The 144179-nt window shown below is 41.6% G+C and overlaps 3 protein-coding genes and 1 long non-coding RNA gene across 15 annotated transcripts in view; 2 read left to right on the forward strand and 2 right to left on the reverse strand.

The window, feature by feature from the left end:
* The first annotated feature begins 1462 nt into the window (after positions 1 to 1462).
* Positions 1463 to 96171, forward strand: LOC120407783 (leucyl and cystinyl aminopeptidase). 4 transcript variants are annotated; one of them, XM_039543853.1, is made up of 18 exons: positions 1463 to 1720; positions 44569 to 45409; positions 52229 to 52367; positions 57748 to 57879; positions 60904 to 61024; positions 61589 to 61743; positions 62125 to 62238; positions 64056 to 64187; positions 72884 to 73015; positions 75115 to 75275; positions 78852 to 78940; positions 83947 to 84130; positions 84844 to 85000; positions 85635 to 85819; positions 86989 to 87150; positions 89001 to 89141; positions 89881 to 89962; positions 91059 to 96171. In XM_039543853.1, exons 2-18 carry the CDS (start codon positions 44592 to 44594, stop codon positions 91188 to 91190), a joined length of 3036 nt encoding a protein of 1011 aa, XP_039399787.1. In that variant the 5' UTR covers positions 1463 to 1720; positions 44569 to 44591; the 3' UTR covers positions 91191 to 96171. The 4 variants fall into 4 exon arrangements, with proteins under 4 accessions (XP_039399787.1, XP_039399789.1, XP_039399786.1 ...); XM_039543855.1 differs by having other exon boundaries at positions 1515 to 1539; XM_039543852.1 differs by lacking the exon at positions 1463 to 1720 and adding an exon at positions 2524 to 3194.
* Positions 96172 to 100737: 4566 nt separating this feature from the next.
* Positions 100738 to 103493, reverse strand: LOC120408298. Its single transcript, XR_005600595.1, has 3 exons — positions 103340 to 103493; positions 101957 to 102280; positions 100738 to 100996 (listed from the first exon to the last, which is right to left on the reverse strand). It is a non-coding gene; the product is annotated as an uncharacterized LOC120408298 (long non-coding RNA).
* LOC120408297 (2'-5'-oligoadenylate synthase 1-like) lies at positions 103487 to 139148 on the forward strand. Of its 9 annotated transcripts, none has more exons than XM_039545052.1 (10): positions 103495 to 103583; positions 119501 to 119655; positions 122794 to 122953; positions 124034 to 124220; positions 127466 to 127656; positions 129255 to 129415; positions 130452 to 130576; positions 132827 to 133016; positions 136076 to 136285; positions 138879 to 139148. In XM_039545052.1, exons 2-10 carry the CDS (start codon positions 119561 to 119563, stop codon positions 139033 to 139035), a joined length of 1476 nt encoding a protein of 491 aa, XP_039400986.1. In that variant the 5' UTR covers positions 103495 to 103583; positions 119501 to 119560; the 3' UTR covers positions 139036 to 139148. The 9 variants fall into 9 exon arrangements, 8 of the variants coding, with proteins under 8 accessions (XP_039400988.1, XP_039400986.1, XP_039400990.1 ...); XR_005600594.1 differs by lacking the exons at positions 103495 to 103583; positions 119501 to 119655 and adding exons at positions 119744 to 120082; positions 120581 to 120793 and having other exon boundaries at positions 132827 to 132945; positions 138879 to 139007; XM_039545051.1 differs by lacking the exons at positions 103495 to 103583; positions 119501 to 119655 and adding exons at positions 119744 to 120082; positions 120581 to 120793.
* A 3128-nt stretch (positions 139149 to 142276) lies between these two features.
* LIX1 (limb and CNS expressed 1) overlaps positions 142277 to 144179 on the reverse strand; it is a 47803-nt gene continuing 45900 nt past the window's right edge. Inside the window, exon 6 of the mRNA XM_039545273.1 lies at positions 142277 to 143084. Within this exon, the coding sequence (XP_039401207.1) occupies positions 142800 to 143084 (285 nt within the window). The 3' untranslated portion in view covers positions 142277 to 142799. The remainder of the gene's footprint in view (positions 143085 to 144179) is intronic.

Here is a 144179-nt window from a genome sequence, read left to right on the forward strand (position 1 = left end):
CCGAGGTCCGCCGGGGATATCAGTTTGCGGCTCCTTCACAGGGCCGAGAGCATGGGAGTGTATTTGGCGCGGTTTACCCGTCCCAGACACCTGCCCCTTTTGCGGTGTGAAGGAGACTCTGGCGCACGTTTACCTGGAGTGCACCAGGTTGCAGCCCCTATTCCAGCTCCTCTTAGATTTTTGGTTGCACTTTTCCCCTCACCTTCTTATTTATGCACTCCCCATCCATGGCCCTACGAAGTCACAGGACCTCCTAGTCAACCTCCTCCTGGCCCTGGCTAAAACGTCCATCTATAAAACCAGGGAGAGGAGGTTGGCCAATGGGGTCTCCTGTGACTGTGGGGCCTATTTCCGATCCTCCGTCCGTTCATGCATCCGGGCAGAGTTCCTCTGGGTGGCGTCCACTGGCTCCCTTGATGCCTTCGAGGAGCAGTGGACGCTGTCCAGGGTTCTCTGCTCGGTGTCCCAGTCAGGTTCCCTTCGTTTAACCCTTTGACCACACTCCTGTTCCTGTTATTTCATTAGTTGTCCCCCAGAATCACTTGGCTTCCTGGTCCTGTGGGTCCTCCCCTTAGGCTGGGAGGAGGTCCTTTAGCAGTGAGTGGGCTTCCGCCCTCCCACTTCCTGGATCCCAATAGGAAGCTGTGTCAGGGGGATACAGGGTCTCAAGCATTATTAGGAAACAGCGTTCATTTTCTATTTGTGCTACTATGAGGAAGGCAGTTAGCTAAAAGTTAGGACAGATCAAAGACTGCCAAATAAAGGTGAACATACCATACTGTTTCTCCTCGTCCCATGATAATTGCTACACTTTGTGTTAAAAATTACTGTTTTAAAAAAGTGGAATATTAAGCTTTATATGCTTTAAAATTTACTAATCATAGCAGAAAATTATGAGCTTGGTGATCCTAAAGGTTAGCATACTTTCAAAAGTGAAATATAACCATTCCTGGCTGTTTTTTAAAAATATATATTTTAAGACTTTGAGCTGGTTCAAGACAAGTTCCTGGTTATGTTTCAAATTATAATACAAAACTATGGCAACTGGAGTAAAGATCTGATATTGGACAGAATTTAACATCCATCAATTTTATTAATCACCTGTATTACTAGAACTAAGTCCAAAGACTATAAATAGTTTACAGTAAAGCAAAATGTCTATTTCTTAGATCCCTATAGGATTTGTCTTTTTAATATTCTAGAAATTGTAGTCTTATGAACAAAAAATTTAAACACAGTTAATTGATAGCTTTCTTGTTAGCCTTGTCCTAAACAAAACTTATATAGAAAGCATTACATTAAAAACTCTATCAGCCCAGTTTTGCCCAGCTATAAGTTAGTACCACCTGGAAACAATCACATGTTGCATCTGAGCAGTCCCACTGACTTCTTGGGAAATTGACCTCAATCAGACAATCCAGGTGCATAAAGTTCAGCATGCCCATAAAGGTGGACTAGATGGGGCTTTTAGTTTGGATTTCCAGCATGAGCTGTCTCAGAAGGATGCATTATTCTACTATCAGAACACAACAGGAGAAGGTGTTTCAAGTTTCATTGAGGAAGCTAGGATGGTGGAAGGCCTGATAGAGCAACCAAGACAAAATTATTTGTAGTACAAGTCTGTGTGTAGTCTCCATTTGATATGGTGTAGCATCCCAACACTGTAGAGTCTGCTGCCCAGGAAATTAATGTTGATTGTTTTACATTTGGGTCAAGCAGGGTAAGTACTTACATAGGAAACCTCCAGGGAGATCCCAGCTGTTAGAACAAATGGTGTTGCTGATTCAATAGTCAGCACTTTTTATTTTAAGTCAGGACAGAAACAGTGCCTGGCTCTGGTGTTACACAGGGCCCCATGTTGCTAGAGGTATCCTCTTTTGCATGGGATGTAACAATATATTGATAGTTTAAATTGCTTTTAGCACTTATTGAACTTTGTGCAAGATTAGGAGTTAGTGCTAATGTTAAATTCTAATTCTGGTAACTGAGTCTCCCAAGCAGTTTCACTTCTGTTATATGGGATTTCCTTGACTGTCTCACTTTTGCTGACCCAAGTGCTTAAGAATCATAAGTTAGCATTCAAAATAATACATTAGCTTAAATTAAAAAGGGGGGGGGAAAGCCTTTTCTGGTTCATGGATCTTTAGGGTATCATGTCACATCTTCAAGCTCCCCCCCCCCATGACTTGAGAATCTTGGCTTTCATCACAAGCCTTGAGAGAGAGTGCTTTAAGAAAAAACATAGTGAGACTTGTGATTGAAATTGTGTGATGGGGAGATACTACTTCTGTCCCAAATGTTAAGTAGTTCCCATAGTGGTGTGTTGTACCCCAAAGCCTGCAGACATTTATGTCAATATCTTTGGAGCCAGTGGGACTGCTTTTGTGAGTAAAAGCTATGCACGGTGGATCAGTGTTTATAGGTCCCTAGGGTATGTTGAAAGCTGCTATTCTCAGGAGTATTAAACACATTCTCGTAGGTGCTGGAAGTAGGGGTGCTCTTGCACCCCCCTGGGTTTGAAGTGGTTTCCATCATATACACAGGCGTTACAGCTTGGTTCAATAGCTTCAGCCCCCCCGCTTGCGCTGCTCAAGGAAGAGGTGGTTGGCGCTCCTGGAGTGGCAGGCCAGGCTTAGAGAACGCGGGCAGGAAAGGGAGAGCGGCTCCTTCAGGGCTGGGCGAGGTCAAAGGCGCGGAGCTGCGGGCGAGCAGAGCTGAGGCAGGAGAAACCAGCCGCCTCCTGCCCCTGGCAGCTTAGCGAGGCAGCAGCGGGAGGAGGAGCCCTGCGAAGCAGCGGCCCAGCCCAGGCGGGGGAAGCGAGGGCTCGGCTCGGAGCAGCAGAGAGGCCAGAGCAGAAAATGGTCGTTTGGGTCTTGGTGCAAAGGCGAAGCTGCTAGGAAGAGCCGAGCCGAGCCGGAGCCCCGTGCAAAGGGGCGGGGAGCTCCCTGCGCCGCGCCGCCTGCTCAGCCTCCCCCGTCTAGCCAGCTGGGCTGCAGCACTTGAGCTGCCGGCCGCAGTGACTCGTGCATGACCCACAGCAGCAGGACTGAGCGGAGCGCCCGCCCCGGCAGCATGCAGCAGGACTGAGGGGGCGCAGCCCGGCAGCCGCTGCTGCTCCGTGCCTCTTCGCGTCCTCCGTGCCTGGGCTCTGCCGGCTGAGGGATCCCGCAGGAAAATGGAGCCGTTCCCCCACGGTGAGTGAGTGGCGCCGCGGGCACTGGCCGCGCCCTGCTGCAAGCGGACTCCTCGCTGCAGCCTTGATGCTGGCGGCAGCTGCCGCGGCCCCGGCGCGGCCCTGCCAGAGGGAGCCCCTGACTCCGCGCCTCTGCTCTGAGTGCGCAGGCCCCACAGGGCACGCTCAAGGTCAGGGGGCTCCGGGCGGGGGGGAGCACCGACCCAACGCATGCCCACAGCTCCTGCACCCCACCCTGCCCAGTGCCCTGGGGGTGCAGCAGAGCAGGGAGCCAGCTCAGCTGCACCACTGAAGACTCTCACTGAAGAAAGTTTGACAAGATGGGGGCGGTAATTGCTTTTCTTGGTCTGATGGAAGATCTTACCTCGCCCACCTCCTCTCTAATATCCTGGGCCCACCACGGCTACAGCACGGCAGGGAGGAAAGTGTTTTAGCTGGCAGGAGTTCGCCTTGCGGGCTGGTGGAAGGCAGCCTGGCCACTCATTCCCTGACCATCTCCTCTCCTGAAACACAAGCTGGTGTGGCCCAGTGAGCCTGGCTTAAAGGCTTCTTAAAAATGCTGCTAACAGATAATTGAAAATTGTAAACCCTCCCATGTGGGAGCAGTTTTGCTGCAATTTTTTTCTTTTTAATTACAAGAGCACATGAGAACCAGATTCTTTGTTTCTGCGGAGTTCATGTGCTCTTGTTTATTTCCCAAGCACTGTCATAATCCTCTGTGGGACCTAACATAACCGTATCTGAGCTTCGCTGAGGTACACACAACAGGCAAATAATGCTCTTGCTCAGATACATGGCCCTCATCATTAGAGTTAGTACTTGCATAGACAGTGGAGAATAGGCAACGGGCAACTAAGGAACAAGATCCTATGATTATGTAAATGACTCAATCACCAGAGACAATGTCAACAGCCAATCAAAAATGAGGAGAGATTGAAATAGGAAAACAAGGGCAGGTGCTCTCTTTCCTCCCCCCTCCCCCCTAACCACACAACAGAGTGGCTTGCAAAACTATTTCCATGCAGCTTCAGCAGTAATGTGCATTTCCTTTTGCCTTTCAGATGAGACTCTGAAAGCATATAGGTAAGATTTGTATATTCTTACCTTACAAAGGTGAGATTCAACTAGAGTTTCTGCATCCATTGTTAAAATGCAATCATGTCTGGGGTGGAATGCAGCAGCTGTGTAAAAGCAACACTTCCCAACAGCTAAAGGCGGAACATGAAGTTGCCCAAAGCATTTGAAACTGCAGGGAATTTGAAAGTAGAGGTCTAAAATAGAATTTGGACAGGACAGTGAGTGTAGTATACTACTACTTATTAAAAATACTGAGAGGTTCTGAAGGACATGTGGTCAGGGTCTTGGTCAGTTAAGTTATACAAGTAAAAGAATTAAGAGTGAAAGCTGAAACTCAGGCAGAATTCGCTGCATTGTACTTGAGTTTCTCAGTGATTTGTCAAGCAATAATGTAGTAACTGCTTCAAAATTCAGAGAAATGCCTTTGCAGTGAAAACCGGACCTTCCTAGTCAACTTAATGAGATATTTTTGTCATGCCAGTATTACGCTAGCTTTTCTCCAAAGAGCCTCATGTTTGCATGTCCAGATAGGAGTGGTGATAGTCTTAACTTTGTAAATGTTTTGCCCTTTTGACTTTTGAGATGGCCCTTTAAAGTTGGTTTAAGTGCTATTGCATTTTATCACTAAATAAATTGAAGCTTGTTCAGTATAGGAGTCTTCCCAGGATTTAGCAAGAATATAAACAAAGTAGGCAGTCACTTAGAATATATTAAGAACTTATTACAGACTAAGGGTGGGGGTCGAACTAGGGTACGCAAGTTCAGCTACGTGAATAGCGTAGCTGAATTCGAAGTACCCTAGTTCGAACTACTCACCCGTCCAGACGCCGCGGAATCGAAGTCCGCGGCTCCACGGTCGACTCCGCCACCGCCTTTTGCAGTGGAGGAGTACCGGAGTTGACCGCGGCGCTTCCGGAGTTCGAACTATCGCATCCAGATTAGACGCGATAGTTCGAACTCCGAGAAGTCAAACTCACCGCGTCGACCCGGCTGGTAAGTGTAGACTAGCCCAAAGAGTTTATATTCTGTGCTCTTTGTACATCTGGGAAAAGATTACATCTCTTTGAGCAGAAACCTAGTTTGTAGGAGGTATTTTTAATAAAGGAAATCACTTAAGATCTAGAAGTACATGCTCTTATGTTGAAGAATATGTGCTGCCATGTTAATAACCTCACTCCAAAAGCCTTGGATCTGGGTTAATAGTACTTCACTGTCATGCAGGAGAGTGGTGTTTGAATTCTGCTCTTTTCTCACCAAGGCTGCAGCAGAGAGGTGTGGTAGGCCCCGAAACACTGCTCAAAAGTGGTCTCTGCTGCTAATGGAGAAGTTGTGTTGGCGGTAGGGTTACCAACCCTCCAGGATTGGCCTGGAGTCTCCAGGAATAAAAGATTAATTAAAGAGTGTCACATGATGAAATCTCCAGGAATACGTCCAACCAAAATTGGCAATCCTAGTTGAAGGGGCTGGGAATAGAACCTCCTTTCCTCCAGGAAGCTAAAACACATACCTTTGGGTGAAGGGTGGTGGTGGGAGTGTTTGGCGCAATCCTCCAGGTTAAAGACAAGCTGCAATTTCCTCCCACAAAAGGAAGCTACAGGGGATTTCCATGATAGTCAGAGTATGGGATGTTGAGATGTGGTGTTGCTCACACTCGAATAACTGGGAACATTCATACTGCTGGCTTTCTGAACACAGAGTTAGTTTCTAGGGCTGGCAGTCTTGCACCTTGTATGAGCATTGAATCATTTCAGCAAATAACATTATTTAAAAAACAAACAAACAAAAAAACCCCACCCTTTGGTTCACTTTGCTTTTGCTTTCTCTCTTAACAGAAAAAGAGAGAAAACTGACCACACCCTGAGGACTGTGGGCTCTAATCCACAAGTTCATTTTATGCAAAACTCCCCTTGACGCTTAGGGGTATTATGTGACAGTTTGGTGTCAAGGATCATTTCCTCATTCTTGACACCTAACCCTCCAGATAAGGGAGCATCCATGGGAACTCACATTGGCATAGCTACGTCTCTCGGGGGGTGAAAAATCCACACCCCTAAGAGATGTAGCTATGCTGACCCAACCCCAGTGTAGGCAGTGCTAGGTTGAGCGCAGAATTCTTCCTTCGACTTAGCTTCCACCTCTTGGGTATCTATCAGGATGGGTAGTGTCTGAACTGATGTGCTGTGGCACAGCACAGCTGCACTGCTGAAGCTGTGCCTCTAGCATTTCAGCTGTAGACAAGCCGAAAGGCACAGTTCTTCTAGTCAACGTTTCTTTTGTGATGGGAAACAGTTCTTAAAATAAGAGGGAAAACACAGGTTCCTGCCTCTAAACATGAACGATAGCCCTGATCCTGCAAATATTTTTGTCTATGCTTAACGTTACTTGCCCAAGTAGTCACTTCAGTAGGACAATTCCTGTGTGGAGTGTTAAGTGTGTGCATAAATACTTGAAGGCTATGGCTTTCTTTGCCTACAAAAAAAGTGTGTGTGTCTTTCATTAAACCCTGGATCAAAACATAGGTCCTGGTCCTCTGTGGGCAGTATGGCCAGGGGCTGCCAGAGCAGGTCATTACAAGATGAGGGCCTAAATAACTGCGTTTATAAATCCCTTGGTCATAGTGTTTGTTTGTTTTTTGTTCTTTAATAAGTAATTAAACACAGGAATCAATAGGAGACCCTTTTTACAACCTGGCTAATCACAATCTAACCAAAACAAACATGCTGGCTCAAAGGCCCATACTGTTGCATAAGTCTCTGGTTTTTGTCTGTGACTGCAGTACTTCTGTAAATTGGACTACAATTTAAGAGAGAGTCCTAGAGGACTGGAGAAGGGTAAATATTGTACTGACCTGGGATGTCATCTTCTCTTTAATATTAATTTGTTCCAGTATCTTTCCAAGTATTGAACAATCAGTTTGTAGGCACCTCCACAGTAATAGGATGATAAGCAATAGCCAGCATGGATTTATTGTTGGTTTGGTGTGATTTGTTCTTAACTTTCTCCTTTGAGGGGGTTACTGGCCACGGGGAGAAGAAAGCCATAGATGTGATTTCTTTTTCTTTTCTTTAAGTAAGGCTTCTAACACGGTCCCACATGACGTTCTCATAAAGTAGGGAAATGTGTCTTAGATTAAATAACTATTAAATGGGTTTACAACTCATAACTACTTTTTAAATAGAGAGATTTTCAATGGCTTGCTATCATACTGGGAGGGCATATCTAGCGGGATCTTGCAGGGATCTGTCCTGGGTCCAGTACTCATCAATATTTTTGTTTAATGATTTGGATAATGGAGTGAAGAGTAAGCTTATAAAATAAAATTGCCAGATGACACTAAGATGGGAGGGTTGCTAGCACTTTGACTGATAGGATTAGAATTCATGATTACTGTGACGAATATAGAGAATTTGTCTGAAATCAACCAAGATTAAATGCAATAAAGACTAGTGCAAAGTACTATTTAGAAAGGAGAAATCAAATGCACAAATACTGCTTAGCCAGTTACTCCTCATTTTGTATCACTGCTGAAAAGGATTGGGGTTTATAGTGGATCACAAATTGAATATGCACCATCAATTTCATGCGGTTTTGGAAAAGGCTAATATCTTTCTGGGATATGAGTGTATGTAAGACACAGGAGATAATTAGCCTGCTCTACTCAGCACTGGTGAGGTCTCAGCTGGAGTCTTGTGGCACCTGCAACTGGACACACTTTTGCCAATTTGTCCACATCTTTCCTAGAGTCCAGAATAGGGCAACCAAAATGATAAGGTATAGAAAAAAATCTGACCTATGGGGAAAGGTTAAATAAACTGGGCATGTTCAGTCTCGAGAAAAGAAGACTGAGAGGGGACCTGATAAGTCTTCAGATATGTTAAGGCTTGTCATAAGCAGGACTTTGATACGTTGGTCTCCATGTCTGTCAAGGGTAGGACAAGAAGTAATGGGGTTAATCTGCAGCAAGGGAGATGTGAGTGTGAAATCCTTATCGTTCAGGTGTTTTTAAGAATATGGATGGCCTAGGTGTACTGAACCCTACCTTAGTGCAGGGGCTGGACTTGATGACCTCTTGAGGTCCTTTGCATTTCTATGATTCTATGGATGGTCCCACTAGAAATTGATAGGATTACTTGAGGAGGTAAGTATTAGTCAAAGTGAGTAAGGGTGGCAGAACTTGGCCATATGGCATTTGTTCTATAGTTCTGTATGTTCCTTAATGATATTGCAAAATGTCTTGCAAGGTTTGTGTTTTTACTTTCAGTTTGAAGTGTCTGAGGAGGTTCTCTTTTCAACATTTCCTGTAAAATGTAGAAGGCATAAATAGATTGCTAAGGGTTTCCTTTATAAAAGGAGGGGGAAAAAATAGAGGTGGAGATATTTGCAATGTTTCTACATGTCACTTGTTTGAAACAGATGGGTTGAAACAATTATATAGAGAAAGAATAGCTTGTTGTTGAGATCTGCCAAAAAGCAGAAAGGGTGAACCCTTTGATTTATGGTGTGCATTTTTTTGACAAAACAAATAAACTCAGAAATTAAGATTAAATCTAATTAGAATAAATTGATGAGCAAAGTGAAATGAGTTGCAGACAGTAGAAATAAGCCAGTTTTGCTACTAAAATTTGTAGGAAAAATGTTGATTTGGTAATAGACTTATTTCAGCTGTTTTATGACTTCTAAAAATACTTCCTTTTGGGAACTAGTATTGTTAGGTGTACAGAGTGTATTCTCGGTTGCAGGAGCATGCCCATACAAATCCAAATCCACTGTTGCAATACTCTTATCCTTCTCTGTCAGCATTATGCACTGTCCTATTATGGATCAGAAGGGAGTCTACTTGTCCGCACCGTATCACTGAATCCTATAAAAGGTATGGATAAGGTCTGTTAAATCAATTAGCTCATCATCCTGACAGTGCAAGATTGTTCTCAGTAGTGTTGTTTGTGGGTGCGTGGTGGTTTTTTTTTTTTTTTTTTGGTGGTGGTTTCTCCCAGTAGTGAGTGGTTCCGCCACTTTCTTTGGGGAAACAATTCTAGAGTCTAATAGATATCACTGTCAGAATAGCTTGCCTAATATTTTTCTTCTTAATTTCATCCCGTTGTTGTGAGGTGTGCCACATTACTAAATAATCCCTTTCCACCAAAACACTTAAGGGGACATAGCTCTGCACAGTTTGTGTACTTCATTCTTTCTTTCCTCCAAAATCCATATCCAACACCTTGTCCTTCCCCGTATCTTTTTAGCAATGAGGTACCCAGATCTGAACACAATACTCCAGGTACAGTCTCACCAGAGCCAGATTATGGATGGATTATCCCCTCATTGCTCCATTGGTATATGCAGATCTAAACTCTACCATCTTTTTCTAATGGGGCTTTACATTGCACACTCAGGCTGTTGTTAGTTCGGTGCTTAAACAAGGCACTAGAACTGGAAGCAATTTTGATAGTGGTGATGGTGAAAGTAACAAAGGAAGAAGTTCCTGTCGCCAGATAAGTTAAGTCACACTTTAGGAAGTGTCAGGAACAACAAGGAAGGGTGAAATCCTCTTGTCCTAAAGTTAGCACAACCATTGACCCTATCTCTGTCATTGGTGGGATGCTATCCCAGTTAGTTAACTCAAACCCTTAGATGTCTGGGAGATGTCCCGCAAGTCTAAGAGGTAGAAAGCTTATTTTGACCTTAAAATGTCTGTCATCAGTAAAAGTATTTAACTTTTTTCTCTTCTTGTGCTCTCTTCGGCATGATGACTTACTGCTGTGTAATCCAGCAGCCCATACTCATGATGTCTCTGAGGCTACTCACATGTGTAAAGGCTGCTATCTGCAGGCCCTATAACAAACAGCTACCTGTAAGGAATCTTGGAAAACCATTACAAGATAACATAAAACAACCTCCATTTAGCTAGCTAATAAAAAACAATATTGTTATCTCTTGGCTGGCTCTCCGGTAATAATTCACTAATAAGGGGCCAAATTCATCCCTGGTATGACACCACTGACTCAGCTGAGTTTCATCTGGGTTGGATTTGGCTCGCCATTCCCAGGAGCAGGTTGGCTTTCGCTGATTCTGGTGCAAACAGAGTAAAAGAAACTCTACTGAAAAGAACCTTGTAAGAGATGGGCGGGAGAGGAGAAAAGAGGACAAAATAGTAGGGAAAAAAGAACAAGTTTCAAAAAGGGCTTTCCAAAGAAAAGAAACTACCCAAAGTAAACTGTTTGACTGCGTCCTTTGATGTTTGAACTCCTTCTTCATGGGGGAAGACCGTACAATTTCTTGGCCTCTTAGAGCTATTCTTACACAGGGCAGCCGCTACTTATGAAATTTTAGTTCAGTGGCATTTTAAAATGAAATCTAATTAAATTCTAAAATAGATTAGCATAGTTCAATACAGCTATATTAATATAATTTTTGTTAGACTGTGTCTGCTGTTGGGTATTTGAAAAGTACATACACAACATGCTTGTAGTAATGTATACTTAAGTATCTTGATATTGCCTACAGGGATGTAAGTACACTGTACTTAAATTATCTGACTAGGAAACCCGATTAGAAACACTACATACCCTAAGGCAAAAAAAGAGCAGAAGGAGAATCCTGAAGGAAACAGGAAAGGCAGAAATGCCAGATGACCAATGCAATCCATTATTGAGATAAATTATATCTTCTCCAATCTGACCAAAGTGAATACTCTTCTCTATTAAGGCCCTATTCTGTGCCTCAGCAAGTGAATTCGCTCTCTTATTTCAGTGTGAGCTTTTGTCTCCCTAGGGAGAGCTGAACAAGCTCTTGGTGCCCAAATCTGACATTCTAATTTATTTTGAATAGTACTTTGCTCAGCTACCGGTCTCTTTGGCTTCAATATGTAAAAACTAAGAGTAAAATCCTGGCTCCTCTGAAGTCAATGGAAATTTTGCTATGAACTTCAGTGGAGCTGTGATTTCATCCTCTGTTAGTAAATATTGCAGAGTACACTTAGTGAGATGGCCTCTTTAGGATAGTATACCGGTATATGAAACTGTTTCCACAGGTTAAGTTTTATCCCTGTTTAATTTAGGGATTGTCTCTTAGGGTAGGTCTATACTCACCGTACGGGTCGACGTGGTGAGTTTGACTTCTCAGAGTTCGAACTATCGCGTCTAATCAAGACGCGATAGTTCGAACTCCCCGCGCGCTCCGGTCGACTCCGGAACTCCACCACCACGAACGACGGTGGCGGAGTCGACCTTGGAGCCGCGGAGTTCGACCCCGCCGTGTCTGGATGGGCAAGTCAGTCGAACTAGGGTAGTTTGACCCCCCCCCCCCCCAGTGTAGACCAGGCCTTAGTTGTCCACATGTTTGAGTAGTGCCCTATATTGGGTCTCTTAAAGGATTTCCCCCCCCCCCCCCCACCTCCGTTACAATATTTTCAACAGGGAATTCATCCTTTGTTTTGTATTACGGGCATTTCTTTGTCTTTCCAGAGACTTAACCCTGGCAGTATTTCTCTCTTTTCCCCCCGCCCCAATAAAATAAAATAAAATTGTGTAGCACCACTTTTCAGATTGTAGTGACCTCATAATTGTTGTGTATTTCCCAAGATTACAAGCTGATATCAAAGGAGTAACATGCATGTCAGTGCAAAATGTGTAGCTTATTTCAAAGACTTACTCCTGGGTATTATATTTTGCACCTCCCAAATCATGTCTGTGTTCCTTGATCTTTGGAATGAGCATACTCATTTCAAGAGTTTAAACCTTTTAAGCCTCTTGTGCAGAGGTAATTTGGTCACTTATCTATATATTTTTTATATTATATAATATAATTTGCAGATAATTTCCACTTTGTTGGAATTATTGCTCCATTCTGTCCATTTTTTCAGTTACTACTTTATTTTTGATGCTGCGGGTGGAAACTTGTCTTTCTTATGTAGTGCCAGCCACTGGAATCTACTATGATTTTTTCACTGTTTTTCTCAGGAATTAATTCAGACCTCTTCTTCCCCCCCCCCCCCCCCCTGGTTTTCTGGATCTGGAAGCTGTGAGTAGATAACATTGTGTTTGTTGCTGGTCAACTAACTAGGTTTGGAAGCAAACTCACTCTGCTGTTCCTGTTGTAAGAGTTTGGTTGTATAGCAGAAATGATCAGTATGTCTCTGAGAAAAGAGAACAAACCCTGGGTTATTTAAAGCAGCCTTAGCTTCCACTGGCTGCAGAGAGACTTGAGTAGTCTTCCGGGGGGGTGGGGAGATAGGGAGGAAGGTTGTGGAGCAAAGACCGATTAAATAAAAGGTCATTGTTGAGATATTTGGCTCTCTATATAAACTACACCTCTACCCCGATATAACGCGACCCAGGATAACAGAATTCAGATATAACGCAGTAAAGCAGTGCTCTCAGGGGGGCCTGTGCACTCCGGCAGATCAAAGCAAGTTTGATATAACACGGTTTCACCTATAAAGTGGTAAGATTTTTTTTTTTTTGCGCCCAAGGATGGCGTTATATCGGGGTAGAGGTGTACCTGTTGTGGTTGCAAAGTGAAGTGATTCAAAATGTTTTTAACTTATTTATTCTTATAAATCATGATTTACATCCCTTGGGTTTTTTTAATAACTTTAATCAAGCTGAGGCCCTGTCAGACTAATTTGACAGTTTGTACTATTGTGATTTTAGATTAAAATCTATGATTAAGTTGTATACTTTGTTTTTTGTTTTAAATACTGCTACTGGTAGAGTATCTTTGCATTTTACAGAACTGTTAAACCTATAAAACAAAATATTGGAAATGAAGGCTCTGATTCAGCAAACAGTTAAGCTGATATGTAATTTTGCTCACATTAATAATCATATTGACTTCAATGGGACCAGTCGAGCTTAAAGTTATGAATGTGCTTTTTAACAAGATACTTTATCCCCTTATGGTGTAACTGCTTATTGACATTCTGGATGTCAAAAGCGTCACACTCGATCACACTGGTTTTTATAATATCAAGGTGCTGCTCCAATATGGTCTGCATTATGGTGGTGGGGGGGAGACTCTTATTCTTTCACTGTGCTTACTGGTAAGAAGTTGGGCCAGGATGCTCAGCTGCAGGGAGCACCTCCTGTTGCTTGCTGACAATGAAGGAATGTCACTGACAAGAGTTGGAGGAATTATTTCTGGTCCTCTGCTGGAAGCATGGTGGATATAATGGAAGGTCTCATGGCAAGTATGAAGCATAATCCATTTTTATGTGAGGCAGTAGCATCTGCAAAGGTAGAATAAAAGGACATTTGAAACCGTAATATACTGCTTTCAAAGATAGGCTTAACTTTGGAGCATGTTCTTGGAGGAGGCTCCTCAGAGGAGCAAGGAGCTTGTAGAAAGGAGAGAGATGACAAGGAAAAGTAGATTAATGATGTTGACCATACACCTACAAGGCGCATAATCATTAACCTGAAGATCAACAAACACAGAAGCTGATGCATGAGTCAGTTTTTAAATTGTTCTTTTTCTGGGTCCCATAAAACAAAGTTGTAATATTCAGGTAGAACAATAACATACAGATGTCCAGTCAGGTTTTTTCTTCTCTTCTCAAACTATTTTGCCTCTGAATATTCTGATTAGTATGATTACACACCAGTGATCTTTTCCCATTGACTGAATATGCAGCATGTATTGAAACTAGTGGGTAAATCTAATCCTAATAATGTCGTTGTTACCATGTGTTCCCTGTCTGCCTGTCGGTAGCCACCTGCTGTCTGTTGCTATATACCAGGGGTAGGCAACCTGTGGCACACGTGCCGAAGGCAGTATGCAAGCTGATTTTTTTTTCTTTTTTTTTTTTTTTCCCCTTCCAGTGGCACTCTCACTGCCCGGGTCCTGGCCACCCGTCCCGGGGGCTCTGCATTTTAATTTAATTTTAAATGAAGCTTCTTAAACATTTAGAAAACCTTATTTACTTAACATACAACAATAGTTTAGTTATATATTATAGACTTATAGAAAGAGACCTTCTAAAAAACATTAAAATGTGTTACTGGCACGTGAAATCTTAAATTAGAATGAATAAACGAAGATTCGGCACACCACTTCTGAAAGCTTGCCAACCCCTGCTATACACTGAGACTGTAAGAACTTTGCAGTGGGCTCCAGTCCCTGATTGAGACCTCTAAGTGCTACAACAATATAAATTATAAATAATCTGTAGCGGAGAGAACATTTGCTATATTAACCTCTCCCAATTTAAAATGGGGTTTTCACTTTCAGTCCAAATCCCAGTTATGAAAAGAAATTTCTAATCATGCAGTACCTGTTTGTAAGACTGGATCACACAGTGTATCACTGAGAGAATGGAGCTATCTGAGTCGATGAGGATGTGCTTTAATCTAGTGCTTCTAAAATTAGAGGATTGGGTGTAGAGCTGGAGAATTGTAATTAAAGAATAAAGCGACCACCACTATGTGTATGATCTCTTAAACCAAATTACTAGCAGGGTTAACTGCAAAGTCTTTCCCTGGAAACTTCTGGCTGAGATCACATGTAAGTACTATACTCCAAAAAGGAGTATTTTCCAGAAAGTTGTTCAGGGAGGTCTGCATTTGCCATATAACAGAAACTTTGTCATAACTTTAATTTATGGGCCTGATCTTCACAGGTGCTGAGTACCCACAACTCCAGCTGAAGTCAGTAGGAGCTGTCAATGCTCAGCAACTCTGAAAATCCGGCCCTCTGGTCCAAATTACTTGAACTGTGCCACTGAGCACTATTATCCAAAATGCAAAGTTTTTATCACAGCATGACTCTATATTGCCTCACTGGGCTAATGTTCTTGAAAAACATTCAAAATGTATAATATATTAATTGCAAATCGGAAATTAAAATCTTAAAAAGATCCCCAAACTCCTCCTCCTCCTCCCCACCCACCTCTGGGTGCTTGGATGGGATGGAGAATAAGGCTGAAATGCTGGCTCCACTGAGTCAAATGGGAGTTCTACCACCAACTTCATTGGAGCCAAGATTTCACTCCAGAAATGGAAGGGTGCAGAGTCAAGGTGATCCTAGCTACTTCTGGAATGAGTGAGATGATAACTCACATCTATCAGTTAGATCACTAATGGATAGTTAAAGTTTTGTAAGGCAGTAGGCTATTATGGAGATGGATGGGTGTGGTATAAATAACTTTTTGGTGAATATCCCCTTATTCCAGTAGTGCCCTATTGATTCTAAATTGCATATTCATGTGGTAAGGGGACAGTTTGGTCCTTAAGTATTTAAAGTATACAGTAGATGATCACTCTCCTCACCTGCCCAAAAATTGCTGATGACTTCTAAATTTGAAGTGATCTATCAATAGTAATCTGATTATACACTTAATGATATACTGGTAGATTTTTTTTGGTAATCTAATTGAGTCTTCAATCTGAAGTCCTGCCAAAGAAAATGCATTTGCGGTTTTATTAGAAGTCTGGAAGAGACTTTAAGGAAACGTTTTTTGTTGAAGCCACTATTTATTTTTCTTGGGTGCTTCTAAAAAGATCGACATTTTATCTCCTATTTTTCAGAGCAGCTTAAGTCTGAAAATTTCATTGTGCCAGCAAAAAGGGTCTGTCTAAGACAGAGAGACCAGAATATTTCAGTAAAAAGATGCCATGCACATCTCAGAGCTGCCATTCCCTTGTTTTGGCTTTTTTTCCTTTTGGAAAGAGATGTTTTCTCCTTTCTTTTAATATCTATAAAGAAAATAAATGCATTTCTGCATCAAGGTGGTATAAAATACCAATGAATTGTGTTTCTAAAATATTAAGGCTCAGATTTTGAAAACCTTTCCAGAAACATTTCTGGTTTTCTCTCTTTGGTAAATCTGTCTTGCCACTTAGTTTGTTTTTGTTTTTTTGTTTAGGTGAACTGTTTCTGGTATTGCTGAGCATCCTCTTCCTCTCTCCCTTATTCACCTCCTTGTTTTGTATCTCCCTGCCATATTTGAAAAGCTGTATCATTGTGGTTACCTAAACCTCTGCTTGTCAAGAACACCGTACCAGTTTGACTATTTCTGCAGCCTGATCTGTCCTCCTGAAATTAGATGTCACCTTCCAAATATGAGCAACGAGTATGGTGTTACTACAGCTAAATGGTCATGTGGTGCCGAGATAGCATGTGTCTGTTTGCACTAAAGTTATGAAGCATTATAAAAATAGCAACAGCATGTTTGTGCTCTATTGCTGGGACCATAAGGAGACATTATCTCTGTGGATACAGAGTGTGAAGTCACCAATGGCAAAACTCTCATTGGCTTCAGTAAGGTCAGGTTTTCACCAAGAGCAGTTGGTTTTTGAACACCCTGAGTACATCTTCCACGTCTCCGTTTTCTCCTGTTTCAGTGTTTATGGTAGAATGCTTAAGATGTTTCAGGTGACCAGACTCTCCCGTTCTCATCAGCTAAATGCACAGATGACACATGCCTTTTCTATGAAATACAGTACTGTCTCTGTTTAAAAAACAAAACTAATAATAAAAAAGCTGGCTTGACAGCATTGGAAACAGTTTTCAGAACTAGAATAATACAGGCAGCATCACTGCAAACTTCCCTCTGCTGCATCACCATTGTCTTACCCATGTCCTGGAAGACCTACAACTGAAGTGAGCGGGGCTTCACATGGGCATTTGGTTCCAACCTGTGGAATCAATTGTAGCATCAGGGCTTTAACTTGTCTGCTTCACAATTGCATAATGAAGAAAGTACATAATTACTTCTCTCTCAAGTACTTACGTGGTCCTATTACTGTAGTATTTGAGCTCTCCTTGTAATGTTTTAATATAGTTACACTCACAACACCCCATGAGGTAGGGAAGTGCCATATCCCCTTTTTACAGATGGGGAACCGAGACAGAGACTAAGGCACGAAGACTACGCAGTTCTTGTACTGGTGTAACCATGTTGGTTAGGGATATGTTTTAGTGCAGATGTAATTATACCAATGTAAAGGTGCCTATGAACAGGTTTTTTTTTTTAATATTGGTGTAAATGCCTCTATGCTGGGTGATTGCACACAACTTTTGTGTAGACAAGCCCTAACTTTTATGTAGACTTGCTGAAAGTCGCGCAGTAAGTGTGTGGTGGAACTGCAAATTGAACCAGCGTCGCCAGAGTCCTAAGGTAGCCCTAATTGCTGGACTATTCTTTCTACCCTATGTTGGGTGGTGGTGGTGTGGATTAACTAATGTTTGTGCAGCAGTTTGAGTATCAAATGCTAAAAAGAAATGTCAGTTTTTGGTATCCTGGCTCTCTTGACAGATTTGGGTTAGCCAAGAGGACTTAGATGTTGACTTTCCAAAAGTTCTGACCTTTTGGTGTTTAGTAAATGTTTTGAGACTATTAGGATTCCTCTCTTTGCATGGCCTTTGTTTTCAGCTTTATATGCAGTGTAGTTGTAGTGGGACACAACTGAGAGTATCATTTCAGGACAAATTGTTTAGAGCAGGGCAGTTACAGCCCAAGGATGGGCTTTCTTTACTATTAAGGCAGACCAAACCAGCCAAACAGAGAGCGCTTTGGTCTCACCCCACTGGCTAACTGGCAGTCACACAAGCAATTCCTTTAGACACTCCAGTATCCCCACCAGCAGCTACTTTTTATAGGGATGAATGGTTATGAAAACCAATACCCCAGTAAAAGGAAAAAGGTTCTCTCAATCCCAAAGGACCAAGCCCCAGACCCAGGTCAATATACAAGTCGGATCTTACCCACCAATCACGTTGTTGCCAATTCTTTAGAATCTAAAGGTTTACTGATAAAAATAAATTGGTTAAATGGAATCAATTATGTGCAGTAATGGCAAAGTTCTTGGTCCATGCTTGTAGCAGTGATGGAATAAACTGCAGGTTCAAATCAAGTCTCTGGCTTGGATGGGTCATTCAGTCCTTTGTTCAAAGCTTCAGTCTTGCGTCTTAGCTCTGGAGGAACTTTACTACAATCTGAAGACAAACTGGAGGCGTTTCTAGGGCCTTTTATATCCTCTGCCATGTAGAAGGACACCCCTTTGTTCTTACTGTGGAAAATCACAGCAGCAAGATGGAGTTTGGAGTCACATGGGCAAGTCACATGTCCATGTATGACTCAGTTCTTTACAGGGAGAGCAGCCATTGCTCAGGATGCTACCTTGAACGTTTCCAGGAAGACTTCTCATGTGGATTGGAGTCTTCCAAGGTCCATTGTCAGTTAAGTGTTTCTTGATTGGGCGCTTAATTTGAAGAGTCCCTTCTCAATAAGGTGGTCAAATGCTTCACTGGTGCTACTTAGAATCAAACACATTGAGATACAAGTACATAGCCAATATTTATAACTCAAAATACAAAAATGATACATGTACACAGATAGCATAATCATAACCAGCAAATCATAACCTTTTTATAGACACATCACTCAACAACCTATGTATAATATTTGCTGCAAATATATAACAGTGGTTGCAAGAATGATCTAAGGTTACAGTTCATGTCAATAATGTCACACCTTTCTCTGGCAGCGTTGGCTGTTGAGTAAATGTTTTGAAACTATTAGGATTCCACTCTTTTTTGCATGGCCTTTGTTTTCAGCTATTGTATGCAGTGTAGTTGTAGCTGTGTCAGTCCCAGGATATTAGAGAGACAGTGTGGGTGAGGTAACATCTTTTATTGGACTGATGTCAGTTGGTGAGAGACAAGCTTTTGCGCTTATAAAAAACTCTTCAGGTCTGAGAAAGGTATGCCAAATGTCACTTTGAGGACCTTTCTCGAAAGTTTGTCATCTTCACCAACAGAAGTTGGTCTAATAAAAGAGATTGCCTCACCCAGCTTGTCTTTATTTAAGCTGACATTTCCCCACTGGACTGAGCCTAACTTTCTATTTTTGTGTTGTGTAAGGAATCCAGTGATGGAGATGCTGTAGCAGGTTTGCTAAATACTATCTGTACAACCCGTGTTCCCAAGGCTTTGGGGATTAAATTGTCTAAGTTTCTTTCTAACCTTGACAGCTACATGCGGACAATTCCCCTGTGTATTTTCTTGCTCCTTTTTACTTAGAGTGCCAAGACTAGGATTAGAACAAATAGAAAAGCTCTGAGAAGCCTGAGAATAAACTCTGTTCTGGTAAATATCTTCAGAAACTTCAGGCTTGTTTTTAAACTCTCCCCAGCCTTATTTAAGGACTTTCAACAAATCAGTACAGGCAGCTTTGGTTCACATCATTGACAAAGAATGGTATGCTGAACAACTTGTCTGTTTCCTGTTAAGTTAAAACAAACAAACCAACAAAAACCATTAACATCACTGTTGCTTAGAACAAATTGGATAGGGGCTAAGACTACCCTTAATTATAAAGTGTTGTTCAAAAATATGAAAAAAATGACAATCTGTACATACCATTTTCTTTAATGTCTACTGTGACTTTTTGTTTGTTTTTTAATTGCAGTACTTCCTTAAAGATCTTTCAAATGTCCCTGGATAAAGGATGATCCTTCTGATGGCTTCTGTATTTGTTTTGGCCAAGAGTTTCATTAGTGACTTGTGGATTTTGTTGTTGATGTTGTTGCCTCCAAATTAAAATGTATTTCATAGAGGACTGATTCTTGCAGGGTGGGTGCTCAGCAGTTCCTGCAGCTCTGGTCCCATATATTGTGTCAAGTTGGGCTCCCAGAATCCCTAATCACTTGAAAATCCTGCCTTTTGAAATGATTACTGCTTATTTATATTGTGGCAGCATCTAGATTGTGCAGAGCACAGTCCCTGCTCCAGGGAACTTGCAGTGTAAAAGACAAGACATAACAGGTGGATAAACCAAACAAGTAGTTTGGGCATTTGTTCTGTATTCCCCTCCTCCCCCTCCAATGTCCTGCTTTTTAAATTATGAAGAACATTTTGCAGCACTTTTGGATGATTTTTCCCCCCTTTTCCCCTTTTACTAATCAAACAGAATGAATGTTAGTGTTCTCCAAGACTTTGTATCTTTTAAACTCCTGCTGTTGTTCATTTAATCACGAAATGTATAACAAAGCAATTGCACACAATCAACAAATCTAGAACTAGCAGTGCCCGCACCCTTGAAAAACAATAGTACCTTATACCCATATACATCTTATAAAAGGGCATTTTTCATCATGTACACATGATCACCTTAGAGATGAACTTCTTTTCTTAAAGACCAAGAACCACTTTAAAACAGAGCAGTATAGTAGATGCTGAACATTGGAAAAGCCAGTAGTGAAGTAGCAGATCATAATTTTCATAGCAAGCAGTAAATTACCTTTTATGACATGAATAAAGACCAGAGGCATTAGAGATCTGTATGTGCAGCTTATTGTCAGTACAGTCCTTCACTAGTTCAGATCTCAGAAACTGTCTTACCAACATCTGTGAGTTTCTGCAGGATGTGTTCTGGATACTGAGTAAATAGCCCTTGTATGGTCTTTGCCTGCTGTGCATATTTAAAGGGAAAATGAAATTACCCACATAATGCTGAGTGCGTGTCTGCAGTGTTAGCTTGTCCCTGTTTATTACCAGTATACTTTGAGCTGAGCTGCATGCCTAAAACAAAGAATTAGTAATTGGCTTGGAAGTCACATTAACAGAATGTTAAGGTTAAGATTTAATTTCACAAAGGTCAGGAACTTCAGGTTTGAGATAACTTCAGTAACATTAAAGCAGGGACAGTGTTGGGTTGCTTGCTGTATAATCAGAGTTCATATAGAAATAGAAAGTTTGGTAGACATGACACTTTAGTGATAGTGCTCTTACCTTTATGTATTCTGTTGGCCACATTGTATCATGTTGTGTGTTGATGTGATGAAAGACCCTGTTTGTCAGGCATATGTGCAAGGAAGAAGTTACCATTACTGTGGGAACCTCCTCAATTTGCTGACTTTGTGCAGTTAAAGTAGTGTTAGAATGTTAAAGTTTTACCCTTTTATTTTTACATGTGCTCTGTTAATGGGTGAAAGTGGGGGAGAGGGAGAAATGCAACCAGAGATACAGGAAAAGGCATCACATGAGAGGAGTTGAGGCTCAAAGAGTGTATGCAATTCCTTTTCCTCTCATTTCCTCCGAGCCCTCTTTAATGTATGAAATCTGGTACAGTTTCAGTGTGTGGTGCTTCTGGTTCCAGGCTCTTGGTTTCCTTTAATTGTTTTTATTGAAGCTAACAGGATCATATACAAATTCAGGTCTCCCATAAACCACTACAGAACCCTGTTAAGGTCACCAGGCAAGATAGCAAGGGATGTGCTTTCCAAAGAGGTATATGGGGATTTAGCTGGACAGCTACTATTGGTGTTTATGAGTGATGACAAAAAACTGTTGCACGCTACTTGGAAAGCATATCCCAAAGTGTATAAAATCTTATACCATACTAACAAAAAATACTGTAAGAGCTGCCATTGTCAATGGAAACACGAGCTGGGATTTTGAAAGGAGCCTAAGTATTTGGGTGCACAAATTCCATTAAAATTCAGTAGGCATCATTTGCTTAACTCCCTTAGGCCCCTTTTAAAAAATCTCACCCAGCAGTTCTAGAACACTTGCAATGGTCGTCTTTCCAAATACGAGCCTGGCCCGAACTGGGTTGGCTTCTTAAAAGACCAATTTAGGCATACTTTGAGTGCTTAGGGCCCTTGCTTCCGAGCAACTATAAACTGCCCCTTTAACTTGCAAAGTACTGTGGTTCCATAATATATTCTCTCCAGGATCCACTTACACATCTGCTATACTGTTATTAGAGCTGATATTACCATTTAACACTCTATAAATTCTTGTGCAGGTAGCTTGAAATGTTTTAGGATGGTGTTTTTTTTTTTTCCCCAGAAAAAAAGGGCTTAAGTAAGTTTTCTATTTGCTTAAAAGGTCCCAAGCTTTTCAGAATTCTATGAACCCACTCTCTGATACTCTGGTCTGAATGATGAGTAGGTCTCTCACATCTCTCCATAGCAATTGAAAACTGCATAATGTGTGAAGGTTCAGAACACTGCATAAATGGTTCCATGCAAAGCAAATATTTACAGCCAAGTTATGAACCTCTGTGTAATGTAAATGTTGACACACAATGGTAATGAACCCATGCTGTCAGATACAGCTGTAACTGTGATCGCATATTCCTGTATTAGAGAAAATCGTAATTCGTAGAAGGCTCTGGCAACTAATTATTTCCATAATGTGTGCAGGGATGGAAATGGGCTGGGGGAGAGATAGTTCCAACACTATGTTCATACCTTGCACACCACTGGTCTTTCACATCTGCCCTTTTCCTCTTGTTACAGACTTCCACTGACCTTTCTCAGATTCGATCTTCCCCTACCTCCCCTAGGAGGTAAAATCAAATCCTAACAGCAATACCTAGTACACAACTGAATACTTAATTTCCTAGGAGAGTAGTGGAAACTGGATTTGACAAATCTGAATATACTGTGGGCAGGGGAGCAATTGCATACTGGCAAAGGGCATAATAGATGACTTAACAGATTATTTGTATTAGCGTAGCAGTTAGGCACCTCAGTCCTGGACCAGGAACCCCTTGTGCTAGAAGCTGTACAAACACACAACTAAAAGACAAGCTTCTAGCGGCAGGAATTATAATCCAAGTATGAAACAAGAGACAAAAGATCATTAAAGCAGATGGGGGAGTACAATAAGGCAATGAGAAACAATGAGGCAATATTGGTCAGTGGTTTCAGCACAGCAAAGGCCTTTCTGTCAAGTTTTTTGTGTAGGCCTCATGGCAGAGGAATATGGTTGGTTGGTTTTTAAGGAGGATAACATCATTCATTCATTCATTCATCCCATGTTCCTGGGAAGCTCCTCTCAAGCATTATGGGCAGCATGGGAGAAAGCATGAAGGCGCTTGTTTGATAATTTAACAAGCTGGCAATGGAGGCAGTCATCATAAGCCAATTGGACACAGGAGTTGATCTTTCCATACTGAATGAGAGCTGATGGATCATAAAGGATCTTGAAAATGAAGTCTAGCTTATGTTTGATGGAGCTAGTGGAGGACTGCAAAGAGATGATGTGGTGATTTTCCTGGCCCTTTCACTTTATTCAGAATACTGCTATAAAGATCAAACATGAGTGGGGCAAGATTAGATCTGTTCCATCTCTAATTTTCATGATGTCTAATTGCACTTTATAAGCATGTTGCTGATCATAATAGCAGTAATGGAAAGCTAGTGAATTGCTAGTAGAGTTGACTTTTAAACTGTCATATTTAAACTTCAGAGTTAATACAATATTTAGGAGCCAAACACACTGCAACTGTAAGAGAAAGGGGACTGACACACTGCACCATTTAATCATGCTGTATAGACGGGATGTCACCATGTCCAAAGTCATGCAAAACCTGTATTAATAGCATTACAGGGAAACCATTACAACCCATTGATAAACATGGTTAAGAGTTTTAGTAACTGGCTCCTCCCCTGATACTGTTATAGCCTAAGGGCCATGGGATGGTCCTTTTTGCAAGTTTGCAACTCTTGGAGCTAGCTATTGGAACTTCAGGCTATCTGTTGTGGAAGAAAGGTCTCAGCTTTACAGAATCTGATGATGATCCAACTCGGAAAGACTGTTAGAGTCCTGCTGGTGTGGCCTCCAAAACTGAGTTGAAGAGTAGTATAAGAGCCACAAAAACTAGGAGGTCTGGCAGACTGCTTGAGACTTATTTCTAGAGGGACTGTGGGCTCATCAGATTCTACTGAGCTCAAACTTCTGCTTAACAGGAGGGACTGTTGTGTACAGAAGCAGAGTCTGCTTTTAGTTGTGCCTTCAGAGATGGCACAGCAGTTGGTGAGGTGGACCGTCTTGCTCAGCCTAAACAAAAAGGGGTGGATGTGTGGAATCGTGCTTTGTATCATTTTGGTATATGTATCTAGAAGTGCTAAGTGCTTTCTCCCTATCCTCTTCACTCAATTGGCTGTCTGATTCTAGAGAAATGAATACTATTAATACAATTTCTTATCACATCTGGACAAAGCCTAAATTATCCCAACCAGGGCTATGTCTACACTTGCAGAGTTTTTTGCATTGTCAGTTTCTCACGGGAGATAGGGAAAGAAAAGCACTAGTTTGTGTACTCATTACTTCCACAGGTGTCAGAGTGTTCACATTTGGGGCTTGGCTACACTTACAAATTTGCAGCGCTGCAGCAGGGTGTGAAAACACACCCTCTCCAGCGCTGCAAATTGCGGCGCTGCAAAGCGCCAGTGTGGTCAAAGCCCCAGCGCTGGGAGCGCTGTCCATTATTCCCCATAGGGAGGTGGAGTACAGACAGCGCTGGGAGAGCTCTCTCCCAGCGCTGGCGCTTTGACTACACTTAGCGCTTCAAAGCGCTGCCGCGGCAGCGCTTTGAAGCGCTAAGTGTAGCCACAGCCTTGCAGTATTTCCATCATCTTGAGAGGCGCATACTGAGGGCAGCTATCCCACAGTGCAGCTCTCTCCATTTTCACGCTAGATCTTGTGGGAAGGGGGTAGAGTGATCGTGGGGCATCCTGTGTCCCTGCATAGCCTCCTCTCCCTAAACACTGATCAGCTCCAGTACCCCAGCATTTCTCCAAGCAGGGGATTGTTTGCTCTGTGGAGCAGGCATTGTCCCCTGGCCAGATAAGTGTTGCCAAGAAAACACGAAGGGGAGTTCGGGGTAGGGGAAAATGTCTAGTTACCTGGGCATCAGAGCAGCAGAGCTGCTGGCCAGAGTGATCACTTAAGCACTGTAGGATATCCTGTAGAGGCTAAAAGCTCTATAAACAGGAAGAATGTCTCTTCACTTGCACATCACCGCAAAAGCATCACCAGTAAGAGCTGTATGCCTCTCGTGGAGGTGGTTTTTCTTTTTGAGGTGAAACTTCTGAGTTTCTCTGCAAAAAGTCATTGGCAAGTGTAGATGCTCCCTTGGTTTTTGTGCAAAAAAGGGATTTTTTTTTTCTGCTTTAAATGGCAAGTATAGACAAGCCCTTAGTTGGGGTTGGTCCTGCTTTGAGCAGGGGGTTGGACTAGATGACCTCCTGAGGTCTCTTCCAACCCTCATCTTCTATGATTTGTTTTTAAATCATATTTTGCACCCTCTCTATTTCTAATGAATAATCTCATTAGACAGTATTGGGCTGTTTCTCTCAGGTTTTTTTTCTAGGAAGAACTTAAGTGTGTGTAACAGTTAGGGAGACTGAACAGAAGGGAATCAACCATTACAGTTGTAAATGTTTTGAGCAAACAAAACACAATCTTACCACAAAAATTATCTGACTGGCATCATTGAAACAAGCTTGTGCAAGAAAAGAACATGTGATAGCCTTTTTAAAATATGTAAGATGTTAGAGACAGCCCCAAAATGTAATAGGTATATTGCAAGAGATTAGCTCAACTAATACATTTACAATTATTGGTTCTAAAGCAAAGAGTAGCTGATTTTAGATGAAGAAAAATCTGAACCACAAGAGCCAAGTAACATAATAGGAGCCAGTCTCTACCACAAAGATCTTACAGTTTACATAGGCACAATTAAATGAAAGCGTAGAAAGATTAAGTGACTAGTCCAAGGTCACCCAGCAGGGCAGAGCAGGAATAAAACCAGAGTCCCAGTCCAGTGTGCTAGCTGCTGGACCCCACTGCTTCTCCACTGTTGACAGGACACACTTGCATTCTTTACAGATGTTGGGAGGAGTACTGCTGCTTGGAAAAAGTGGAGTTAGTAAATTCAAAATCACCTACCTTTTGGTTGCAGTACAAAAATGCTATGTGGTGTTTCAGTTTTGTTTTAAACTAAGGAAATTTTAGCAAATTAAAACTGCAGATGTTCAGTAAACTTTTAATGTCACCAGCAGCTTGAATCTCACGTACTGGGAGAACTGTTGCAGAAAGTAATATTTGACTTTCTGGATATGTAATATTTTGGGTTATTTTATCAATTTTAATATGTGGGGCCCCATTTCTGTCCCACCATGAATCTCTCTTGTCACTGGATCGGTGTGTGTTTTCTGGGGTAGAACTTGATCTGTGCAAGAGTCTCAGTTACCAGGCTAACTGCATGTCTGCCCTCCGGTCTCCCGATAGCACCCCCCTCCCCCTTCAGGCCTCAAACCATAGCTACTCTCTCCAGGTGGCATCACATGATTCTGCCTTTCTCAGACCAGGCCCTGGGATGCACACCATAGTGATCAGCTGTGATTTCCCCAGCAGCTCTGATATATGTTCAGTGCCCCCCAGTTCTGCTCTCTCTGGGAGCTATGACAGTGGTATCCAGTAACCAAACGGTTGTCTTAAAGTATTGTTGTTTTATGTAGAAGCATGATGATAGAGAAAAAGATCTTAAATAATAAAACTATAGACAACACTAGTTTGCCAGATGGCTGTCCACCCTTCCATGTGGCAGTGCTGATAGGTCTAAACTTCATATAGATCAGGGGTTCTCAAACTGGGGGTTGGGACCCCTTAGGGGGTCACGAGGCCATTATATGGGGGATTGCAAGCTGTCAACCTCTACCCCAAACCCTGCTTGCCTGTAGCATTTATAATGGTGTTTAATATATTAAACAGTGTGTTTCACTTATAACAGGGGTCGGCAACCTTCAGAAGTAGTGTGCTGAGTCTTCATTTATTCACTCTAATTTAAGGTTTCGCGTGCCAGTCATACATTTTAATGTTTTTAGAAGGTCTCTTGCTATAAGTCTATAATATATAACTAAACTATTGTATGTAAAGTAAATAAGGTTTTTAAAATGTTTAAGAAGCTTCATTTAAAATTAAATTAAAATGCAGAGCCCCTGGACCAGTGGCCAGGACCTGGGCAGTGTGAGTGCCACTGAAAATCAGCTTGCATGCCGCCTTTCGGCACACGTGCCATAGGTTGCCTACTCCTGACTTATAAGGTGGGTCGCACTCAGAGGCTTGTGATGTGAAAGGGGTTGCCAGTAAGAGTTTGAGACCCACTGGTATAGATGCCCAGGGACAGTTAAGGTGTCTGAGTCTTTTCCTTTAACTCACAAACCAATTATCTCTCTCCCTGAGCTGAGGAGTGTTGCTTTAAATCTTGCCCAGTCCTCTGATCCCTTCCTTTGTAAGAGAACAAGGCACTCAGTCTATACCTTTTGATCAGTTAGTTCCTAGCACTGACAAAACAGTGGTGTCACTTCAGGTTGGAACCTGGAAGTAGGCCATTGTCCTCTAACTGCCCCCAACTGTGTTTTTGTTATAGTCAGTGTTGCTTCCCTGCTTGTATTTCCAAGAGATTCCTATTAAACTAGATCTGTACACTCGTACAGGAAAGTCTAATAACCCCATTTACAGAAACTTCATCTCACTGACCAGGTCCCAGACTGTGTTTGTAAAACTATTGCATTTCAATATTCTTAGTTAATTACATACTTGCTATTGTGGATGCAGAGCTGCAATCTGTTTGCTGTCTGCAGCTCTGGATTAAAAATGGTCTGTATTGAGCCATTCCTGCTTGGGGTGGGATGTAAGGGCTGGCTTCTAGTGGCATTTTTGTATCTGGGGCAAACTGGTTCAACAGTCTTCGCTATGTAGCATTTTGAGAAGAAAAATCTAATTATTGTGTCTAATTGTAATTAGGAAAGTTGTTTTCAATAGTGTGCAGATTTTCACACTTCTTACATCCTCATTGTATAGCATTTTTAGACATTCATTTCCAAGAAAGATTAGTCAGATCTAAAGCTGGTGTAAATGGGTGCACTCTCCTGCACTAGCTTAAAAAGTGGACTGTCTCTAAATGGGTCAGGCTTTCAGCAGAGCTTTGTGGAGCTTCCTCTTAAGAAAAGCACATGCAGGGCAAATGCAATCATAAGCACAAAAGGGGAAAAAAGAGAGCTACTTTCCTGGGACAGAGTACTCGTTCCATGGATTGAGCATGATACAGAGAAGGCTTTGCCACTTATAGAGAAACAAGACCGCAAATTATTCTAAAGACTAACCGTGTGAAAGTGAAGGAGTTGCAGGTCTGTCCTCGGTAATTTTTTTATCTGTTTGTAGTGCACTTGGAGAGAGATTAAAATAGAGAGAATTAGAGTAAAAACAGCCTTCCCCCTTTCTCCCCCGCCCCCATGCCATCCTTGAAGAAGCAGGTGTAATTTTGTAGTTGGGCAGAAGGAAGTCTTCCTAATATTAAGTTTCTTTAGAGATGGTCATGTGTATGTAAAGATGTTGAATTTCATAATTACCACTTCACCTTTAAATGCCTCTGTGGTCTCGTTCTAATCCCTGAAAACATTAGACAACCATAGGATGTACTATTTTAGAAATCCAGTGGATTGTCAGAGTAGCTGTTTTTTAAAAGCTAGTCTGTAAATACAGGTCCACTGGTGTGTTCCACATTCACGAATCACAGCTAGACTTTTCCTTCACTACCTGTGACACTAACCATTCCCAATAGGGAAGGTGCAATTTAAATCATGGTGGTAATTATAGTCCAGCTGCCTTTTGCCTAATGACCTGAGGTTAGTCCTTTTTGTATTTTGTTTTAGTTAATTTGGCAAAAACAATTGTCTGTGCAGCTAGAGAGTTGGAAGTGTGCAAATGCTTTCCATGTAAAACTTTTTAGATGGAACTACTGCCAAGTCACAGCAGATCAGTTTGCTCAATAGCCAAGACTTGGCCTATTCCTTACCTATCTCTGCATGTTTCTAAAGTGCCTAATCCTGTCATAGATAGATGCCCTTACACAACTGAGAATTCAGTGAAACTACAGTACTTGTGTGTGTATGTATATACACACAAAATTATGTATGTTTGAGGGATTGGGGCCTTAATTACTTACAAAACTGAGATTGACTCGTGACCCAATTAGCAGGAATGGCAACTGAATATGGTGACCTGTGCAAACAACCAAACACTCTACCCAATTTGTCCATCTAGAATCATAATCAAAAGAAGAATTTAGAAAGGAGAAGCTTTGTGCATTACTGATAGGCAGTTGCAGTTTAAACCATTGTTTAATGGTACACATACAACTAAGTTTTCAATACAAAAATATTGAAGAGACCTGGCTCTTCAAAAGGTGGCATTTTAGCAGCATTTTAAATACATGTCCTATTTACTGCTGTTCAGTGTTAAGTAACTGGTTTAACTTTTTTTGTACAGTTTCTGGGCAGTCTTTTATATTGAAAGAAAAAAAAACTTGATTAGGTGGTTGGGAGTTACAGCATTTGAGTCACTTCCTTTTCTTCTGGATTTTCGAAACACATCTCTCTGACTCTTATCTGATTTGTACATTTAGTATAGAAATGTGGTGTTTTTTATATTTAAATACTTTATGGGGAATGTTAAAATATTGTTTAGAAAAATAAACTTTACAAATCTGGAAGAGATCAATAATTTTTTTTTATTTTTGGGATTCATTTTGAAATGCTAAATTTTTAAGACATGGGTTAACTGTTTGGTCTCTTCCATTTCCAGACAAAGCGCTACAAAGATGTCAAACATCAAATTACATTCAGCAGTACTGGGCTTCCTCATTTTTAAAGTGTTAAAAGAAAATTTTTGTCATACAGGGAATATCTAGACTCTACATATTGCTGATTTGAGCAAAGTAGTTTAAACCATTGTGTAACTGAAGAAAACAAAAGAAATGTAACCATATTTTTATTATGGCCATTAGTAAAAGTCAGCCAACTCTATTGTTCAGAAAGCAGTTGTACTTTAGTGGAGCAGAAATATGTTTTGGGTTTATGTAGAACCCATCACTGCACTAACTACAGTCCTTCTGTCAGTGCTTAATTTCTAATGAAAGTGGCATTGGGGCTATGAACTGCCAAGCCTAGAAGTACCAAGGCTCAGCTCTGGCACAAATTAAGCACTGCCTTCTGTATATCTGATTTGCTGTATGAAGACTGAAGGTTTTATCGTGCAGATGCCTGAAGTTTAATCTATGCCTGTATCTGACAGGTATGGTATGTAGCTTTACTATAGTGAAAATGACTGACTACTCTAACTATATATTGTGTAGTGGGGCTGTGGTGGATGAGGTCTCAGTTACTGCAGTTACTTCACCTAGAGCTGTGTAAATAACTGTTTGTTTGCTGACTATTCTGGGGGCTGTGGATTCATGTCTGGTCAATGTGAAACAAATTTGTTTCACAACTTTTGACAAACTGAAAAATTTAATAATTATTGGGGTTGGACAAAATGTGTTTGAAAACTAAATGAAATGCTTTATTTCAAAGGTTTCTTAATTTTTGAAGAAGAAAAAGTAATTTCAAATTGAAACATTTCATATTGCTACTTTAAATAAAATGTTTGGGTTTTGTGTTTTCTTTCCCCAGACCAAAACAATTGGGCAAATTGCCAAAATGTTTTTGATTGACCTGAATCTGCCTCCCTCCCCTTCCTTGGGTTGGTGGTGTCTGTGTGTCTGGAAAAAGGCTTGTCTGAAACCTTTTTGTGTTGTTTGTTTTTCTAGCTCTAGTTTCAGGTATTTCAGGCAGCCAATCCATTAGTGCTCTCTTGCTGTTCCCCTCTCCCTTTATCCTCTTTGCAGTAATCTAAAATAAGGATTTTTTTTTAAATTGAATTGCTTTATTTTGTTGTAAAATATTAGTGATGCCTATATTTTTATTTTGACTAAAATTTTGGTTAAAACTTAATTTTAAATTACATCTTCATGCAGAAAGAGGAAACTGCCACTTGGCTCAGTCCTTACTGAAGTAAAATAAGACTTTTGTTTGAAAAGGACTGAGTAAAAACATCAGGATTTTGGTCCATAATGTGTGCTGAAAACTTTCACTGTCATTGTAAGGCAAATTTCTGTGTTAGGATTTTGGAGCCTGATCCTTCTTCCTATTAAATTGACATTAGTTTTGCTATTAGCTTCAATGGAAGCAAGATCAAGCCATTAACAAGTAATTTTTAATACGTACAGTGCTTCTGTATTTCTAGTAAAATTTCCTTGTAAGCAGTGCAGCTTTTTAGACATTCGTCATCAAGTTAAGGAATGTGTTTTCTGGTGGAAAATTTTTCTCCTGAAATCTCTAACCCTCCTGGTCTTTCTAAAATTCCCACTGGCTCTAACCTACAGAGGCATACCCTGGGGACTTTGTATGAGTGAAATATGTTTTTGTTCCTGCTATGAATTCTAATCTTTCTTTCCTATCAAATTTTAAGAATAAAATGTTCTTTGTGAAGGAGAAACTCCTTGATTCATATATTTATGATTAAATGTTTTGTTGATTTATCCCAACAAACTCCCAGAGTTTCTGTAAATATTATGTATTAGCAATAACCACTAACTTCACAGAAGCTGGTCTATTACTCGATATTGATAGCAAGAAAAAAGCTATGTTCAGACACAGTGTACTATTTGTTTAGTTCCTCCATTCTGTGTCTGCTCTCAAATTTTTTTATATAGTTTCCTCTTCTCTGCCTCTGGGAAGCACTGCATAGCAAGCTTCTAAGAGGTTTCATTTTACTTTGCAAGGAATCTTAGTGCAGATTAGTTGTGCATAACACCTTCCTTTCTTTTTCAAGAGAACCCAGTTTTGCTGCAGGCATTTTTAAAGCAAACCTATTTTTCATAACACAGGCTATCCCATTACAGTAAGTACTATTACTTGAATCTCATCACCTTTTAACACCAGAGTGTTGTAATTGTTCTAAGGAACTGCATACATTTGTCTTGGTTGTAATGGATTCTGTGGTTTGTTATTTAAAAAAAAACCCCATTCTCCCCCCAAAAATCACATAATACTTCTGATATTTTAGGGTGTTTTATGGATATGATGGTAAACATTTGGGTTAGTGAGCATATTAAGACTAGCAAAATTATTAGGTGATCAGAGTCTCTTTTGCTTCTAATTTCTATCATCTGGTTTTGGTGGCTTTTGGGGGGGGGGTGAAGCAGGGATTGTGCTAAAAGTAGAAAATTAAAATTGTTTTGACTATAAAACAATGCTTCTAACTGTGACACTTTAATATCTCTGAAGCTTAGGCTGTTCACTAGGCCATCTGTATGCTGTGACCTAAAAGTGACTTACACAGCCATAGGCCAGCAACTTCACAAAGACCACCAACATGTGCACACTCTGTGGGTGGGTCGTCTTGAAGTAATTCATGGCTGTGTGTTAGCAACATGCTGTATCTAGTTTCCATTCTGTTGTAATTTTTCTTTAGCTTTGGGACTGCTTGCAAAGTAAGGGAAGGGGAATAAGATGCTCAATAAGTATTGTAACTGGCGCCACTACAGGATGGTGTGCTTTCAGCACATCCGTCTCCTTGAGATGTCTGGTCAAAGCTATGTGTATTTCGGGAGCTGAAGATGCTCCAGGTCTTATGTGAGTTCATGTAAAGTAAGTATTACTTTACTAGGGCTACCAGAAACAGAAATGTGCAAAAAGCACAAATACTTTCAATTAAAAGAACAGATTTTCCAACAGTTCCTAAACCAGCTCGTAGGGGCAGTTTGGTACAGGGGTATAAAGTAACAGTCTTGTTAAGGCTTTTTGTGAACCATCATCCTGCTGTGCACAATCAGTTTTCCCCGTGTCATATGCTTGCAAGACACTGCTGTATCCTCCTTCTGCAGCTATTACCGGCCCTCATTCCTTGTCCTGCTCTCCGCTTTCAGTTCCGTTTTGGAGGCTGTCTAACCTTCCCTTGGCAGCCATCTCTCAATCGTCGGCTACCACAGCTTCTGGCTGTCTCCTGAGAGCCTGGTCTCTCCTGAACATGGGATATTAATTCCTTTTTGTCTAAGGAATTACAGAGCACTTTACTGGCCAGATGCTGAACTGGGTAACACAGTGCCCTCTCCTGGCTAGATCATCTTCCTCCAGCTCAGCCATAGTGGAGGTCCTGGAGGGAGGGAACCCAAACATGAGCCAGTAGGTTCATTAGAGATTCATGTGCTCTAAATTTCCTGTTCTGAAATCTTGCGAGAGTTGCACACCTCACATTGTGAAAAATACTATTTAGACTGATAAATATGCAACTATTTAAAGCCAATGCTGAGAGAAAATGTATCTTCAAGCTCGTTTTTCTTCATTAATAAGACAAATACAATATTGATCTTACAAAATTGAATCTGCATCCATTTATCAGGGACAAAGTCCACACAACTTGTTTAACATATGTACTGTTTGTTAGCAACCAGCGCGAAGGAAAGGCCAACGTTTTGATTCCTGGATATTAGTTTGGTATATACAGCCATGTTTAGGACCCTAAAGAAGCCTGACTCTTTCAGAGTTGTTGAGCACTTGCAGCTCCCATCGAAATCCCTCTCATTGACACAAAATCAGTCCATTGTCCTTAGTTCAGCACTCACCATTCCCAGGTGCCTAGCTTCTATTTCATAATTTTGGGCAATGACTTCCTTTCAACCTCTTAATATTAGAAGTGTGTTTTGTTTGCTCATCTCGAATTCCCCAGAATGTCTGGTTTCTTTGTGTTTTATTTCTTTGACAGATCAGTATGTCTTTTCAAGCCTCACAATTAGACCATCACTAATTCTGACACCTAAGTTTCATAGTTATTAGATCAGCTGAAGTCCCACGTGCGATTTGCTCTGTCAAAATTATAGTAGAATGCAGCATTGTTGTAGCCCTGGTGATCCAAGGATATTGGAGAGACAAGATGGGTGAGGTAATATCTTCTGTTGATGATGGGAGACAAGGTTTTGAACTTACACAGGTCACTGCACTCAGTGTGAGAGCTAACTACAAGGTAGAACAGATTATTTAGCTGTCACACTCTGAGTACGTTGCCCAGACCTGAAGAAGAGCTCTGTGTATGCTCAGAAACTTGTCTCTCTCACCAACAGGAGTTGATCCAATAAAATATATTATCATAGAATATCCGGGTTGGAAGGGACCGTAGGAGGTCATCTAGTCCAACGCCCTGGTCTCAAAGCAGGACCAGTCCCCAACTAAATCATCCCAGCCAGGGCTTTGTCAAGTCAGACCTTAAAAACCTCTAAGGATGGAGATTCCACCACCTCCCTAGGTAACCCATTCCAGTGCTTCACCACTCTCCTAGTGAAATAGGTTGGATATTAGGAAACACTAAACCTCCCCTACTGCAACTTGAGACCATTACTCCTGGTTATCTAGTATCGCTGAGAATAGTCTAGATCCATCCTCTTTGCAACCCCCTTTCAGGTAGTTGAAGGCGGCTCTCAAATCCCTCCCCCTGATGCTTCTCTTCTGCAGACTAAATAATCCTAGTTCCCTCAGCCTCTCCTCATAAGTCATGTGCTCCAGCCCCCTGATCATTTTTGTTGCCTTCTGCTGGGCTCTTTCCAGTTTTTCCACATCCTTCTTGTAGTGTGAGGCCCAAAACTGGATGCAGTACTCCAGATGAGGCCTCACCAATGCCGAATAGAGGGGAGTGATCACGTCCCTCTATCTGCTGGCAAAGCTCCTACTTATACAGCCCAAAATGCTGTTAGCCTTCTTGGCAACAAGGGCACACTAACTCCTATCTAGCTTCTCGTCCACTATAACCCCTAGGTCCTTTTCTGCAGAACTGCTGCCTAGCCACTTGGTCCCTAGTCTGTAGCAGTGCATTGGATTCTTCTGTCCTAAGTGCAGGACTCTGCGCTTGTCCTTGTTGAACTTCATCAGACTTCTTTTGGCCCAATCCTCTAATTTGTCTAGGTCCCTCTGTATCCATATTACCTCACCCACCTTGTGTCTCTAAAATACAGTAGGGCAGGGGAAGGGAATTATGGCACTCAACTTTGCATTAAACTCTGGATTTTTAATTCTGTCCATTCTTTCACTAATACAGGTGTAAAACATTATCTTTAGAATTTACATCAGTTTCTTAATTCATTTTAGAGAAACTAGGCATTATGTGGAAAATGTGCTCTAGAGTGGGTCCATGACTGGTTGAAAAACGGTATTCAGAGTACTTATCAATGGTTGGATGTCAGACTGGGGTCCTTCAGGGGCCTCTCCTGGACGTGGTGGTAGTCTGGCTGGTGGAGTGAAGAATATGCTTATAACATTTGTGCATGAATGCAAGCTGGGAGGGTTGCTAGCAGTTTGGAGGACTGAACTAGCTTTCACAAGGACCTTCACAAATTTGGTCTGAAATCAACCAAGATAAATCAATAAAGACAAGTGCAAAGTACTACATTTTGGATGGAAAAATTAAATGCATCAATACAAAATAGGGAATAACTGGTTGGATATTAGAGCTGCTGAAAGGGATTTTGGGGTTATAGTGGATTACAGATTGAATGAGCCAACAGTGTGATGCAGTTGTGAAAAAGGCTAATACACCTCTACCCCAATATAACGCTGTCCTCGAGAGCCAAAAAATTTTATAGGTGAAACTGCGTTATATCAAACTTGCTTTGATCCACCAGAGTGCGCAGCCCCGCCTCCCCGGAGCACTGCTTTACCACGTTGTATCCGAATTTTTGTTATATCGGGGTAGAGGTGTACCATTCTGGGATGTGCAATGTAACACACTGGGGGTAACTGTTTTTCTCTGTTTGGCACAGGTGGGGTCTCAGATGGAGTCTTGTGTCCAGTTTTGGGCTGCATGCTCTAGGAAAGATGTGGACAAATTGGAGAGTCCAGAGGAGAGTAACCATAAAAGGTTTAGAAAACCTGAGCTGGGAGGAAAGGTTAAAAAACAAACCCCTGTGCATGTTTAGTCTTGAGAAAAGAAGAATGTGTGAAAGGGGGGCCTGATAAGTTTTCAGGTATGTTAAGGGCTGCTCTAGTCTAGAGGACTGTGATCAATTGTTCTCCATGTCTAGGGTAGAACTAGAAGTAATGGCCTTAATCTGCATCAAGGGAGATCTAGGTTAGATGTTAGGGAAAACTTTCTAACTATAAGGATAGTTAAGTAGTCATGGAATTGGTTACCAAAGGAGGTTGTGGAATCCCTGTTGTTGAAGGTTTTAAGCAAAGATTAGTTGAACACCTGCGGTCGAAGTATACTTGGTCCTGCCTTGGGGATTAATGATCCCTTGACATTTCGATCAATTTTTATGTTTGGATGGCCCCTTTTAAACAAACTGGCCTTCATCATTAATATTAACATGAATAAGCAACTGCTCTTACCTGTTTGCTATCTCTAATTTACCAGCCAAGCATATGAAACATTTTCCAATCTACTGAAAATATATGTTTAGTCAACAGTAAGTCTCATCTATTAGCATGAAGTCCACTCCCTTCCTGGAGTGTCTTTGCACAGCCTGGGGTGATTTGTTTTTGTGAGAGATGGATTTTGCCCTCCAACTTGTAGATAGGGTGTATTTAGACCACCCTTTTTTGGCTAATATTCTGAAATACCAGCCCACTGTATGCATGTAAACATCCATCAGATATAGACCATGTATTAAACTACAGCAATACAAAATTAACATGGCATACATTAAATGGGTTAAAAACTGGCAAACTGACACGTTTCAATGTAATTGCAAACTGGCAATCATCACTTATGTGGTGTGTTTCTAGTGTAGTTTTGGAGAGTAACTTTATTTATTTATTTTTTAAATCAATGACCTGGAAGTTTGCAGATGACCCAGACAGAGTGACTGTTAAGTAATGAAGAAGCCAGACTTCTGGTATACACTCACGTGGATTGCTTGGTAAACAGGGTGCAAGCAAACAATACACTTTTTAGTATGGTCAAACACTAAGTCATATATGTAGTACAAAGACTGTAGACCATATTTACAGGGAAATATCCTGGGAAGCAGTGAGCCTGAAAAAGATGTAGAGGTAAAGGTGAAAATCAGCTGAACATGAGCACCTGTTGTAACACTGGCCAAAAAGGCTGATGCAATCCTTGGATGTGGAAATAGGGAGAATATTCTCCCTGTATTTGGTGGTGGTGTGACTGCTGCTAGAATACTGTAGCCAGGAGTAGTGCCTACAATTCAAGAAAGATTTTGACAAATTGGAAAAGGTTCAGAGAAGAGCCATGAGAATGATTGAAGCATTAGTAAATGTGCCTTATAGCAATAGACTCAAAGAGCTCAATCCATTTAGCTTCGCAAAGAGAACGTTAAGGGTGACTTGATTGTTCACCTTGTAGATATTTACAGACTGCAAATATTTGATCTAGCAGAGAAAGGTACAACAGAATCCAATGGCTAGAAGTTAAAGCTAGACAAATTCAGACTGGAAATAAGGCATACATTTTTAACTGAGAGTAATTTAACCATTGGAAAATTTACTAAGGGTTGTGGTGGATTCTCCATCACTGACAATGTTTTTTCTAACGTGTGCGCTAGGAATTATTTTGGAAGTTCTGTGCCCTGTGTTATAAAAGAGGTCAGAGTAGATAATCAAAACAGTCCCCTCTGGCCTTAGAATCTTTGAATCTGTTTGTTTGCTCTTTGCCTCCAGAGGGCGTTAATTTTTGTTTGAAGCTTTCCATTCCTGCTTAAGAGGAGCATATAGTTTTCCCCTGTAGTGTGAATACCAGCAGACAACTTTACCTCTAGCAGAAGTCAAGGTGTCTTATTGTATTTATTAAAATAGTATAAGTTACAGCAAACTTGCTCTATTGTATGTTTGCTTGACTTACTATATTTTGAAAAGTTAAAGTGCAAAAGACTCTTGAAAAACAAAACATTCCCCCCCCAAAGCCATTGTCTTGCTATCATGTTAAACACAAGCCTACCCCTTGCAGAAACAATCTTTTGCATATTAGGATCTGTGTCTTTGTGTTTTGTACCATACTTCAAATTTGAGAATTGAAACCTTGCAACTCAAAGTGCATTAGATGAACAGCATTTAAAGTATCAGTTCCTCAAATATACTCCTTTTCATATTTCTATGTAAAGCTTTGCATATATACCCTGTATTTTCAGTTGTTAAAACTGATTATTTGATTCTAGTCTGAGGGAACAATTTGCATCAGCATAGTTCCTATCTTTGAAAATCCGCTATGGTGCATGCTGTTTCAGTGTTATACTGGCTAGAGAACAGGTGCCATGCATCATTTAAAAAAAAAAATTCTTCAGTTAATTTTACACCCTCTGCCCGTAAGCCCTACAGTGGGGCCAGGCAAAAAGGACACTGTTGGCTCAGAGTAGTCTGACACCCAGGAGGGTACTGGATCAAGTCATTTGATCATAGACTACAAAGCCAGAAGGGACCACTGGGATCGTCTAGTTTGACCTGTATAATACAGGTCATAGAACTTATTTAAATTTAATTCCTGTTTGAACCAGAGCGCATCTTTTTAGAAAAATATCCACCCTTGATTTTTAAAATTGCCAGCGATGTAGTGGTGGATTCATCACTGGTTAGATGTTCCACTGGTTAATTATCTTCACTGTTAAGGATATGTCACTCAAATTGAGGTCTCCTGTGATAGTCCTGTGAGGAGGCAGTCATTCTGTTCTCTAGTGTGATTTGGTGGTCTGTAGCAGAAACCAGCTGGTACCCCATCTTTTGTGTTTTATCTGTTAGGACATTTATCCTAAATGTGATTCTGGATCACTTACTTCTGAGTTATCGGTGATTCAGAAACAGGTAATTCCGTTTTTGATGTAGAGTGCCACTCCTTCTCCCCATAAAAACAGTTTACTGTGTCTAACTGCCTCAGTGTGATCAAAGGACCAGCTATGTCTTCCAGTGAACTTATGTGTTTCTTCAGTTTGTGAAAAGAGCAGTTGATGGAAATGCTTATTAAATTACAAGACTGACTGGGAAAGCCTGGATGAACCTGAGGTCATATACTCTACAAGGGTAAGACCTGGATGTGGAAGGGTCCTCTACAGTGCCCTTAGCCCTGATTGTCTTAGCCATGTGTCCTTGGTCCTTCATTTAAACCACACATTAAAAAGTCCACCAACTTAGAGAATTGGTCTGCTACATCTTCAGTGTAATAAAAGTGAATATATTAAAGAAGCTCTTCCTAGAACAAATTATTTTGAGTTCTGGGAGGCAGAGCCGCAGTATACATGTAGTGTGTCGGATAGTTATTACTTCAAGGTCAATGTATAAAGGAAGAAAGGACTTTTTTATTTCCTAATTAATTCTTTTTCCAATGATTCTCAGGTTGATTTATTAAAACAATACAATTGTTACTGCTAAAATAATCTTGTGCTGTTATGGTAGTTTTAGCAATCTAAACCTCTTGGATACTACAGAATATGTCAACATAAAAGGGACCAAAATACCCATAATTTAAAAAAAACCTGTATATATCTTGGTTTGTCGTATGGTGGGCCTGTCCCATTCTCAGCAATGGTTGAAGTTCACACCCAAGGTTTTATCCTGTTTACAAAACACAGTTACGGTCCCATGAATATTTCAAATTGGAGCTACACCTCTACCCCGATATAACACAAATTCTGATATAACATGGTAAAACAGTGCTCCGGGGGAGGTGGGGCTGCGCACTCTGGCAGATCAAAGCAAGCTAGATATAATGCGGTTTCACCTATAACGTGGTAAGATATTTTTTTTTGGCTCCAGAGGACAGTGTTATATTGAGGTAGAAGTGTATGTGTCATGACAAGGTTTCTGACAGCTGTGTTGTCATGGGTTCCCTAAATTGACTTATTTGTGGGTCATCGGTTACAAATTCAGTCTAGTAAGGCAGACTGGTTCTGCAATTCTACATTTTCACAACAACAGTTGTAATTCAGAAAACCAATTCTCTTTCTCTTATCTTCGTGCTCTCCCAATCCTGGGCCAGCTGTGCACTGAGTGACCTCTGGTGTAAGCTAGAGGAGCCTAAAGGCTGACTTTTCCATGTACTGTTTGGTATGCCAATGGCCCCTGGGAGGCTGGCAAGTAACTAGGGATCCCTGGGTCAGAAGGACACCCTGTGCACTAGAGAGGGGTGGCAGAGGAGTCAGTATGCTGTTTCTGCACCATCAGAATACACCCTATGTTAGCTATGGTGATTCTCAGGGCTGCTTAGCACTGGCAGTGATGTGCAAAGTAGTCCTAGAGCAACGCAGGCTCCATTTATTCAGAAACTATTGTCCATGTGTTCTTGTGCGGGTCCTGTGCCTCAGTCTCAAGTTTCTTGGCATGGTAATGTAGAATTAAGTCTTGGGGTTTAAAGCACCTGTAACTTTGGGAACTGCTGTGATAGCTCAGTGGCCCTACTGCTTTTATCTTGGCAGATGAAACTTCTCCCACTTTTTGTACTCTACTTTTCTGCCCTTGTTAGTCTTGACTGGAATCGAACCTTATATGAATTTTAAATTAATCTTTTTTGTCAAGATTTGGCTATGCTTCTCCCTGCTACTGGTGTTTGGTGTGAAAGAGGACAGTGAAGTGTGAAAATACAAAGATTACAACCCTGTTGTTCAGGCCTGGAAAAAGTCCCTACATACAGCTTGCTTAGAATATTATATATTCTTTGCCCCTTTATTCTTGCTAGCATGAGGAAAAACAATGCAGCTTATCTAGACATAAATCTGTATTTAAAGCTGGTTCGCCTCAGAGTTGTTCCTGTTAAGCTGTCCGATTCCTCTGCCTGCATAGGTATGTATCTCAGGCTTGGTAGCTTCAGTGACCCACAAGTGCTCTGTTACTTATCTATGTGTTCCAGTGGAAATAGTGTGGGTGGTGCCCTTTATCGTCAGTAAAGTTGTGACTTGTTAACCTAGCACTGAGTTTGAAAAATGTCTGTGTGGTTTTTAACAATAAAAACAAGGCATTTTTCTCCTACTGGCTCGATTGCCTCCAATTTCTGCAAATAATTCTAAGTGCATGTGTGGGGTGGTTTATGTAAAGAGAGAGAGAGAGAGGCTGTCATTTCTCTCTTTAATTCAAGCGTGATTAGTTTGGTCTTCTATCTTAATTTCTTAGGAAAAAGTTCTTTCCAGTCACAGATATGCTCTGTGGCCCAAATAATTTTTTGTGTATACAATTTAGAGCTGAACTGGAGAATTATATGAGGTAGTTGGCTTGGGAGCAGCAAGGGAGAATTAGCTGTAAACTCCTTTTTGAAAATACAGTGTAGTGGTTCCCAACCTTTGAAATCCTCTTTGCAGAAGAGTTGTGGACGAACTTCCTACCATGTGCTAACTTGGCTTCTGCCATCTATTCTTTCCATTTTTCTCTCTATATTCTCCTCCTTCCATCCACTAGTTTTCTTCTTATTGGTTCTTTCTCTTCTAGGTACTCTTTTTTTCCTTTCTTCACCCCTTCTCCACTCCCCCACCTCTAATGTAATTACATGCTGCTCAGGGTGGGTATTGGTGGGGCGAGGACGTGTGCTTTCATGGCCGAGGCATGTACATGAGCACTGTATTAGGGGCTGCCTTAAAGCAAGTGGAACAACAGATGACTCTGAAGAAGTTGCTTATTTGTCTGCAGACGTGACAGCATGTTCACATTTGAGATACCGTGAGAGCAGGACAGATCCAGATTCATATAGCCTTCCTGCTCCCACTACTCCTCTCATCTATCCTCAGCCTCCTGGACTAGTCTGACAATGCTCAGTCCCCCTCACTAGTCTACCCTCCCCCTGTTTGGAAAACACTGGTTCGGTGAGTTGTGGGTGTTGTCCCTTGATGTTTTAAAGCTGTTTTAGCCAAGAAACTTCAGATTAGGTTTATTAATCTGACTTTGCTGAGGTGAAGTGCATGGGATTATATTTGAGGAGTGGGGAGCTTTATTTTAGAGGCTGTTAAATTGGGATTTAGAAATATAACCTAGAGGGGAGAGGGTCTGATTGAGTGGAATGACAGAGAGAGGGTTGGTAACCAGAAACCACTGAGTTCTATTCCAGCATTCTCTTGCAATGTTAGACAGGATTAAAAAAAAAATAAATCCATTGTTCACCTATCTCTAGTTGAAAGGTCCTGTTCTATGCCACAAACTCATTTTTGTAGAACTGCTCAAGGAAACATTATTTTTTTCCTTGTGAAATTTTGACCAACACTTTCTTCCCCTCTGTTTTCATTTAAAAATTGACTTTTTTTTTTTTTGGGCAAATCAGGACCGCCCGGGGGGGGGCGGGGCAATTTGCCCCAGGTCCGGCAGGGGCCCCCACAAGAATGTCGGAGGCTCCCCCTTGCCTCCGCCTCCCCCCATACCCTGGTGCCTCAGCGCGCCATGTCCAGGAGCTGCCCTGGACAGTGCTGTAGCAGCGGCGAGGCTCGGGCGGGGCCTGAGCTCCTCCCGCTCAGAGCTGTGTGGTCATGGGGTGGGGCTGCGAGCTCTGGTGGGCTGAACCGGAGGAGCTCAGGTCCTGCTGGAGCCACACCACTGCTGCAGCGCTGTCCAGGGCCGCTCCCGGACGCGGCGCGCTGAGGCTCTGGGAGAGCGGGGAGGCGAGGGTAAGTGGCATGGTAAGGGGCCGGGCACCCCCTGACCCAATCCCCCCCCAGCTCTGAGCCCAGCCCCTCTGAGCCAGGCACCCCTTGACCCAGAGTCCAACTCCCCACCCAGCCCTGGGCAGCGCCAGTGCCACCCCCAGGCAGTGCCAGCCCATTGGCACCAACCATCACCCAGCGACAGTCCATTATGTAATTCCAAATGAATACATACCATTAAAGCATTTAATGTTTTTAAATGTATTTTCAAATTATTAAAAATTATTTTTGAATATATTTCACTGGCTATTTTTTACATTTCCAAATGTTGCTATAGTATTGCAACTTTTTTTATGGAAGGGGCCCCCAAAATCGCTTTGCCCCAGACCCCCTGAATCCTCTGGGCGGCCCTGTGGCAAATAAATTGTTTTCTTGAGGGGAGAGACGGGAAGATAGAAAACTTTCAACCAGTTAAACATGTCTGCTTTCTGTTGTACCTATCTGGCTAAGAAACTTCATCCCTTACAAGCTGTGTCCTCCTTAAATGATCAGCTTCAGCCCTAGTTCAGCTTCAGCCATGCACTTGAGTCTCTTCCTATTCAGTCAGCAAAATGCTTAAACGTGTGCCTAAATGTAAGCTTATGCTTAGGATCTTTATAGAATTGGGGCCTGTGGTAACTGGAGGGCTATCATATCCCACTTTTTCTCTTCTTTTCTTTTATCTGACTGTGGAGGCTTTGTCATCTCCCTGGATGGGAGTCAGCACTCATTCCCTGAGTTGATTCAAATTTTATTTAAATTCAAATAATGTTTAAGAGAAGAAATGGATCAAAACAGTGTCTAAATGTCTCTTGGAGACAAACTTCTGAAAGCAGCACTAACAGAAGTTAAACATAAATTACAGAAGTCTCAACAAAATACAAAGCTGGTATTGGGGGTTTCTGGCACAAGAGATTCAGGGTTGTACCAGTCCACTGCTGTGTGTCTCTCCCCCCCGCCCCTTAGCTTTTCTTAGTCTGTCTCCTCCAACACTTCCAAAGTCCCTTAAAATCAGGGTCTTTCCACTGTCAGCAGTGGACTTTGCTTCAGGCCCATGGTGATAACAAATGCTTGTTCTCTCCAAAGCCACCTGCTTTCTGGTCCCTAGGCCTTGCATCAGCTCTGTCCATGCACAGGGATAGGATTCCTTATTCCCTCTGTCTCCTTGGTAGTTGGTTGACCAAAGTATACATTACTTATACAGAAGTTAGCATTGTAGCCATGTCGGTCCCAGGATATTAGAGACATGAGGTAGATGACATATCTTTTATTGGACAAAATTCTGTTGGTGAGAGAGACAAGCTTTCGAGCCACACAGAGCAGCTCTTCACATATGTTTCACATCTAGTTATCTGTCACTCTTGTAAAAAGTGACTCTTGAATTTGAACTTTTAATTGAATACATATAACAGTTAATTAATTATTAAGATCCAGATTTATGGAGATGTTTTACTTTAGTAAGCACTTTAACTCCTTTTATGCACAGGCTTTTACCTAGGACATAAGGACTAAATCTTAAATGAAGAGCGCAGTTGCAAATGTAGTATATTATCCTTTTTATGTAAAAGGAATAGAAAATTTAACCACATCCTTCTCCTGAAACCAAATAGTGGCTTAATATTTGTCTTCCACTGGTTTAGCAATCAGCACTTTGCTAAATCCTTTCTACAGCACAACTTAACACTGAATGTGGACAGGGCAGTTAGTGTTTTTAAAAATATACCAGTTGGCTGTGGTTAGCCATAGGATCCTCCATGTTCTTACATGTGTCCCTCCCCACAAGAAAGGCAAAATCATGTTGGTAACATTATGTTAAAATGTTAGTTATGTAGTTTCCCAGAGCAGATTAGGCCAAAGGGTTGCATGAATGTCTCCAGGAATGTTGTTAGTCAAACCAAAAATCATCACTGTATGCAGAAATCTGTACAAATATTCTCCAGAATTGGCGCTTTCTCAGTAAGAGATGCTGCACAAGTGCTTTCTATTCTCCACTACTCCCACTCAGTAAGTTTTATCTTTTGAGTTGTCATAGCCATACCTTTTTAGTTATAACCTATGCTCTTTTTTTCTCTCCTCCTCCTTCCCCACCCAGATCGAATTCAGTTACCCAGGAATATGATTGAAAACAGCATGTTTGAGGAAGAACCTGATGTGGTTGACTTGGCAAAGGAGCCTTGCTTGCATCCATTGGAGCCTGATGAAGTGGAGTATGAGCCAAGAAGTTCACGACTACTGGTGCGTGGCCTTGGAGAGAATGAAATGGATGAGGATGAAGAGGATTATGAATCATCAGCGAAATTGCTGGGCATGTCCTTCATGAACAGAAGCGCAGGTCTCCGTAATAATGCATCTGGCTATAGACAGAGCTCAGATGGATCATGCTCAGTGCCCTCTTTAAGGACCATGGTGGTTTGTGCAGTTGTTCTTCTGATTGCAGTTTCAGTAATAATGGTGATCTACCTTCTTCCCAAATGTACCTTTACCAAAGAAGGCTGCCATAAAAAGAACCATACAATGGAACTGATATATCCTCTAGCAACTAATGGAAAGAGATTTCCATGGGCAAAAACCAGGCTTCCCAGTAATGTTGTACCACTACACTATGATCTCATCTTGCAGCCAAACCTAACAACTACAAAGTTTGTAGGTTCTGTACAGATAACTGTTAATGTCATCCAGGTCACTTGGAATATCATACTTCATAGCTCAGGACTTAATATCACCAAGGCAACTCTGACTTCAGCAGGTTGGAATCAGGCAAAACCAGTTGAAGTCCTGGAATATCCAGTGCGTGATCAGATTGCAGTTGTGGCTCCTGATGCTCTACTTGTTGGGCAGAACTACACCCTCAGCATAGACTATTCATCTAATTTATCAGATACCTATTATGGGTTTTACAAAGTCTCCTACAAGGATGAACATGCTAATAAAAGGTAGGCTTATGAATAACTTTTCTCATCCCTGTATTTCTAGGTTGTTTTGTATACACTCATTTGTACTTGATTCATTAACTTAAAAAATAATGATGGTGGGGAGTGGGGTGGGGAGAGGGCGAGGAGCAATGGCTTGGCAGTGTGGTTTTTCTGACTCTGCACCTGAGCCCTGAAGTGTATAGCAAAGGAGTTCTTCAGGAGACCGTCGCTAGCAGAGTCTGTCTGAAAACGAGCAAGGATTTTGCTTTTTTATTTAAAAAAATTCCTTTGGAAATACAATGTTCCCTCTGTTTTGAATATTAATTCTTCATGTTGATGGCAGCTTATACAAAGATCAGGTCCACTGTGGGAGAGTGAAGCAGAAGTTTCCATGATTAAAATCAACGTGCTTCAAGAATCTCTTGCATGGGTTGGTTCGTTATAGCACAGTCCTTCACTTCAGTTCTGTTTCCCAGCTTGTGGATAGTTATCTTGTTAGGTTATATTAATCTTGCGTCCTTTCCTGGTTTTCTCTCAGATTGGTTTTTGTTGTTGTCGTGGTGGTGGTGGTAATGAGTCACTACGGCAGAGGGATCGATACTCTTAGCCATGAATGTTAATGATTGGAATTTTTCCAAAAGACCACTTGGTCTACCTCTTACTAAATCAATAAACAATCACAAGGGTTGTACTAAGCGTCTTCCTTCTGGTCTCTTAGAAGTAGGCAAGTAATAAAGGCATTATTATTATTATTTTATTATTTTATTTTTTTTCTTCTCGATATGTAGCCAGGTTAGGCCTGGGCTACACTAGTGGGGAGGTTCAAACTAAGATACTTTGACTTCAGCTATGCTATTTGCGTAGCTGAAGTCGCATATCTTAGTTCGACTTACCTGGCCGTCCTCACGGCAGTGAGTCGACTGCTGCGTCTCCCCCATCGACTCCGCTTACTCCTCCTGCCGAGGTGGAGTTACGGGCATCAATCCCCAATGTATCGAACACTACCCGCCAATCCGGCGGGTAGTATAGACTACCCTTACTCACATAAAATAGTACCTGACTCCTTGAGCAGTCTCATTGATTTCAATGGGGCTACTTGAGGAGTAAATTAATATTAAAGTGTGGCACAAGCTGACCAAGAATATTTCGCTGCCTGTAACTCTTAATTAATGACATATAAGGGACCTGAATAATCCAGATTTAAAATTAAATATAATCCATTTTAAAAAGAAAACCATCTAGTGTAAAGTTTATTTTATTTATTTTTGGTAAGCAAGCAAGAGAGCTGCATAGTATAGGAAAGATGCTTTGCTGAGCTTTCACTAGTTTTTTTAAAAAATCTTGTTTACCTAACTAAATGATGCAGTTGTATCTCCCTGCCTCTTCCCATAACACGCTAACAGTGATAAATTTAAAAGGCAACACATTTAAAAATAAGTGCTTTTTTTGATGTCACTTAAAATTAACCTGTAGAACTTGTCACCATCAGGCTATCAATAAGGCAAATTGCTTAATATATACAAGAAAAGGGTTGTATACATGTTGTCATTTGAGAATAACTTCTGCTACAAAAACTAGGGTACACTTAGTCTATAAATTGTAACAGTGCATGCATTGATCACCCTCTAACAGGAAGAATCCTCATGTAACACAGGCACTTGTCCTCCAGTCCCCAAATGATATATTCTGTTGTGGAACTGGGCACATCACAGTGGGTTTGACACTTTTTTTTTTTCCTTAAGCACCTGGCTTTTCGAAGGCAGAAGTCTGGGCTAGATATCAATCTGGGTTTGTTCCAGATTGGCTATGTCTGGCTGGCCAATTTTCTGAACAGTCAAAACAAGTTCCATATTTTCCTACTCAGAAAGAAACCTTATCCATAAACAAACATCAAGGAGAGGATATTCATAAGCATATGGTGACATTCACTCTCTGGAGGGTACCTGTTGACAGATTCTTTTCCCAGTGTTGTAGCCAGCTGTTGATCTTTTCCCCTTATTCTTTTGGCTTTGAATTAAAATACCAAAGATTCTCATGCTAGTGAGCCAAAGATCACTATAATCTGAGGTGTCGATCACATCAAAGTAGCATTACTTGAAAGTTTAAATAAAATACACTGCCACAGTGAGGAAGCAGAGAATGCAGGCATTACAATGAAATATATGAAATGAAATAACTGCAGTCAGAGCTTAGAAGGCAAAATCCATTTATGCCAATAATTGTGGGCAACTGGTTCCATTTTGCTTTCGTTTTCTATTAGGTTCCCTTCCAAAAAGCCTCCCTTCATTCTCCACATTTAATTTACTTTAACATTATAGTTTTTTAAAAATGCAGGCTGTTGAAGGGTGAAACTGACCTGTTAGTGTGTGAATGATAGATTAGCCTCAGGCATCAGTCCCGAGTGCAGATCCCCAGCCCCGGTTGTGCAGCAGCAAGTGCTGACCCTGGGCTCTGGTGGGTGCTGGCCCTGGATGCTGACCTTCAGCCCCAGCTGTCTGGCAGCAGGCTTCTGCCGCTAGCCCCAGCCATGTGGCACCAGGCGCGGGCCCTGGTCACTGACCCCTGGCCGTGTGGCAGTGGGCACTGATCCCTGGCCCTGAACGCCAGTCCCCAGTCCTGGTCACAGAGCAGCTGGCGCTGAGCCTGGGCTCCAGTAGGTGCTGGCTCAGGGTGTTGACCCTCATCCCCGACTATGCAGCGGCGGGGTCCCCACCCCACCCTCCCTCCATCCAAGTCTTAATTAGCCAGGACTTGTTGTGAAAAATGATAGTAGGAAAGATATGTATCAGAGGGGTAGCCGTGTTAGTCTGGTTCTGTAAAAGCAGCAAAGAATCCTGTGGCACCTTATAGACTAACAGACGTTTTGCAGCATGAGCTTTTGTGGGTGAATACCCACTTCTTCGGATGCAAGTGGTGGAAATTTCCTGGGGCAGGTATATATAAGCAAGCAAGAAGCAAGCTAGAGATAACGAGGTTAGATCAATCAGGGAGGATGAGGCCCTGTTCTAGCAGTTGAGGTGTGAAAACCAAGGGAGGAGAAACTGGTTCTGTAATTGGCAAGCAGGTGAATGAACAGGTGGTGATGTGGCTGATCTGGTTTGGTCCTGTGATGGTGTTGCTGGTGTAGATATGTGGGCAGAGTTGGCATCGAGGTTTGTTGCATGGACCAGTGGAGTCCTGTTGGTTTCTTTCTTGGGTTTGTCTTCCAGTAGGAGGCTTCTGGGTACACGTCTGGCTCTGTTGATCTGTTTCCTTATTTCCTCGTGTGGGTACTGTACCACCAAGCATTCTCAAGACTACAGTACCCACATGAGGAAATAAGGAAACAGATCAACAGAGCCTCCTACTGGAAGATAAACCCAAGAAAGAAACCAACAGGACTCCACTGGCCATCACATACAGTCCCCAGCTAAAACCCCTACAACGCATCATCAGGGATCTACAACCCATCCTGGACAATGATCCCACACTTTCACAGGCCTTGGGTGGCAGACCAGTCCTCGCCCACAGACAACCTGCCAACCTGAAACATATTCTCACCAGCAACTGCACACCGCACCATAGTAACTCTAGCTCAGGAACCAATCCATGCAACAAACCTCGATGCCAACTCTGCCCACATATCTACACCAGCAACACCATCACAGGACCAAACCAGATCAGCCACATCACCACCTGTTCATTCACCTGCACTTCAACCAATGTAATATATGCCATCATATGCCAGCAATGCCCCTCTGCTATGTACATTGGCCAAACTGGACAGTCTCTAAGGAAAAGGATAAATGGACACAAATCAGACATTAGGAATGGCAATATACAAAAACCTGTAGGAGAACACTTCAACCTCCCTGGCCACACAATAGCAGATCTTAAGGTGGCCATCCTACAGCAAAAAAACTTTAGGACCAGACTTCAAAGAGAAACTGTTGAGCTCCAGTTCATCTGCAAATTTGACACCATCAGCTCAGGACTAAATAAAGACTGTGAATGGCTTGCCAATTACAGAACCAGTTTCTCCTCCCTTGGTTTTCACACTTCAACTGCTAGAACAGGGCCTCATCCTCCCTGATTGATCTAACCTCGTTATCTCTAGCTTGCTTCTTGCTTGCTTATATATACCTGCCCCAGGAAATTTCCACCACTTGCATCCGAAGAAGTGGGTATTCACCCACGAAAGCTCATGCTGCAAAACGTCTGTTTAGTCTATAAGGTGACACAGGATTCTTCGCTGCTTTTAGTAGGAAAGATACAAATGTTACTTTTCAAAACACACTTAGCAGCTAGCAGGGATGCAGTGAAAAGTGATATTAAGACAGATACAAGTATCACTTTTCATAGTATTTTTATTCTCTAGTCTGCAAAAAAAAAAACCTTACATAAATAAATTGCAATGATTTGGGTATGTATACATGTCCATATATTAGGGCTGTCGATTAATCGCAGTTAACTCACGTGATTAACTCACAAAAATTAACGGCAATTAATCGCAGTCTTAATCACACTGTTAAACAATAGAATCCCAGTTGACATTTATTAAATATTTTTGGATGGTTTTTGTACATTTTCAAATATATTTACTTCAATTACAACACAGAGTACAAAGTGTACAGTGCTCACTTAATATTATTTTTTATTAAAATATTTTCACTATACAAATGATAAAAGAAATAGTATTTTTCAATTCACCAGATACAAGTACTGAAGTGCAGTCTCCTTATTATGAAAGTGCAATTTACAAATCTAGATTTTTTTTTTTGGTTACATAACTGCACTCAAAAACAAGTACAGTGTAAAACTTTAGAGCCTACAAGTCTACTCAGTCCTACTTGTTCAGCAAGCCGCTAAGACAAACAAATTTGTTTACAGGAGATAATGCTGCCCGCTTCTTATTTACAATGTCACCTGAAAGTGAGAACGGGTGTTGCCGTGGCACTTTTGTAGCCGGCATTGCAAGGTACTTATGTGCCAGATATGCAAAACATCCGTATGCCCCTTCATGCTTCGGCCACCATTCCAGAGGTCATGCTTCCATGCTGATGGTGCTCGTTTAAAAAGATATTTTAATTAAATTTGTGACTGAACTCCTTGGGGGAGAATTGTATTCCTCCTGCTCTGTTTTACCTGCATTCTGCCATATATTTCATGTTATAGCAGTCTCAAATGATGACCCAGCACATGTGCTGTGAAAGTGTTCTTAATATGAACAACATTTGACAAAACGCAAAGAAGGTACCAGTGTGAGATATATAAGGATAGATACAGCACTCAACCCAAGGTTTAAGAATCTGAAGTGTCTTCCAAAATCTGAGAGGGACGAGGGGTAGAGCATGCCTTCAGATGTCTTAAAAGAGCAACACTCCGATGCAGAAACTTCAGAACCTGAACCACCAAAAAAGAAAATCAATCTTCTGCTGGTGGCATCTGACTCAGATCATGAAAATGAACATGCGTCAGTCCATACAGCATGGACGCATGTCCTCTGGAATGGTGGTTGAAGCATGAAGGGATATTTAAATCTTTAGCACATCTGGCATGTAAATATCTTGCAACGCTGGCTACAACAGTGCCATGTGAACGCCTGGTCTCAATTTCAATTGACATTATAAACAAGAAGTAGGCAGCATTATCTTCTGCAAATGTAAACAAACTTGTTTGAGCGATTGGCTGAACAAGCAGTAGGACTGAGTGAACTTGTAGACTCTAAAGTTTTACATTGTTTTGTTTTTGAGTGCAGGTTTCTTTTTGTACATAATTCTATATTTATAAGTTCAACTTTCATGAGAAAGATATTGCACTAAAGTATTTGTAATGGGGGAATTGAAAAACTTTTTACAGTGCAAATATTTGTAATAAAAAGATACAAAGTGAGCACTGCGCACTTTGTATTCTGTGTTGTAATTAAAATCAATATATTTGAAAATATAGAAAACATCCAAAATATTTAAATAAATGGCATTCTATTGTTTAACAGTGCGATTAATTTTTTTAATCGCTTGACAGCTTTAATATTTATTTTATTTTTTCTAAAGTTAATTAAGTATTTTAGGAAAAGTGTCGGGGCAGCCACCAGCAAGAGTTGATGGCCACACTGAGTCCACAAAAAATGTTGTTGAGAACCCCTGAGCTACCACCTCTTAGACAGATGGATTTACTATTGCAGTGGATGAAAAGTGATGGAAGGTTTAGTGTCTGCGCTGAAGTGGTGCATCTGTGCTGCCGTAGCATTTTTAATGTAGACCTACCCAAAGATACTGACTGGGCCAGCAGTTGTCCACAAGTCAGTGGCAGGACGGGGAACAGTTAGATGGGACCTGGGAGTGGCTCTTCCTGCCTCTTGAAAGTTATGGATGGACAGAAGCAGTCAGTCATCCTGTCTGCCAGTGAGGCATGAAGTTTATTCCCATTATTAGACACTTCAAAATAAAAGTGCCTGGTACATGTGTCTTAGTTGTCTTTTGAGCTACGTACTCTTAAGGATATATGAGCTTTTGAGTACTTGGCTACTGGGACAATTGTTTACTGATAATGTGCCCTATATTTCAATCTAATTGGCTTATAGTTTGGTGAATTAGACAAATTGGATCTTCTGACTGCATTATGCTGGAAAGAACATTGAATAAAAATTGCATTGAAAAATCTTTTGAGACTTAAACTGATGACAGGCCTTTCTTAAAAGTGTGCTTATTCTATCCTGACAAATCATGGCTACCTCTCTGTTCCCAGTCCCTCCCAATAAAACTTCCTTCCATTCCAATCCTCAAAGTAACTGTTCTTGATTTATTAAAGAATGGTAACACCAACTCTTATATTTTTAACATGTTTTTTTCTCTCCATTAGTTGGCTTGCAGCAACTCAGTTTGAGCCTCTGGCTGCAAGGTCTGCTTTTCCCTGTTTTGATGAACCAGCATTTAAAGCCACTTTTCTAATTAAGATTAAGAGAGATGAACAGCACTCCACTTTGTCAAACATGCCAAAGGTACAGTTATGCTCTTCTAATGCACAAATATTAGAGGATGGATGTGTGTCTTTTAGGTGCTCTGTATTAAAAGTACTCTGAATCACTTTGTTGATTTGTGTCATGAGTGCACAGATGGCCCAGGCAGGGGTCTGTGCAAGACACCATACAAACATATAATGAAAAGGCTGCCTTGCTCCAAAGATCTTATACTTTAAATCTAAATGTGTATCCCAGATCAAATAGCTGTTCTGTGTACTACATGATACTGGATGTATTGTAGGAACAGTTGAATGGCTACAGCCAGCAGTTGGCTGAACTGGCATGGGACAGTATATCTACATGGACTTTGGTTGCTGCACCACTTTCTGTCGAACTTAAGATTCTTCTTGAAGGCTTGGTCCGTGTGGATCCCATTTATGGTGTGCATGAGCACAAGATTGAAATCTTCTGTTCTGCAGTATCCGTTGGGACAGTACCTGCACCCTACATATCCTTGTGCTCCCCAACACAATCGCTTATAGAGCAGAGCATCCCCGACTGTCTTTCAGTTCCCAGTTACCTCGCTGCCACAGGCAATACAACTTGGCAGTGTCTTCTTGCTATCCCCTAGGAGCCATCCACCAAATCAGTTTGTAAATATTAGATAAGTTAACGTAGTGATGAATTTCTGCCCTGTTGGCAGTCTAGTTGGTTTTGTTTAAAATCTTCCCTTTCGTTAGATTACTGCTTGGTGCCAAGGCACCTTGCCACCTAATGGCTGAGCCTAAACTCCTTCTCTTTGCTGTTCACTTTCTCTCCAGAATCTAGCAGAGGCCCTGATGTAGAAGTTCTTCCCACCACTCTTCCTAGGAATTCTTCAAGCAGAGCAACTCCCAGTTGCCACCAACTAGGAGTCTCCCTTAGATTTAACCTCCAGAACTCCTAACTCTTCCACCACACCCACCCACAGCATCCTGACATCCCTGATAGACTTCTCCTTGTACCTTCTCAACCATTCTGGGCCCCTTTATATACCCTCTAGGACGGTGCTCCTCTGCCTCTTGCTCTACCTAAAAGTGAGCTTGATCCACTTTGCCAGTTAAGTCCCTTGCTAGATCACTTGATGAAGTAGACAACCCAAGAGAATAAGAATATGAGTAGGAGGCAGATGCTCAGTAGGAAGAATCAGAAGATGACTCCTTCCAAGATCCCCAAGAGACTCCTCTTAACTCTTTTCAGCTGAATAATCCTGAAAATTGATTGTCCTTCTCTCTGGATGAGGTGGTGACATCCCCACCAATATCTCATTCTGATGACTTCAAGCCCTTTCAGGAATTGTTGGGAATGATAGCAGATACTCAGGACGCTGAATTATCTGTACAGGCAGGAGGAACCACATATGTTATGTGATACTACCCATTCTGATTTCCCAGGCAGATTGGCAATGCCAATAAATGAAGGCATTCTAGAGCCTGTAAAATACCTATGACAGGTTCAAGCCTTTATACTTCCAACATCAAAATGAGCACAGAAAGATACCAAGTCACTCCAAAAGGATTATAGTACAGGAGAGATCCAAGTAGATAGGACCACACTCCTAAGAACAAAAAGCCCAAGAGTTTGATCTCTTAGGTAGAAAGGCCTACTTTCTGGCATCTCTTCAAGGGCAAACACCAACTATAAAACCCTGTTTGCTAAATATGACTACCTAGCCTGGGACAAGGTATCATTCATTGATGAGCTCCCCAGGAAGGAGGGCTGATCTCTATTAAGATAGTTAGGAACACGCATGCTCTGTGTGTCAAACCTCTGACTACCAGAAGCTGGGACTGGACAAAAGGGGATGGAGCCACTCAATAATTACCATGTTCTGTTCACTCTCTCTCTCTGAAGTATCTGGCACCACCATTGTCTGAAGACAGGACTGGGCTAGATGGACCATTGGTTTGATCCAGTGTGGCCATTCTTCTATGTTCTAAAGTGGAAGAATTTTTCTATCTGGGCTTCACCCCATTACAAGCTTCTATTCCCAAGAGTGCAGATCATATCCTCCAGTTCAAACTGTCAGGCTTACCATTAGCTCTGTCAGGGTCCATTTAGCAGTCATCTCAACTTGCCACCTTCCTGTTAAAACTTTTATATTGTTGTTGTCTCTCATCCCACTGTTTCAAAATTTCTAAAAGGACTGGTTCATGCACCCTTCTCCTATCCTGGGACCTTTAATGTAGTTCTTATGGGCCTCATGGAAATCTTATCCAAGTCCTCATTTCACCAACCTAGTCAAAACAGGCCATCACCTCAGCCTGGAGAGTTAGCGAGATTTGAGCACTAACAGTAGGACAACTTCTCTTGCCTCCCTCTATTATAGTGTACCCAGGGTTAAGGTGGTGCTGAGTCCCCAACTTAAATTCCTGCCAAGATGGTGTCTGATTTATCACTTAATCCAAACCAGCGACCTCGATATCTTCTTCCCCAAATCACACTCAGACTTAGGGAAAAACCAAGTTCCATATGTTAGATGTTTCCAGTAACCTTTGTTTAGACCAGACAAAGCCATTCAGTTGACCCCTTTATCTGTGGTACTGGAAAAGGCTATGAGAAGTCAGGCCATCTCTTCCTAGGGATTATCCAAGTGGATCCCTGATGCATTACAATGTTACCAAATAGAAGATATACCCATTCTCACAGGCATCAGGGCCTACTCAACTAGAGCCCAGGCAACCTCTTCAGTATATATTAACTATTCCTATGCCTGAGATCTGCTGGGCAGCCATTTGGTGCTCAGCCCCTTACTTTTACCAAACATTGTGGCCTGGGTTTGGCACCTAGATGAGATGGCAAATTTGTATGCTGCTTCTCTTCTCCTGAGCTCCCTACCTAGATTAGTCAGCAACTGCTGCTACTCTGTTCCCAGTTTGGTTTCCTCCATCTGCCCGGCTCCTGCCCTTGCACCACCACCCAAGCTTGTCTGTCTCCCACTGTGGTACTTGTGCCCAGCTGTAATTAGTCCTTTCTCTCCCTCTCCTCCCCCTCCCCAGTTCCTGATTTTTTTTTTTTTTTTTTTTGGTTTCAATTTTTTTTAATTAAGGGACAATGGAATTAAGCAGACACCACCTATTACTCCCCCCACCATCCCTTATTTAAAATCAGCTGTGTGCTAATTGCTCCCTGCACCTTGCCATCTGGAGTGTGCAGTTTGCTAACCTCTAAAAACAGCATTTTCCAGGTTCCTTTTCACTCAATATGAAAAAGATGTTGATGAGAATTGAGTAGTAAAGTCCCTCACTTAGTACTGAGAATCCACTTTGTGTGCATGATCAAAGAAATAAAAATAAGTAAAATCAATTCACTAATGGAATTGTCATCCAAAATAAAATTTTCACTCATCATCCATGTTTAGATTGGCTCCTTGTAATTTGATATATAATACTTTTTGATTTCTGAACTGAATGATTGTTTCCGAACATGCAATTTGAGTTGATTCTGAATTTTGTGTTCTGTCAAGAAAACTTGCCATCTTGTGCATGTGCATATGCATTACGATAGTCTTTAGTTATACGATCCCATACGATTACATGTAGTACAACAGGTTCAGTGGCTTTTCACTCTGATTTTTTTTTTTTAAGGACATCTGTGCAGGCTCCCTATAAAGAGCTCTAAGTCTTGTATACTAACTTACTGCCAAGGAAAGCAGTATCCATCTTTATAAATTTAGATTTGATAATTTAGGCCAAGATCCTACCAACACTTGAGTTACATGCTGAATTTAAAGTCCATGAGATTTCTCAGGATTTAGGGAGCGTGGTGGATAACCAACTGAACATGGACGCTCCAGAGGGCTAAAGTGAATCTTGACTCTATAAACAGGGGAATATCAAATAGGAGCAGAGGATTGGCATTGCCTCTGTATATAGCACTAGTGAGACTGGAATACTGTGTCCGGTTCTAATGTCCACACTCGCTTACAATTTTTTGACATCTTTTTGTTAACTATAAGGATGATTGGAGGCCTCTGGGAAAACCCGAGTTTATGATGAGAGACTTAAGAATCTCAAGTATTTAATGTATCCACAAGAAGGTTAAAAGGTGACTTGATTGAGGTCTATAAATAGTACCTACATGGGGAGAAGGTTTTAGAGAAGAGTGCTCTTTCAACTAGCTGATGAAGGCATAGAAAGATTTAATGGCTGCAAGTTGAAGCTAAACAAATTGAGGTTGGAAATAAGTGTGAACTTCTGTGTGAGGGTATTTAGCCATTGAAACAACTTACCAAGGGGATATGGTAGATTCTCCATCACTAGATGTCTTTAAAGTAAAACTGGATTGTCTCAGAAAGACGCATTATAATTCAACCAGAAGTTGTGGGCTCGATACAGGAATTACTAGGTGAAAATATGTGGTCTCTGTAATGTAGGAGGTTATACTAGAGGATCATAATGGTACCTTCAGGCTTAAAATTTGAGACTCAGGCTGAAAATTGATGTGTTTTCAGGATCAGGGCCAAGTTTTCTTGCCTGACAAACAGGGAATACATTATTTCAAGGTTTGGTTTTTTTTTTCCCCCCAGCTGTATGAACTATACATTTTCATTCAATCAGCAGTGCAGGCACTATCCAGAGGAAAAGGCAGATAACTCAACTCAATTTTGTGGTTACAAAAGCCACCTAAAATAACAGATATGTCCCCAAATCATAGAATCTTCTGTTCTATGTTGTCAGTTAATCTGTAGTATGTTGTGTACTTTTCATATAGGATTTTCATAAATTCTGGCATGCAAAGTAGGCCTGGGAAACGTTAGCTTCATCATAAGTAAATTTTGTTACATTATGAACAACTTGCCTATCTATATATCTTGGGTCTTACATGGCCACTATCGTAGTATCTTAGCACCTTAAAACACAGTAGAACCTCAGAGTTATGAACACTTCAGGAATGGCCGTTATTGGTAACGCTGAACAAAATGTTATGGTTGTTGTTTTGGAAGTTTAGAATTGAACATTGACTTAATACAGCTTTAAAACTTTACTATGCAGAAGAAAAATGCTGCTTTTAACCATCTTTTTTAAATGAATCCAGCACAGACAGCTTCCTTACCTGGTCAAATTTTTTTTTAAACATTTCCTTTACTTTTTAGTAGCTTGTTTAACACAGTACTGTAATGTAGTGTATTTGTTGTTGGTTTTCCTGCTGCTACCTGATTGTATACTTTTGGTTCCAAATGAGGGGTGTGGTTGATCAATCAGCTCATAACTCTGAGGTTCTACTGTAGTGAAAATTGTCCAACAAACTTACTTATAGTTGCCATTGTGCACTCTAGGTGTAACTTCTTTATACTGTCTCTAGCCCTTTATCTGATTGATTTGCCAGGTGTCCTCAGTAGTAACATTACCTTCTATTTTTTTTTCTTTTAAATCTGCAGAACGTAACCATTCCTGTGGCAGCTGGAATAGTTCAAGATGAGTTCTCTGTGAGTTTGAAGATGAGTACTTACCTGGTAGCGTTCATTGTGGCAAATCTGAAGAATATCAGTAAGGAGACTAATAGGACTCTGGTATGTTTCCACTGTACTTTTAACCTCTACACATACATGAGTAGCTCACTGGGATGTTTTCCTGCTGACTCTGTGCCTATCACCCATTATTATAAGAGTGTCTGTCTAGCAAATGATCTTATGCTATGGACTGGATTGAATCCAGAGCTGCGGCCCGCTTGTGTTGCCAGAACTTGACAGCAGGCCCCTGGCTGCAGAAAGTCTGCCCAGAGCCAGGGTATAGTGATGCAAGCCACTTGCATAGCTCACAGTGCTGGGGGATCCAGAGCTGGTGCCAAAAGTGGGAAGGGCTTGTCTGTGAGGGAGCAGTGCCAAGCCAGCCAGTGCCTGTCCTGCGCAGGCTCAATTGGCAGAGTTCCGGTGACGCCCCAGCTGGAATGTTAACCTGTCTACCCCCAGCGGAGTCATGATAGGTGACAATAGTGCTACTCCTCTCTCACATCACTGCACGAGAGCAGGAGCTGCAGAAGCACTCTCCTGTACCCAACAAAGGGAGTCTGGCTCTATACATCTGTTACCTGCAGCCAACTTTCCAAACTAGTCTGTGCTTCAGTTAGGACAGACTCAGGCCAGAATTTATAGGCCATATGTAGGTGCCTGAATATTTCTGGCCTGACTTTTCAAAAATGCTGAGCACCTACCAACTGCTCTAGACTTCATTTAATCTTTGGTGGCATTGCTTCAGGGATATGGCCTGCTGGGTTGGTAGGCAGCTGTATACTAGAGAATGACAAGAAGGAAGATACTTAGGGGGGGATCTTGGAATATTTAGTCATTCAGGAGGTGTGGGAGCATCACATGAGCAACAGTTTGGGGATCAGACCCTGTCACTGTAGCAGGAGCTGCCCCTTTGTGATGTACTAGTATTTTCCATTCCTTGTCTAGAAGGAGCCAAAGAGCAGCTTTGTTAACAAAGCTACAGGAAGGAAAGGAAGCCCTGATCAGATATACTGCTAAGAAATGTTATCTTGATCTAAATTGCTCTAAACCAATATATAGAGTAAAATTGTGGATTTTATCAGACTTCCCTTTTAGCCTGGACAAGTAGTTGTAATTAGAGCTAAATAGGCCAGGCTCTGTGGTCCAGCTTCGAGTGGCTTTTTTTTTTCTTTTGGTTACTATTTTAGCTCAATAATTTAACCACATTTTCCTTTCTAAGGTAAGTCTTTAGCCCATGTGTTTGCAAAGAGAACCTTAAAAAGTTATGAAGCAAGTGTAAACTTATGCAAATTTGTCTGCCTGTGTTTGCAGAGAGCCTGAAACTACACCTTTAGATGTCTGACCCGTTCTTGTTCGTGTCAGTGAGGTTAACTCACATGTCCAGTGATGGTTATTTAAATGTCTACATTTAAACTATATTTATTGCTGATCAAAGCGTGTAAGAGATGAGAGGGAGGATTGCAGATCTTCAGTATACCCAGTGGCTGCATATACACTGCTGTGTTGTGTGTGCATGCATGCGTGCGTGGTGGTGGTGGGGGGGGTTGTTTTTGTTTTTTTTAAGAGCACATGGCCAAAAGCCCAAGTCAGCTGTCTTGGGCTCATGCTACAGGGCTAAAAATAACAGTGTAAATGCTTGGGCTGGAGCCTGGGCTCTGAAATCCGGTAAGTGGAAAGAGGCTCATAGCTGAGCCCAAGCCCAAATTCCTACACCGCAAGTTTTAGCCCCATAGCATGAGCCTGAGACAGTTGACCCAAGATCTGAAACTGTGTGTGCGCGTGATTAGTGAGGTTTCCTTTTGACTCCATGAGTGGCTGGCACTCAAGAGACTGCCACCTCTTATTTTATTTTTTCCCCCTTCCACTCTGACCCATGGAGTCCCCAAAACAAAACAGAGTTTAGGAGCAGATCCCAGTGCAGCATCTGAGCGCCCTCAGGTGGAACCAAACCTAAAGAATTCAGCCAAGCCCCGGAAGGTATCCAAGCCCCACTCTGGGGGAGCCAGACCTGAGGAGACCAGCAGTGCCCTTGGGTGTATATATATAAACTCTACCGAAGGGGAGCCAAGTAAAGGAGACTATGCTGGGCTCCTATGAGAGCATCTAAAGTGTCCAGCCCTTGTATAATATTATGTATTGAGACTCCCTTTTGCATCATGAACACTTTAACATGGAAAATGGATCAAATACAGAGTGCTTTATTTAAATGACCATATTATAAAATATGGGCTAATGAGCACTTAAAATCCTTAAATGGTGCTATTTGTAGTGCTTAGTACTGCTGCTGTGACAAGTTTTTAGTATTTCTAGAAAGACCAACCCAAACTTCTTCAGCAAATGTAATTGGTTCAGAATTCTCCACTCAAGACGAAAGAGCCTCCTTAGCCATCCAGTTGAAATGTTTTTGGATTTTGAATGGAAACTAAAGGGGGAAGAATTTGTGCATTCCCACAGTCAAGTCATCAGAGTGGAACATAGCATCTCAGCAGCTGCTATTCCAGCTGCTATCTCTCCATACCTACTGTACTGGGTGGGGAGGGATTGGAGCAACTGGATGTACCTAAACAAGATTCCTCTGGCCTCTCCCCAATAATCCCTTTGGTTCTAGCTACTTTGGAGCTGTTACAGTGAGACCCTCAGGCTCACAAGATGTATGGAATCTCTGTTCTGCCCTCTCCACCTCATCCAGTTTACCCCAGCTCAGGGCTTAAATGGTGCGAAGAGCAGTAACTCCTGGGAGAATTGTATTCTTAAAGTTGTCATCAACAAATGCATAACCTATGCATCAGGACTCAAATTCGCATTACACACATTCCTATGCATTTGGGGGATAAATATACCTCAAGCAGGGTCAATTGATGACTAAAAGAAGCAACAACAATCTTCAAACATTTTGATGTCAAATGCATGTGATTTTTAAATATATTTCCTTAAAACTGGCCAGGGAATTGCCCCTATCCACTTAGTGTTTTGCCTACCACTCTCTTGCTGTTTGTGATTCATCCCATGAAATATTTTCTTGCTTCTCATTATTATTATTAATAATAATAATAATAATATTTATTTATTATTTTATTTTGCCAGGTATCTATATATGCCATGCCACAGAAGCTAGGCCAAGTTGAGTATGCCCTATACACAGCAGTGACGCTCCTGGAGTTTTATCAGAAGTATTTTCATATAGAGTATCCTCTTCAAAAATTAGGTAAAGTATCTTCATCTATCATATATAATATTTTCTAATAAGTAGTCGTTTTTTCCATACTTCAGAGGGTTCTTCAAAATAAAAATAACTTAAGAATAAAAACCCCTCCAAAACCAGACTTAAAAAAAAAAAGAAAAAAAAGTTCAATACCTGTTTAGCTGGGCTTGTATGAGTGTGTGGGAAATGGGTCTCAGGCTCAAGAAGTTTACAAACCTTTGGCTTAAAGGTAAGAGAGGCCAATTCAGTGTGCCCTCTGGAGAAGTTTAGCTGTACCTTTAACACCATGTGCTCAGATAGGGACATAGAGAATTCTCGGGGGGTGTGACATATTTACCTGACACAACCCTGCAACACTGTTTCTCCGTACGTAATTGCTCTTTAAATCAATGGGACTACTTTACCTACAGCTAGTATGTAGTTTTTTCAGCATTGGTGGCTAAATAGTGAAGTTTGGTAGATTGCTCTCTGTAGATACAGATGTGGTAGAACAGATAGATCTGAAGTGCAGCATTACTGTAACTTATGATTGTCTGGTTCATTTATTTATTTCCCCTCCCTCCCTAGATTTAGTAGCTATTCCTGATTTCCAGGCAGGCGCTATGGAAAACTGGGGTTTAATCACCTTTAGAGAGACAACACTCCTTTATGATGATAAAACGTCTTCAGCAATGGATAAAAAGCTGGTAACTGCTGTGATCGCTCATGAGCTGGCTCATCAGGTACTGGATTGAAATGCTGTATTTTAACAGCGCAGTCTTCTCTCACTCTAACACTCACCCTTCCCTGTTATACTTGCCTAGGATCTGCACTGCACCGGGTATAGAGCTTGTGGGTATTTTACTCTTGGTGTAACAGGAAACTGAAAGTTACTAGACTTCTGGGTCACAATCTCTTTGCTAGCTTGTTCCTGGGGAAGCACAACTAAGTGTTGCCCTACACATAGGGCTTGTGGCAAAACCACAATGTAGCCCTTCATAAAGTATCTTTTCTTGTTTGGGTTATACATTTATTATGATCTTGAAACTTGACTGACCTTTCTCACGCCTTGCACAATTAAAAACGGTTGTGTTTTTTGTCTTCCTCTCCCCCACCCCCCGCAGTGGTTTGGTAATCTAGTAACTATGGAATGGTGGAATGATCTTTGGCTGAATGAAGGATTTGCCACTTTTATGGAATACTTTGCCATGGAAAAAACTTTCCCAGGGCTGCAGACTGTGAGTACTTCTAAATCTGAAGTTTTGTCCTATCAATTAGGTTTCTTTTCATTCTGACATAAAAAATTTGTTTACCTCCATTTTCATGAGGTTTAGGTGATGAAAATCTAACTTAAATTGTGCTCTAAATAGTTCCAAGGACACTCACTGATAACATTACAAATAATGTGGAATCCTTAATAGCTGTTTAAATAAAATTGTGCGTGGGCCAAATTTTCAAAAGTGGCCTACAGGTTTGCACATTCACTCCTTTACATGCAACCTCCTTTGAAACAGATAAATTGATGTTTTCTTCCTGGGCACAAAATAATGGGCAAAACTTCTTTGCCTTGTTTAATCACTGATCTAGTGTTAACGCTGAATCACACTTTGCACGAGTGTGTATTTTAATGTACTGTGCAATTTACATGTTGCATGCTTCTACATCTCATTTAGAATCTTGTGGTTGTAACTTTTCAGTCAAACAAGCTGCTTAAAAAAAAAAAAAAGCAAAATTGCTGCTTTGAAGCCTAAAATTTCACCACTTGGTGGTGCCAAAAATGTTTCATCAAACTCCCCCTGCATACACACTTAAAGAAAATAGTATCTAAATCTTCACATAAAATATATATGTTGGCTCCAGAGCAACTTGACTATTTTATTGATCTTTTTTTTTTTCTGATCAAGAGTGCTCTAAGGACTCAATCCTGCACTAGTACCCACATTAGCAGACCTCTGCACCCAGACAGAGCCCCATTGAAGAAATAATAATAATAATAAAAAAAAGGCAAAATATCAGCTGTCACACTGTTGGATAGTAGTAGGTCAGACTTAAGTGTAGGTGGTAACGGTACTCCGGTAATATTCAGTATGTTTATTTAAAGTTGCTGCATGTAAATCTAGAATGTAATAAAGATTCAAGGTTCTGGTGTCAAGATCGGGTTTAATGTTCAGTGTGCGTATTGCTAACAAGTCATTCTATAATCCAGTGACTTCACTGCAATTTTTTAGACTTTAATTGTTGTTGAATTACTTCATTTATCTGGGGAAGGATTATATAAATCCTTGCCAGCCCAAATCAACCTGTGTTAGACAATGTATTAGCTAAAACACTTCAGTATTTCTGAAGATATTCATACCTATGGCAGGTGATTATGGTTAGATTATTATACATCATCATACTGTGGGTGTGCAGGCTGCTTTACAGATGCAAATAGCAGATGCTGGTTCCTGTACCAACAAATTTACGGTATATGACCCTGACTTTAATATGTATATGCCTTGATTCTGTGTCTAGCAGCATAATCAAGTTACAAATTATGCCAATTACAGAGTCTACAAAATCCTACTGTTTGAGAGAAATCCTACCTCCATTGGATTTTAACTATAGCTGAATCACTGCTGTGAAAAGAGGCAGGTTGTTGTGGAGAGACTGGGTCTTTGGACTCTTTATTCTTGTAGGCTATGGAGTTGTGCATGGTAGCTCTCTTCATGGCAATGCAGATAAAGGTTTACAGAATGTGTCCATTAGTAAGCTTCTGCTGCTAGAGTTTGGGAGGAAGAGAGCTGATGGTTCCACAGTGAACTAACAATGATAATCTTAGAGGAGATTGACTGGTTTCCTGTCTCCAGTGTGAGAAGAAAGAGAGTTTGAGCCTCAAAACAGAGAGGGTCAATAAACTCGGCTACCGTGCCAAGTAAATAGGACAGCAGGGAGAAGGAAAGCTTAACTTATCTAGTCCAGGCTCTGAGTTCCAGTTCTGAATTACGGAGAATTTGGCATGATCCTTTGTTGTTCTAAGTTCTCACGTGGGCATAAACTCCTATTCCTCTTCTAGGATGAAGAATTCCTGAAACTACGATTCAAGACTATGATGAAAGACTCCTTAAATGCCTCACGTCCAATCTCCTCTGCTGTCCAGTCTTCAGAGCAGATTGAAGAAATGTTTGATGCGCTTTCCTATATCAAGGTAACCTCAGAAGAGGCTAACAAATCACTGTCATTTGTGTTTTGTATACCTCTTTTCCAAAATATTATTATTTTGGGAAATAACACATTTAAGTCAGGAACTTTTTCTTTAATTATCCTTGTGGCTAAAACGCAAGTTAGGCTGCTCACAAAGTGCCAGTTTCTTTACTTGGCCTCCATTATTTTTATCTCTGTACATTTCATGAGGGATTTTCTGTGGTTTTAATACTGATTAAATTATTTTCCTGTGAGTAGGCATTTGATCCCATTCAGTATACAAACATACATGCCCAGCATCATGTTACACCAGGGTAGCTGGTTCTGTGCCTCTCCTTTCCCACCCCAGCCTCCATGACTTTACCCGTCAACCCCCACCACATCCCCCTGCCCTCCAGGGACTTAGGTGGGGCAGTGGGGGCATGGAGTCCCCTTGCACTCTGGTGATCTCCAGATCCTGGAATTACTCCTTAAGGGCAATCGTAGGTGGATTAAAATTAGGGCAGTCCTTAGACTGTTATAAATTGTGTCAGGGACTGGACCTAGGATCAGGGTTGGACCTAGCATTAGTAAGATGTAAAAGTGTCAATCACTCTTTTCCCCCTCACATTTCAATTGTGTATTGAGCAGAACTCAGCTGCACCCAAGAATCTGTCTGTTTTTCCATAGGAAAAGATTTCATGAACATCTCTATTGCTTGTGTCCCTCACCTTCCTCCTCCATAGTTTCTGTAAACACTTCCAGTTTACTACAACACAAAAATAAACCCAAATATTGACACCATCACATCTTAAATACATATTTAGATTTGCTAAACCTGTTTTATTCTTTCAGCTTCTATGGCGTATTCCACATTAATTTGAAAGCAAGACATTTTTTTTTTCCTTGTTAACTTTTGACTTTGACCTTTTCATCATCTTTGTGCTTTTTTTGAGTGTCGGAGTGAAGGGGGAAACTAGTATCTAAAGAGACTTTTTTGTTTTTTGTTTTTTTCTTTTTAAATAGATATAGAGCTTAAAATCTAACACTTATCATCCCAACACCCTGGGGACATCTTAGATGCCAATTGGAGCATTACAATTGAAGCAGCTTGCCATAAAGAAGCCTCTGCATTTCCATTGGTGCCCCTCTCTCTCACAAGTGGAAGCACAAGAGCATGTCACTTTCAAGCTGCCTTGCTTGTGAGGCTCTGATAGGTATCTGTCCCTAAGATGTGTGATGACAGGAGCTTTGCACTGCCAAATAGCACCTGAATGTTGTCTGGGGGCTCCAGATGATTATTGTACACACCTTAATAAAGAGATTACTTTTAAGGGGCTACTGGGAAATCAGTAGGAAAGCTAAGAACTGCAGTTGATCCAATCTCTCATGCAGAATCCAATCTTTCACTCAGAATATCTTCAGAGAGACTAATGTGCTTTTAAGAGTGGTTTACTTCACATTTAAATCCTACGGTTTAATGGCCTGATCTAAAACCTGTTCATGGAAAGACTCCTAATGACTTTAGTGGACTCTGGATCAGGCCCTAAATATTGAATATGAAATATTCAGTATTGCACTGAATAACTTTGATTTACTCTTGCCCTGGTAAGTGTGGTTCTTCAAGTAGATACAGATGTGTATTCTAAGTAGGTGAGTTCATGCCAGAGATCTAGCAGTATCCATAGAGGGATGGCGCTTGTGCCTCATGACTGTAGCCCCTTCCCCTGGCTATATAAGGCTGCGTCACCCAAACCTCCTTCAGTTGCTTCTTACCATCTGTCAGCTGGAGCTGGAGCTCTGGGCAATGGTGTTTGTTTACAAACGTGTGACTTTTGGCTTGTGGTGTGGTGTGTGGTTTTTTTTTTCCCTTAGCCTAGTTGTTGTACATAGTTGATAATTAGTAATGAGTGGCTAGTGTAGTGTTTTTTGTTTAGTGGTAGTGCTACCTGGTGATGCCCTCACTGGGTTCAAGCATTGCCCTTTGTGTGGAGGCGCAATTGCCCGATAGCGACCCCCACATGTGGTTCTTGCTTTTTCTGGGCAAAGCCCATCTAAAGGAGTGCTGCTCCTCTTCTTAAAAGAGCAGCAGATGGACTCACGTGGCATGGGACCTTTTATTTGAAGCAGCCATGAGGCTGAGCTGAGCCATGAGGGCTCGCCCAGTACCGAGGCCTTCCTCAGGCCACAGATTGCCCTCTGGCTCAGAGAGAATGTCTGCTACCTGTTCTGGGACTGGGTTGTTGCTGAAGAGGCGCAGGAGTCGTTCTCCATCGTCAGCACCAATTAAGAGGTCCCATGAAGCTGATCAGGGACACTCCAGGTCCTGAGGTGACTTCTTCGCCTTCCCTAAGAGGAGCACGGACTGGCTCAGTGCTGGCTCCAGCATGCCCGATGGTGCAGGTGCTTCTGACCCTCCCTTGATACAGGATGGGAGGGCGGACATACCATACTGTCAACTCTGGTTCTGGCCTCTGGGTGTCCCTTGAGTTTGGTACCAAGGGTTCAAGAGTTGTCTGCGCACCAGACTGCGGTGGACCTCCTCAGCATGTGGGTCCCTGGAGACACCCCCTCTGGGGCTGCTGGGGACACTGTACTGGAGGCAGTGCAAGACCCTTCAGTACTGGGCCCTTCCTTGGTACCAGCATAGTTGACCCACACCAGGACCGACTACCAGTGGCACCGACCCTTGTGCAGCCTGTGGTGCAGTCTACTTAGCTGGGCTATGAACAAATCTGATAGTCTCCTGGCTCCATCCAAAACTGGCACCCCCATGTTGCCAGGGTTCCGGGACTCTGATGCCTCAAAGTATGGCTCTTCCTTTTCCTGTTTGACTTTGCCAGAGAGACTATGAAGGCCACCGGGGGAACCCCTGTGGATACCAGTGTTGAAATGTACCTCGAGGGCAGGATGTAGGCCCCTGGCCAGGTGCCTACTGGCCATCAAAGCCCTACCTATACCAGTGAGCAAATAAAGTCAAATCTAAAGCACAAAAGCATGCACGCATGCATGCAAAGAAGTGAAGATTGCCAGTGTTTATAAAGCTTTGTCGTAAATGACTTCTGCAGTTCAGATAGCTAAAGCCTTTAAATTCTCTGAGAATGTCTTCCTTAAGTTTTGCATGAATATTTTAGAATTTGTTAAGAGCAGCACTTGTGATGTCTCACAAATGTTAAGTAGCTGGAGTTCCCCAGAGGTCTTTGTTTTCTTTCTTCTTTCTCCAGTGTATGGTTTTTTTATACTAACAGTGTGATGTACATAATTAAACTATTCAAGGTCAGTGTCACTTTAGCTGCAATCTGTCTATCCTTGGGCCATTTATTGACTGGGTTTTGCTGTGATGTAGGAATGTTTCCATGAAGGATCCTAGTTTACAACTGAGGGTAGGTCTACACTGGCCCAGTTACAGCGTCGCTCAGAGAGTGCTGAAGGTAAACCACAGTTGTGTGTTCCCACGTCAGCTGCCTGAGCAATAGCATGTTCACACTTGCGGCACTGGCAGCGGTATTTGGAGCAGTGCACTCTGGGCAGCTATCCCACAGTGCATCTTCCTCTTCTGCTGCTAAGAGTTGTGGGAAGGCAGAAGGGGTCGTGGGACACCCTGGGTCCTGTCCCAATGCCCCATGATTCATTGCTTCGCATCCCAGCAATCCCTGTGCTTCCATCTGCATTTGACACCATCTTTCAATGGTTTGTGTACTGCGCGCTCTGTTCTGCCTCTTTGGGCAGCAGGAATGGATCGCACCGTTGACCAATATGTTGCTTGCTCTGACTAACACGTCACAGGTGGCAGTGGAGTTCCTCCTTAAACTACAAAGGCAAGAGCAGTTTGACATTGTGTAGTTGCTACGACATGGGATTGCTTGTGGCATTCATGGAGGTGCTGACCACAGTGGAACGCCGCATTTGGGCTTGGGAAACAAGCACTGAGTGATGGGATCACATCATCATGCACGTCTGGGATGACTAGCAGTGGCTGCAGAACTTTCGGATGAGGAGAGCCACATTCCTGGGACTGTGTGTGATGAGCTCACCCCAGCCTTGCGGCACAAGGACATGAGAATGAGAGCTGCCCTGCCGTGGGAGAGGCATGTGGTGATTGCACTGTGGAAGCTGGCTACTCCAGACTGCTAACGATTGGTCGCTAACCAGTTCAGAGTGGGAAAGTCAACCTTTGGACTCACTTTGACGGAAGTGTGCGGGGTCATTTAATCGCATCCTGTTCCGAAAGACCGTGACACGTGGATAGCTTTGCACAAATGGGCAAACTGCAGATGGGCGACAGCTGGCACGCACATTCCAATTCTGACACCAGACCACCTAGCTACCAAGTACATTAATTGCAAAGGGTATTTCTCAATGGTTCTCCAGGTGCTTGTGGATCACTGTGGGTGTTTCACTGACATTAACACAGGCTGGTCCGGAAAGGTGCATGATGCACACATCTTTTTGAACACCGGCCTGTTCAGGAAGCTGCAAGCAGGGACTTTCTTCCCAGACCAGAAGATGCCCATTGTGATCCCCTGAGACCTTGCCTACCCCTTAATGTCATGGCTTATGAAGCCATACATGGGGCACTTTGACAGCAGCAAGGAGCGTTTCAACAACAGGCTGAGCAAGTGCAGAATGACTGTGTGCTTTTTGCCATTTTAAAGGCCTGCTGGCGCTGCCTATATGGGAGGCTGGACTTGGCTGATGACAGTTTTTTCCTATGCTTATACCTGTGTGCTGTACACTCCATAATATTTGTGAAGAGAAGGGTGAAAGCTTCACTCAGGGCTGGACTGCTGAGGCTTAGAACCTGGAGACTGAATTTGAACAGCCAGAGACCAGGGCTATTAGAGGGGCGCAGCACAGGGCCATAAGGATCAGGGATGCTTTGGGGCAGCAATTTGAATCTGAAATCCACCAATATTTGTTGCTATGCTCAGGAGTGCAGTGCTTGTAATGCTAGGAGGTGATTGTGATTGGTGCTGAAGATGCACTATGAAGGTTTAAGAAAATTGCCTGTTGCTTTTCAGGGCTCTGTTTGCTTTCAATTAATGGAATAAAGAGTGCTTTAAAACCAAAACAATTATTTTTATTAATAAACAACCGGAAGAGAGAGAGCCAAGCAAAAAGAACACATCAGCACTGAGGGGGATGGGGGAAGGGAGGGTTCCAGGAGGAGTTGGGGTCCTGGGACTGTTAAAGATTTGTGTATGTCCAGGTATCATATCCAACCTTCTCCTTTGGAGTACAGTGCAGTGGGTACTGTACTTCAGCAGGGCTACACTGCAGAGGGATGGGTGTTTAGTGTAGTGGGTACTGGGAGTCTGCAGGGCTGGACTGTGATGGGGCAGGAATGGAATGAAGCGAGTACAGACTGGAGCCAGGAGGTTGATAAGAGTTGTGGTGGTGGTGTGTGTGCATGAGAGCGCGTTTTGGGACAGCGGCTGCAGGGGAGGGCAGGCGTGGAGCTGCTCGGTTTGCAGAGCTAGTAGCGCCTGGAGCATGTCTGCTTGATGCTTCATAACGTTTAAGAGTTGCTCCATGGCTTCGTTCTGGCGCGCCGCATTCTCCTTTGGGTCTCTTCCTGCTGTCCTGCCACTCCTACAATTCCTGTTTTTTGGCTGTGGCGTGCATCATAACCTCGCGCAGAAAGTCCTCCTTAGTTCTTTGTGGCCGCTCTCTAATTCTGCGCAGCTGTTCAGCCGGCAAAAACAAAGGGGGAGGCTGGGCTCCCAAGGTCTCATCTGTGAAGCCAAAATGCAACATTTTACAGAAGCAGTATTGTTTGCAACATGGAAACCACTGATTCAGTGATTTAAAATACAGCCACCATCACTAACACAAGGCACTATCACTAACGGGCTGACCCCACGCAAGCACACATGAGCCACAAGACTCCCAAAATGGTGAGTAACCACAGAGATAGGCGAAGCTACTGTTCCAGGACCATACTGTACACTGGGCATGTGGCTCTTGGGGAGAGCCAGCCAGGGCCGCCCAGAGGGGGGGGCAAGAGGGGCAATTTGCCCCAGGCCCCGAGCCCCACAGGGGCCCCCACGAGAGTTTTTCGGGGCCCCTGGAGCGGGGTCCCTCACTCACTCCAGGGGCCCCGGAAAAGTCTTGCGGGGCCGGGCGCAGGAGCTTCTTCGCTCCCGGTCTTCGCCGGCGGGGGGTCCTTCCGCTCTGGGGCGGACGGACCCCCCCCGCTGGCAAATTACCACCGAAGACGGAGCGGGACCCGCCGCCGAACTGCAGCCCGGTCTTCGGCGGTAATTCGGCGGCGGGGGGCCCTTCCCTTCCGGGACCCGCCGAAGTGCCCGAAGACCTGGCGAGGCCCCGCCACCGAATTACTGCCGAAGACCGGGCTGCACTTCGGCGGCGGGTCCCGCTTCGGCAGTAATTAGGGGGCGGGGGGGGCCCCGCCGCGGGTCTTCGGGGCATTTCGGCGGCGGGTCCCGGAAGGGAAGGGCCCCCCCGTCGCCGAAGACCCCGGACCCCCGGAATTCTCTGGGCAGCCCTGGAGCCAGCAGTGTAGGGGGGCCCTTATAATCATTCCTGTCCCCACATTTTCCACAGGTTGTGTTCATTATGGAAGATATCTCGCTGCTGAGGGTGAGCAGGGAGTCAAGGGAGGGTCTTCTCCAAGACTGCAGCTTCCACCCTGGCCCTTATGCGGCTCGCCTGTGTGCAGCAATGGTCCCGTGTAGTCTCCCCCCCCCCCCCAGTGATGGCATGGGAAAGTTACCATTAATGGAGCAAGAAACAAAGCAGCTCTGCCAAAGAACCTGCGGCAGCGGATTTTCCGGTATCTCCATTAGATTATCGTGGAGAGGTGAAGGAGATTCCCATGAAGTGAGGGAGTCAAACACCCTGTTAGACTGCTCAGACTAGGCATATGGTGGTACACGCATCATACAGAGACAAGCCTGCTTTCTCCAACCCTCCTGCCCACAACAACTCGCTTCAGTGATTCCCAGAATCAAAGCCACTTACCAGAGGCCTCCTTTCCTGTTTGCGCTTCGCCAAGTTCCAACAGCTGTGACTGGCTAGCCTCCTCCAGGGTAGAGAAGAGGGCTTGGCTGCATGCATCTCTGACATCCGAGTCATCCTCTGCCTCTGGGTCCCCCTCCACATCCTCATCCAAGATTTCCTCCTCCTGGCTCTGTCTACTCTCGTCTGGCACGTGAGCCACCAAAGTATCCACAGGGGCCTCCGCAGTGGAGATGGAGTCGTCACCGAGTATCATGTCCACCTCTTTGTAGAACCAGCAGCTTGTGGGCACAGCACCGGAGCTGCGTTTTACCTTCTGCACCTTGTGGTAGGCGTTGTGCAGCTCCTTCTCTTTGATCCTGGCTGGAGCGCAACTGGGACTGGATAGCCTCCTGTCCCCAAATGCTGATGCGGTCCTGCAGCTCGGCATTGCTCCAAGCGGGGTATCGCCTGGTGCATGGAGCAGGCATGGTTACCTGGAAAGATGCACTGAGACCACTGCATGTGTCACCAAGCAAACAGGAAGGGGACTTTTGAAAAATTCCAAAGGAATTTAAGGGGTGGGGCTCGCGGTTGCTCACCTGAGGGCAAGGCAATAGAGGTCAAACTGATGACTAGAGAGGTGAGAACAGGCATTGTGGGACACCTCCCGGAGGCCAATTGAAGCGCTGTAATGGACCTTAGTGTCTACACTGGCACTGCGGCGCTGTAGTCCTGGTGCAGAAAGCTGTACCTCTCATCGAGGTGGCTTTTTTACAGCAGTGCAACTGCGCGGTTTCTGTGCACTAAGTGGCTTGGCAGCATGTACACCTTGGGAGTTACAATGCAGAAAGCTTCTTGGCTGCGCAGAAACTTGCCAGTGTAGACAAAGGCACAAATGTTAAATAGCTCGAGTTCGCTGAAGGTCTTTCCGTTTTCTTTATTCTTTCTCAAATGTATGTTTTGGTACCAACAGTGTGACGTACATAAACTATTCAGGGTCAGTGTCACTTTAGCTGCAATCTGTCGATCCTTGGGCCATTTATTGACTGGGTTTTGCTGTGATACAGGAATGTTTCCATGGAGGATCCTAGTGTTCAACTGAGTAAAACCCCAGGTCTGTCCACAGACATGAATTGCTCCATGACTTCACTGATGGAAACAGCTCTAAAAATAATATTCAGCTCTATGCAGACTTAGCAGTTTGAAAGGCTTATTTTACAAAATATTTTCATGTGCTTTTCAAGCTTTTAAACAGGCAGCATCTGTAAATATACTTGTTGGCATTTCTCGTCCCTGCTTTAACTTACTGACGTATCTCGTTTTCTTTTGTGCTTGCTGTTTGGCTGTATCATTCTTGTGTAGTTGCTTACATATTAGTATTTAATACCAGCAAGGGTGGTGAGGTACAGCACTTAACAGTATTATTAATGAAATCTGACAACCATGGACAATGCATCCACTAGAACGCCATTTCTTTCACATGGTACTAATTAGAAAGTCTTTCTTTCAAACTAAGTTAATGTCAGTGAAACTTGATTGGATTGTGTTTTTTTTTTTTTTAATCTGTAAACCTTTTTCCTAAGCAACTTACACTTTCAAAATAATTGCATTCAGACTAAACTCCCTGGGACGGAATTTCAATTATTCTCTCCTAAATTATCTCCTAAAGCCAGTGGTACTGACAGTCTTGTAATCTGTACATGCTTCTCCTGAATCGGGTTCTTAAACTTTTTTTCCTCTTACAAACTTTTTTTTTAGGGAGCTTCCCTTTTGTTGATGCTGAAAAAGTATATCAAACATGATAGTTTTCAAGCTGGGATTGAGAATTACTTGCATAATCACAGCTACAGATCCACCCGGAGCGATGATTTGTGGGATAGCATGAATGAGGTAACCATCTTGGGTATTCTTAGTTTTGGTTTTTGCATGACGGACTATAATGAGATGTGAAAATCAAAGACATTTTCTATTTCCTTATATTAGTGCTGCTAAATAAGATCATATATTGAAAAGACCTGGTTTATCAGTCACTCTGCTCATGGTCACTCATTCCAAAATTCTGTGCGGAGGTGCACAAACATAAATGAGCAACACTTGTGCCTAGAAGAGAGCCTGCCAAACTTGCTAGCCCTCCTCTCCCCCATCTTATTTTAAAAAGAGTGCATAAGTGGAATGGGAAAGGTATTCAGAACCATAACTATCATAATACTAGTGTTACGCTATAGTCCCTGAGCCTACAGGCACTTAAGCATATGCATAATTTCACCCACATAAGTAGTCTCACTGATGTCAGTATGGACTAGACAGATGAATAAAATTACTCATGTGCTTAAACATCTGTAGAATTTGGGCCCTTGTACAGAAGAAAAGCTTGAATCTCTGTTCCTCCAATGATACTTACTGGGTTGGACTTTTAAAAATACTCAGCAATGACCTAACTCTCTCCATTTATTTCAGTGGGAGCAGTTAGGCCAAAGCTGAGTACTTCTGAAAATCCCAACCATAAAATCTGGTTTCCTTTTGATCATAAACATCATTGTCTTTAGAGCAAAATGGAAAATCCATTTCTTTCTTCTAGCCTCCTACTATAGCCTCAAGAACTGGGGTAAAGGAGAAGAGGAGGTTCTTTTTAAAGCATTTAAAAGAAAAACTGAAAATAAACTCTTCAGTCACTTCCTGTGGGAGGAAAGAAATTATTTCCCTTGTTGGAGTCCTTCCTGCTTTTATTGGATTTAAGAGATGCTCTAGTGATAGAAGCCAGATAAGAACATAGATCAGTGTTAGCTTGCTGAAAATTTCAGATATTAATTTTTAAGAGCATTACTTACACTTCAGTGATTTCCTGGAACTGGGTGGGGGCTTCAGTGGCACACAATTTACATCGGCTTGCATGGTGCCTAGACACTGTAGACCATCAAGATACTGTACAGACATGCAAGAAGACTTGATCCCTGCCCTATATGGCTTGCAATCTAAGCAGACAACACAGAAACAAAGGAGATGGGATGTAAGAAAGCAAGAAGATTGATGGTGGTAACGAGCATTGTTAGTTCCATGATATTTTCTTTGTTTAATTAAACAAGCACTTTGCTGGTGGACTAGGATTAGTAGGTCTCTTGGGTAAAGTGTATTTTGAGGAGAAGAAAGTGGAGAGTGGGCAGACTGCGCCAGAGAAGGTTTTACAAGTGTAGGAAGGACACAGAGAGCATAAGGGGGAGTTTTGTCAACTAGGGTGGGGGTGGGAGGAAGAGGAGGGTGAATGAAATGAGAGGGAGCTGGGAAATGCCCTTTTGACATCAACCCCTAATCAATTAAAAAGTAAATAATTTAAGAACGAATGATGAGCTTTCTCTAGAAATTTTAACAAAAGCTTTTTACAGAGAATTATTTCCCTTGGGTTAAAAACTCAATAGAATTGTTAATCCCTAGGCAATTCTATAGGACTCTTCCATAAGTGTAGGATGTGCAGATCCTTGTAGGCATAGACCAATAACTCGAATTTCAGATGGATAGTGAGGGCAGCTGAAGAAGAGAGCTGGACAGAATAGCAAGTAATATAGGTGATTTGAACAGTGATAAACTTCCTTTTTCCTTTAGAGCCTGGTCCTGCAAGTTGTTCCAGGTAGGCTGACCCCGGTGCATACACACAGCCCCTTCCTCCCCCTTAAAATTAATCCATAAATTACTTGCTCTGTTTTCCTCCGTCCATTCCTACTTTAGCCTGCTTGGCATTCCCATGTTTCTCTTTATTTGGTTGTCGCTTGGATCTCTTCCATTCAAGAAGATAAAACACTTGTTCACCTCAGTGACTGCTAACAAAATTGGCAAGCCAATACAGAATGATTCTATACAGGGGCTTAACCTGCTACTTACATTAGCACTAGTTTCAAGATGGCTCTTGTGTGGTAAGCTGAGGATAGAATTTGACAAAGAAATGAAGAATACCCATTATCTTCCTGTTGAAAGTGAATGTCTTTTGTGTTTTACAGATCACAAACGGAACACTAGATGTAAAAAAACTGATGAAAACCTGGATTCTGCAGAAAGGATTTCCCTTAGTAACTGTTAAAAGAAAAGGAAAGAGTCTCTATGTCCAGCAGGAGAGATTCTTGCGCAGTGTGGAATCAGAAAATTGGACGTCAGATGCAAGGTTATTCTCCCCCAGCACTCAGAAAATATTTACCTTTTACTTTCGTGCAATTTAACTGTCTTCAAAGTGCATGTTCCTTGCACTTTGACACACTCTTCTCTAAAGAGCAGGTAGTTATAAATGAAGTGAGAGACAGCAGTTCACCTGTCTGCTTCCAGGTCAGCAATTGAAATAGACCTTACATTGCTTTTTCTCGGAACAGAGTTCATCATAACTTACCGTATTTTCCGGCGTATAAGACGACTTTTTATACTAAAAAACAACCCCCAAAAATCGGGGGTCGTCTTATACGCCGGGTATAAACAGCAGGCAGCCCAGAGCCCTCTGATTCCCGGCCGCGGCTGGGATTTAAAAGGCTCTGGGCTCCCCGCCGCAGCGGGCAGCCCAGAGCCCTCTGACTCCCGGCCGTGGCTGGGATTTAAAAGGCTCTGGGCTCCCCCCCTCGGAAGGGGGGGTAGTCTTATACGGCGAGTATAGGCCAAAACCTATGTTTTAACTGTAAAATTAGGGGGTCGTCTTATACGCCCAGTCGCCTTATACGCCGGAAAATACGGTAAATTTTATGTATTCATTTTTCTGATGGTTTTTAATTGGCTTGTCCTGTTGTGCACTGGAGTTAATCATACAACTGTCAGGATTATGTTTGGATTCATTTTCCTATTTAAAGTGGAAAAAAAATGTCAAGTAGTTGCAGTGTTTAATCTTCAAGCTCAAGTAGTTGGGGCCCATAAAGGATGGGTATATGAGGATGAGATAGAAGGTAGATGAGAGGAGTTAGCAAATGAAGTAGCATTCTGCAGAGAAATGCTGGTGGTGTCTAAAGGACCAGGAAACTTTTTCTTCTTGAACCTGCACATTTTCCTACCAGGCCAAATCTGCAGGGTGAGTGCTGACAGAGGACAGTATAGACTGTGGATAAGGAAGCTCTTCCCCTTACAAAAGTTAAGACTGACCATAAATTAGCATTTGTGTGTGTCCGTTAATAGCTAAAGATTCCTTGTTTAGAAATAATATTCATAGTAGTGGAGGAATACATGGCAATAAACATCTTTTTTTTTTTTTTTTTTTTTATGGGTGGTTAGATACTGGTGCAAATATGAAGCAACTGATAACTGCAAAAATCTGTTTGTCAAATGTACTCCATTACCAGGCACCTTATCCTTGTTGTTTAACAAGACAAGAACATTCTCAAACTGCAGACCCTGGTTTTCTCTACCACAGTTGAGATTTAATGGGGAGTTGAGGGCACTTCACATCACACAAAATTAGGCCCTAAAAAACCACTCGCCTTTATGAGGATTGGAAGGTTGGTTTTGTACATCTATCTTCCTGGGTTTTCCATGGATGTCCCTTTGGAGTTGCACTTAGGTGAATAGCTCTTGAAGGATGACTTTTCAGGTGAATAATTTATAGTGATTTGTTGTGGAAATTGGTGTACAACCCATTTTCCCTCCCCTCAGTGGGTTTGCCCTAGATAAAATTACACGATTGATTTGCGCTGTTAAACAATAATAGAATACCATTTATTTAAATATTTGTGTATATTTTCTACATTTTCAAATATCTTGATTTCAGTTACAACACAGAATATAATGTGTACAGTGCTCACTTTATATTTTTTATTGCAAATATTTTCATTGTAAAAACAAAATAAATACTATTTTTCAATTCCCCCATTACAAGTACTGTAGTGCAATCTCTTTATCATAAAAGTTGAACTTAAACATGTAGAATTATGTACAAAAATAAACTGCATTCAAAAACAAAACAATGTAAAACTTTAGAGCCTACAAGTCCACTCAATCCTACTTCTTGTTCAGCCAATCGCTCAAACAAGTTTGTTTATATTTGCAGGAGATAATGCTGCCCACTTCTTGTTCACAATGTCACCTGAAAGTGAGAACAGGCATTCTCATGGCACTGTTGTAGCCAGCGTCGCAAGATATTTACATGCCAGATGTGCTAAAGAGTCATATGTTCCTTCAAGCTTCAATCACCATTCCAGAGGACATGCGTCCATGCTGATGATGGGTTCTTCTTGATAACGATCTAAAGCAGTGAGGACCGACACATGTTCATTTTTATCATCTAAGTCAGATGCCACCAGCAGAAGATTGATTTTTCTTTTTTTGGTGGTTCGGGTTCTGTAGTTTCCGCATTGGAGTGTTGCTCTTTTAAGACTTCTGAAAGCATGCTCCACACCTCATCCCTCTCAGATTTTGGAAGGCACTTGAGATTCTTAAACCTTGGGTTGAGTGCTGTAGCTATTTTTAGAAATCTCACATTGGTACCTTCTTTGTGTTTTGTCAAATCTGCAGTGAAAGTGTTCTTAAAACGAAAACATGCTGGGTCATCATTCGAGACTTCTATAACATGAAATATATAGCATAATGCAGGTAAAACAGAGCTGTAGACATACAGTTCTCTCCCAAGGAGTTCAGTCACAAATTTAATTAATGCATTTTTTTTTTTTTAACAAGCGGTATCAGCATGGAAGCATGTCCTCTGGAATGGTGGCCAAAGCATGAAGGGGCATACGAATGTTTAGCATATCTGGCACATAAACACCTGACAGTGCCAGCTACAAAAGTCCCATGAGAACGTCTGTTCACACTTTCAGGTGACATTGTAAACAAGAAGTGGGCAGCATTATCTCCCATAAATGTAAACAAACTTGTTTGTCTGAGCAATTGGCTGGACAAGAAGTAGGACTCAGAGGACTTGTAGACTCTGAAGTTTTACAGTGTCTTGTTTTTGAGTGCAGTTATGTAACAAAACAAAAAAATCTAGATTTGTAAATTGCACTTTCATGATAAAGAGATTGCACTCGGTACTTGTATGAGGCGAATTGAAATTTTTTTTATAGTGCAAATAAATATAAAGTGAGCAGTGTACACTCTGTATTCTTTGTTGTAATTGAAATCAATTATATATGAAAATGTTGAAAACATCAAAAAATTAATAAACTTCACTTGGTATTCTATTTAACAATGTGATTTAAAACTGCGATTAACTCAAAAAAAATAATAATCGCGAGTTAACTGCGATTTAATCGACAGCCCTAATTGGAAGATGAGGATATTATTTACTCTTCTACTATGGGATTATCTTGAATTCTTGGCTTGTGTAACTGCTTGTGCTCTTAGAGGGATTTGGGACGTGACCTTTTACTTTTTACATAAATCCCATATAAAACTTCAGAGAGGAAGGTTGTCTTGTGGGTAAAACGCTAGACTGGGACTGAAGTGCCTCAAGTTCAATTTGTGGCACTGCCACAGATTTCCTTTAATTCTTTTGGACAAGTGGCTTAATATTTCTGTGCCTCAGTTCTCCATGTGTAAGGTGAGGAACAGAGGAGATGTGATTAAAAATGGTATGAGAATTACTCGGATACTGTAATGATGGGGGGCATATAATAGATCTCTTAACATTATTTTGTTGAAATGCCATAATATGTTAAAGCAATTTAAAAAAAAAAAAAGGCGAGACAAACAGCAAAACTGATTGTATTGGATGTGACCTATTACATAAAGCTAGACTACTGTATAAGTCTTAAATATAATTTTTCTCTTACAGTTATCTGTGGCATATTCCTCTCTCCTACACTACTAGCAGTTGCAGCCCTTTCCTCTGTCCTTACGCATATTTACTGGACCAGAAGTCAGGTATGTGACTTGAAGCCTCTGTAGCTAGGATGTACAGTGAAAGCAGGTTACTTCAGTTTTGTGGATCAGCCTTTGTTTGCACACACCTGAGTAGGGTTTGAGGCCAATGGTGTGGATGGTATAAAGTACTTGCAGAGGAGAATATAACTGGGAAGATACCATAGGGAACAGAGAACAGGGTAATTTTAATCACTTTTGTAGGCATGGTTGCTTTAGGCTGGCTTTATCACATAAGAATACGGTTAGGAACCAATGGTGCTGAGCATGCCTGGAGTACTTAGCATTCAGTGGCAGTGATGTCAGGAGTGTATTAATTCATCATGACAATACAGGGAGTAAACAGGACTTGGTCTTTTTGCAAGCTGACAGGTTGGGGAGAGGGGCCTTGAGGAAGTAGAGTGGGCTCTGAGCAGTGTGTACTTAAGGGAATCAGCCCTGGTAGATTGACATGCCAACATGACTCTGAGGAGGTGTATTTCCCCCTCTGATGATATTATTTACTTTTGTTTTGTGGCATAAAATAATTACTTGGTTAAACACTTTTTTTAATGTATGGCAGTCTAGAACTTGGAACCTTCCCACGTTCTCCCCACCTTTTCTTTGCTGCAGTGCTAATCTGTCAGAGGGCTGGATTAACTTTCTTTTTAATGATGAAAGTGATTGTTACTCAGTAAAACAGGGACATCAGTGGATCTTTGCTGATTTACTGTACGCCAGCTGAGAATTTGATCTTTTAAAATGTCATTAATCCTACTATCATACTGATCCCTCCCCCTATCCATTACACTCATTACATTTCATGATGACATACTATGTAAAAATGTCTCCTCCATCTCTATTGCTTCAAATAAACCATACAAAATTGAAGTTGAATGCTTAATGCCGATCTTGAAACCTTTATAGCTATTTTGGTATAATGTGGTCATTTTCCATAAAATGACTGTTAAAAGTACAGTAATTTAAGCAGCTAATGGTTTTTTTTAAATTTAATTTTCACAATTTGATTTACAAAATCTCATTTAATTGTTTCTGGACCTCTGCTATTTGAGATGTTGGCTGAAAAGTAGTTTACAGCCCAATAATCTGTGGGAAAACCGAGGTGTTAACTTGTGTGCATGTTCTTCACATTGTCAGACCCATTAGTCAAGAAAATAGTCAGCCTCAATGTTCATTGATGAACAAAGAATAGTTATTGCTTTTGAATGCCTTTTTCCGTCATGCATGTCCCCAGGTCACTTCAGGAACTGGGGGGAGGGGAACCCCATATGTGAGATCTGTAGAATCTTTAAACAGTAACTCTCCTCTAGTTTTGCACCGCTTGCCTGTCTGCCTGCATTCCATTCTCTCTGATAACAGCATATTACCATTATCTTGCAGCTGTCTTATTCCCCCACCGCCTGGTCTCCACGGCTAGCCTGACTTTACACCATGGAACCCTTTCAACTAAGACACGCTCTCTGTCTTCAGTATTTTTCTCCAGGCAGACCTCTGAAATACTGACTGCACTGTCAGACAAGTCTGGGTTGCTCATTTTAGCAAGATTTATTTTTGGTCTTTTTTTTTCTAACTGCCTCCTCTTCTAGAAGGCTTATTTGTATAATTAGTCAGTGTAGATATACAGCATTGGTGATGGCTTTCAATTCTGTGACATTTTCTTTTCCAGAAAGGTTAGGTAATCCTCTTAAATAATAAACTGTTCTGTAATTGGTCTCTAAATTTGTCTATAGTTTAGTAATGTGTTTATATCTTTTGTTCCAAGATGCTATTTGTCCATGGTTTGCAGTTTGGGGTTTTTGTTTTTTAAGGTTACAGTCTCTGGCTCCATATCCCACTCTGTGGTCACAAGTCTGTTACAAATGGATCCAATTGCAGGGTCCCATGTGTCTCCAGGTGATTTGGGTCTAAGTAGTCTAGCCACTGTTTCTAGTTCATAGAATCATAGAATATCAGGGTTGGCAGGGACCTCAGGAAGTCATTTAGTCCAACCCCCTGCTCAAAGCAGGACCAATCCCCAATTAAATCACCTCAGCCAGGGCTTTGTCAAGCCTGACCTTAAAAAACCTCTAAGGAAGGAGATTCCACCACCTCCTTAGGTAACTCATTCCAGTGCTTCACCACCCTCCTAGTGAAAAAGTTTTTCCTAATATCCAACCTCAACCTCCCCCACTGCAATTTGAGACCATTACTCCTTGTTCTGTCATCAAGTACCACTGAGAACAGTCTAGATCCATCCTCTTTGGAACCCCCTTTCAGGTAGTTGAAAGCAGCTATCAAATCCCCCCTCATTCTTCTCTTCTGCAGACTAAACAATCCCAGTTCCCTCAGCCTCTCCTCATAAGTCATGTGCTCCAGCCCCCTAATCACTTTTGTTGCCCTCTGCTGGACTCTTTCCAATTTTTCCACATCCTTCTTGTGGTGTGGGGCCCAAATCTGGACACAGTACTCCAGATGAGGCCTCACGAATGCCAGATAGAGGGGAATGATCACATCCCTCGATTTTTGCTGGCAGTGCGCCTACTTATACAGCCCAAAATGCTGTTAGCCTTCTTGGCAACAAGGGGACACTGACTCATATCCAGCTTCTCGTCCACTGTAACCCTTAGGTCCTTTTCTGCAGAACTGCTTCCTAGCCATTTGGTTCCTAGTCTGTAACAGTGAATGGGATTCTTCCGTCCTAAGTGCAGGACTCTGCACTTGTCCTTGTTGAACCTCATCAGATTTCTTTTGGTCCAGTCCTCTAATTTGTCTAGGTCCCTCTGTATCGTATCCCTACCCTCCAGCGTATCTACCACTCCTCCAAGTTTAGTGTCAAAAGTTTAGTGTTCTGGGATGATAGAGCATGTTGTAGATCTGGGAGAGAATAAAAATTTATTCTTCACAAAGGATTTCAAGATTTTGAAATTTGGCTTTTTCAAACCATAACAAAACTTGAAGACTTCAAAATCTCCAAAAGAAAATTCTGGGGGAAAAAGTCCATTGAGTCCAAGCAAAACTTCTTTTTAAAAAAAAATTACATTATGTAATACAAATTATAAACCCTGTGAAATTTAAAGGTCATTTAAAAAAAAAGTTTCATTCCAAATATGCCAAATGGGACATTTTGACATGATTGGCATTTTTTATTTGAATGTCCAGCTAAACAAAATTTTGGAAAAATTGATGTGATTTTGCAAAACACTTAGATTTTTATGGAATTGCATTTGCAGGTGGAAAATTGGCCCATCAAAGCTTTTTCTGACCAGCTCTAGCTAGGTCCTGAGAGTTCTTCAAGAAGTTGTCAGCATCTTTCTGGGCAGGGTACTGTCTGGAAAGCAATACAGTAAGCTGCCCTTGGGTAAGGTTTAGATTTGTGTTCAGCACATAATACAAAATGGAATCAATAATTTGATAGACATCTCACCATGTCACAGATATAATTCTGTGATCTTTACTGACTTGTGACTTGATCATGTCCTGTCTTTCACATAGTGTTGAGCATTGTGAGTCACAGAAATATCATGTTCACTCAAATGATGACTGAGCTCTAGACAGAGGTTTATTATGTGGGTGGGTTTTTTGGGAGACCGAACCAAAGGGGTGGAGGTATGGGTGTGTGTGTGTGAGTGTGACTGAGAGAGAGAAAGCAAACTTCTGTTTTTGAATCGGCTTAATTTCTTACAAGATTTTCAAGACTTACTATCCTAAAAATTCCTATTTATATTCTTCCCTGCCACCGCTACCTGCTTGATGTGGAAATACACTTGCAAAGGTTTTGTTCTTTTTATTTTGAGAAGATTCAGCTGGTCTGAATCACCTCATTTTTAGACAGAAAGATTACTAGGAAAGCTTCATATTAGTCAGTGATGTTTATTTCCATTGCATTGTGGTATGTCATACACAGTTGCATTGCAGTGCATGCTGAGTTTGCCTTGTGTGTTCAAAATGGCAGCTGATATGGTCCTAGAGATGTGAGCCATCCTTCATGGTAATACATGATTGAACAAATGAAATACATTAAATAACATCGCTCTGAGATTGGCCTTTACTTCCTGGCAGTGTTAGGTTGTCTCTACTCCTATGTATCAAGCTAATGTGCTACCTCGTTCCTCCCTCCTCTCACACAGGTAAATTATAATAATGAGAAGCTGGTTTCCTGCAAGTATGGAAACCAGTGTTTTTCAAATGGAATTTGGTTGTTTTACCATATTAACACACATCAGTCGGAACATCTTTTTTCTTTTCCCCTTGAACCTAAAACTTTAATGGTAAAATTATGCCACTTATTTTAGCCTAGGATAACTATTCTCAAAGTTAAATTAATATTTAATTAGATAGGTCAGTCTGCTATCAAATATACCTGAGGGATGGGTCACAGCCAGTATTGCCAAATTGGAAAGCATGAGTCTAGTCTAAAACTGTTGCATTTTATTCAGTCTTGTCACATTTGTGCAGTTCACAACTTAGAAATTGCCACCTTTTATCTCCAGTGGGATATAAACTGCCCTCAGTTCAACCCATACTCCAAATAAATCTTTAAAAAGAGGGCTTCTCCCTTCTAATCTGTTTCTTGGTTGCAAGGGCTCATATGTTGTAACTGGATTCCCTCTCCTCCTCCACATTACAACCTTGATGCTAAAATTCACCTTCTGTCTCCTGACTTATTTACATTCTTAGTTGTAATTCAGATCCATTGAACTCTGTAGGAATGCACAGGTGTAACTAGTGGAAAATGATGGCCCGGTTATTTTGATTAGCCCAAATAGAAGGGGAGAACAATCCAGAGTTAAGGGGCCTTCACACAGAACACCATGCTGACTGCTGCTCCTTTTTATGACCAGGGAGCTTCCAGCTCAGATACTCTCTGCAATAGTATAGATGGGAAGAGAAATTACCTCCTGAGTAAGCTGGGCCCAAACCATTTCGTACTCTGAACACTCAGCATTAGAAAATAGGTTTTTAAAATGTTGAGTATTAACAGCATAACTGTGTGGGTCTCTCTACCCTTTCTCTCTCTCTCTCTCAACTAGCTACCATTGAACTTCAGGAGGAGGTGAAGTGGGTAAAGTTCAATGTGGACATGAATGGGTACTATATAGTGCACTATGCTGAAGATGACTGGAATACTCTCATTAACCTGTTGAAGACAGATCCCTTTGCTCTGAGTACCAAAGACCGAGCTCACCTGATCAACAATATCTTCAGTCTTGTGGGGTAATTCTTGGTATTGGGAGGAAGTATAGCTTTTTTAATTTTAAGTTCATGCAAGACAAAGGATTATACTTAAGAACATTGTGGAGAAGAATGCTTTAAAGATACTTTTGTTCAGTATCCGCTATCATTGATGCTGAAGTTTCAATGATAAAACATCAGATGTTGATCTCCATTCATTTAATGCCGTCATTCATCCCTTTGTATTGTAAAGGACACCTGCTAGTTCTGTTGGCATGGAGGACGACATGTTCTTTAATAAGTCTGAGAGAAATGCCGTGTGATTTTGTCCTATCAAAGGAAAAGTACCTGTTGTGCTTGAGAGAAGTAAACTAGTTGCTTCTGACACAATGAGAGAGAGCCATTAAAACATTTATGTACCCCTCTGTTGGCTCTGCAGCTGGAATGAGGCTGAGAACTCTGGGTGGCCTTTCTGTGACAGCTGCTTCCTTAACCAGTAATTTCACTTACTTTCAGTTACCACCGTGCCTCACCTTATTTTAATTCCGCCCCTTAATCAAAGGCATGATTGTTGCCATCATTGTTCTATTACAAGAACAGTAACACTTTATATATTTTTGCTTCCAGCTCATGAGAGAGCTCTTTTTTTAATTGGGAGTCTTGTACAAAGGTAGCTGCCATCCTTAAGATTTCATTTTAGCCAGAAAGTCTGTTTGAATCCATTTTAATTCCTTTTGTGTTCTTTGACCTTTTAGTATAGGAAAGGTGTCTCTGTTGAAGGCCTTTGATCTGCTTGATTACCTAGTGAAAGAGAACTACACTGCACCAATCAGTCAAGCTCTGTTCCAACTGAGTCTCATCTATGACCTCGTAGAAAAAAGAGGAATGCCGAATCTTGCAGCAAGAGTAGTGGTACGTCTTCCTCTTCTCCATATCAGTGTTTGAAATATTTTCCCATAACATTGATTCACAACTGCGTTCTCTGGTCAGACTCTGATGGACCAACATTCAGGAATCTCATTGGCTTGCCTTACATTTGTAAGGCTATTCTGTCAGTCTGCCCTGAATAATAAAGGTTAATAATTTACTCTGAGGCAGGGACTGTTTTTGTGTTCTGTTTATGGTACCTAGCGCAGTGGGGGTCCTGGTCCATCATTGGGGCTCTTCTGTGCTACTGCAATAGATATTCAATAATAAACTGTTTAAAATCCAGGCCCTCTTCTGCTATAGAAATGGGGAGAAAACACCCGAGTTTGCTATTTCAAAAGTTCTTGAAGCTGACTAGTCCCAATCTGGATGAAACTGTCAGGTTACAGACATACTAGAGGCCTAACATTCAGATGCAGAGAGTCTGCTTAAATCTATTTACACCCACTAGCTATGTGTATGGTAGTCTAATTGGGAGTAGCTTAAACAGGGAGGAGTCAGAAATAGGGGGTGGTCTACACAATCTTACATCCTTAAATTAGTTCTTTATCTTGCTTGTGAATTCCTCTCTGAGCAATTTAATGTGTCTTGGTATTGCTCGCTGTCTTTCACCATCTAGGACAGAGTTGAAAAACTACTTGGAAGCAAAATTGATCAACAGACTTGGACTGATAATGGGACCTTATCTGAACGAGAATTCCGGTCTACTGTGCTAGCCTTTGCCTGCTCCCATGACTTGGGAAACTGTAGCACCACTGCCACCAAGCTGTTTAATGAATGGAAGGCTTCCAATGGCACAAAGAGGTAAAGCACAAACTAGTCTGAGCATGTTCTGTTTATGTATCTGTCGCTTCTCCACCTTTGTTTTGAAGAAAGATCCTAATTAGTCTTGGCCACTGAAGTACAGAGACTATGCTTCATTCAGCAGTTTTTACAGCATTTCTTTTGAATATAGCATGGCATAAAACAAGAGGAACTATGGCCATGGCTACACTTGCAAATTTGCAGCGCTGCAGCAGGGTGTGAAAACACACCCTCTTCAGCTCTGCAAATTGCGGCGCTGCAAAGCGCCAGTGTGGTCAAAGCCCCAGCGCTGGGACCGCAGCTCCCAGCGCTGTACATTATTCCCTACAGGGAGGTGGAGTACGGATAGCGCTGGGAGAGCTCTCTCCCAGCGCTGGCGCTTTGACTACACTTAGGGCTGGTCTACACTAAGGGGAAAAATCGATATAAGATACGCAACTTCAGCTACGTTATTCATCTTATATCGATAACTTACCCGTCCTCACGGCGCGGGATCGATGTCCGGGGCTCTCCATATCGACGACGCCACCGCCGTTCGGGGCGGTGGAGTTCCGGAATCGATAGAAGCGCGTTCGGGGATCGATATATCGCGTCTAGATGAGACGCGATATATCGATCCCTGAAAAATCGATCGCTACCCGCCGATACGGCGGGTAGTGTAGACGTAGCCTTAGTGCTTCAAAGCGCTGCCGCGGCAGCGCATTGAAGTGCAAGTGTAGCCATAGCCTCTGTTTTGGAAATTAAAACTTTGTATCCACAGTGTTATTGAATGTGACTGCTATGCCTACTAGATAATTCTCACTTGAGTTTACAGCTTAAAAAATTCAGATGTTAGCACATTGTAGCTGTTCTTGCAAAGCTAACCTTTTCACCTTCCAGAACTTACTCTGCTGAGAGTCATTGTGGATTTTGTATCATAGCGTGTCTGAGCCTTTTGCATGATTAACTGTGATTCCATGTATTCTATAACTCAGCCGTCCCCAGTTACCTAGAATCTGAGTGATGTCTCTCTGGAAATGAATTAATCTGGTCCTACAAAACTATTACTACCAAATTAAGTGCTCTGGCAAAAGACATCACTTGTGCTATTTGCCTAAAGCTTTGATGTGGTGGTTTCTTCCATACTGTTTCATACAGGCCTGTTCTTGTTTTGTAACTTTTTTTTGTAGTTTGCCTACTGATGTTATGAAGACTGTATTCACAGCAGGAGCAAAAACTGATGATGGCTGGGAGTTCCTTTTAAGCATGTACACATCTTCAGTTTCTGAAGCTGAGAAGCACAAAATGCTTGAAGCTCTAGCCAGCACAGAAGATGTTAGAAAACTGATCTGGTATGAAAATGCCAAAAGATTGTGGTGGTGTAGTTGTGGTGTTCCCAAAATATGTGAGACACAATGGGGGGAGGGGCGGGGGAAAGGGGAAGTGAGGTACTTTTTTACTGGACCAACTTCTGTTGGGGAAAGAGGCAAGTTTTCAAGCCACACAGAGCTCTTCTTCAGCTCAAAAGCTTGTATCTTTCACCAACAGAAATTGGTCCAATACAAGATTTTTTTTTTACCTCACTGTCCTTGTCTCTCTCAAAATATTATGTAATGTATAAACTTAAAAAAAAAAAAAACCAAAAAACCTGCTTCTTTGGAAATGTGGCTTTTCTCCTCAACACTTAAAATAACTTGACTGGTTTTCTTACATTGGCTAAACATAGTGCTAGGAAAACTTTTTTTAGTAGGCTTCTGCTTATTAAAGCAAAATGTAGCTGTAGCAAGGCAATGCCTTGCTGGTGTAGCGGCTCCTGCTGGTTGTCCAGGGAATTAGCTCTTTTCCAGCTCCAGAGTGCCCTCTGCTGGCTGGCTGTCTTGCCTGCTGCTGGTCCCCGTGTCCCTCCTGGACCCTGGTGCCCTTTGCCCAGGGGTTCTGCCCACCTCAGCAACCCACAATCTGGGTGTCCCCACCCAGGGGAACACCCAACCCTCTATCCCCACCTTGCCTCAGTGGCTACTGCCAGTCACCATCTAGCCCCCGCTCACTGGGGCGGACTGCAGTCTGTAAACCCAAGTACCCTTTCATAGGCCTTCACCAAGGCCTGCAGCCTGGGGTTTTATCAAATTGGAGCTCCCCAGCTCCCTCTGCCCTTCCCCAGCACTGCTGCACCTCAGGTACCCTTCTTGGCTCCCAAGCAGCCAGGTCCTTCTTTCTCAGAAGCTAGAGAGAGAGTGTCTGAGCTCGTGGCCCACAGTCTTTTATAGGTCCAGCTGTGGCCTGATGGGGCATGGCCCCAGCTGTGGCTGCCTTCCCCATCAGCCTAGTCTTTGGCTCGCAGCCCCAGCCCTCTCCCAGGGCTGGCTGTAACCCTTTCAGGGCCAGAGTGGGTGACCACCCCTCTACACCCCAACACATCAGGAACAGGATTCCATATAATCAAATGCAACGGTCCTGATACTCTGCTCACTTACGCTGGTGGAAATCATTAGAAACTCCCTAGAATTCAGTGTAGTTACACTGCTTGGAATGTATAGTAAGAGGAGAATCAAGCTTGAAAGCTTTGCACTCTTGGAAGATCAGTGTGGAGTTGCTTTAGATTAGAAATCCTGTGAAGCCATCAAAGTACAGGCCTATTTCATAACAAAGAAAGAACCAAGAGTTCAGATAGCATTTGCTTGCTGTGTGGATGAAATCTTGAACTTGCTTTATGCAGGAACTAAGAGGCACCTTATCTCCAACACCTACAGCCATCATATTTATGTTCACTGACCACTTCAGAGGACTGTCTGGAGGGTGTAGCAGAGACTGTGGAAGGTTTCCATGACTGCTGTGCTGTGGGACTAGTGTAGTTTCTCATGATTACCAGTGAATTTTGTTTCCCCTTATGACCATGCAAAAGTCACTGAACCCCTGGCACTTTGATGGGAATTAAATGACTCAAATGGGCATTGAAGCTATTCTGTATTTCATGGGATTGGGCCCCTTGTGTGGCATTTGGAAACCAAAGGTAAATAATGAAATTTGCGGTATTGGCCCTGGTAGTTGACTACATCTAGTTTCTTAAGATATCTGTAAGTAGCCTCTGACCTACCATATACTCTGTTCTAATTGGCTAAGTAACCTATGAGAGCCACTGCAGTCTAGCTGTGAAATGTTTGTATAGTAGTTTTGAGTTGACTGGATCTGTTTTGTCTCTTAGGTTAATGCAAGCAAGTCTAGAGGGAGACCTCATCAGGGTACAGGAACTTTCGCATATCATAACAACTGTCAGCCAAAGTCTGCCTGGGCACTTGTTGGCCTGGGACTTTATCAAAGAGAACTGGGAAAAGCTTATACGGAAGTAAGATTGTTTGTTTGGTCTTTAATTATTAAATTAATTACTAGCACGAAGTGTTAGGTGCAGCATTTGTGTGCATGCATTTTTTCCACCGCAAAATAAGAGACTGAGCTAACTTGGAATAAAATTTTCAAAAGTTCCCAAGTCCCATTTTTTCCCCCAAAAAAATGGTTTAGGTAGTTAATTTCCATTGTTGTTTGTCGCCCCCAGAGACTTAGGCTTACACGTCAGTTGCCTGGTTCAGAAAATATTAGTCTGTCCTTATTAAAGGGACAGTGGTATGAAACTATTAGAGTGGTGCATGTATTGTTCTTCATTCCATGGTGAATAATATCTTGCATCCACAGTAGTCTCTCAGCATGCTCTGAAACAGATTGGGAAAAGGTGTTTTTCCTTTTGGAGACACTGAAAGTTCGCGTGTGTGTGGGGAACCCGTCTTCAGAAATAGACTTGCTTTTCTTGGAACATCACAGCTTGTTGCAAGTGTTACAACTTTAAACTGTTTTTCCCCAAAAAAAACATTGTGTTACTATATGATAGAATAACTCAATGTGATGATCAGTATCAGAAAATTCACTTTTTCAAAAAAAACAAACCAAAACCAAAAGCCATTAAGTAATTTTCAAATTTTACCCTTTGTTGTTTGAAGTCTTCTTTTTAAAAAGTATGCGAAGTGCACTTGGTTCATAAACTGGATACCACACGCTACTTTTTCTTCCTTATTTTTTCTTCTATATTTCAGATTCCACTTGGGGTCATTTGCTATCCAGAATATAGTTACTGTGTCAACCTTTCAGTTTTCAACAGAGGCCCATCTACTTGAGGTTGGTGGTGTAAAGTACTATTGCCTAAACATTAGCTTCTCCCAAAAAAATTCTGTGCACTTGCTATTGATACCATACCTGGCATGTACTTAGTGCATTTCACCATAGATTTAAAGATCCTTTTCAATAGTGTATAACTATTAGTATCCCTATTCTACACATGGGAAAATAGTCAGAGAAGTGACTTGCCCAAAGTTACGTAGAAAGTCTGTGGCTATCACCCATGTTGGAGATCATTTGGCTCAGATTGTATGAACCTAGCAGACTGCGACTTGAGCATGCCAGTAGGAGACTGAGCCAAAGGTGGCTTTGTCTTTCTGTTTCCAGAACCGCTGACCCTATCCAGATCTCTGGTGTATGATAGAGCAGCCCAAAGGTCGCTGCATTTTACTTAGGCTATCAGCAGCCTAAGAGGTCATTCTGGCAGTTGAGCATCAGCCAGTTGCTGAGGTGCCACAGCTGTCTCCCCGTTTTCCTTACCCACACCTTCTTCTACTCCAGTGGCTTAGTAGGGTAGAAGGTGGCATAGAAGCCACTATAGCTTCTTCTGTAGATGGTCAACTTCTAGGGAAAGGGTTAAAGGTCAAAATCTTTAAAGTTGCCCAAGTAAAAACATGCATGCATAATGTGTGCAAATCTTACCTGTACACAAAATATATTTTCATATGCTTTAGCATTTACATACTTTGTTGTGTCAAATGCCCCAGTGATAAGTGGATTTTCAGTGTACCGAAGATAGAATAATTTCAAGCAATCCCGTTTGTCACAAGAACAGAATCCTTCTCCAGAAAGCTAGTTTATTTCTGAGTGCTGTACGACTACAACTTGATTGTGCTTTGAGTGAAAGATAGGGGATTCCACCAAATATACAGAATTTCTTGTTGAATTTTATTGAAGCTACACAGATCATTGCTGCAGTTCTCATGAGCTGTAATCACTCCAGATTTCAGCAGCCCTCTTTTGCGATTTGCCAACGATGTGAATGTGGATGATTGGTGCTTTGTGCTGGGGGTGGAGGGCGGGCAGGTGGCACACTCTTAACTTGGAAACTGCCTACATTTCTCAGCCTGAAATGCACATTTTCCTTACTCTGCAGGTTAAAACTTTCTTTGAGTCCAAGTCAGAGAAGACTTCTCAACTTCGCTGTGTCAAAGAGGCTATTGAGACAATTCAGCTGAATATTAAGTGGATGGAGAGGAACTTAGCGGCGCTGCAGCAATGGCTGTAGAGAACACAATGCCTCTGTGTGTGTGTGTGTGTGTTAGACATTAAGAGAGCTTGTGAACTGTTGCTTTTGCAAAGGCCAGGGTGAAACCAGGCATCGCTGCAACATTGTTTGCACTATTAGGGGTTCTAGTTAGCTCAGGGCACATCTCACCTAAGTTTGTTTTTCTTTTGGTCATTTGTGGGCCAGATGTAGATATTTATTTATTCTGGAACTGTGTTCATTTATAGACCAAACAGCTGCATAAATAACTAATAAGTACAGTAATTTTATATTTGAAACACCCTGTCATTTGAAATCCTGTCCTATTGTTCTCAACACTGGGTAAGTATTGAAAAAGAGAGCAACAAAGGAAAAAACTGCCATGAGAGATGCTTTTTCTTTGCAGAGCGCTGGCTAATCAGTGTTCTTTATGCAAAACTGTTGGTAGCTTTGGGTTTAGCTTTTGATGATCAAAATGTTTTTTCTAGACGTTCTAAAAACATAAGAATATACAGCTATTATTATTATATGTATTTTTGTCTATTAAGTGGCCAGGTGCTACTGATACTATATAGAAAGAAAACACAGCCAAATAGCAAATATGAATGTTTTAGGAGGGGAGAGATTTTCAGAAGCATCTCAGTGACTTGGGAGCACATGACCCACTGAAAGTCAGTGAGGAGTGTGCTCCTAACTCATTAGGCACTTTTAAGGATCAAACGTTCAATTTGCCAGACTGTATTTATTAATATTGTTTTGTTGATGTCTGAGCAACAGTGCCCCTCCACACCACTCCAAAATGCCATAGAGAAGTTGCTCCAGACTAGTTCTGATGGTGGACTGACCCCTGACTGACTACTGATCCTTTTCACCATTCCTCTTTGCGGAGGGCCTGCATTTGGTACATGTGTGCCAAGCATTGTTTGGGTCTTTATATTCTTCACTTAATTTTTCAGTATCACTGGTATGATTTGTGTACACTGCTTACTCTGTAATGCTTGCTTGGTGTAACACAGCAGTGGGGAACTTTTTGTCTGTATTTGGATGGTATCATGCAACAGTTATTGGGGACAAAGCCTAAAACTTATTCTGAGAACAAGTGCCCTAAAATCCGGCATGATAGGCTAAAAGGCAGGATTGCCACAATACAGTGTGCCTTTTTTTCTAAAGCAATTCTCATTTAAGGCCCTTTTAGAGGCCTGGTGTAAACAGAGTTGTACCTCCTTAACTAAAGAGATTATTTTTATACCTGTTTAGTTAAAGTGGTGGAAAGAGAGAATGTGTGAATATTCTTATGCCTGTTTAAAGCTGGCTAACATCACATTAGTTTGCATCAGAAAACTTTCCTGTACAGCCAAACTGATATAACAAGTTTTAAACCAATGTAAGAGAATCCAAACAAACAAGTTGCATCAGTTAATTAAATGGATTTAAGTTAAACCAGTGCAAATTTTGTGCAGAGAGAAGCCCTGAGAAAAATTTTCTTCAAAAGGTGGGGAGACTATTTTCAGCCATAATCAGGTTTCACTTTGAATTTGTCACCATTTTAATGCAGGCTCTGGTTTTTAAAATGTATAATGACTTTCACCTGCAAATTGTGATAGTAATGTGCAAGAGAGGTAGGTAGGTGATTAGTGAAAACTACCTAGTGAAAATTATAGTATTTGTTGGCTTTTCATCAGTAGGTATGTACTAAATCATTTGAACTATGCAGTTTCATTTCCATATTTTGTGCTTCTCTGACAAAAGTTTGGGGAAAAATTTCCTCAATTTGCTAGTAGTTTACTTTAAAAATGAGTTCTGCAGTTCTAACCTTGAAAAGGAATGTTACTCCTCGGTGCGCAAAAAACCCTGTCAGCAAGTGGAAATGAATGCATTTTGCATGCACTGAAAGTGGATTTGTACTCCTCCACAGTAATTGAATTAGATGTAATCCTAATTCATTGTGTTCTCAAATCACTTGTATTAACTGCATTGTGCAGTGATGTTTTCCCCCGCCCCCAGTTAATGTGTTAGTTACATCTCTGTATATTCTTCTCTGTGTATTTTTTTCCTTTTTCCATTTCCCCGGTCTTTTAAATTTTTTCCCCATTGACAACAGCAAAGATGATGGATGTCAAACTTTGTGGAGTGAGAACTAATAATAATCTCCTCAATTCGAACTCTGGGATTTTAAGTATGTTCTACCATTGAGCTTAAACATGTTACTGGTAATGTAGTCTGTATTAGGAAATACCACACACTTCCATTTTAGAGTGCAAAATATAGTAAAAACTGAAAAACAGAGTTTGGAAAATCACGGCTTTAAACCCCAACCCCCCCCCCCCCCCCCCCAGGATTGTTTCATTTTGCCACTCAGTGAACTGAGTTTTTCACCTTTTTTTTTTTAACATGATTCATGTTTTCAATATCACTTGTCCTTCTCTGGAGTGCATAGTATGTACTTGGGAGCCAGCTCCTATTGACTTCAGTGAGAAGCTTTTCCTTGACTTCGGTAGAGTTGGATCAAGCCCTGATACTGAAAAGCACTAAGAACCCTCATCTCTTCCAGAGCTCAGTGGGAATTGAGGAGAATTGGCGTGGCTAAGGATCAAGACACAAGGCATGTTTTACATGAACTGAGTGGATCTTACCAGTTCTTTTGTCTTCCAGTCAAAAGAAACACACACATTGTAGCAAAACACTTCTTGTTACGATTCCATAATAGTTTACAGGTAAACGTTATAGAACAAGAGGCTGTGTAAGGCTTGGGCCATTGTCTTATTTTCTTTGACATTTCACGTGTAAAATTAGCCTAACCCGGGGGGGGGAAATGTGCTAAAGAATGAGGGTTTTTAGCTTATCCCTGGAAAACAGCAGTCTGCATGCTGATGTATCTTTGATTTTATTAAAATTGCAAATTCATTTAATTAATGCTAAATCCTGCATTTACTTTGTGATTCATGAGTTTTTTGGCTTCTTAAATTTACTCCATAGTATGGAAAGGATCAGGCTGTGAGGAGAAAAGGAGCCTGAAATGGATAATACGTGGCTGTTTAGATCTGATTGTAGCAATAGTCTCTGCCTTATGGATTATATTACACTGATATGCAAGATCATATTCTACCTAGAGATTGGAATAAAAGGAGGCCATACTTTTTTGCAGTGGGACAGTAAAACTCCTGTTCCATCGCTGCTATGTTTTTTTTACTCTTTAGGCTAGAGGTGTTAGTGCTATTCATGTTCTATTGGAGGTCAATGATACTTTGTTTCCCACTCCCCACACCCTTTGAGTAGGGTGGCAATTTGTAGTAGTCCGGAGGCTTTCATTTTTAGATATTAAACCACAAGCACAATATTCCAGTTGCATTCCCAATCTTGTCCCCCTTGACATTAACAAAGTAACTCAAATTCTGAGAGCAATACTATAACTCAAGTTCTTGGTCACCTATTTTAAACCTTAGTTTGCTCTCTTGAATGTATCTCTCCATCCCAGTCATTGAGCTAATTTCTGCAAGCACATGCTCATCCTCCAAATGTTCACCTGCCTGCTCGTGGGAAAGCTGAAAACACCAGTCGCTAGAGCAGCCTTCTTCTGATGCAAACTGTAGGGGCACCGTGATAACATGTGGAAATTGGAGATATTGCAATTTGCCAAATTTGGATATGCACTGTGGATTCCTTCATGAATTGAAAGTATGTTGCATATAGAATTGTACTTCAGCATTTACACAATCTGACATCTTCTAGTAACTCGGTACAGAAGCAAGGTTGCATGTGCTTCCATAAGCAATGATACACGTCATAGTAAGTACTTCATCACTATTGAATTGAACCCACTCTAAATTTTAGTTTGTAAAACCCTGCTTTCATAAAACACCTGCACCTTTTCCTGAACAGCATTGTCAATCTGAAGAGCTCACTTTTACTCTAGGAGTGATATTAATTTTGTACCTGGCCAAAGAGATGGGTTTTGTCATAGAAATATTTACATTTCACCTGCTCACTGCATCTTGCAACACTTGAGGCATTTTATGTTGGACATGCATTGTAAAAGTAATGCTTTAAGGAACATGGTAATGGCCTTCATTATGTTGGGGTTTTTTAGTGACCATATGCTGCAGGAAGTCTGACCCTTGAAGTGAATCCTGCATTATGATGGCATATCTTTTACCTGTTCTATATTAGATGGAACATTCCTTTTCCAACAGATTGGTCTTCCCCTCCCCTGGAAGATGTTATCTTTCATTGCACTCTGAAATTTAAAAACAATGCTGCCTCATTAACCATACACTTTTGTATGCATTTCATGCATCTAGGCTTGTATTTTGGCTTTCTTTGTATATTTCTGAATCAGGTTTCATGTAGTTAATTCACTCTATCACATAGTAAATGTTTGTTCTCTCACATTTGGCTATACTGTAGAGAAGAAAATGCTTGAGTAAACTTACTTTTATATTTTATTGTTTTTTTAATTAAGATGTCACTAAATGTTGGAAGATTTAGTTATTTTTTTTTAATGAGGCATGGATTCACATGATTCCTGGAAAGTTTTAAAAAGATGTAATTTACCACATTAAACTCTTAGGTCATATTGCTGAAGAATTTAAACTTCTAGTTTTTCTGTTTAAACCTGTTGCTGAAGTAGAAATACAGACTTTTATTCGTGATAACTTAGTTTTGATCAGGCATCTTTTTTTGAGTTGACCATGGTGGCATTTAGCAAATTGCAGTAAAATATTGAGAAAAGATAGGCACTTGAATGAATTTAAATGCATTAAAATTTGGATTCTTATTAAAGATCAATAATGTTCCCTATTCAGCGAATTAGGGAATGGAGTATTTTGAGAGCAAATTGCATCAAACTACTGCTAAACTTGCAGTCAGACAAGAGTCCTATAGTCCAGTCTTTATGAAGTTAAATAGTCCTGAAGAATGATCCCTTACAAATTATTTTGGAAAAGTTAAATACTGTTAGGACTTGTAAAGGGTGAACACTTGTCTATTTCTAAAATACTTAAAATACAAGTACAATGTACAATCACGTGAGCTTTGGGTGGTGAAATTCCAGGTTGTACAATATTTGCCTTTAGGTGATGGTGGTGGGGAAAGCGGGTTTGAAATAGTGTATGTGTATATATGTGTAATGCATACACATGTGCAGATCTGTTTTGTTCCATTTGGATGGGGTGGGGAGCGTATTTTCTTTATATTTCAGATAAACTTGTTTGCATATAACTGGCACTGATGAAAAGGCATGTATACTGCAAACACTGTTGCTTTTGTGAGATGAAAATAAAGTATTTAAATACAAATTGCTCTTTCTATTTTTATTTTTTTTTGTAACTACTATACCACCTCATTAGTGTATGGTTTTGAATTGTTTTCCTAGATTTTTAAAGGTGGAAGACAACACTTGATCATTTAGTCTTACCTCCTTACAGGCCATTAAATTTCATCCAGTTACCCCAGCCCAGTAACTTGTGATTGACCTTCCAGAAAGGCATCCAGTTTTGATTCTCCATCTCCTGAAGTCTCCAATCACTTCGCTTGGTGGTTTGTTCCAGTGGTTAACCTGCTTCTCTGTGGAAAAAATTATGGCTGACTTTCTAATTTGAATTTATCTGGCTTCAGCTTCCAGCCTTTGGTTCTTATTATCCCTGTCTCAGCTACATTAAAGAGCATTTTAGGATGCAGTATTTTATCCCCATGAAGGTACTTGTACCCTGTAATCAAGTCACCTCTCAATCTTTTTGATAAACTAAACTGTGCACTCTCCAATTTTTGACATCCTTTTTAAAGGGTGGATACGAGAACTGATGCAGTATTCCAGTATCAATTTTATCAGTGCCATATATGTTGGTAAAATCACTTTCCTATTCACTACTTGCTATTCCCCTGCTTATACATCCAAGGATCTCATTAGTCCATAATGCTACAGCATCATATCCAGAGCTCATGCTGAGTTGCTTGTCTACTGTGACCCCTAAATCCTTTTCTCAGTTACTGTTTCCCACATTATAGCCCCTGCTGTTCTATAGGTATGACTTGCAATCCCTGTTCCTAGATGTATAACTTTGCGTGTGCCTGTATTGCATTTTGTTTGAAGGACTCAGCTTACTAAGTGATTCAGATCTTTCTGTATGACTGCTGTGTCCTCCTCCATTATTTACCACTTCCACCAATCTTTGTAGAGGACAAAGCCTGTCAGCAATTATTTGACTTACTTCCAGATTACTGATGAAATTGTTGAATAGCATCAAGCCTAGTGCTGATCCCTTTAGAGACAAAGGGCATAGTCCACTCAATTAGCACCCAGGCTCACCTGGCATGTTGTTTGCCACTGCTGCTGCCTGGGTGTGGGATAAAGGAAGCTGTATAGTCCTGGCTCAGGCACCACCAGCATTTGCTCTCCACCTCCACTCCCCAGGTAATAGTGTAGGGAGCACAACTCGGACACTCTCTTCCAGTCCCTCAAATTACCCCAGTATTCCAAGATTTATTAAAAATTAACAGCAGGCCAGAGATCTCCTCAGCCAACTCTTTTATGATTCTTGGGTGCAAGTTATCTGAGTCTGCTGATTTAAAAATGGTTATCCCTAGTAGATGTTGTCTAATATCCTCAGTTACTAACAGTCTGGAAAGTAATATCATACTTGTGATGTAAGTACATTATCCTGCATCTTTCCAACTACAGAACAGAAATATTTACTTTGAATGGTAACTAAACCAATTCTATACACTAGATACCGACTTTCCTTGCCTAGTTTAAAAAAAAATGAAAAATTTGCGGAGAATTTGACTAAGCTCATTTGGCTCAGTCAGCAGCACATTGCAATATCTCACAGGCTGCAAAAATTAAGGAATGAAGTCCAGATTCTAGCAGGTAATGGTGTCCTCTACTTCTGTGTGTGTTATGTACAGTGCAAGTAACTCCTTAATGGTGCCATAGTGCACTGTGGCCATGACTATCATACAAAGAAAGTGTGGCTCACAGGGGATAGTGTCCACCTTTCTGAATTGGCCCTTGCTGTGTTAAATCCCCTTTATAACCATGTTACAGATGGAGAAACCAAAGCACAGACCGATTAAATGATTTTGTTCAAGGTTATGCAGCAGAGCTGTGGCAGAGCCAGACATAAAACCCAAATCACCTGATTCCCAATTCAGTGCTCAACTTTTCCCTTATCTAATAAAACTTTTTTTTTTATTATGCTGTATCCTAAGCAAGGTGCTGAAGAACTTCCTGAGCCTAGATGATGGAAAGATTTGTCTAATACTAAGCATTTTGGCTCTGCTGCATGGTTGTCTGGTTGGATCATAAATGAAGGGATTGTCTCTAAGATAAAGTGTGTTGCGAGCACTAAAAATTAGTACCAGAACCTTAATTGTCCAGGTGTCACAGAGGTGGTGGTACATTGTAAGAACCAGGATAAATAGACCTTGAATGTTTAACTTTTATTTTACAGTGCATGTTTCTTTATCCATGACCCAGTTACAGAGAGATGCTTCTCAGAGATGATGCGGCTCTCAAGAACCAGGATGACATTTTTGAGAGCAGGATGCATGCAGGCAGCTCTCTTTAGATGGAAGGGAAAGTATGCATGTTAATTTAGTAACGTATGTTCATTTATTTGTGATGTGGGCCAGTGGATTGTGTGTTCTTTGTTTCATTGTCGTAGAGGCTTGGAAGCTGGGCAAATTATTTTTTGAAAGTGGGAGATTGTAACTTTACAAAGATACAAGTGAATAGTGGAGCCTTTGAAAGTGTAGAACGCTCCAGGTGAAATCCTGTTCCTATTGAAGTCCGTGGTAGGGGGCAGGATTTCATCCTCCATATTTCTATTGCCTGTGAATCTAGAACAAGGAATTCTTTCATCTAAACACAAGAACTGAGGTCTTGCAACCCAAATGGAACGTCTGAGGCATTTTCTCTCCTAAATCATTGTAAAGACATTGACCAATCAGGGTCCATTGTGGCAACGTATATGGAACTCTGTACTGAGAATGTATAATTGGGCATAAAGTTGTTTGTTCTTGCATTCAAAACAGTGCTGTCCTAGATAAAAGAAACAACATTTACAAAAGGAAGTATTTCTGACAGATAGGGATCAGTTTCCATGTCTCTTGGCAACTCATGAAATGTAAATTTTCTCATAATAAAAGCAAGAGACTTGGTTATGCATCGATAAATACCTACAAGACAGGCCTCTGCAGCAGGATCCGCCTTAAAACAACTTTTTAGTAAAATGTGCCCTTGACATTCAGGACACTGGGAGTTATACAGGTTTGTTACAAATTACTTATTGCATTTTTAAGTACTGTATGTAAGTGATAAATGTCATGCTCATTTAGGCCCAACCCATAGTAAGGGGAAGGTAGAAACCACATCAGCCTGGGGAGGTGGACACTGGGAGCATTCTGCCTGAGGCCTGCAGGTTAGTGTGTGTGATGAGGGGGGTGTCACCATCTCCCCACTCTCCATACTTCCTTGTGATTTGGGACATTGTGTGACCCTGAAAAAATGGATTTGGCAGATTCTGTGCTCCGTGGACTTCAGAGGCTACAATTCTGCCTAGCCCTTTAATAGCCCACGCAAGCGGAAAAAGCTTCTTGTTACCCTTGTACCCTACCCAGGAACACCCATATAAGGACAAGTCACAACTTGGCCCAGAGCAGTGAAAGATGATGTTCTTTGCTGCTTCACCAACCCAAATGTGGTCACCTTTTGTCTTCAAATAGTCAAACCAAAAAGAGGAAATGTACCACAAGATACTCCCATTGGGATAAATTACTGTAGTAAGATATCTTAGCCAAATACATTTGCATTTGGTTTGTCTTAGTATCTGTTCCTGATGTTATGTTTGGAGCTTGACGACCGATTAGAAAAGGAATAAACTTGAAACAAGAATATGCTATCTTTGCAGCCAGACCAGTAATAGAGACCGACAGATCTGTTTTGCATTTGGTGAAATTGCAAGTCCTCCTTTAGCTACTTTAGATATCCAAACTACTTGTGTAAACACTGATCCTTGAATCTTGTCTGATTAACATGCATTGCAATTAAGCCTCTTTTTTCCTGAAAAATCTTTGTTAGGTCCTTGTTTTCAAAGCCTTTTAAAGCTATATGACCAAGAATCAGCATATGATGTTAAAATGCCATGAGGCAAGAGACAAAATATGCTTGAGACTAATACTTTCTATCCATGGTGTCACTAGCATCTGAATTTAACATTGTAAGCTCATGAGGAAGTTATTCAGTAGTAGCATCATTTCTCAGAATTCATTTTTATAAATGTGTGGTTCTTGTGCCGTGCTGTCTGAACATTTTGAACAATTTACTGTAAATATGTATTCTATAACTCTGCCTTCCCCACTGTCTAGAATGTATGAATGATGGCTCTCTTGACATGACCTCATCTGTCCTACGGAATTATTGGTACCACCGAGTTAAGCACTCTAATGAAAGGCATCACTTCCCTCATTTTAGTTAAAACTTTCGCGTGGAGGCTTCCTTCATGCTGTCTTAGAGGGCTGTCTTCTTGTCTAGTCTGCTTACTGATGTTATGAAGATTGTATTTATGGTGGGGTTCCTTTTCAGCATGTTAGTGTCTTCAGTTTCTGAAGCTGAGAAGCACTAAATGCTTGATGCTGTAGCAGGCACAGAAGATGTCAGAAAACAGATCTGGTATGAAACTGCCAAAAGATTACGTAATGCATAATGTAAAAAAACAATTCTTTTTTGCCAGCCTGGATTTTATTTTCTTCAGTTTCAAAACCATTATATTAATTGGTTGTGATTTTGCTTATTGGCACTATTTTGTAGCTGCCTCAAGACTCCAGCAGATCTAGAGAAAAATGTAATAAAAAAATAAGTTGCATAGTTCCATATATTTAAATACAAAGGGTCTGATGCACCACACAATTATTTTGGCACAAGTCATTTCTAACTCCCTAGCAGGGCCGGCTCCAGGCACCAGCCCAGCAAGCAGGTGCTTGGGGTGGCCAAGGGGAAGCGGCAGCTCTTCGGCGGCAATTCAGTGGTGCGTCCCTCGGTCCCTCTCGGAGGGAAGAACCAGCTGCTGAAGAAGAAAGCGTGGTGGAACTACCACCGATCACGGCTTTTTTTTTTTTTTCCCCTGCTCCCCCGGAAACCCGGGAGCCGGCCCTGCTCCCTAGAAGTCAATGGAGATATATTTTTATCTCCATTGACTTTTATATATTTTTATATATAAAATATATATCTCCATTTTATATATATTTAATACTAGAAGAGGAAATTCAGGCCTCCGAGCTTTGGATTTTGGGGAGATTAGTGCATAGTTGTCAAGTCAGTGTGTAAGTCAACTAATGCACTTTGTTTTATATTGCCGCTACACTTATATTCTGGAGGCTTACACTGGGATTCCTACAACAGTGTAGCGCCAACTGGTGCAAAAATCTCTAATGTAGAACTGGGAAAGAGCAATCAGTTATTTATGAATAAGCAACATGCTTACCCCTACAATTTGACTTAGTATTCAACCTGCATTATGATTAGTGTTCTGTGTTTTCAGGTGTTTGGTTGTTTTTTTTTAAAGGGGGAGAATTTTTTGGTGTTTATTTTCCAAACATTAAAACTGGGATGAAATGAGGTTTACAACGGGGGGGGGGGGGGGGGAAATCAGAAAAATTGGTGGGGAAAAATACGCAAACTTTTCATAATATACACATTTTACTACAGTATAATTGAAATTTTTTATGTACAAAAGTAATTTTTGTCTCTGAACTAGTAGTTTTTCCAGAAATTCTGATTTGCATATGCTCACGTAATTTTCTTCAAAGTGTCTTCCCTCATGTTGAGCCTCTTGCTGTTGTGGAAAACTTTGAAAATAAGTGCTCTGCATCAGTAGATTCGGGGGCACACTCAAAGCTCGCCGTGCTACTTTGCTGAAGTTGAGAAGTGTGTGTTGATGCCTGTTCCGAAAAGCCAACACATCCGGTTTCACATGGTCAGAGTTGGGCATGTTCAGGTAGGTAGTAAATTCCCCTTTCAGACTTGAAATTTGATCTTCAGTGGCAAATGGTTGAAACATTCTGGCATAACAGTCGTAGTCTGCTGCAAAATTCACCTTGAGAAAGGGGTGCAACACCTAAATGACAATGCAAGAAGAACCTTCAGCACCAAACACTTTGGGGTTCAGATTACAGGCTATGGTTGTTTCTCATTTCTCGCTGAAGGTTTTGAATGCTTTTTTTGGTTTTTCTCATGTTCCAGGGTGTCAAGGTTCCTCTCCCACTCTGAACTTTAGGGTACAGATGTGGGAACCTGCATGGACACTTCTAAGCTTAATTACTAGCTTAGATCTGGTAACACTGCCACCATCCAGAAATTTCAGTGTCTGGATCACTTTGTCCCCCCAAAACCTTCCCCTCCCTGTGCAGCCTTGAGAGGTTTTTTCACCAAGTTCCTGGTGAACACCGATCCAACCCCTTGGATCTTAACACAAGGAGAATTTAACTATCCCCTCTCCCTTCCCCCCACCAATTCCTGGTGAGTCCAGATCCAATCCCCTTGGATCTTAACACAAGGAAAAAATCAATCAGGTTCTTAAAAAGAAAGCTTTAATTAAAGAAAGAAAGCTAAAAATTATCTCTGTAAAAACAGGATGGAAAATACTTTACAGGGTAATCAGATTCATATAGCCCAGAGGAACCCCCTCTAGCCTTAGGTTCAAAGTTACAGCAAACAGAGGTAAAATCCTCTCAGCAAAAAGGAACATTTACAAGTTGAGAAAACAAAAATAAGACTAACACTCCTTGCCTGGCTATTACTTACAAGTTTGAAACATGAGAGACTGATTCAGAAAGATTTGGAGAGCCTGGATTGATGTCTGGTCCCTCTTAGTCCCAAGAGCGAACAACCCCCAAACAAAGAGCACAAACAAAAGACTTTCCTCCACCAAGATTTGAAAGTATCTTGTCCCCTTATTGGTCCTCTGGTTAGGTGTCAGCCAGGTTTACTGAGCTTCTTAACCCTTTACAGGTAAAAGAGACATTAACCCTTAACTATCTGTTTATGACACAGGGTCTGAAGGATTTCCAGAAGCAGCTGGGTTTTTTTTTTGCAGTATGTTTCTCCTGAAGATTTTGTGCTCAATTCAGATGAGATTTTGGTTGTCAGGATCTGGTAAATGTCTGTATTAGCCAACCTGTTAGTAGTATTCAGAGAAAACTCCAGTGTTTTCCATGTGTGTCAGTGTTTTCAACAATGAACATTACCATGGTGTGCGGAATCTGTCAGTCATTTTGGTTATTTGCCAGTCTCCCTTCAGAGCTTCTGATTTAGAACCCAGAAACTTAGGATGATCTTGGAGCTAAATTAGCACAGTCCACACATTATTTACATGACAGGCAGCAAAGTACAAGCTCATCCACTGATGTGGCATAACAGGGGTAGGTAAGCCGCTCTGCACTTGTCTCCCACTGTGTAAAACAAAGACTTCAACTTGTTTGCATGCTTGAAAATGGACCCAAAGCCAATGATGCAAGATTTCACATCTTTCATTTCTTCTGTAGCAGTAGCAGCTGACAATGCAAGGTTAATCAGATGAGCAAGATAAGTAATACATAGCAACTATGATGTCTGATTGAGTTTAATCTCCTGTGCAAACTTAGCCATGTAGAAAGCACAGTCTGTGTTAGTTGTGGCCACATTTTCCCAAGTTAGTTAGTACATCTCAAACATGTCAGTTATTGCTGCCTCGACAAAATGGATGTCAGCAAAGGGGATGACACTCACATCCGCACAAAACAATGTGGGTTTATTCTTTGAAATAAAAAACCTGAACACAAAATGCCAAAAATTGGACAGTCCAAAGCATCAGGAGACTTGTCAAAAATCAGACTAGATGCATTTCCATCAATTTGTTCCATCAGTTTAGATCGGGGTGGGCAAACTATGGCCCGCGGGCCACATCTGGCCTGGGGGACCATCCTGCCCGGCCCCTGGCCCGGGAGGCTTCCCCCAGTCCCCCCACCTGCGGCCTCAGCTCACTCGCTCCACCGCTGGTGCAATGTTCTGGGTGGTAGGGCTGTGAGCTCTTGGGGCAGCACAGCTGCAGAGCCCAGCCTGACCGGCTCTCTGTGCTATGTGGTGGCGGTGTGGCCCGGCTCCACCAGTGCGCCAGGTAGTGTGGTAAGGAGACATAGAGCAGAGGGGGTTGGATAGAGGGCAGGGGAGTTTGGGGTGGTTGTGAGGGTGTGGACAGGGGTTGGGGAGGTCATGGGTGGGGGAACAGGGGATTGAATGAGGGCAGTCAGGAAGGAGGGGCGGTTGGATGGGGTGGTAGGGTGCAGTCAGGGGCAGGGGTTCTGGTGGCAGTCAGGGGACAGGGAGAAGGGGTGATTGGATGGGGCAAGGGTCCAGGGAGGGCACGACCCCCTCCTCTAACCGGCCCTCCATACAATTTCCGAAACCCGATGCGGCCCTCAGGTCAAAAAGTTTGCCTGCCCCTGGTTTAGATACTAAAGCATTGTCATTTTTGTTTCCGATGCTTACGAGTGAGGTTGTCTGCATTAGGAAGGGTTTTTGCTGCTGGACAGTATTGTCGCACAAAGTTGCCAATGGGCCCCTGTGTAATTAACAGCAGCTGTCCAGCAAAACAGAGCATGCATGAATTCATTGAGGCTATTGTGCTGTGTCCTCTTTCATTAAAACCCTGGTGAAAGCTCTTGATATTGACTAACTGACGTTTTGCAGCATGAGCTTTCGTGGATGAATACCCACTTCTTCGGATGCAAGTAGTGGAAATTTCCAGGGGCAGGTGTATATATAAGCAAGCAAGAAGCAAGCTAGAGATAACGAGGTTAGATCAATCAGGGAGGTTGAGGCCCTGTTCTAGCAGTTGAGGTGTGAAAACCAAGGGAGGAGAAACTGGTTCTGTAGTTGGCAAGCCATTCACAGTCTTTGTTTAATCCTGAGCTGATGGTGTCAAATTTGCAGATGAACTGGAGTTCAGCAGTTTCTCTTTGAAGTCTGGTCCTAAAGTTTTTTTGCTGTAGGATGGCCACCTTAAAATCTGCTATTGTGTGGGCAGGGAGGTTGAAGTGTTCTCCTACAGGTTTTTGTATATTGCCGTTCCTAATATCTGATGTGTCCATTTATCCTTTTCCTTAGAGACTGTCCAGTTTGGCCGATGTACATAGCAGAGGGGCATTGTTGGCATCTGATGGCATATATTACATTGGTGGACATGCAGGTGAATGAACCGGTGATGGTGTGGCTCATCTGGTTAGGTCCTGTGATGGTGTCACTGGTGTAGATATGTGGGCAGAGTTGGCATCGAGGTTTGTTGCATGGATTGGTTCCTGAGCTAGAGTTACTATGGTGCGGTGTGCAGTTACTGGTGAGAATATGCTTCAGGTTGGCAGGTTGTCTGTGGATGAGGACTGGCCTGCCACCCAAGGTCTGTGAAAGTGTGGGATCATTGTTCAGGATGGGGTGTAGATCCCTGATGATGCGTTGGAGGGGCTTTAGCTGGGGACTGTATGTGATGGCCAGTGGAGTCCTGTTGGTTTCTTTCTTGGGTTTGTCTTGCAGTAGGAGGCTTCTGGGTATGCGTCTGGCTCTGTTGATCTGTCTCCTTATTTCTTCATGCGGGTACTGTAGTTTTGAGAATGCTTGGTGGAGATTTTGTAGGTGTTGGTCTCTGTCTGTGGGGTTAGAGCAGATGCAGTTTTACCTCAGTGCTTGGCTGTAGACAATGGATCTTGTGGTGTGCCCGGGATGGAAGCTGGAGGCATGAAGGTAGGCATAGCGGTCGGTAGGTTTTCGGTATAGGGTGGTGTTAATGTGACCATCAATTATTTGCACCGTAGTGTCTAGGAAGTGGACCTCCCGTGTAGATTGGTCCAGGCTGAGGTTGATGGTGGGGTGGAAGCTGTTGAAATCGTGGTGGAATTTTTCCAGAGTCTCCTTCCCATGGGTTCAGATGATGATGTTATCAATGTAGCGTAGGTAGAGAAGGGGCGTGAGTGGACGGGAGCTGAGGAAGCGTTGTTCCAGGTCAGCCATAAAAATATTGGCATATTGTGGGGCCATGCGGGTGCCCATAGCAGTGCCACTGATCTGGAGATATATATTGTCATCAAATTTGAAATAGTTGTGTGTGAGGATAAAGGCACAGAGCTCAGCAACCAGTCTATAGGTGCCACAGGATTCTTTGCTGCTTTTACAGATCCAGACTAACACGGCTACCCCTCTGATACTTGATATTGACTGTTTATCCCAAAGCTCACTTTCTTCTTTAAACGTCTTTCAGAGTAGAAACCGTGTTGGTTTTTTTTTTTTTTTTAATTGGAGATATACCAATCTCCTAGAACTGGAAGGGACCTTGAAAGGTCATCGAGTCCAGCCCCCTGCCTTCACTAGCAGGACCAATTTTTGCCCCAGATCAATAAGCAGCCTCCTTAAGGATTGAACTCACAACCCTGGGTTTAGTAGGCCAATGCTCAAACCACTGAGCTATCCCTTCCTCCCTATAGTCTATATCTGCAAAAAGAACAGGAGTACTTGTGGCACCTTAGAGACTAACAAATTTATTTCAGCATAAGCTTTCGGGACAGCTCACTTCTTCGGATGCCTAGAATGGAACACACAGACAGGAGATATTTATACATACAGAGAACATGAAAAGGGGGAAGTATGCATACCAACTGGAAGAGTCCTATCAATTGAGATGAGCTATCATCAGCAGAAGGGAAAAAAAACCCTTTGAAGTGATAATTGAGATGACCCATAGAAGGTGTGAGGAGAACTTAACATAGGGAAATAGTGTTTGTTGTATGGTGTGCGGTTGCTGGTGAGTATTTGCTTCAGGTTGAGAGGCTGTCTGTAAGCGAGGACTGGCCTGTCTCCCAAGATCTGTGAGAGTGAGGGATCATCTTCCAGGATAGGTTGTAGATCTTTGATGATGCGCTGGAGAAGTTTTAATTATCTGTGTTCTTTAAACTTCTTGCGTCACTTGCTTTTGACATTATCCTTTATTCTGTCAGTGCAAGTGCTGCAGAGCTCGCAGCACAATGCAGCCTCTTCGCTCCCATCTTTAATTTTCTTGAAAATGTCTAAGTACTGATTTATTTATTTATTTGGCTGGTGTTCAGGCATAAATTTGCATTTTCACCCCATATTCACCTGTTTATCTTATCTTTATCTGTAGAGTGTTTAAATTCAGCATCACACTAAATAGATGCAAAGAAATAGGCGGGCAGTGTCCCCTTATGAGCCAATCATAGCACACTATTAACATTGTTTGATTTTCCAACCTCCATTTTGTGTGCTGTTTCACACTGTGGGAACTGCTGTCTCAGAGCTACAGGATACAACAATTGTATAAAGTGTTAGTGGTTAACAAAAATAAGTAACCCTCCCCCCTCCCCCCAAAATTAATTGTTTCTTTACTGGTTTACACCAATTTATCATTCTACTCAAACTCCTTTACCTAAAAAACTGGTAACTTACCAGTGAAAATAGGTAAACTGACAATGCAGCACACTAATTATATTATAGGTATAATGCCAGCCTCAATCTGTTTGAAATCTTATTGTGAGCAAAACAACACGATATTTGCATATGTCATCTTTTAATTACTTTGAAAAAAATTAAATCCTACAGCTTCATTCCCATATGTTAAGACTAACAGTGCTTGGGGGCAAAGGCAACACATGTTGGAGGCACATGGGGTCACGTCCCCCGATTTTTGCCAGGGTTTATATGCTCCACCCTGAACCCTGCTGCAGACCACCAGAATATTTAAATAGTGCTTGTGATGGGTTGGATCACAGAAACCCCCTTGGGGACTGCCACCTGATGTGCTTAGACTACCTCTGAGCCTGTTTTCCCTGCCAGCTTGGGACTTAAGTGCCCTGCCTGGTTTGAGCCAGACACACTTGCCTGCTGCAAAGACAGATACAAGTCTCAACCACATCCTCCACAAGCTGCAGGCTTAACTGAAAACAGCTAAAGAAGTGCTCCTGTCTCCAGCACTCAGATACCCAACTCCCACTGGGATTGACCAAACCCCAAATAAATCAATTTTACCCCATATAAAGTTTATACAGAGTAAATTCAAATTGTTTGCCCTTTATAGCACTGATAGAGAGGTATGCACAGCTGTCTCCTCCCCCCCGCCCCCGGTATTAATACATACTCTGGGTTAATAAGTAAAAAAGTGATTTTATTAAATACAGAAAGTAGGATTTAAGTGGCTCCAAGTAATAACAGACAGAACAAAGTGAATTACCAAGCAAAATAAAATAAAACACTCAAGTCTATGCCTAATACAGTAGGAAACTAAATGCAGGTAAATCTCACCCTCAGATGTTCCAATAAGCTTACTTGACAGACTAGCCTCCTCCTAGTCTGGGTCTAGCAATCCAGTTTCTTTCAGGCATCTCTTAGCCACTCCACCCCAATCTCTTGCACCAGCTGAAGACAAAACGGAGTGGTTTTCCCAGGGCCATATATAGTCTCTCTTTTGTGGGTGGAAACCCTTCTCTCCTCCTGTGCAGAATCCAGCTATAAAATGGAGTTTGAGTCACATGGGCAAGTGACATGTCCATGCATGACTCAGTTTTCTACAAGACATTCCCAGGAAAGCTCAGATGTAGATTGGTGTCTATTAAGGTCCATTGCTAACCAAGTACTAACTTCAAAAAGATCTCACAAAACTAAGTGATTGGGCAACAAAATGGCAAATGAAATTTAATGTGGATAAATGTAAAGTAATGCATATTGGAAAAAATAACCCCAACTATACATACAACATGATGGGGGCAAATTTAGCTACAACGAGTCAGGAAAAAGATCTTGGAGTTATCGTGGATAGTTCTCTGAAGATGTCCACGCAGTGTGCAGAGGCGGTCAAAAAAGCAAACAGGATGTTAGGAATCATTAAAAAGGGGATAGAGAATAAGACTGAGAATATATTATTGCCCTTATATAAATCCATGGTACGCCCACATCTTGAATACTGTGTACAGATGTGGTCTCCTCACCTCAAAGATATTCTAGCACTAGAAAAGGTTCAGAAAAGAGCAACTAAAATGATTAGGGGTTTAGAGAGGGTCCCATATGAGGAAAGACTAAAGAGGCTAGGACTCTTCAGTTTGGAAAAGAGAAGACTAAGGGGGGACATGATAGAGGTATATAAAATCATGAGTGATGTTGAGAAAGTGGATAAGGAAAAGTTATTTACTTATTCCCATAATACAAGAACTAGGGGTCACCAAATGAAATTAATAGGCAGCAGGTTTAAAACAAATAAAAGGAAGTTCTTCTTCACGCAGCGCACAGTCAACTTGTGGAACTCCTTACCTGAGGAGGTTGTGAAGGCTAGGACTATAACAATGTTTAAAAGGGGACTGGATAAATTCATGGTGGCTAAGTCCATAAATGGCTATTAGCCAGGATGGGTAAGAATGGTGTCCCTAGCCTCTGTTCGTCAGAGGATGGAGATGGATGGCAGGAGAGAGATCACTTGATCATTGCCTGTTAGGTTCACTCCCTCAGGGGCACCTGGCATTGGCCACTGTCGGTAGACAGATAGTGGGCTAGATGGACCTTTGGTCTGACCCGGTACGACCTTTCTTATGTTCTTATGTTCTTACTCTCGATTACTTGAATAATCCCTTCACACTATGTTGACCAAATTTGCCTTGTGTGCTTTCTACAGTAAACACTTTAAATGCAAGCATAGAGCCAATGCTCATAACTTCAGATATAAAAATGATACATGCATACAAATAGGATGAATACATGCAGAGGAACATAACCTTTGTGAAGATATGTTACATGGTGCATCTAGCATAAACCATATTCCAGTTATGTCATTTACACTCAGAAGCATATGTCTATAAAGCATTATGGGGTGCAACATCTCAGTGCCCCTGCACCCCTCCCCCCACACACTATCAACAGTTACACACCATCTCTGCTTGGAGAAAATATTTCCTCAAAATTCTTTGGTAGTTCACTTTGAAAATTGCTTCTGTAGTTCTAACATTTTTTTGAAGCTCTCAGACAATGGAAATGAATGCATTTTGCATGAACTGAAAGTGCATTTGACACTGATAGTACTTCCTCATCCGTCATTGAGTCTGTTCATTTGTGTTCTTTGATCACGTGTATAACTCCATTTTCTAGAAAACATGCATCCATAGTTTCATAATGAGATTTTGTAAAGTAATTTTTAGTCTGATTCTTATGTATTAGTTTTTATGTATATTCTCCCTACATGGGAGGGGGGGATATGTAGAGGTCTATAAAATCTGTAAAAACAAAAGAAGTATTTTTTCACACAACGCACAGTCAACCTGTGGAACTGTTTGCCAGAGGATGTTGTGAAGGCCAAGACTATAACAGGGTTCAAAATAGAACTAGATAAATTCATGGAGGATAACAGGTATCAGCAGGGCCGGCTCCAGGCACCAGCCCAGCAAGCAGCTGCTTGGGGTGGCCAACGGTGAGGGGTGGCACGTCCGGGTCTTCGGTGGCAATTTGGCAGCGGGTCCCTCACTCCCTCTCGGAGCGAAGGACCAGCTGCCAAATTGCTGCCGAAGACTGAAGTGGCGGCGGTAGAGCTGCAGATCGTGATCGCAGCTTTTTTTTTTTTGCTGCTTGGGGCAGCAAAAGCCCTGGAACTGGCCCTGGGTACCAGTCAAAAGCATGGAGTTTGCTCAGGCATTAGAATTATGTGGACGGAGGATTTTGTGTGTGTGTGTGTCAGTCACAAGAGCATTGGTAATGTAGCACAGAGAGAGAACGAAACGAGAGCTTTTTGGGCACAGTACTAGATAGAAAGGCAGGTTTGCAACAGGAAACCAAAAGAATGGTCTCTTGCAGTTTGATTCCTACTGTGTTCAGGGAAACAAGGCTTCATGTAAAATCTTTGTAAAGAAACATAACTGCATTGAAACCCAAACCAAACCCTGGTTCTATCTACCATCAATTTCTCCTCATAGTGGAAGTAACCCAGAGGTCCTGGAACTTTGCCCTGGTCTGCACTACAGAATTACTTCAGAATAACTGTCATTCAGGGGTATGAATAATCCTTGCCCCTGAGCGACTTTGTTATACTAAGTGCTAGTATAGAAAACATTACATTGGTGGGAGAGCTTCTCCTGCCGAGATAGCTACTGCCTCTGAGGTGGATTAACTGAGCCGACAGGAGAAGCTCTCTCCTGTCAGCTTAGAATGTCTTCACTAAAGCGCTACAGTGGCACAGCTGCATTGATGCAGAGTTTTTCAGTGTAGACCTGCCCTTTGGCTGTCCACTTCGATCAAAAATATACAATTCTTGCTGTAAGGTGCCTGTAGCTGCCAGCAGCTGAGTCTTGGATCCAAAGATAATTGTGGTCCTTGTTAAAGCCAATGGGTGTGTCAAGCACTCTTTCAGGCTCATCAGACAGTGCTCAAGTTCCTTTCTGTAGTAACAGCAGCTGAAGTTAATGGTGGGAACTGCCCTGGGTACTATGCCATATGGAGGATTAGAGCTAAAACATGTGGACTGAGGAGTTTCCCTCATTGAAAAGGCAGGGGCTGGGATATCAGTTGCAGGCTGTGTGTGTTGGAGGCAGAAAGCCAGGAAGGGGTTATGAATAGAGTTGGTTAGGAATGTTGCAAGAAAACAGGGTTTTGTTGGGAAAAGCCAATTCATTGAAACGAAAATGTTTTGTGGAAATGTCAGTTTCTGTGACTTTCCCATGAAACATGGGCAGATTTCCAACAGAACACCAGGTAGGCTGCTGGGGAGCCTGGGCTTTCAGGTCTGGGACAGCCCTCCCATGCTGACTGCCTTGGAGTTGGGGAGCCCAGGGCTTTAAAGGTCCCTGCAATGGAGCTGGGGAATCTCAGCTCTATCATATATATATATCCACCCCACAAGTTGCGTTCCAAATGTTGCTCTGGCCTTTCCCCTTAACCTGGTAACTCAATATATTTCTCCCCCTTTCAAAGTGAAATACAATTCAAAATTGTCCTTAAAATTAATTTGCCACCCATTTCAAGCCCTAGTTTGTTCTTCTGGGCTTACCCCTCTGACCTGTGTCACATAGCACTGTCACAGGAGTGCTCTGAATCTCTCTGCATAGAGTTAATAGATAAGGGGCCATTGGATGGTGCTCAGATGTGTTCAGCATGCTTCTATAGGTTTGTAGGACCAATACAAATTTGTTCTTGTGCATGTCAAACAGCGTCCTCTGTTTCCTTCACTTTTAACAAGCACCAACTTCTGCCACTGTGTTGCCGTCCCCTAAATTTTCATATGATTCTGCCACTGAAAGCATTAAGAGTGCCTGTTAGAGCTGCTCTCCTGTGATGCAAACTCTGCAGATGCTTCTGCTCAGAGCCTGCCAATGGGTGTAGATATTGGAGACTTGACATTTAATTTTTTGAGCTGAATAGTCAAATTGGGATTCCCTCAGATTGGAAGTTTCTAGCAAAGCTGGATCTAGAGTCTCCTTTTCATTACAGCCCAGACCAAAGAACTACTAAGCAGTACACTGAAACTATGCTTAACATGAAGGAGAGTCGGATTTTTAGCTTTCTTTGTTGGTCTTCAGCAAAAATCTCCCACATTGCCTTAGTGACTTGCTGTGTTTGGCTTGAGTATGAAAGTGTACTGAACTGGGCATTAGTTTCTGAACTGCTGTGTTTCCAATATTTGTATGTGTATCCCATATTTATCATTGTAGCATCTAGGACAGTGGTGGGCAACCTGCGGCCTGCACCTGGCCCGTCAGGGTAATCCACTGGCAGGCCACCAGACAGTTTGTTTCCATTGACCGTCTGCAGGCACGGCTGCCTGCAGCTGCAGTGGCCGTGCTTCCAATGGGAGCATTGGCCGGGAATGGTGAACTGTGGCCACTGGGAGCTGCGGGTGGCCGTGCTTGCGGACAGTCACCCTGCCAGGCGGCCCACAGGTTGCCCACCACTAATCTAGGAGCATTTGTCATGGGCCAGGCCCCAAAGTGTTGCACAAACACAGAACTGAAGTTCCTGTCCTAAGGTGTTCATAATCCAAGTATAAGACTAGTGACAGCAGGTGAATGTGGATGTGGGGAGTACAAGGAAACAATAGTGATTGGTCAGCATGATAGGCAGTGGTCTCAGCACAACAGTGGCCTAAGCGTTGTTTTATATGGGTCTTGTGACAGAAGAGACTTTTTAAAAGGAGGGAGTTGAAGGAGGATAATTATTCATTCAGCAGATGTTTATGGGGAGCTCCTCCCAAGTGTGGTGGGCAGCATGGGAGAAAGCATAATGGTGCTTGTTTGAAGATTTAACAAAATATGCAGGTTGGCATAATTGGCTGAGATTGCCATTTCAGTAGAGAATGAGAGAGAAGTAGGGAGGAGATAAGCCATAAATGGCCTTGAAATTGAAGACAAACAGCTTATGTTTGTCACAGAAAAAGGAGAGCCAGTACTTTTAGACAGTACAGGTATTAATTATACCTGGTCTTCAACAGCATCTGACTTCATGGCTACCAATCTTGAAATTAACATTTACTGTTCTCTACCTTAACCAAACCCGCCAGAGAGCAAGATTGTGAAGGATATCATTTTGTGGCAAAGCAACCAATGTTAATTTTAGTGAATGAGCTAGGAAGATGCCTAGGAATGAGCTAGGAAGAGAGAACAGAATATAACCATGATCATGCATGACAAATTCTGTTCTGGGTGATCCTATACAAATCTTGTGAAGACATACATACCATCTAGGTAAAGTGATGAGCCTGGCCCTATTGAATATAAACGCATACATAATCCAACATCTGCCAATAACTTACTGAAACAAGATTACATATTATTCTCTTAAGCAATGTTTGTCCTAATAAGTATCTCAACTTGAGCCAAATTGATGCACTTAATGTAAGAAAAAACCCCAAAACCTACTTTTCCCAAACACCTGCATCTTGTATAGAATTATTGTGCATTTGTCTCTGTGCCTACAGAGCTCCCTTTAACTGCAGCTGTGCTACATTTTTGCCATAGAAATTCAAACATTTGTTCTGCTTACAATATCTTGCAACATTTCAAGGCAGAGGAAATTGGGCATGCATTGTAAAAGTAAGGCTGCATGAAATATGGTGGTGACCTTAATTATTTTCATTTGGTACATATGTGCTGCAGGAAGTTTGACCCTTAACATGAGTTCTGCTTTATGACTCCATATCTTTCACCTGTTCTCCATTAGATGGAACATTCCTTTTTCTGACAGATTGATTTCCCCCCCCCTTTTTTTTTTGCTGGAAGATGTTATCTTTCATTGCACTCTGAAATTTAAAACAATGCTGCCTCATTAACCATGCATTTCATGCATCCGGACTTGTATGTTAGCTTTCAGAGTTCCTGTATCATATTTCACATAGTTACTTCACTCCACCACATGGTAAATGTTACTGTTCCACATTTGGCTATACAATGTAGAAAAATATGTATGGGGAAAGTTACTCTTCCATTATGCTATTTGTGCTTAGTTATTTTTATTAATGTTATTCAAAGTTGGAGGATTTAAAAAGCATGATTTCCAATACTCCAATGAAATTAAAATGATATTTACCATGTTAAACTCTCAGGTCATACTGCTGAAGAATTTAAACTTCCACTTTTTACACTGGTACTTAAATCTGCAGCAGTAGTACAAATCCAGACCTTTATAGGTGACAATTTAGCTTTGAGAGAATGATGTGAGCATTTGAGTTAATTGTAAAGGTACTTATCAAACTATGGTACAATTATTAATCTATTTAATTTCCCCCTTCCCCACACAATTTTTTTTTGGATTATACACTCCTGAATTTGGATTGTTTCCCCCTCTCTCTCTCCATACTTCTCTATATTCAAAGAATCAGAAAATTAATAGTTCTGAGAGTAAACTGCAACAAAGTCTTAGTTCAGCGAAGTATATAAGCACATGCTTAACTTTAAGCACACGTCTAAGTCACCAATATTCAAAAAAGCATGTGAGCACATGCTGAAGTGCTACTGAGTACTCCTGGGAAAACAGCAGTATCTTATAGTACATAGTAAAAATGATCAAATATGGTAGTGTGGTGAACCAAGCTTGGAAGCAAATTCCAGAGCCAAGTACTTTTCACTTCACCCTGAATGTTTGTCATAATTAACATTAACATCTATTGACTGTTTTGATTTATCCCCAACAGTGTGTTTTCTTGGAAACTCAAATGTTGTGGAGGGGTTAATCAGAGCTATCAGGAGCCTTTCAATGCAAAGTCACTTGTTCAAGTTGTAAGCAAAAATTGTTCTCCAGCCATGGGCGCCAACTTATATGGGCTCCTGGGGCTTTAGTCCCAGGAATATTCAGAGTGAGGGGCTCTGCTCCAGCAATATTTGGAGCAAGTTTTCTCACCTGCTCTGGGCTGCTGGCAGCCGCGGGGAGCCCAGAGCCTTTTAAATCTCAGCCGCGGCCGGGAGTCAGAGGGCTCTGCGCTGCCCGCTGCGGCGGGCAGCCCAGAGCCTTTTAAATCCCAGCCACGGCCAGGATTTAAAGGGCTCTGGGCTCCCCGCCGCGGTTGCAGGCAGCCCAGAGCCCTTTGAATCCCAGCCCCTGGCCGCTGATTGCCCCCTCCCCAGACCCCTGCCCCAACTGCCCCCCAGGACCTCCCCCCCCTCTCTACCCACCCCTGGTCCTTGGTCCCCGATGACCCCCGCCCGAGACCCCGGCCCCTCCCTGCCCCTTGGGACCTCAGCCCCTATCTAAGCCTCCCTTCTCCTTGTCCCCAACTGCCCCCTCCTGAGACCCCACCCAACGTCCCCCCAGGACCCTCCTACCAGTCCCCTGATAAACCTCCTGGACTCCCATGCCTATCCAATTGCTGCCTGTCCCCTGACTGCCCCTCTGAACCTCTGCCCCATCCAACCTCCCCTGCTCCTTGTCCCTTGACTGCCCCCTGGAACCTCCTACCCCTTCTCCAACCCCCAAACCGCTTACTGTGCCACTCAGACCAGCGTGTCTGGCTCCGTGCAGCTCCAGACAGTTGCTGCCATGCTCCCCCATGGAGCCCATAGCCCTCTCCCACCCCCAGCACCTGCCTTCCAGATTTGAACACCTCAAAATTCAGGAGTGCTCAAGCTTGGTTTGGGCAGCTTTTACTTCATTTCTCCCAAATCAGCTTCCCCTGCAAGGTGCCTTCTGAAGGTGTTGGAGAACAGAGAGATCGGGTGGCCTCCTAATGCCTGGAAAAGAGACAAAGGCCGGAGGAGGGAGTGTCAGTGCCTGTGCGGACTTCTGGGAAGTGCACGGTGTGGAAGGGGATGCTGTGATGCTTTGGAACAACTCCATACAAAGCCAGTCAGGACTCTGGGGGAGCCTCCTCTCTCGGAGCAGACTGTCTCCAGGGCAAGAAGCTTACACCTTCCTGGGTCTGACGTCGGAGCATTCAGCATGCCCTTCCACATCATGCACTTTCCACAGCGAGTCTGCCCAGGCTGGTCCTGGGGCAACCAGAGGTCCCTGCACCCCAACTCCGCAGTGAGATGTGACTCTCAGACAGACAGTAAAACAGAAGGTTTATTAGATGACGGGAACACAGTTTAAACAGAGCTTGTTGGTACAGAAAACAGAACCCCTCTGTCAGGTCCATCTTGGGGGGTGGGGAGCCTAGAACCAAGTTCTGGGTCTCTCCCCATTTCCCCAGCCAGCTCCAAACTGACACTCCCTCCTCTGGCCTCTGTCTCTCTTCCGGACAAGGAGGCCACCTGATCTTTGTCCCCAACACCTTCAGTTGGCATCTTGCAGGGGAAACTGAGGCACCCACACAGTATTCAGAGAAAATATTAAGAACATTCCCACTTCATCACAACAGGTGCAACAAAATATAATACTGTATATTGAAGTAGGCAAGTGCTGCTTCTGACTTTCCACTTTTAATTGACCCTTGTAATCTTGTGGCACTGACGTGTTGTAGCTTCATTTTATATCAGCTTACAGGGCGGGAACGGAGGAGCACCACCATTTTGGGCCCCACCAAAAATTATACAAACCTGCCGCCTACAACTGGTTGCTCAATGTGAAATGTGCTACTGCTCTCAGTCCAGTCCACATCACAAGGCCACCATCATCACAATTGGCACCATTGTTTGCAGTATCACCAGACAAACCAAGGACTCACTAGTTAGGAAATCTGCCCTGTAAAGATAGTCCTTGGAGGTCAGGTTTGAAGCACATTGGCAGGATTGTGTCAGTAACTTTGCACAGTTACTGCCATTGTGTGTGCGTGACACTGTGGTATAGTCAATAGAATATTGGACTGTGATCCCTGGTTTCTATTCCCAGATCTGCCACTGGCCTTCTGGGTGATGGTGAGCAAATCACTTCACCTCTGTGCTTCAGTTTCACCCTCTGTAAAATGGCAATAATAATACTGATCTCCTTTTGCAAAGGCTTTGAGAGTTACGGATGAAAAGCACTATATAAAGGCCTGGTGGTGGTGGTATTATTAAAAGGGTAAATGGAGGATTTCAGTGCAGCACCTTTCATAAGTACCTGTGATGGGGTCCACTCACAGCAAGGCAGGGTGCCTCCTCCTGGCAATTCTGGGGATTAGCTCTGACAGGCTGACACCCTTCCTGTGGTTGCCCTCAGTCTCTCTGTCTGCAGCCCCCTCTCGCTCCTCGAGCTGCTGCTTCCTCTTTGTGACTCAGCCCTCTGGCCATGGTCCTCCCCTTCCTGGATATCAGTCTTTCAAGGTAAATTCTTCCAGGCAGTCCACTCTCCTCCACTGCCTGGTCTGTGCCACTTCCCCAGTAGCTGGCAGGAGAACATGTTTCCCACTCCAGTCAGGGTTCCAGCTCAGGAGCCTCTCTTCAGCAGCCAAGGACTGCACTATCCTATGCCTTGCTGCTCTTCCCCTGAGCCTTTCCTACCTTTCTGGGTCTCCCTGCTCTCTGGGTTTGCCAGCCACACACAATTCCCTCCTCCCAACCATACCTCTGTTCTCCCAGGGAGTGAGCACAGACTACTTCCTGCAGCTCCTAGCTGCTGGACTTATAGGGACACTTTCTTATCCTGTCCAGCTGAGCCTCATCCAATCAATCCTTGCTGTCTGGCTCCTCCTCCAGGTGCAGCCTGAGCAATTAATTGGCCCAGCTAGCCACTTTCAAGGCTCTCCACAGCCTAAATCTCCAGCCTTTGCTGCTTAATTGGCTGATTGGGCCCACCTGGCCTAATTCAGCACTCTCAGGGCCAATGTGGGGAGAACATCCCATCACAGCACCATATTTACTTATAACACCTGAACAGGTTACATCTAAAATGGACTTAAAATTTAAGCCTGGTCAGAGAGTGAAGTGGAAAATGAGATATTAGGACAAAAAAAGGCAAAGAGTCCAATAAGTAAACATTCCTCCCTTGGTATTGCAGCCCAAGTAACATGCTGAGTTACTCAGACAAGTCCAAGGGTGAGTCAGAAATACAATTAAGGCTGCAGGAATTCCAGGATCAAATGACTACAGAATCTGCTGCAGCATCAGCCCCTGATGCCAAATCATGATTTATTACCTAATCTTTCTTTTTAAAAGAGAAAACGTCTTGCCGTTATTGTTGTAGTGGAAACGTTCCAAATGTGAACTCAATATAAAATGGAGCAATGTTAGCTTCCTGAGCTCATACGTGGCCTGAACCAATAGCTCTGAAAAATGTGAGGTGCTCCAGTTCATCACACCAAGGTGTTTACATTGAAACCTAATGATGACAATTTGAAAGTCAAAACCTTTAACTTCCCAATGAGCCCCCAACTAGTTCTACAGTGTAGTTATGTATGTTCAAAGCCAAAAGTCTGCAACATATTAAAAATGAAGGACATAATATTGAATTTAATATCCAGTTAAATAATACAAGCAATACAGTAATGACTGTACTATTCCTATTTGATTCTAAAACACCCTCTTTTTAAAATGTAGACTCTGCAACTGACTTAGAATTTCTAGTCTTCTGCACAGGAGTGCTGCACAATACAGGGATTTAAATAAAACCTCCAGTTGCTAGGGTTGACAGGCACAAGAAACCAGGCTCAACTTCTTCAGCAGAAGACAGAAAATGTGTGCATGGATGGAGATTTGGGGAACACATTTAATTATCCCTCCCCCATACACTTACACTTGCATTTTGGGTGTCCCAAAGAATATTCCCTTACCCATCCCAGCATCCTGACTCCAGTGTGGTGGTGGAATATTGGAGGACAGGATCGAACTATGTTTGGGGGAAGGGCCCCCAAAAGTGTTTTGCAGGCCCAATCAAAAATGTTAAGGGAGAATTTCTTGTTAACCCTTTCGTTCTCCTTTATGCCCAGGACTGAGCCAATTGCTGCTCAGTTTGGACCAGTGATGTGCCTACCAGCTATTAAAGTGGAATGACTTTCCAGTGTCCCCCCATCAACACAACTTGGAGTGGATGGGCATTGTACTATGTGGTCCCTGTAACCTCTCTGTGCCCAAATAGGAGAAGGTAGGGCCAAGCTGATGTCACACTCATTGCTCAAGCCTTGCTCATTGCTGATGTCCACCTGCTCAGCCTCAGCCTCCAGCATGAAGAAAATAGCACTGGGAGGAAGCCACTAGTCCTTTCCCCTACTACTTTCTCTCTCCCCTGCCCCCCACTCAAACCAGCTTGGGGAAACCTGCTCCACCACCCAATCCTCACACAAATTAAAGGACACAACTGTCAGCAGAGACTGATCCACTTCAAGAACCAGACAGGTCCCGTGCTCTAATCTATAATCTATCACCAAAAGGGAGGGGGACCTGCTCCTCCCCCACCCAAGCAATCATCTCCACAACCATAGGCCACCAGGATGCCTACCTGCCATTACTGGTGCCACCAAAGGCTGCCGGACAGCCTGCCTATCTCTGCTGTTGCTAAAACCAACTGCTAGGTAAGGGAGCCTCCTAGAGGACTTTCCATGGAGTATTGGGGTGGGTGGCAAGCATATGGGCCAAGGGAGAGGAGGGGGAAGGCATATGCATTTGGATGGCAGAAGAATATGGAATTTTTGGAGTGGAGGTGAGAGAGAGAGTGATGGCGATGGGATTTATTTTTATCCATGAAATGTGTGGTCACTTTTCATTAAAGCAAGAAATTTTTCAGGGAACCTTTTGATATTTTGCTTGTATTTTGTTCATCAATAAGATGTATCTACTTAATATTTAATAACTGTTTCTTTGCCAAAAACACATGGAGAACCATTCTGGAAACGGCATACTCTCTGGCTTCTGTTGGCCTGAGTAGCTGCTGTCTTTCTGTGCAGGCCAATTGCCTAGAGTGAATAGACTTTTTGTTGTTGCCTTTTACCTCATTCAGTAAGGACCATGACAAGGTTTGAGGACTTAGCTAACAGGAATGAATTATTCTTGACAATCGTTCTATCTTACAGTAATGGTAATTGCCTTAAGAATATGGACAAGGGAGATTCTGAAGGACATTGTGCCAGTCCTTGCAAGAACCCTGGGCTAGCTAGTTGTGCGGAGAGCTACTATGAGATCACTAGAAAAAGCCAGCCAGAGATGAAGGTTTGGGCTGAGGGCCATGGTATTACTGCTGGCTGCTGTCCTTACTCTGTTGGAGCTCAGGAGAGGGAGAGAGAGAGGTTAGTATAGACCATGTCCTGATATATTTAGGATACTTCAGATGTGAATTGTATTGGGAACCATGAGACCTACTGTTTGCCTGGTCACGAGCAGTTGGAAGCTAGTGAAGGAGAATATTTGTTAAAATGAGCCACCATGGATGGGAGAAGAGAGAGAACATTTATATTGTGCTATGTTCATTGGAATGGGCTATGCTCAGTGTGTGGTGCTCAACAGAGAGGCACCCAGCAACCCCACAACACGGAGATCCCATTCTTTCTTTTCTGGAGTGAAAACGAAGCTACTCCTGGAGGCTTCTTGGGTAGGCAAGCCAGCCAAACCAGCATAGTGATGCCAGCAGCCACAGCCAGTCAAACAGCAGCTGTTTCTGGTTATCTGACACTTCACATAGCTGGGAGAGAGGGGGCCTGTTTTGTTTCCTTTCTGCTTTTTCCCCCCATATTATGTTGATCTGATTTTTGTAGCCATGGATGTGCACAGTCTATGACCCAGGACTGACAGTAGCTAGTAGAGATGGACTTTCCCCATATTGGGTATTACATTAATGAAGGCATCACACAGCGCTATCATATACACTCATACATACTGTAGTGACATGGATGTCAACAGAACAAAATTTACTGACAAGAAGATAGTTTACTTACTGACTGAATAATTTTGTTTACTCTCACTGATGTGAGTAGGTAGAATACTACCCTCCCTTACTTATAATGTCAAAACAGCACTTGTCCCAAACCAGCAAGTAAGAGAAGGTCTCTTACTTTTTTAAAATAGAGTTTGTATAGTTCTTAAACTTTTCTCTCAAGTTCACTCTGGGGATATACTCTGACCTCACTTGGCTTTTTAAAGTATGAATGTGACAAAACAGCAAAGACAATATTTTAAAAGAAGACACAATATGTATAGTAAAATACAATTGTATGGGAGATAACACACTAAAGTCTGACTCTCCCTGTGAAATATACTGCAAGTAGTAGGACTTTGACACAAGTCATCCTGTCAAAACTACCAATACTTTGTACATAATATATAACCTGTGGAACTCTGTTGCTGGATATTATTGGACATTCAAACCAGTTTTATGTACAGAAGGAATGTTGATGAGAACACCAGTGTTATCTGGTACACTTTCCACAAAATGCCAAAGAATCTATGTTCCAGAGACCAGGCAAAAGAGATCTTAGTTTAACATCTAACATAATGAATGAACCTTGACCAATGCAAGACTTATAATGCTCCACTGTCAGCATAGGCTGAGAGTCTAAGAACAGAAGCTGAGACCACAGCTTGTCAGTTTCTGGTTCAGGTTTGTGTTTCCAGAGTCACCTTAACCTGCATAGAAAGCATGGGTACTCTATCATCAAATCATGCATGTCTCTTCATGCTTTTGAAAAACTCTTGCCACACACAGAATCATTAATAAGATGGTCTCATTCTGGTGACATGTAAACTACAAGTCCCACAATTCTCTGCATCTGGGGAGTGGTGCAGAAAGGCTTTCAGCCTGTTCTCATGGAGGTAACTGGGAAACGAAGAAATAAACACACTTGCCATGAAGTGAAAGTACCTTTTTTGCAAAAGTAAAAGGAATCTTCTTTGACGGGGCCTGTACCAGTAAAGTTCTTTCAATGTGATACACTCCTTTTTGGATGGGTATGCATGAAAAAGAAAAGTAATGGAAAGAAACCAGGGCTTCTGTACAGCTTATTCTTCAGAAAATGTTTAGGTAGGTAATTCAGGAGTGTTCTCCTCTTTTCCTTTGTACAATAGAAGCTATTATTAATATATCACTAACTTTAACAGCATTTGATTACACTAAAGTTTGACTAAACAAGTTTTGAAACAATTTTGATAAATACTACAAATATCAGTGCAATATATTTTGAATCACGATCTTAACCACAGCTCTGTTCAGAGGTTTATACTGTTTTTCAAGTGTATACAATCATTCTGTGCCCCTCTGGAGTGAAGCCTCTTACTTTTATTTCTTTTTATAAAGGATGGGGTCTCTAAAATTCTACAACTGTGAGCAATGTGGGAATGATTTTGTCAGCCGCACCGCCTTGAGGTATCATTTCCGAGCAAAACATCTTGGAAAAGTTCACTGTGAAAAATGTGGTAGGGAAGTTTTGAGAGAAACACTTCAGGACCATGAAGCGGTAAGGCTGTTTGAGAGCTCTGATTCTGTCTCTTTCTCACAACACAGATTTTATTGATTCCCAGCCTCTGCTCTTTTTGTATGTTCAGTTTGTATTTACTTTTCATTCAATAGAGACATTTACATTGGAACAGAAAGTACATCTTGTAATTGAAAAATGGCTTATATTGTATATACATAGTGAATATACGTATCTGAACATCTCACTGCAGTATAGGTGAAAATCCTGTCATAGCATGTGGATAGATAATATAACCCAACAGATTTTATCTGTAATTTCTGTGCTCAGTGCATTCCAAATATGGTCTGTCTGTAGGTGTTTCACACCCAATCCAAAAGCAACAGCCATTTAGTTTGTTACATTATACTACAGTGCCATCCCTGCCAAGGAAACCTTGATTAGTTTTATATAAAACTATAAAGAAAATCAAAGGAACCTCCATGGATTGACTAAAGTCCTGTCTGGCTCAGACATAGCATGGGAGAGTACATGCTCTGGTGCTTATGGAAGCTCCCACTGCTAACAGTAAAGTACAGATTTTATCAGAAGACATTTCTTAGAAAATAATTCCTTTAGGTGGTTTGCTCTTAATCTCATGAATACTTTTCTTATTTGGACCATCAAGTTCTTATATGTGGAAGGAAATGTGGCACTGTGCTGTGGTCCAATTGACTACTGCTTGCTGCCATGGTGGTGGCTTTATTTCACTGCTGCTATATTTACAGAAGTCACCAATGAAAAGTCCACATCCCCTGCAGATACCACATAGTTACCATTGTTCTTTCCTATTCTAAGTATAGTGTCTCAAATAATTCCTATATAAATTTTATTGTAAATCATGGAAAGCTTCAAGGTGGACTTCTAAAAAATGGAATTATTGGAGCGGTTGCTATTTTTTTTATTATACCTGCTTTATGGATGTAGCCCATCTTCTTTCCCTGTGTAGTGTGCTTTAAAAATGTTGAGGTTTGTCTTGAGATGAGCTCCTGGAGGTACCTCCAATTCACTGTATTAACCAGCCTCCTTTTTCCATATCCAACTTACTCCTATGTATGGTGTGCCCCAACTTCCTTTTAGCAGGCCAACCATGAAAGGATGACTGCTGAAAGACAAGGGTGTTTCTGGGACATGCCTCCAAAGAGGGAAGCAAAATTTGTGGCCATAGAAATGTCTACCTCCTGCAGGATGTGCCCAAGGAAGTTTGGAACAATCCACAGCAGGGAACACCATGAGAAACAAGATCATCAATTCACAGCCAGCAAAAGAGGTATCACTGCTGCTCACAACAGACAGGAAGTTCTGCTAGAGTGCACTGGCCATTAGGGAAGGAGCAGCAAGGGCTGCTAAATACCATAAGTATCAAATGCTTTCACTGGTGAGATCACTCCCAAGATGATAAATGGTCAAGGAAATTTAATCACCCTTACCCAGCAAAACTCTTCCTGAAAGAGCACTGAGATGTGTGGGGTGCTGATTGTTCTCAATGCCCACTGTAGTTGGTAGGAGCGGAGGGTACGTAGGATGGGACACTCACACTGGTAATTGTTGTTACTGGTAACCAACTAGATACAACTCGTGTGTCTGGTGAGGACTTGTGGTGAAGGTTACAATGAATCTCCTCATTTTGCAGTTATGAAATATAATACCTCCTTGCTTTGAGACTGTCTAGGTTAATTGAACTGATTAACCCCTTACAGGTAAGGGGATTCTGTACCTCTGGCCAGGAGGAATTTTATGTTACTGCATACATAAGGGTTGTTACCCTTCCCTTTATATTTGACAGCTGGGCATTAACATTTTTTTGGTATAAATAAAGAGATATGGCCCAATGTTCCACCAGTAAATGAATCTACATCAGAAGCTACAGAACAGAAAGTGTATTGAAAATCGACATCATTATTAGTTTGTGTTCACTGACATGACCCTGTCTTACCCAACCCTCCCTTAGCCATCAGTCTTGTTATTTTAAATGTTGGAGAGGGATATGGATAAGAAATAGTTTGTGCATTTGTCCTCATCCACATTTTGTACTTCTCTGGCAATGAAGCTCACTTGGAATTCTCTTATTGCTTGATCAGTTTGTAGACATTCTTCACACACGTGGAAAGTGTGTATGTGTGTGGAGGGGGGGGGGTGTTATTCGAGGCCTTTAGGAAAACCACCCTACAACCAAACACATTTTTTTGGCATACAAGCTTCAGTTCTATTAAATAACAACCACACAGTAACCAAACATAGAAGTGGAATGTGTAATTCTTACAGTAATGGGCCAGCTGCTACAGAAACGAGCTGCTGTTTGAGCCAATCACTGTTTGCTGAGCCAAAGGTTATAAAATCATCGCTTCAGGTCATCTGAAAACCATCTGGCCCACTAAGATGTGGGTGATAGGCATGACCATAAAACCAAAACCTTGAGTCCCATAAAGAAGATTGGAGCAGCCCCTAGGCTGAGCTTCCAGCAGTCTTCACCAGTAGATATAACTATCTTTATGGCTGTCCTCTTGTTACAACAAATTAGTCCTGGACATGACTATTTCCTGCTCCAAACTCTCTCAGCCAAAGCTGGCCTGAATTTTCCTACCTGTAAAAACTATAATACCATCAGATGCCACTAGCAGCTGCTTGCTTGGCATATCACCAAGCCAACCACTCACACAAATACCTCTCCTGTCATAGTTGAATGCCCAGGATAAAAATGCCATAACAGATGTCCAACAAATGCCCTTTGTCGGTGGAACAGTCCTGGGCAAGCACATGATACTTCAGTGCTCAAAACCATCACCCCTTTCTCATTTCTCTGTCTACGTTCTTGTGAGTCTGTTTTCCACAACAGACAAGGAGACTCCTCCATGTCTGGGATATGTCATTGTGTAACCAGCACCATAAGGTTCAGGAAGGCACAACTGCTCTGCACACACAACCTAACAATCCAGCTAATGTTTGTAAATAGTTTAGAGTGACTTTAACTGAACTATTAGTCTTCCTAACCTGTTCCCTTCATTGATCAATCTTCACAGCTGGGAAGTGAGACGCTCTAGTTTCTATCGATTTCTGTGCCCAGGTGTGTAATATATATATTTGGTTCCTCTGTTTTGTCCTATGTCAGTGGAATTCTGAGGCTCTCTGTGATGGAACAAATTGTTTAAAGCAAGGCTTTCCAGTGCCTGAATCTGCTAAGGCTGAGAAACAAAACATTGTCCAGGACATGTGCCATGCATGATTGGTCACGTCCATGTCTTTCCATTCTAAGAAGATACTAAATAGTTCAAAGGCTAAACAGGAAAATGACAATCACATGGGCATGGCCTTATCAGTATGTTGAAAGCCCCATCAAATCAAAGCATTAGAGTGAACCAGCAATAAATAAAAAGCTGCCTTCATACCGCAGGAGGGGGTCATGTGATTAAAAGATGGCTACTTTACTGAGCAATTCTGCAAGTCAATGAGTTTGTTATTCAAACCCTCCCATGAATAGGTCAAATGATGAATCAGTCCAGACTTTCTTGGCACCACCCCCCCGTTATGAAATCTTCAAATTGTAAAAGGGCCCTGTCAGAGGTCCTGTCACTAAACCAAATCTCACTTCACCAGCTTTCTTTTCCCTTACAAATTCTGGAAGAGTAGATAATAACTTCAAATTATCTGACAGTGTCCTTTACCCATGATGAGGAATTCTAAGGCCCCTTTTTAAAACCCTACCACAGAATTCCACCTACCTTCTGATCTTGCAACCCTGCAATAACACCAGTAGGGAAAGCAAATTAACAGGAGTATGGGACCCTTTGTCCTTGGAGAATCCTGTTTTAGGACCTCCTGGTGGTTGGCCAACCTTCACATTTTTTCTTGCCCTCACCAGGAGCTGTTTCCTTCCAAAAGGAACTTCTCCCATATGCCCTCACTGCACTTGGAGAATCTGTGCAAGAATCTCCATAGCTGTTTTCAGCAGGTGCCTCTTCAAGAAGGCCAATAAAACTCTTCACCTCTCCCAATGTGTTCCTAGTCTCCTGGTACTAGGAGGCTACTGTCTGTAATCTGCAGCTAGGGATAGGCCTGAAGGAGATCATAAAAAGCCACAGCTTGATGTAGTGGGTGTGGAAGAAGGTTTTAACTGTGGTATTTGGGGTAAACTGGAGAAGGGGAAGCAGATAATCTGGGAATGAGGAATTTGTAGTAGTTGAGAGAGAGAAAAGGTGTGTGTTAGGGGTTTAGCAGTGAAGATAAAAAGGAAGGGGCAGAATTAGAGACAGTGTAGTGGAAATAAAATGTCAGGTTTTGAGGCATTATACTAATGATGTTTTACTTAATACCACATCACTTGTGGGTCCTTGGGCGCTGAGTACTAGCTGTCTGCCACAGCTGAAGCAAGGAATTTATAGCATTGTTATTATGTTACAATCATATCTGTTCTGGAGATGAATTTTACTCAGTTTGAAATTACCATGAAATGAGAGCTTCTTAACAAGCCCTTTTCAAGCAAATTAGTGATCAGACTTTAATTTTCTTTCTGTGCAGCTCAGATGGCCACTGGATTTTCACCTGATAATATCTTGGATTATAAAAATCCAACAGAACTAAAGAGATTTGTAGAAGAAAAGCTTCGACCCGTTCCAGGCCCTGCAAGCATTGCCTGTGCAACAGAAACTGAGGCAATTATTAATTTGATCAAGGAATGCTTCCCATTACCAATAGCTCGGCTAATCAAGGTAAACATTTCCTCTTTTTATTGTGGTTCAACAAAATAGCATTTCCTTCACTTGTCAAGGTGTTGCAGCCCGTATGTATCTGTACCACAAGCTCCTCTTGTGTCCCAAGAGTCCAGAGGGAGTGATCTCATAAACAGTGAATTTCCTTTTGGGTTAGATTCAGGTCTGACCTGTAGCATTATTTACATCTACCATATTGTTTGAGGATTTAACCTTTTTAAAAGACTAGCATTTTGTTTCTGGCATCTAAATATGAGTTGAGCCTATGATGATGATCTTTCCTCTAGCTGTAATTGCTCTTTTTAGACCAATTATAATAATTGTGTAAATCTGGATTTACACATTTTTTTAAAAAAAAAAGAACAGGAGTACTTGTGGCACCTTAGAGACGAACACATTTATTTGAGCATAAGCTTTCATGGGCTACAGCCCACGTCATCAGATGCATAGAATGGAACATATAGTAAGAAGATATAATATATAATACAGAGAACATGAAAAGGTGGAAGTAGCTATACCAACTATAAGAGGCTAATTAAGATGAGGTATTATCAGCAGGAGGAAAAAACCTTTTTTAGTGTTTTTTTAAAACTTTTTTTAAGGCAAATTACTGGCTCATTTAGTTCTCCAGAGGTCCAAAAGTGACATCCCTAGAGACTGAATATCCTCACAGGACTGATGTAGTACAGATAATAGCCGTATCAACTTCCCCATAACTCCCTTTCACTGTACATCAACTTCATACTGAAGGAACCATTTTTAGGGGTGAGAGGGCAATTCGACTTCCATGCCCATTCCATATGAAGCCTGTTTACTAAGAAATTGGTGCTGGATTTCTGTTGCACACAACTGTCTGCTAAGAACTGACCTGAGATTCCTAACTGATTATAAACACCCCTACCTGCAGTGTGGCTGTTGCATTATTGTAAGAAGGCTCTTAGTACCAAATACATGAGGATGTACTCATTAGCATGAGTAGGGGTTGCCTACTTGGGCCCTATGCTCTTACTACAGTGATTGCATCAAGCAGAACTCTAGATGTGTATTGATAGATATGCTCTAGTTTAAAATGTATTTAACAAAATCAAGAGAGTGATCAACAGGTTGAGAATCTGTTAGTTACTAATAAGTACTTCTGCATTAGAAAATAAACTGTTTTGACACCAAATTTCAAAAAGGCTCTCACTGCCTTTCTCCTCCGTCCCCCACTTTCCCCCACATGGTTGACTACAAATTGAATACTGGCATAAACTGGGTTAAACCATATTCAACAACCAGTGAAGAAAACTTGATTTGCCCTTGTGATTTGGATGTTGAACCCAATTCCATTCCTATAGTAGATACCACCAATGATACTGTGAATCCTGTTACTAATAAAGTGCCTGATCCAAAGTCCATTTGAAAGACCCAGGGATCAGGCCCATCTTGAATCTCACATTAGTGACATGTAAACTATAAACTACTTGCAAGTAGGTAGACAAGACAGTCTAAGAAATACAGAAGGCATCTAAAGCCTGCTTTACCAACATTGCAAAAATGTCCTGTTTACAGAAAAAAATCAAGTGCTAATCATCTTTCTGGCATCTCTTGCATAACAGGGAGGCTCGTATATAAAAGGAACTGATACACAAGGCTGGTCTGATGTTGATATAGTGCTATTTAGTGAAGCCTTTGAAAATCTAGAAGACTGCAAAAAGAAACTGCCAGAAGTTATAGATGATCTTGGAAAAAGACTGAAGAAATCTTCATGGGCCAGCAGGTTTGGATCACGATGGTTGTGTGTATTTTCTATGTTTAGTTAGTATTAGGGCTTTTACTTGCTCCAGATGTTACACAGGCATCTCAGATGTGATCTCCCCCCCAGACTGCCTACTTCACAGAGCACAGCAAAATCAGAAAATAAAATGGATAAAATCAAACTAGAAACTAGACATAATGGTGTGCATCCCAATACAGACATAGGTAAAATTCCCATTAGAGATTTATAAGGTAGATCACACCATCTTGTCAAGAGGAGGAGGTTTTATTTCTGTATTGAATCAAGTTCTTTCAGGGTATGGTGAAGGTGGGTTTGAGTGTGTTAAGATGTATATCCTGGATTTTCTCCTCTGAGTACATTCTGTGGTATCTGAGAGCCTGGCTGTAGAGAACAGATTTCTTGGCTTGATTACTGGATCTATGAAGGCAGATGTGATGATCACTGGATTATTTTTGTATGTAGCACTCTGTACAGTTCCATTGTTGAAGTTGGTCATGGTGTCCAGGAAGTGGATATTGGTACAGGAGTGTTCCAGAGGGAGTTTAATGGACAGGTGGTGTACTCTGTCTTCTTTGTATTTCCTCTTATTTTTACCACCCAGCAGCGAGAAGCAAGAATATGACAAAGCCACTTACACTACTGGCTAGTTTGAGAAATTGACCTTCATTTCCTATTAATGTGAGGTTTTGCATTTTATACACGTCAGTAAATGTATTGCTATGAGATGTTTATAAATTACTAGCTTTATAAAAGAAATATGAAGGGCCACACTGGCCACTGGTGTAAACAAGCATGAGTTTGCTGACTTCAGTAGTGTTTAATCCATTTACACTGGTGGTTAATTTGGCCCTGAGATGTCCGTGTGGCCTTTTGTAAATAGCGAACAGACTGATATATTCTTTTATTTCTGAGAAAGGAGACTTTCCAGCCACCTACCTCCATCCTTACTACACAGTAGAAAGATTGGAAACCATTGAACTCTTCCTTCCCCCAGTATTACTGTTCAGTAATATTTTTTAACCAAGGTTTGTTTTAGGATAATGATGGAGAAAAGGACCCAGTCATCCTTACGGTTTCATTTCAAATGCTATAAGAATCACCATGGTCACTCGTTTGATATCATGCCTTGCTATGACATGCTGGGGCCTGCACCATCAACAGGTAGGGGATGGATGTTTTCCTTTGGGGAGAAACTTTCTTGATCAGGGAATGATTACTCGTGACCATTTATACCCATCATATAGCTGTATAAATTGCATAATATTCCAGCTATGCCTTGTGAATCCAGGCTATAGATCTATTTTAGTTTTGATGGTTATAGTATTCTCAGTAGATTATAATCTGTTACAGAATTTTGAGGGAAATGGCACTTTTGCCTCACTATAGGCTAATGACTGTGATGCTTTTAAACTCCAAGCGCCTTCCCATACATACATACACAAACACACACACACTCTCTATGCAGGAACCAGCAAACACCTATAAACTAGGTATTCAGATGCAATGTCTCATTTGTGCAATTCTTACTGTACTTAGTTAATGGAATCCATTCCATAATGTATTTCTAGGTATACTTCATATCTCTTAACAACTTTAGATGCATGAGAATCATTGGATCTTCATTTGGCATAAAGGGCTTGATTTTCAAAAATGACATAGCCACTGCAAGTATGTCTACACTGCAGTTGGGAGGTGTGAGCTAGCTTACTAATAATAGGAATGAAGCTGCAACAGCACAAGCTTGCCATTCAGCATCCTGGGTGGGCTTGTGATCTGGTCCCATTTTTCCACTGCCTGTGTGCTATGGCTTCTCTGCTATTTTTAATGAGCTAGTTGAACAAAGCTAAGGAGGGTATGCATACATGTGCAGGCACACCTCCAACTGCAGTGTACACATACCCTGTGTGTGCAATATCTGCAGTTGCACGCATAAATCAGGTATGTATATAGGTCACTGATTACCAAGTGATCCAGATCGCTCTGAAACTGTGTGCAGACAAATGTGTTTTCATATGACCAAATGTAAACATCTGGTAACAAAGACTGTAGGCCATACTTACAGAATGGGGGACTCTATCCCTGGAAGCAGTGACTCTGAAAAAGATTTGGGGGTGGGGGCGGATAATTGGCTGAACATGAGTTTCCAGTTTTATGCTGTTGCCAAAAGAGTTAATGCTATCCTGGAATGTATAAACAGGGGAATCTTTCATAGGAATAGAGAAGTTATTTTACCACTATATTTAGCACTGGTGTGACTGCTGCTGGAATACTGCATCCAATTCTGGTGCCCACAATTCAAGAAGGATGTTGATAAATTGGAGGCAGTTCAGAGAATGATTAAAGGATTGGAAAGCCTGCCTTATAGTGACAGACTCAGAGCTCAATGTATTTAGCTCAATAAAGGGTCAGTTAAGGGGTGACTTGATTACAGTCTGTAAGTATCTACATAGGGAACAAATATTTGGTAATAGGCTCTTCAGTCTAGCAGAGAAAGGTGTAACACAGTTCAGTGGCTGGAAGTTGAAGCCAGACAGATTCAGACTGGAAATGAGGTGTAAATTTCAACAACCAGAGTAATTAACCATTGGAACAATTTACCAAGGGTTATGGTTGAATTTCCATCACTGTCCATTTCTGAATCAAGATTAGATGTTTTTCTAAGAGAGATGCATTAGGAATTATTTTGGAGAAGTTCTGTGGCCTGCGTTGTACAGGAAGTGAGATAAGAAGATCACAATATTCCCTTCTGGCCTGGGAATCTCTGAATTTATGCAAAACATGCAAATACTTAATTAGTCACAACTAACTGTTCACATGGTTGATGTTCATGCAGTCTGAATAACTGTGTGTGCATCATACAAACATTTTTGTATATTCAATAACGTGTATTTAAAAAAATTTGGCCCCAATTTTTAACTTTAAAAAATCATGATTATAATTTTCCTTTTTCCACAGAGATTGTGGAACAAACTAAAACGGGGTTGCCCAAATCAGGAACTTTCCTAATAGGGGAACATTATTTTAATCATGTGTGTGTGTCCATGTATGCATATGCAGAATGTATAACAGCTATCAGCCAGAAAATAAATAAATATAGGGAGAGATGGGAGGAGAGGGAGAGGGGAAAAAACCCCACACAAACCTAGCAGTTTTTTTGGATAATCTCTTGCATAGCAGATTAAATCTGTTTGATAAACATAATATTCTCCTAATAACATGACTGGATCTTGCATGTTTTTGTATGCCACCAAACTTGGAATGAATTTAGTCTGGACATGAAGTGGGCTTATTAATATTATGGACTTGTGCGATATTTAACAGGATTTTATAGCTGTTACGAAGCCTCACTATTTAAAACAAAAACGTAAAATATTAGGGAATGCAGTCTTATCCTTTTCTTGGTGTTAACAGGTTTTAAACAGAGCTTTTACCACAAGATCTATCTCTGTAATGACACTGATGAAATCCAGCTGTACTCAATGTCCTTGCTGCAGTACCAGGTTGAGTTTATCAAGGCATCTACCATGAAGGTGAAGGACCTGATTCGTTTGGTTAAGCACTGGTTCAGGACTTCATTTGCTAAACCAACAGCACAAAATAAGTATGTAACTAACACTTGAGCCTCTTTTCCTTTTAACATCCTTATGTTTTTTGAAGAATGAACAACAGTGGATTTTACATAATGTGTGTATTATGCTTCTCCACTACATCTTAATGGCTGTTTTATAACTGAACTAGAATGTGATCCAGTTAGACAGTGCCCTCGAGCAAGAAGGGATGGGGGGAATGGAGAGGAAGAGAAAATACTGCACAGCTGTGCTAGTGCTATTAATATATTGGCTTGGCATTCTCTTTTTCCAATTAAAGTGACTCACTGTTGATTGGGATAAAGGACCCTCCACCTATACAGCTGACAGACGAGTTTCTGCAAATGCATGACTCGCTGGACTTTTCAAACCTTTCCAAACCAAATGGAGTAGAAATCTGGCACACACTGTTAAAAATGTGTGAAGCAAATCAGCTGAATAAACAGAGCCTTTTACAATAAGTAACTTCTGTTTGTTTATTAATTGTGAATTACTGTTCTGAAAAATTAACCTAATATGTAGGTGGAACATACATTCTGGAGAGTAAAGTGAAGGAAGAATGGGTTTGTAGATAACACACTGGATTGGAACTCAGGAGATCTCTCTTCAATTCTGCTTTAGTCTTCCTGTGTGACGTTGGGCAAGTCAGTTAATCTTTCTGTGCTTCAGTTCCTATCTATGAAATAGAGCTATAACAATAATACTTCTTCAGGTTACAGGGATCTTGTGAGGATAAATTCATTAATGTTTGTGACACACCAGATACTACAGAAGTGGGAGCCATAAAAGGAACAAAGTGTCTGTTGTGCTCTGCCTGCTATGTGACCTTCATGTGGTTCTCTGTCTCCTCTGTTTAGCTTATCACTGCTTTCTCATCTATGCAGGAAGGACAAGCACTAATGGCCATTTAAACTATTTAAGAAACTACTTTTGTGACTCACTATCTGTATAGACACCCTAGCTGTAGCATGTGATTTCTAGAATCCCATGTTTTTCTTGCTCCACCCCCTTTCAGAGCAGTTAGGGGTATGTGCCTCTATGTATCTTTTTTAAAAAAAGTAACAGCAACATGGTCTACATGCTCCTGTTTTCCTCTTCTGAGCTGTGTGATCCCCTCTTACTATATATCCCCTGGCTTCTGAGTCCTTCTGATGATGACCTGAAGAATCCTTGCAACCATAATTTCTTCCAAGAAAATGCCTGAGGCAGGTATACTCTGAGGGGTTACACCAGACATGTTTGAGAACTAGAAAATCTCTGATGTGAAGTGACCTACACAAACTTGGGCACAGGACTAAATGTCTTTTACCAAATTTAGCATAAATTTATTTTCTAAGCAACTAATGCAAATTTAGCAGGTAACTAGCAGATAACTGTTATTCATATTGATCCCCACAGACACATGATCGATTGGTAAAATAAGAAGCTCCTGTACTTAAAAAAGCAAAAGCAAAACCAAACCAAACCACCTTTCACACTCAGAGTGAACCTGAATCTAAAGATGGGCTTGATATGCAAAGTTTGGATCTGGATTCAAACTGTCCTAACGTGTGGGGAGGTTTGGATCTGGGTTTTGGTGTCTGGCCATCTATATCTGAAGCAAAACTACTGCGTGGCTTCAAAAAGTTGGTTACTTTACATTTTCTTTTGTTCACTTCTTCTGCCTTTGCACTTACAAACTATGGCTGAAGCACCACGTGATAGATTTTTCACATTCTATTTCTGACGTGAACACAATCATCCTCACTTCTTGGGATGATTGTTCACACTAATCCTGAACTGCAAATTTGCTGACTCATCACTGATTTCAGCTCTTTCCTCTTTAGCTGTTTTCAGATGGGCCAGATTCACTTCAGGATTTGCACCAGAAAAACAGCGCCAGCAGCAAAAATTCCACGAAAAGGAAGGGGGCTACAATGGCCCTGCAGCCAGTCTACTTTTTGCACAAAAAATGGCCAGCGCTGCCCATAGTGGTAGTGTGACTTGGGGTGATTTGGGGTGCTTCCCTATTAGCCTTCTCTGGCAGGGCTCTGAAGTCCCAAGTGGAAACTAAAGTTTCCTTCTCCAAAGGAACTAAATATGCTTTCCCTCTCTGCCAATTGCAATAGTTCTCACTGGTGCAGGAAGGGCATTTAGCATTTTCCTGCAGTACTGGAGGTGCGTCTGGTTTCAAGTGGTGCTAAGGGTAAGTTTTGTATGCTGAATAAAGCTAATGTGTAAGTGAAGGATTCTGTGCATCTTGCTGTGCGGCTGAGGAAGTGACAGTGGTGTGATGATATGAAAAAATCATGAATTACACTGGTGCCGTTTGCTTTACCTCCCTGTACTAGCTGGGGGACGGAGCAGATGAGCTACTAGATTATAGATATGGCAAAGACCTATGTTTCAAGACTGGCCGATGAGTGAATGACCCCTCCTTGACGTTGAGAGGAAAATATTGGTTTGCTAGTGACTGATTCTTCATTGCATTGGTTTATTGCAGTGCAGATATTCCCTCTGAGCCTAATTTTTGCACCAGTGAAGTCAAATGAGAGTTTTGCCCTCTACTTCAATAGGAGCAGAATCAAGGCCTTAAATGGAAGCCACCTCACTTTTGGTGGTGTATGGTCTGTCTCTTTTCTTCTCCTCACCCAATGCTACAAAGTAATCAGAGGCATTTGTGATGGTCGTAAATGGTTCCAATTCTTTCTTTGGCACCATGAGCTTATTGTTTCAGCTATTGAGCCATAGAGCTTGTGACTTCTGGCATGCATGGCTCAGTTTGCACAGCAGAACGTATGGCATATTCTTGATGCATTCTGTACCTGATCTGGACACATTTGTAATTTAACCACAAAGCTGCTGCTCTCCTTTTTACTGATCAATTTTCTTTATTATGCAGAATAAAATAAACTTTTCAGTGCCCAAGGCCCTGACTGGGGACAACAGCATAATGTTTGCAATGGATAACAAACACCGTGAAAGTACAAAGCTGACGTTTGCTGCTTGTTAGTGTTTGTTTTTACTAGCATTTTGTTTGTAAGTTTCCTGTGTAGACTTTGTGATGTGCTAAGTCTGTGTTTGGTGTATTTAGGTTTCGCAGGCTTCCTTCTTCCTATGCTATAGAGCTCATCACAATCTCCATCTGGCAGCTGGCAGGGAAGCCGGTCTTTTTCAGCCTGATTCAGGGAATGAGAGCTATCCTGATGCTTCTGGTTAGATACCCAGAAATGTGCATTGTTTGGCACAAACACTACAGCCCAAACTCTATGATTTTCAAAAAGGCATTCCAGAAGCAAACCAGGTAACTATATGACAAAATATCTACTGTCATCTGAATGTAAATATACCACCTGACAGGCATAGCTGCAGCTGCTGAATTCTGCTTCTGTCCTCAGTGGTTCCTGGGGAAAAGGAGGCCCCATAACTCCTGGGAGGCAATGCAACTTTCCATTAAGAGATTACTAACGTTCTTTAAAGAGACACACAATGCCTCCACAGTTTGTATCAAAACCTATTTACTGAGGGGCACTCCCTTTACTATTCTAGCTAGAGACTACACAGGAAGTGAAATTTACCCCAGTGCATATCGCCTGCACAATGGGCTAAACATTAAAGGGCAAATCTTCTGTAACTAGTTGATGAGCAGATACACGAGGGAAGAAAAATGCTTCCATCTGCCCCACAGGCTATGTGGCGTGAGGTGCTCCACTGCTCCAATTGTCAGGAGAAAGGTCTTTTCTGGAAGTCCTCCAAAGACATAAGTAGGCTTGAAAGGATTCTGTTTTTATCACTAGATGTTAGTAAGTGTCAATTTCACTGTACACACACAAAACGACATGATAGACAAAGAACATGCTGCTTGAGAACTTATTAGAGTTTGATTTAAGAATATTTACTTTGTATGTTTTGACATGTGAAATTGACAGTTTGTTTTAAACTTCATAACTTTTTGAATCTTATGGTCTATTGTCATTAAATAATTGTCTGAACTCCTCCCCATAATTTCATCAAACTATGAAAATTAAATTGATGATAATCTACATAAATGCTTAAATAAACATAGATTATCTGTCAAAATTATATACAAAATGGAATTCTGCCAGGCCTATGTATAAGACAGGGCATTACTGCGATATCTAGAAAATGTGTTCCAAATTATGGAACTTACGAATGCTTTTGTCAATTTCTGGCAAGCTAGCAGAGATCCACAGTCCTGCCAGACTGAAGCTGCTTTTTGTTTTTAATTTTACTTTATGTGCAGCACCTAGCACAGTAGGGTACTGGTCCATTACTGGGGCTCCTAGGTGCTACCATAACACAAATAAATAATAGTAGTAATAACAAAAAAAAAAAAAAAAGAATCCTAGGAAATTCCATGTCAAAAAATGTATTAAGAGAACATGGAGATTCCATGATTAAATAAGTAAATAAATCAGAAAATGAGACAGTTTAAGATTTCATTGTTTGGTGATTGTACAGCTCCAGGGCATCCTGCTTAGGGCTTCTAAGTGCTCAGGGAACAAATAACAATTATGTGCTCTTGCATGTATGTTAATCTTTAATTACTTGATTATATAACCTCAGTTTAATATGTTATAGAATACATTTTATACAGCCTTTTATATATATATAAATATATGTTTTGTAGCATTTTATTATAGTTTTGAGTTTTATACTTGCACTAACAGTACTACCATATGATACCATCTCTCTGGATTGACTTGACAAGACTTTTTTTTTTATATGTTGTATTCTCTTCTCTCTACAGTATGTATTTTAATAGTTTTGTTAATACCCATATGTATGTTCCTTTCAACCAATATTACAGCCTTCCAGAGGTGCAGTTCCAAGCATTAAGCAGTTAACTATGCTGCAAACAAAGATGGTCTATAAATATGGCAGCAAATTTTCCACCATTACTCTCCCTTATATATGTTATCTGTAGTATTGCTTGTAGGTGCAGTTACTAAGCATCTTTCATATAAACAGCTTGCATGGGCTCTGCTTGATTGGAACACAAGATAGTACAAGACTGTACTATCAGATGCCACATGGGTCTAAAAGTTGTATGTTGATATCTTGTATCATTTTAGAATGTGATCATGTAATTAACGAAAGACTGTATTATAATGTATATACACAAGGCGCAAAATTAAGGAAGCTGATTCAAATGTAACTTGGCATTTTCTGTCTTTTTGTATTCTGTGCAATCTTACTACTTCTTTAATATAAGGAGACTAGATTCTGTTTTAAATTGTAATATAAAGTTCATGTGAATAATCCTGCATCAATAGTTCTACTGTTTATGACATATTTAAAACTTTAAAGAAATAATCATGGAATAAGAGTACCTATGGGTTACATACTAATTTAAAGGGACAGACTCATGGGGAAATGTAACTAACATGACCAGAGAAAACAGATGATGCTATGTGATTCTAAAAGCAGAAGGGATTGAAGAGTGAAAAGGTCAAACTCCTCCAGCTTTTAGCCTTATGTCCTGTGTATTATCAAGTTCCCTCCTTTCTTTGCTTTCTTATGTCACAAAGACAGTCAGCACATCTGTTGAGGGGTTTAATTTATTACTTCAGAGAAGGAGGAGTAAGAAAGAAGTGGTACAAGTCCCTGTTAAGGAGAATAAAACAGTAGTGATAGACTATATAAAGCAAAACATGATGTCTGTCTACTTTCAAGCACTATATATGTCTTGACCTTCTGACTTTTTTGAAAAATCAGCTTTTTTAATCTTACTACAAAGTGCTGCTTTCCAATGCTATTGGACTAGATTTTGGTTGGTTACCTACTTACATCAGAGCTACAGTTGGGTCTTAGTACATTGCTAGATCTCACCTCTTGGTATCGATGTTCATATTGATTCTTATTTTTCCTCTCAGGCCGTTCATTTTGGATCCTGCAAACCCAACACTTAATGTGTGTGAGAACAGCAACGCTTGGGATGAAGTGGCTCATGTGGCGAGACGGAGCCTCCTTAAGCCTCTTTTTAATGGTGTGCAAGCGAAGGAGCCCTGGCTTTTTACAAATGACTGGTAAAAAATGAGAGAAAACGTTAGCCTGGTTGCAGTCCTGTCAAATAGGTTTGCCAATGCATATGACACAAGTCTGCCAATAGGAATATTCCAATATAAAGAAATGTAAATAAAGAATGGTAGGGTGTTTTTTTGTTCTCTCTCTAATCTATTTAACAAACAATTATTTGTCATTACTTCTGAATGAACAAGACAGAATCCATTCTAGTCAGGGAATTAAATTGTCCGCTAAATTTTTATCCCTGTGTGAGGGACGAAGCTGAAAGATCTGCTTCCTTATGTTTGTAAAGAGTTCAAGCACTAGAGCAAAGAGGGCAACTTGTCACAGCTCCTACAACTTCCTTCCTTCCCAGCTCACTGGGGCAGCACTGGACTTCCATAAACGTTTGAGCTTTGTTTACTTAAAAAAGGCCCCTGGAAAGAACTCACTGGTTACACAGTAAGATGACTATAGCTCCATAACATCTGGCAAATCACTAGGTTGCAATAGATAAATGCTGGAAGGCTCTACACTAAGCTGTCTCTCAATACATCATCTATTTCCAGAAGTTATGGCTGATCACACATCTTCTGAGTGTAAGACGAAGGGAAGGTTGGAAATATAACGAGGAGTAAAGAGAAATTATGTATCCAGACTCTACCCATTGTATGGTCTATGGAGGTACTAACCATTTTAGTCTGTAAAGACAGACTATTTTGTATACAGTTGCAACAGCAGTAATTTGGGCTACAGAACAAAGAGCCCACCTGAAGGGGAGTTGGAAAGACTGCATTATTTTCTAGAATTATGGTTCTGGCAGTGGTGGCTACTACCAGGAGAAACAGCATGGAGTATGGGACCTGAGCCGACAAGGTGCTTGAGCATCATCAGCCCCTCCCAGAGTTCAGGCTAGTGGAAGAAACACAACTGAAACAGAACAGGAGGGCAATAGAAGTGTGAAAGTAGTCAGCATCAATTTTTCTCTTGAGTAGCATGCTGTGTTAGGCTTAAGGCAGCTACCTGATTAAATTACTTAACACTAGCACAGCAGATCATCTGGGATCCAGGATTTGGTGGCTAGTGATTTTTAATTCGGCTTTACTTTGATTTATCTATGGGCAGATAACAGCTCACATAATTGAAAGAAAGGTAAGAAATTAAATTCTGTTGAAGAAAAATCAAATTATTAGTCCATTTTAAGTGTCCAGTAGGACTGTTTATTTCATCATCTAAATAAACAAATATAAAAACTATGTTATTCCAACACTTTGCCATTTACAAGCAGTTGTTTAAATACTTTGTGACACGGAAATTCTACCCGGATAGATAGGGACAACATAGGTAGATAACAATTGTTTATCAAATGCAAAATAGAGCATGTACTGTTTACTGATGCTGTATAAAATTCATTGTACTCCATGAATCACGTTTTGAAAACACAGCCTGAATGAAGGCTATTTTTTCCAAAGTAGTCCAAGCAAACTATTAGATGTTAGTGCTTCATTAATTACAATTGAATTTGTTCTGAGAGAGCATGAGAGAGACTGGGTGGTGGTTGCTGAGAAATTAAAAATTCATAATTTTCCATTATCTAATATTTGTTTTAATGACATAATTTGCAAGATTCTACTGCCTGAGAATTTGAATGGCCTTGGTATATGTTTCTCAACTTAATATAGCAAATTTGCTGTATGATGGATTTCTGCTTTCTCCACAAATGCTTTCATGTGAGGGTTCTTTCAGTCAGCAAAAAGTGAGAACTACAAGCACTTAAAAGCAGCTTGGTGCTACCCAGCACAGACTTCAATCCCAGCTGCTGCTACTTTTGAAGAAGCTGTTTTCTTTTCTAGTCTTGTGGAAGCTCCTAGTACAATGAGCAAAATTAAGAGAAAATTTCTTTTCTTGCCAGAAGAAACTGCTCCTTACTAAATAACTTCTACCAGAAATCTTGGAAACCTGACAAATATTTGCTAATTTTTTTTCATTTATTGTTTATATTATGGTAGTTCCTAGAGGCCATCTGAGAACAGATCCCAACTAGACCCTGTACAAACAGACTCATTTGGCTACACTTGCACTTCAAAGCGCTGCCGTGGCAGCGCTTTGAAGCGCTAAGTGTAGTCAAAGTGCCAGCGCTGGGAGAGAGCTCTGCCAGCGCTGTCCGTACTCCACCTCCCTGTGGGGAATAATGGACAGCGCTGGGGCTTTGACCACACTGGCGCTTTGCAGCGCCGCAATTTGCAGTGCTGGAGAGGGTGTGTTTTCACACCCTGCTGCAGCGCTGCAAATTTGCAAGTGTAGCCAAGGCCTCAGTTACAGTCACTGCACAAAAAAGCCTGAAGACAATTGACATCTTATCTGCAGAAAAAAGAATCTTGACAAGCTATGTTTTACTTCACCATGCTTCCATCACCACTAGTAAGGTGAATGGCTTTCTAGCAGCTGTTCTACCATTCTTGTTGCACAATTCCTGATTTCCTCTTTCGCTTTACAGGTGGCTACCTTCCTGGACCCTAACTTTACTTTGGATGGTAAAAGAATGAGGCAGTTTTGTTTCAAAGTATTCATTTCTCTATATTGAAATACATGACATTTAAAAGTATTAATGGCCATATCTTCATAATACTGGGAGTACTAGATTGGACCTGCACTTCTCACACAAGAAAAATACTAATTTAAGTTAGTTCAATTAATTGAAAAAACTCCCAGTCAGCTGATTTTGCTTGAGAAAGGACTACAGAATCAGGCTTTTGGTGGTTAAATATTTAGTTGTAGATTTTAAAAACATTATTACAAAATAAGCTACTAGTATTTATAATAATACTCTAACACCTGACAATCAATTATTCACACTACGTTTTACATAGTATAAGTAAGTCACTCCACTCTAATATTTGTTGGCTTTTCTTTGCTTGCATTTTTGCAATAATAAAAGTGTAAAATTTAAGACACCTAAGGTCGGTCTATACTGCAATCACAGGTAGACATATCTTAGCTAGTTCTGGTACCAGAGCATTGAAGCTGTGGCAGCATGGGCTTCAGCACAGGCTGTACAAGCCCATCCAGAACCCTACTCAGGTAGCATGAGCCGAAGCCTGTGTTGCCATAGTGTCACTGCTCTGGTACCCAAACTACCATTAGACATATACGGTCAAAAGTCTTGTACTGGTTTGCAGTTGTAAATGCAGTGAGGCTTTTGCAGAAAAGCTGTTTATAAATTATTTTTTACAGTTTGTGCTACTGGAAGAATCTTTCTACAGTAACATTGAGAAAATAAACTACATGGACTTCAGCAATACTATTTGCTTGCATTGTCAATAGGAAACCAGAATGGTGTAAAAGAGTTTGTAGGCATAATAAGCCCCTATGCATAAACTATAGTCCTATAGTAGTAGTAATCTCTAGCTTTTCTGATTGTCTGTATGAACCCTGTGACCAAATATTTTCCTCATCTCTGTACTAAGTTCTCTTGGTGAGAAAGACGACTGGTGCATATTACTGAAGGACAGTGTTGATCAGTACAAAGTTTTCTGCAGCAATTTCCCATTCAAGTTAGCTTTAATATACCATTCATATATCACTTAATAGACCAAAGGATAGTGGTTTGGGGTTGAGCTGAAGCTGAAAAACATTTTCTTTCAAAAATGTGATTTCTTCAGCTCCTTTAGTGAATACACAAAACAACCAATGAAAGTGACTAATGGCTACTTCCATGTGTAGCCTAACTACCACGGGTTAGTAGGTTAGAGTTCAGTGTTATAATCCTACTTCAGGGCAGCAGGGTTGTGCTAGTGATAGCCACTTAGGGTCAGGCCCATTTGATCATCAGTTGAGGATGAGGTAACTTGGTTGCTGTAGATCTGACTTAGTGCTAAACTCAGTATTTCCTTCTTTTCTTTGTAAAACCGCAATTCTTGTCCAGCTTTCCTAGCTTCCTCCAGCTCTCGCAGTGCCACTTGTAACTCTTGGGAAATAATTCCTGGAGATTCTTGCTCCTTCATAATCCAGTCCAGGGCCATATGACTTCTCATCCTTTCATCTAAGGAATACTGGGAATAATAGGAAATTACTTCCTATTACCCAAGAAAGTCACAACAGAAATAAGTTTATTAATAAAGAGATTCTCCTTTTAGTCAAACAGGCTCTAGCAGAACTTTTTAGTTTCTGTTCTGGAATTTTAGCCAATATGATATTCCAGAGTATATCAGCAAATTTGTATCTGTCAAACACAACTAGCTAGAAGAAGCTAATGTGATCATAAATCTAATGATGAAAAATTTAACATCCTAATCTTAATTTTAAATTTAGAACATTTAATATAATTAATTTTTTTAAACCATCCTTATTTTTTTAAAATAAATAAAAGATAATTTATAATCATATAATTTACAAATAATAAAACATGCCATTTAGATTTTGAAGGAATTCTTGTGCAAGCAATATAGCAATTTTACATTATATTGCATCATTCACTATGAAGACTCTCAAAGCTCTTTACAAATATAGGTCTCAATCCTGCAAAGATTTATGTATATGCTCAACTTTATGGGCTCTTACTACTTAACCTGAGTGGAGAGGGGAGGCGGGGGGGGGGTGGGGTGGGGTGGAGAGAGAGAGTGTGTGTGTATGTGTATGTGAAAAGCTAAACACAAATAAATATTGGTAGGATTGGTGCCTATGTGTGTGTAATTACCTTCAAACAGATAAGGCTCTGTACTTGTGAATGCTCTTTTCAGATCAGGGTCTGAAACAGATATACAGACTCTGCACTTAGATCACATCAACCACCACTGAAATCCAGCCCCATGTGGGATGACACACAGCAACTGTTTAACAGTGCATAACATTGAGTAAGCACTATATTTTTAGAAGAGGAAATCAGAACACCTTGGGGCTTGTCTCCCCCAGGGGAGACTTATCAGGGGATCAACACACAGCGATTGATCCACCAGGGGCCGATTTAGCAGGTCTAGTGAAGACCGGCTAAATTGACCGCCGATTGCTCTCCTGTTGACTCCAATGGAATGAGAAGCATAAGGTAACTCAACAGGAGAACTCTCGCGTTGACCCAGACACTGGAATAAGTCAACCTAAGGTGAATAATGTGAATAATATAGCTGGAGTTGGGTCACTTAGGTCGACTTAGCCCCGTAGTGTAGACCTGCCCT

This window comes from Mauremys reevesii, linkage group 6, assembly GCF_016161935.1.
Source record: "Mauremys reevesii isolate NIE-2019 linkage group 6, ASM1616193v1, whole genome shotgun sequence".
NCBI lineage: Eukaryota > Metazoa > Chordata > Testudines > Geoemydidae > Mauremys > Mauremys reevesii.

Bases quoted from the DNA above. Each gene is read 5' to 3' on its own strand.
- LOC120407783 (XM_039543852.1), top strand. The intron at 45,410-52,228 runs GTAGGCTTATGA...TCTCTCCATTAG, and splicing joins GATGAACATGCTAATAAAAG to TTGGCTTGCAGCAACTCAGT. The intron at 52,368-57,747 runs GTACAGTTATGC...TTAAATCTGCAG, and splicing joins CTTTGTCAAACATGCCAAAG to AACGTAACCATTCCTGTGGC.
- LOC120408297 (XM_039545051.1), top strand. From the start codon at position 120,603: ATGGACAAGGGAGATTCTGAAGGACATTGTGCCAGTCCTTGCAAGAAC. The intron at 120,794-122,793 runs GTTAGTATAGAC...CTTTTTATAAAG, and splicing joins CAGGAGAGGGAGAGAGAGAG to GATGGGGTCTCTAAAATTCT. The intron at 124,221-127,465 runs GTATCACTGCTG...CTTTCTGTGCAG, and splicing joins ATTCACAGCCAGCAAAAGAG to CTCAGATGGCCACTGGATTT.